This window comes from Schistocerca serialis, chromosome 4 (genome assembly GCF_023864345.2).
Source record: "Schistocerca serialis cubense isolate TAMUIC-IGC-003099 chromosome 4, iqSchSeri2.2, whole genome shotgun sequence".
Classification (NCBI taxonomy): Eukaryota; Metazoa; Arthropoda; class Insecta; order Orthoptera; family Acrididae; genus Schistocerca; species Schistocerca serialis.
The window spans coordinates 432,276,032-432,420,210 of NC_064641.1; the positions used below are offsets into that span (position 1 = coordinate 432,276,032).

Genomic DNA, 144,179 nt, shown 5'->3' on the forward strand with positions numbered 1-144,179 from the left:
ACAGCGGCCGGCGGTATCCGAAACCATTGACATGACAACAAATGTTGCTCCTTCCATGAGAGAAGCTGCAAGAGCTGGTCTCCACGGTAGGGAGCTTTACAGCGGCGTCCGCCGTTGGCTCCCAACACCCATCTCGGTCGGATCTCACTGCTAAAGGCTTTAATGGGGTTCCTCCGCCATTTCCTTCTTCTGGCAAGAAAGTCCTTGGCAAACTACCTGGCGCGCCTCGAGCAGCATTTTCTGGCGACATCTGGCATAGGGCGTTTCTCCTCGCCTAAGTTGGACCAGAGGTTTACCACCTTTTTCAGCAACTGAAACCTGAATTGGAACCACAGTCCTATCATGTGAGGAAGTCGAATTTGGCTTTCGAGAATATTTTGACTCGCGGGTACATGTTGCTGCTGCGCCACACAAGTTTTTTAGCTGCCGTAAGCAACAGGGTCAGTCCTACCGGGCATGCTTACTTCGGTGTGCCAATGAAGTCTGTGAAGAGTCACTCGTTGCGTCACTCGTCTGGGACGTACTCCTGGCACACGCAACCAGAGAGGGGCTTCGGACGGACTTACTGAAACCGCAAGGTCCCACATTGGACGTCTGTCTTCAGATCGTTCGAAGATTCGAGTACTATCCGTGCGTCAGTTTCCATACAAAATGCTTTTTCTCACCGTGCGGCTCGTCTTCCCCGCCGCACGCTACCCCAGCCGCCCCGCTCCCTACAAGAGTTTGTGCCTGTTGGTAAACAGGCGTTCCCAACCCGTTGCTCCCCAACAGTTTCCCTTCTGCATTTCATCATGCATTCCCAGCATCAGTGTCAGTTTTTCCGTGACAAATGTGCCTCGACGGCAAGACGGGTCACAAAGCGGAGGTATGCCGAGCCCCCAGCGAGATTCACATAGATTTTGCTGAAACGGACACTTTCACGACGGAGAAATCGGAAATGTCGACCACAGAGATGCTTCATGTCGGCCTATTCTACCTGTCTGGGATCGACAAATGTCCGTCCAGGTAATCGTCAGTTATCGTCCCGTCGACTTCCCGGTGGTCACCGTTTCTGCTGCCTCGATCATCTTGTGGAACACCCACCGGCGGTTGGGCTATCCTCCACTCCAGTCCACCTCCCAGCCTCTCCGCAGTTACAGCAGTGACACAGTGGCGGTCAAAGGACAGTTCACGGCTCTATTCCAACGTGGAAACACCACCTGTAAATGGCGTGATCAACTATATAGCATCTTTGGATTAGAGACAGATATAACGTAGAGTTATAGATTATTACCAATTGTGCTTACTGTTCAATGGATGAAGTAAAAGAAATTTTCTGAAGTGAAATAAAACTGCACAGCAGACTAATACAAATTCCGACGTTTTTGCAGAAGCAGTTCCCTTAAAAAAGGAAAGAGGAATGAAGTGAACAAACTAGTTTGTAAAGGAAACAAGTTGAAGACAAAGAAATGTAAGTAGAACATGACGAACATTGGAAAAGAAAACGGCGGACTACGTAGTGCAGAAATTGACAGCGACACTATAGCACTAAAAAGTGATACATTTCATTTATCTGGGAAAAGCATGAAAGAGAATAATATTGTTTAGAAGTTGTTCCTCTTCTTTCTAGCATCAATAACAACTATTAAGAGACCACACGCTGTCCAGCTTGCAGCTACGTCGACAGACCACCAGAGCTGACGGCGTTGAACAATTTGGGCAGTCCCAGCCGCTTGCTGAACTAAACCAATGGGGGCTTCTGTCGGGTGGCGACCACTGTGCATATTCGTATTGAGCTTTCTGCCCTACCCTATAGTTTCCTTGTAATCTGTGTTCATATCTGAATCCATCAATGGGTCTACCTATTGGAAACCTGATGTGTTAAGGAAATTAAAAATGAAGTGGACAGAGAGGTTCATAGTGAAGAGGCACGTAAAAGTAGAGTAACGGGGAAACAGCCTGTAGAAAGTTCTTTCTGTAGGACTAAATACGTTGGAGTAACGTACAGTATTTAGCACTGGAAAGACAAGCAGAGGGGTAAAATGGTAGGTGCAAACGAAATCTATAACATGGGAAACAAGTTCAATTGGGTCAAATGGCTCTAAGCACAACGGGACTTATCATCTGAGGTCATCGGTCCCCTAGACTTGGAACTACGTAAACCTAACTAACCTAAGGACATCACACACATCCATGCCCGAGGCAGGATTCGAACCTGCGACATATCTATGTAGAAGGACATAGAGATTAGCATTATGCCATTCGAAACACTGATTATACAAAAATCACAACGCTACACATTGTTTAGCGCCCTTCCAGCACATGTCACTGCTGTATCATGTACATATAAGGGCCGATCGAAAAGTTTCCGTTCGAGGGCCGTACAGAGCAGGAACGGTATGCCGATCGGGCAAAATCGTCGTTAGCATTAAATTAATCATCCCACCGGCATACGAGGTTGAATATAATCTTTTGGGAAAATACCGTGTCTTCCTACATGAGGAAGTCCGTAACTGCCTACTGCACACCCTCATCCGTCAGGAATCGTCGACCCGTCAAGGGCTTTTTTAAGGGGCTGAAAGCGTGATAATCACATGGGAGTGCCTCCCAATTTGAGTTGGCGTAACTTCTGAGTTACGACAGAGGCGATTTGAGGAAGTGCGTCATCATGAAGCAGCAGCACTCCCTGTCACACCAGTCTACAGCAGTGGTTTTCGACAGGCGTGCTGCCCCATACACATTCTTCACTCGCCGGTGGTTGTTTACCGGTGTTTGTCTTTCGGCAGCCAAGAAAAGAATAACAGCACGTTGGTCCCAATGGGATACATTTGGTAATAACGTCGCCCTAGTGTCAGCATTTACAGCAAGAACGCCGGAAAGACATGAATGCCATATCACTTGCTTAGACGCCGGTGCTTACATACCTGCATCGGAGTCGAGCTACGATGCGTATACGCAGCAGCAAAGCCCTCAAACGGAAACTTTTTGATCCCCCGCATACAAATAAGACCATTGACTCAAAGCAAACATAGTTACAGCCCTTGTATTTAGCGCAAAAGTTTGATTGTTTCTTTAGAAGTGAGAACTACGAATTCATGCACTTATAATAGCGTACTTGTTTTTATGTTAAGCCGACGTGCTGTCACAGACACAATATTTTCGTATGTCATTTATTATACCAGATTAATGACTAGAAAGCGTATGCTTGTTCCTGTTGCAGGAGTTGCACATGCCGGTGAGCTACAATTCCTCTTCCTGCGAAGGGATCTGGATATTAATTACAATTTTGATCCGAAATCAGAAGAGGATCAAGTACGAAGGAACATTCTGCGCTTCTGGACCAACTTTGCAAGATACGGGTATGTGTGTATTCTACACTCAAAACAGATTCAGGGCTTAAATAAAATAAAATATTATAACTAGCGTAGGACTCAAGGCCTTGGTAATACATGACTGATAATGAAGAATAATACAGAAGTTAATTCATTTGCTAAACAAAAGTAGTCCATGTTCATTTAAATTACCTGAGATGGTTGCCTTTTACTTGCAACAAATATTCTGTATTACTACACGTAAAACTACTGGCGAACTCACTTACTGAGATGTCAAAATCAGTCAGCTCGGCTCTGAAAGGCATAGCTACATGTCTTTGCATGTGGAAAGCCGCATGTCGTTCTCAGGACATCATTACGATATTTCCATCTATTGCAAGGAACAATAAATATATTTACGGGCTGTACAAGATGCCTGCAGTAGCTATGCTCTCGCCTAAATGTACCATTAGTGACACAACAGCTGGCCGAATGTTAAACGACGATACTGACAAGGGACATCAGAACTTGGGTGCCATGTGATCAGTATACGAATGGGTATATTGATACCAGGGGCTGACATTAGGAAGCAATAACCCGATTCTTGGAAGGAGAGACAGCATTGGTCGTATTTTTTTTTGTTTTATTAAACGCAAAATCGATTTTCGGTCACTTAGTGACCATCTTCAGTGCTAGAAGTTAAAAATTTTTTTTTCACATTACGATCAGAGAGTATAAAACAGAAAATCACAACTACATCTGCATATGAACATAACAGTTGGTAGGAACATACCTGTAATATGTAATTTAAATTGGTAGGCACTGGTGTCAACAAGCTTATAGCGATCATATAAACTGAGGCCGCTGTTTACATGCACTTGTTCAGCAGACCACGGTGTGACAGGGCTTGGCACGCCCTCTATGTGACACGTGTCACGTGAAGACTTAATATTACTGGTTTTGCGAGATATTAACACTAAATAACTCTTGTGTATTTGTGTATCATGAAGTAATTAAAATTTAAAATGTACGTAAAACACATAGCAAATGAAGGGGGAAGGAAATATCTAAAATACATTGGCGTATTGTTTTTAAAAAAACAAACTTATAAAACATAAAACAGATCGATGATAAGTAGTCAGAATGCAGGACAGGTAAAAGAGCAAAAGACAATGAAAAAGAATAATATGTGAATAACATGAAATGAGGTATAACACAGGTTTTAAAAAACATAATACCCACCATCTGGCGTGGGAAGTTAGAAGTACAACGTTCGTGATTTACGTAAAATGTTACGTTAAGACTAAGGAGTCAAATATATAAAAATAGTAATAGTACGAAACTGCCATTACTTAATAATTAAAATGCCGTGAAACACAATGTTCATTACAAAAAAGTTTGTAGGTGTGGATAAACAATTTTGTTATCATATTTAACCGACATGCTGATGTACGTCTCGTTTGTCCCTTTGGACAAGCTAGCAGTGTTATAACAGTGGTTATAGGCTTCCGCATAAGCACTGGGTCAGAACCCATACATACATGACATCAAATATACACGGTTGCTTACTGTAAAACATAGCCCCATCATTTGGCGTGGGAAGTTTGAAGTATATCGTTCTTGATTTACGTAAATATTACGTTAAAACTGAGAAGTCAAATATATAAAAATAGTAATAGTACGAAAATGCCACTAAGTAACAATTCAAATGCCTTTAAACAATATTCACTACAACAACAAAAAAGGTTTGAGGGCGTAGAGTAACAATTTTGTTATCATACACTCCTGGAAATTGAAATAAGAACACCGTGAATTCATTGTCCCAGGAAGGGGAAACTTTATTGACACATTCCTGGGGTCAGATACATCACATGATCACACTGACAGAACCACAGGCACATAGACACAGGCAACAGAGGATGCACAATGTCGGCACTAGTACAGTGTATATCCACCTTTCGCAGCAATGCAGGCTGCTATTCTCCCATGGAGACGATCGTAGAGATGCTGGATGTAGTCCTGTGGAACGGCTTGCCATGCCATTTCCACCTGGCGCCTCAGTTGGACCAGCGTTCGTGCTGGACGTGCAGACCGCGTGAGACGACGCTTCATCCAGTCCCAAACATGCTCAATGGGGGACAGATCCTGAGATCTTGCTGGCCAGGGTAGTTGACTTACACCTTCTAGAGCACGTTGGGTGGCACGGGATAGATGCGGACGTGCATTGTCCTGTTGGAACAGCAAGTTCCCTTGCCGGTCTAGGAATGGTAGAACGATGGGTTCGATGACGGTTTGGATGTACCGTGCACTATTCAGTGTCCCCTCGACGATCACCAGTGGTGTACGGCCAGTGTAGGAGATCGCTCCCCACACCATGATGCCGGGTGTTGGCCCTGTGTGCCTCGGTCGTATGCAGTCCTGATTGTGGCGCTCACCTGCACGGCGCCAAACACGCATACGACCATCATTGGCACCAAGGCAGAAGCGACTCTCATCGCTGAAGACGACAAGTCTCCATTCGTCCCTCCATTCACGCCTGTCGCGACACCACTGGAGGCGGGCTGCACGATGTTGGGGCGTGAGCGGAAGACGGCCTAACGGTGTGCAGGACCGTAGCCCAGCTTCATGGAGACGGTTGCGAATGGTCCTCGCCGATACCCCAGGAGCAACAGTGTCCCTAATTTGCTGGGAAGTGGCGGTGCGGTCCCCTACGGCACTGCGTAGGATCCTACGGTCTTGGCGTGCATGCGTGCGTCGCTGCGGTCCGGTCCCAGGTCGACGGGCACGTGCACCTTCCGCCGACCACTGGCGACAACATCGATGTACTGTGCAGACCTCACGCCCCACGTGTTGAGCAATTCGGCGGTACGTCCACCCGGCTTCCCGCATGCCCACTATACGCCCTCGCTCAAAGTCCGTCAACTGCACATACGGTTCACGTCCACGCTGTCGCGGCATGCTACCAGTGTTAAAGAATGCGATGGAGCTCCGTATGCCACGGCAAACTGGCTAACACTGACGGCGGCGGTGCACAAATGCTGCGCAGCTAGCGCCATTCGACGGCCAACACCGCGGTTCCTGGTGTGTCCGCTGTGCCGTGCGTGTGATCATTGCTTGTACAGCCCTCTCGCAGTGTCCGGAGCAACTATGGTGGGTCTGACACACCGGTGTCAATGTGTTCTTTTTTCCATTTCCAGGAGTGTATTTAACGGCGTGATAATGTACATATCATTCGTCCCATCACTGGTTGCCTCAGCGCCGGTTTTGGATAATTATTGAATGTCGAAGTAAGCATGTTATTAGGAGGATCTAACCACTGTGGGACACTTTACAGGCTTCGCCGCTTAGGAAATGCTTCCATCCTTAGCTCGAAAACCAACGATCACGGCATTTTGGACCTCAGATAAATCGCTCCGTTTATACATTACGACAACGACTGAGCTGTTTTCCGCGTCCCCCGCTCATGCGACACGCTTTATATACCCACCATTTCTAGTGCTGCTACCTGCCGCCTGTGAGTGGTTATTGCACGTTCACGTTGAACGTAAGTGGTGCTGTATTAATGTGACATGGCCGTGCAGTATAGATCACAGAGCAAGCACAGAGTTTTGATCAATAAGGAGTATCCATGAGATGGGGGTGAGAACGTGTGGTGACAAATATCCTTCCTTTTTATGGCCGTTCACAAAGTACCTAGCTTATACTGGACACAACACAACGTACACAGTTGCTACAGGTTACTAGAATACTACACATGCAGTAGTACGCAAATTAATAATTAAATGTATTGGAGACCTCAACATTACCTGTTATTTATAGGTTAAATCAAATCCAGTATGTCATTGATTTTAGATATTTTCTTGGCCCTTGTCTGACGTTGTAACAAGTTGCCGGACAACGACAGATTTGATTACAGGCAGGGCCAGAAACTTGGTTCTCGTCACGTAGCTTGTTTGTCTGGTTTGCTACCGCATGTATAAATGAAGTATAAAGAACCTAATTTGTAACCAGGATATCAACTGAATACAGAAGTCAATATGATAATCTGACAAAATTTTCTCAAAAGTGGACAAAATTAAGGTTTAGTAATACGTAAACGTTTTTCGCAGAAATCCGACGCCATCTGTAGATCCTGTGGTATGGGAGCCCTATGACACGACGAGGAGAAGTTACCTTCTGATACAAGCCAACATCACTCTCGGTCACGACAAGGACAGAGACCGCATGGACTTCTGGGACGAGAATGTGCCGCTGCAACCGTTCCCTGGGACATAAGCTCTACTGATGAGACCACACTCTGGAGACACGCCACTGTCGGAGTTGCTCCATATTATAATTTGTAGTGAAAAAAAACTATTAAATAAACTCGTTTCAATAGCAATAATGCGAAACGGTGCCTACTTTGTGGTCTGGCTATTCAGTATAGGTATTTAGCTTGTAGTATTAGTTGTTACAGCTGCAAAGTTACACCTTCTAGTCATTTGTCCTCTACAAAGCATTCACTGTTAGTTACTTTCGTTCTTGTTTCGTTCTTGACACATAAAATGTACAGATGTTTACCATTGATGAGGGAGCGCGCAGCGGTTTGTTGAGAAAGCAGCGGAGCAGTGACACATGGGAGGGAGGGAGAGTGGGACCGGGGGAGGGAGAGGGACAGAGAGAGGGGGTGGGGGAAGGAGAGGGATGACAGATATACTACGTATCATATCGCTCCTTTCCCTGGGTGAATTATCAGCTTATATATTGTATACTTGTAAAAGAGACACTTCCCGATACCCCTTATAGTTAAACTTAAAGACACTCATAAACTGTTGTATTTCATATCCATGTATTAAATTGTGATTCTTGTTCCATGTCGACGCATACAAGACAGAGAGAGGTGTAGGGCGCTCTATTCACATTCGGGAGGACGGTGTTCAAAGCCATCATAAATTTTCGTGAGCCGTGTTGTATAGATGTTTCCTCCCACTTTCTCAATGATAAAATATGGCACTTACACATCGTAGCGAAAATAAGCGTGTAAATAACGGCTTGTAATTACATAAAATACTTTATGATTTCTGTTACTTCTTAATGAAACACGAAATAATGTGCAGTTATCTAAGAATTCTTTGCCATAACAATCGTATTAATACACAGATTGCGAAGGACAAGAACACGTTAGGCTGAAAGGAATTTACGAAACTAACGAAACGCATCTCAGAGTGACTAACTGGAATATGAAAACTGCCGGATCGGTCTGAGTTTGCCTCTGGCTGTATGAAGAGAGCAAAGCATGTAACTAAACTTATTAAGAAGTTCCGAATTGTTACTGATTGTTGAATACCTAGAATTCATAAGGCGAGCAAGTATCATTTACAACAGCCCTACTAACCGTGTATCATCAAACAAATAACTGTAATATTCATTTACAGTAGTTTTGTGTAATATGTAATTTATATCTAAATTTTACTTCAAAAGAAGCAGCGCGGTGTACGCAGAAGATTACACACCAATAATAGGCTAGAAAATTTTTCATTGGTTTCGAATAGAGGAACACATTATCTGTAGCGCTCTCGTGACTTCAGTTTTTGAGTGATGAGGAACAGGTATGAACAGCACACAATGGTATTCTTATCCACCTGCGGGAATACTGACGTTGCTATCCGATATATTGGCGAACTCTCAGTTATAAATAAAATATTCTTCAGCATACATCTTGTCCTATAAAAATTACATTACCTCTCATTCGATTATATATGTATGATCATTATATATGAAGTAGATATAAAAAATTAATTCATACTCGTAATTTTCATTTCTAAGGAAAATACTGCTTTTTTCACTAGGCCTCAAAAAACAAAAATTTTGTAACTGAACCACCTGTCCTTTATTCATTGTACAGGTATAACTTCATAGCGCGTCACTGAACTCAGCATTCCACAAATATGGTGTTCGTTAATTAGTAATGCAGAATTTACATTACGAAATTGATATACAAAGCAGATTTTTCCAAAGATTTGCGATGCGGCAGACTGCTCACAATGCACGTAAAACAGTGCAGTCTGGAACTGAGAATAGTTATTGGCCGCTCGTGAACGGATGTCAGTTTTACAATACCGAATAACCAGTGTTCTCACAACTCTAGACACTTGTGAATAGTTAGATAACAGTGACGGGGAGCGATGGCATTGTGGGCAGATTCTATTTTTCATGAATCCGCTTGAGGCGAAAAGTGATAAGCTCGACATTTCATTGCGCAATATAGTCTGTTTCAATAGATTTCTGAAAAAAAAACACAAATTTTAGAGGGATTGTATCACTGGAAAAAAACATGCACTTGCCACTAGAAAGCTGTTTATTAATAAAACTGTATAAACACATTATATTAATAGCAATATACGAGTTGAGGAAATGATAGTTCAAATGGCTCTGAGCTGTATGGGACTTAACTCCTGAGGTCATCAGTCCCCTAGAACTCAGAACTACTTAAAGCTAACTAACCTAAGGACATCACACACATCCATGCCCGAGGCAGGATTCGAACCTGCGACCGTAGCAGTCGCGCGGTTGCAGACTGAAGCGCCTAGAACCGCTCGCCACCACGGCCGGCTGAGGAAATGAATGGTTGATTGTAAAACAGGTCATAAAATATGCTGCCGGCATTTTGTAATTAATTGGTGCCACCTACATCTAAACTTGAATTTTGGTTCGAGGGTTATGTGGTTTTTATGCTAGCACAACATCAGAATCCAGGGAGGTGAAGAGCAGCCACATTTAAACATTATTGCTTGAGGTGACGCAAAGTGGCCACACGAGACGGAAGTCCACTACAGTGGACAGAAGTCTGGTCCCAGGGAACGGAGAAAGAGGCGTATAAAATGTCCTAAGAGTCTGGTGTTGGAATTCTTCCGTCGAAACTAAAAAGTAAGAAGCAATCTGAGGAGAAAGATTCCCGTTGGCCACACCAGAACAGATTCGTCTCTGTTCCAGTATGGTTTCGATGACAAAGATACGTGCTAAAATTCTTGCTGTGAACAAATATAAGAGGAATCACCATTCGTGCTAGTGAAACTAGTTTAATTATGGAGTTTACGAAAAGTGACACATCTGACGCCACAGGTGGTAAAAAGTTTACAAATACGAGTAGCGTCCACGTATTTGGACGGATTGTGATGGGAGTTGGTTGAGGGCAGACCATACGCAGTAAACGTCACTGTTAGCACATCTGATATTACAAAGAAAAATAATGTACAGTCGCGTAGGAAGTGACTCACTGGTGTACAAAAGCTTTACTTTCAATGGTGACAGTAACTACACATTTAGACGTGGTTATATCAGATGAAAAAGGGTCATTTTACCGCACCATATTTCAGAATGGCGCTGGAAAGTAGGTTTATGCTTACTGTCTTACTGAACATATTCTTAGTATTGTGGTAGGTAATCGCTGACAGCTTTATGGTCGCGGCTGAGTGGGTAAAGATAAAAGCCGTGGAGGATCTTAATACAAACGTTACTTCACATTATCTTAAGTATCCTAGCATTTCGTGCATAAAGTCCTGAGTGGCCGCGTACTTTGTACAGGCGTCGTGGTACAGGTGTGCAATGCTCGCTTCCTGAATTATCTTTCACTGGAATCGCTAGTTCATAAAGAGTCCGTTGGGAAGACGGTGATTCAGAATTAGTGGCTTGTAAGAAGACACTTCGAATTCTGGGTCGGTACACATCTATATTTGCTTTGAATATGAGATTGTAATGAACCATCTTACTTGGAGGACACAAGGTATCAACAGTATAGCCTTTTCTACCAGACGCATTGGGTACTTATTTTCTGGCCAGCCAACCTACTTAGAGACGCATAATTTCATACAAAGCTTATGCATGTGCTGCCAGCAAGAGCGCAACGTCAGAACTCGTCCGTTAAGGTAAGGCAGGTGAATTTGCAGTTTGCAGCGTCGTTGACGTGTGCCGGCTGGCAGCGTGAAGCAGGAGGTAGGTCTGCTCCACCGCAGGATGCGAGGGCACCTGCAACCGGCAGTGCATATTGTAATGGCTGGTAGGTTCTTCATGGGTGTTACGAACACCATCCAACCACAATTACCATCATATCATGTACACAGAATAGAGACTGGACTTCAAGTCACTATTATTCTGGCATATAATAAAAATTCCGAGTGGCCCAACGGCTTGGTGAAAGTTTTTCAATTGGGCGCCATTTCGGTGATTTACTGCCCCTAACCTACCACAGTAATCTTACGAAGAAAAGAAGACCTCGAGTTTTACATGGAATCCGAACCACGTGTCGTTCCTGGCTTATATTCACATCATTGAAAGTTAAAGGCTAAGTTAAAGGCAGAGTGAAGTATTTCGCGATGTGATCCCGGCACCTCTTTGGTGTCCAGGCACGTGCTGTACCGCAAGTATATCACGTTCGGCATGCAGCCATCAAATTCTTTCGTAATTTCTGTACTTAAATTTTTTGTTTTATAATCGTATATTTTACAATAAAATGTCTGAAGAGCGGAAATTTGATCTCTTCTTATGCTCTCCTTCAAGATGGGGGATGTATATGACGGTCAGATAAGTGAACAAAAGCGACCAATGACTTGGTGTTCCTACAATGATCTGCCAGAATATTATGACAACCGATACTGTCGATATAAACCCGCCTAGCCGATATCAGCGTCACCAGAAGAGGAATGACTGCTAGTCAGACGCAAACACGGTGCGTGTATTATCAGTGACCGTGCTGTCTGTGTGTAGGATGTGGAGGCGCTCGAGCTATCTGAGTTTCACCGAGAGCAGATTGTGATGACTCGGAGGCTCGGCGCGAGCATTTCGGAAACTGGATGACCTGTAAGGTGTTCGAGGACTGCTGCAGTGAGTGTCTCCAACCCGTGGTGAAACCAAATTGAAACCAAGTCCAGGCGTCGTGGATTTAGGAGGCTATTCCAGACGTCGTACGCAGGGCAGGCTGGTAAAACGAACCCACAGTGCACCGAACACTCCTAACAGAGGGCCCCCACATCAGACGACCCACGCAAGCACCAGTGTTAACATCACGACATCGGCAACTACTACTGAAATGTGCACGTGACAAACGGCAGTGGACATTGGCGCACTGGCAGAGCGCCCCGTGGCCTGATGAATCCCTGTACCTTCTCCAATATGCCGACGGTATAGCGCGAATCTGCCATCTTACAGAGGAACAGCGCCTTGACACCTGTACTGCGGGACGGTGACAAGCTGGTCGCGGCTCCATTATGCGCTGGGGAACATTCATAAGGGCATTCATGAATCCAGTGGAGCTCGTGCAAGCCACAATGACGGCCAAGGAGTATCGTACACTGGTTGTAGACCACGTACATGCCTTCATGACGACCAATTTCCCGACGACGTTTTTCATCAAGATAATACGGTGTGTCACAAGGCCAGTAAGATGATGGGGTGGTTCGAGGAATACAGTGGTGAATTCCAGTTAATGCACTGGCCACCCAACTCGCCAAATCTGAACCCGATCGCAAACATCTCGGATGTGATTGCACGTGGCGCCAGATCTCATCGCCCCGTCCACGGAATTTACGGGAATTAGGTGACTTGTGTGTGCAGGTGCGATACCAACTTCCTCCAGCACCTACCAAGGCCTCGTTGCTTCCATGCCACCACCCGTCGCTGCTGTTATCCAAAGGTGGATATACTGGCTACTGGGTGGGTGGTCATAACGGTCTGGGTGATCAGTGGGTTTGCTGGTGGCAGTAACTTGTTACTTTGATATAATTTTACGAAGTTGTTCTACATTTTCATTTGTTTGGATACGCAGTGGGAATGGTATTGTCTCAGAGGTGACAACTTTGGATTCACATCCGGCTATCTGCGTTTGCGCAGGTACCACATGGTACGGACGGTTGTCCTTCTGATGTATTAGTCTTTCATGCATTCGCAGCCTAGCTGCATCTACAACACAGTAAAATCCAATTTATCTTGATGTCCGTGACGATACCAAAGACATAAGCGACGAATGTCTCATTCAAGCGTCGAACGTGTTTTCTAGATCTGTGGAGACAACTACTATAGCCGTAGCAGTATTAGCAACAAGAGCATTTCCGGCAACAGCATCAACAACATCAGGAGAAACGCTAAACATCCAACAAATTTGGAAAAAGGAGTCAAACTGGAATCATTAGAGTAATGACAGCTGGTCTTTCTAAAATTAAAATAGTGCCTTCAGTCTTTCTTGTGTCTAAATGCTTTCACAGTCTACACATCTCAGTAAGGAAACTGTGCTGTACTGGTTCAAAAACCAAATGAAAATAAGCAGAACACAAAAAAAGAATAAATGTTAATAGACCAAATGGTTCCTGGAATGGGAACAACAAAATGGTTATGACAGAGACTGGAAAGAGGAAAAGAAAATTAGCAGGTCACATGTGACGAGTTTCGCTGCAGTGAGAATAATAAGTCTGGAAATAGTCAAGAGGAAGTAGAACCTAAACAATTCCAAAGGCCAACAATTATTTACACAAGTTTAGTAAGGAAACTCACAATTATAGACCTCAACTACAACACGTAGCAGGGAAAATGCATCTATAAGAAATGGGACCTTGGGTCGACACGACGCAGACATCAGTAGCAAATGAAAAGAATGGGAAGTAATATTAACTAGGAAACTCTTCCTAATGTTCCCCAAAATTATATTTGTTTAGTCACAAGGCAGCGTTGATCTTCTTGGGCATCTTCATTTGACACCGGAAGATGGCCTAAGAAACCGAGAACCGGTTTGTGAACAAATAAATATAATTTTTCAGAATATTAGGAGATATTTTATTTTTTATATTTTTGTCATGTTCTGCCAACCATCAACGGAAAATTCAGTTAACGTTAGATTCCAAAGAGTTTAAAATAGACATAATGCTGGGAAATACTAGAATACGAAAATAAACGAAACTAAGAATAAGGGGGTATTCTGGTGAGTAGCGAACCAAGAAAAATTAGAGAGAAAATTCTAATATACAGTAATAATTCCAAGAATCCTACGCTGGTACCAATGGAAAAGACTTACACATCACATGCAGGCCAGTCAGACAGTTTGAAGTGAAAACTATGCAATACATGAACAGTTGAACCACACAGTTAACAATATCTGTAATATTGGTGATGGAGGAATTCAATTTACAGAAATGAAACGTGCTACTGACAGTAATATTGTGGTAGAGAAGGAAAACATGATGAATTATATTACACAAGCTCATATATGTGCCAGTGATATTGTTTGTGCCGACAATATTTAAAACCTTTCAATGCAAGATAACATGTCACTGATGTAATTGTTAACTGATATGAATAAAGTTTCTGGTAATGAAGATTTTGTGGCAGCAATCGATTCTAGATAAATAATCAATCCTAGTGTCACATTACATTAATACTTGTTGCATAGATGAAGAATACGAAATTTCGCAGAGATGTGGAATGTGTCAGTTTGATATAAGTATTATTCACACGATTTTTTTTCTTTTTTGTTTTTACAATTACTGCTTTACATCTAAAAATTACTCTATTGAGTAGAAGGCGTTGTCATTCAGAAATTCTTTTAATGTGTTTTCGGATGCTGGGTGGCTATCTGTCAGACATTTAATGCTATTTGGTAAATGACTAAAGTTTTTTGTGACTGCATAATTCACTCATTTCTATGCCAAAATTAGATTTAACCCAGAGCAGTGTAAATAACGCTTCCTCCTAGTGTAGTAGCTATGCATTTTGCTGTTACTTTTGAATGGCGACGGGTTATTAATATCCAATTTCATAAGCGAATATATGTATTGCGAAGGAACTGTAAATATCCCGTGTTCCTTAAATAAATGTCTGCAAGATGATGTTGGGTGCGGTCCAGCTATTATTCTCGTTACACGCTTTTGTACAATGAATACTTTTCCTCTTAATGATGAATTACCAAAAATGTGTTGCCATATGAAAGCAGTGAATGAAAATAAGCATAGTAGGCTAATTCATATATACATTTACTACCACAATTTTCAATAACCCAAATATAGCTGAACCTGTTCCAACAGATCATCAATGTGTTTCACCAATTAAATTTTTTATCAGTGCACAGACCCAGAGTTTTGATTATTCTGCCTTAGCAACAGACTTCTGTTCAAAGCCTATTTTTAACAATGGTGTTATGCCATTTACTGTACATAACTGTATGTATTGTGTTTTCTCAAAATTTAGTGAGAGTCCATTTGCAAAGAACCACTTAATAATTTTCTGAAAGACATTATTTACAACTTCCTCAGCTAATACTTGTTTGTTGGGTTTGATTACTATACTTGTATTAGCCGGCCGGAGTGGCCGTGCGGTTCTAGGCGCTACAGTCTGAAACCGAGCGACCACTACAGTCGCAGGTTCGAATCCTGCCTCGGGCATGGCTGTGTGTGATGTCCTTAGTTTAGTTAGGTTTAATTAGTTCTACGGTCTAGGCAACTGATGACCTCAGAAGTTATGTCGCATAGTGCTCAGAGCCATTTGAACAATTTTATACTTGTATACTCAGCATCTACATGAATGCAGAATGGCATGTGTTTAGTACATACTGAGGACAATAAGAGACCCAAGTCTCACTCTTTTGGGACACCACATTGGACACATCTACAGTTACAGAACTTTGCTGATTTTTCCAGACTATCTCTACTGTTAATTTCAACCTTCTGCATTCTTACAGTTAATAGAAATTATACCATTTGTGCACTGTTTCACTCAAGCCACAATACTTAAGCTTATCATGCAGAATTTCATGATTCACACAGTCAAAAGCCTTTGAGAGACCACAAAAAATTCCAATGGGTGATGTTCGGTTATTGAGAGGATTTAATATCTGAACAGCGAGGGCTTAGCATTTTCTGTTGAACAGCCTTTCTGAAAACTAAACTGACATTTTGTTAGTGCTTCATTTTTACATATACGTGAAGTTACTCATTAATGCATTACTTTTTCAAGAATTTTGGATGAAACCGTCACAATTGAGATTAGGAGGTAGTTGTTAGCATCATATCTAACCATTTTTATGCAATACTTTAACAATAACATATCTCAGTCAGTCCATAAAAATTTTCTGCTTCATCGAGCTACTACATATGCGGCTGAGAATCCTACTAATCTCTTGGGAACAAGGCGTTAGTACTCTGCTGGAAATGCTAACAATTCCAAGTGATGTTTTACTTTAGAGTGAATTTATTATCGTCCTAATTTCAGTAGCAGAGGTGTGTTAAATTTCAATTTTATCAGATTGCGTAGGTATTGCTGCCTCCATATACAGCCTTGCATCTTATAATGAACAGCTGAATCCTGTACTATCCGAGTAGAAAAGTCGATCACTGATGTCAAATTGAAAGAAGCAAATAATACTTCAAGGTCATTCTTTCTATCAGGCTCTTCCACAAAATCTACGTTGAAATCCGCACAAACAATATTTTGTTTCCCCCTGTGTGACACATAGCACAACAAAGAATTAATGATTTTAATGAAGTTTGTTTGATTGAAGAGATACTGGCGTATGTATTTGTGTAAGACCGTGGACGTATTCTATTTGATAATGATGTTAGCAGTGAATGAATGTCAAGAGAGGAAATAAATTGCATCAGGTCTTGGTGCCAAAATTCTTTTAAAAAACGTTTCAGAATAGATAAATAGGGGATTGCAAGTAGAGCTACAAGGTGAACGAGAAACAAAAAGTAAAACTTTTCTTCGTTCATATCTTTGTGCACCTGAAGATACTTAACCAGTGTATTCAACTGGCGATTTCAGTGTAGAAGGAATGTGATGGAAGGAAGAAACAGAATGTGGAAAATTATAAGTTGGAAATGTTGAACCTGTCGTCACTATAGGTGTGGGAAAGGTAAAAGCGAAGCTCAGTTAGCAGCTGCAGTGAGGGTGCACATAAATCTGAATATTTTCTTGGACAGGTAAGAAGTTACAGTTCTGTTGAACTTCATATAAACAGTTAGTAGTATAAATTTAGGTTGTAGCTACAGAAAGTCAATGAATAAAGAAATATTTCTAGAATACTATACAGAAGAAAGTAATGTGAGTTTTAATTGTGTTGCTGAATACATGCAATCATTTTTGGTGGACAGATTTTTTGTGTATCCAAATATGAGGATGAAGGCTGGTAGAAAATGTGGATAACCCATTACAGAAAAGGAGAAAGCCCTGGCTGTGTGTACAGTAGAGTTGGTTAAGAGTAAGCGTACTGAAATCAATTATGTATCCAATCACTCGACCTGAATGGATAGCTGAGTGCATTAGCATGCTGCTTCTGGGATTCCGAGGGGCACACTAGCCCCACGTCGAATCCGCCTGATGGATTAACGACGAAGGCTGATGAGCCATCCAACCTGGATGTTTTAGTCGGTTTTCCACATCCACCTACGTGACTGCTCGGATGGTCCCTATTTCTCGCATCAGTTACATGATTTCCAGACATTTGAAAACACGTTCTCACATATTGACATAGGACAACACGAGAGGGAGACACATGGGGTGTAGTAATTTCGTACTGCGAGGGGTGGTGGGGGGGGGGGGGATGCGTGGCGACAGGAAGAGCATACGATCATCCCCTTATACTAATATGGCCAAATACAGATTGATAGCTAACCCTGTGAATATACGGGATAAGGCCAGGAAACAGAAGAAGTATCTAGAAACTGCAAGGAAAAAGAATTCGATGCTTTGTGTAGACGTACTCACGCATTTTGTAAATAGCAAGGACAGGTTGTAGATTCTGAATCTTCTTTTGAGATAACTGTTGTATATTACTGTTAATTATATTTCATTAGCTTCCGATATCATTATTCTTGTCACTGGATTCATTAGTTAAGGCAAGTGAAGAGCTTGTGATCGTAATCACTCGATTTTGCATCGCATTTCTTGCCATTGACTTTGGTGTTTTTGGTTCGTTGTCCAATCGAAGTCAACAGCACAAATTGTCCTTTCGAGCTCACCCGAAAAAAAAAAGGAAACGACTACTTCATGATAGTCGACAGTGCTGCTTTACGTAGGTTGACTGTAGCCTCCGTGTCCGCCATACCCTCCTCAAGTTCTTGAGCTCAGCTGTTTGCCACGTTTGCAGGTGTTCTACCACGCTTGTTTAGCTACTAGACACAGCTATCGAACGGACACAAGTGGACGTTCATTAAGACGAGAACTGATATTCAAAATTTAATTGCATCTGTCTCATAACTGGCGATTTATACAGTTTTTTAGTCAGATTTTCAATATACCACGCAATACAGAGCACATATTGCTTTCGATAAAATACCCACTAGCATCTGTTCAGAGGTCCCTAAGGATATAAACCGGAAGCATAAGGGAGACAGCAGCATTCCTCGGTAAGGATATATAAATCTGATATAAATCCAATATAATTTATGTTCAAGCTATACAGTCTGAAACATATCACAATAGGCAACACACATACAGCTAAAAAATTAAAATATAAGTGAAGTAAGATAAAAAAATCTTTATAATCAGTATTTTTCAATTTGGACCAGTTATACTAATAAAGATATTTAACTACGTAATATCTTATTTTGTATTCAGATAAATTTCGTTTTCTACAGTCAACGTACGCAGAGCCTTATTCATCCAGATATAGGAGTAGCAAAAACTGTAACAGCAATTCATTTTACATATCATGCACTTTCGTTTTATTGAATTGTAGCTTTTTGACGTAATGTACTTAGAATTCTGTCACGAATGTATTCAAAATTAATTTATTGTGAACTCAATAGCAATTATCAAATTTAGTTTTTCGCTACTTTTTTAACTACTTCCTACGTTTTCCGGGCTTAGGTTATTTTCTTAAATTACCTGCATTGACTTGCGTATTTCATTGCTTGGAAGTTTCCTATGAACAGTCAGTGCAAAATCTGCAATAATTAATTCATTCGGTTAAATCCTGTATTGGAAATTTTTTTCTGTAACAGGCTATGGCAAGGAACTTCTGTACCAAACGTTTCGAGAATGTATGTAACTTCATACTGGCCAGTGTATGTGATTAAACATATTCAAGTTTCATTTCTCTGCCTACGTATTATCAAACTGTGGAAAAATGGAACACATGACGCTAAAGAAGCCCTTGGACGATTTTACTTCGTCTACTGAGAGCGACCAAATGGTCTCCAATTGGAAACAGTTATTATCAGTATATACGAGTATATTTCCTACATGCTGACTTATTTTTGTTCATCCTAATTTCGATTACATTGATATCAGCGTCATGGATGTTCTCTAGATATAAAATTGATACTAATTTCACGCCAAGGATGCTTTATCCCAACCACATCAAATGCAGCATACATAATTACTGAAGTGCCATTTCGTTTCTTGCAGCAGAATTGGGACTACAGCTAAGTAGGCGAGTAATGTTCTTCTGTCAAAACAAACTGAAAACTATCAGCCTACTGCTTACATAACTTACGGGAATACAGCCGAGTAATGTCGTCTACAAATGTCGGTATTCCGACAGAAGACCACCCTGTCATTTTCTAGGCAAAACTGCACCCGGATTCATTCCCGTAAGTTATCAGTACATTGCACATGGCAGGAAAAACTGAGATCTCAAATCTGTGTATTGTATGTATAAAGTTTCACCTTTCTCAGAGGCATGATACTGGTATCTCTGTCTTGATGATATGAAGAGTGGCATTTAAATTTATCTTATCACGTAGACAATTTACCCTCTCTTCCTTTCAGACCCGGAGAGATAAATCGATTCAGTTAAAATTATACTGGACTTGTGTCAGTAGAGAAGTTGGCATAGTAATGTCTTTTTCGCATTACGAGTATATATAATTAAAGAAATATCAGAAGAATCATACGTCACTTGCCCATAGGGGTTCGTGCGTTACCAAGGATAGGTAGTGATGATAAATGCTTTGATAAAGTGCTTATCCTTTACTTTCGAATAGTCCTTGTATCGCAAGTAATTCTAGATTGCTTAGTTAAACTCTAAATTTTCGGCTTGTTATGAGAACGACCGTGAGATAAATATCAGCAAGTTTTGCCCATTACAGAAAAGGGAGTTTTATGAAGTTTGCTAGTGCAACACTTGCACTATTAATTGTTTTCATTCACAGACGTCATAAAAAGATGGCGGTACTGCCCTTTTGAATATACAAAGTTTCATAACAGAACATAACACCATCAGCGTTATAATTACGCCAAATTTTTTGTTTTACGAGAACAGAAAATTTCGCAAAGGAGGTCAGTTAGGAATTTAAGGGTTTTGGGATTTCAACAGGAAAATATTTTCGAAATATCTTTTCTTTATGAGAGATTTGGGACCTATCTCCTGATCTCGGCGGTTGCGAAATTAAGTCCTGGAATGTAAAATCTGGGCAGAATGGATGAAGATATGAATTTGAAGGGCAGAGAGTTGACAGGAGGCAGTTGTATGATCAGTTTTGTTTTGTGGTACTTTAGGAGTTTAATGGGGGACTGTTTTCTATCCTGGCATTTGTGAGATTCCCTGGGGGCGATAGGATGAACGAGTGTTGGTGATTTGATAAGTAGCTCGGTATGTCGTTATGTATTAACTGTGGGTCACCACACAAGATGTCTCTTCTCGAATTTTTCAAGGGATTCGTTAGTTATGCGATTGGCAGTGTGAGGCCACAATGTAACCCTCGACACACTTTACAGCGATTACCCAAACAGCTGTCTTGCACAACTCAGTCCCTTCTTTCCCCTTGGTAACGTTACGGGCATCATCTAGATCATGTTCTCTTCAAACATTAGACCTTTCAGTTTCTTTGCGTGTTACGGTACCCGACGTCGACCATTTTACTGCTCTTAAAAACATCATCTCTGTTTCTCGTGTGCGACTTTCTTGACGTTTACTTGTAAGTCACGACAGTCCTTCTTAAACAAGCAATTGAACAGCCCTTGCCGTATAAAATTTAAATCTTGTTTGTTTCTCAATTTTAATTTTTGGAGATCTGTTTATTGTTCCATATATATTCCCAAGCTTTGCTAAGTACTTCTCTACATCTTCATCATTCTCAAATATATAATAGTTAAAAATTTTTGCCCATCTCCATTCTCGTATTATTCACAATTTTTATATTTCCTGGATGTTTTCTTTCGAAAACCATTGATTTTGCCTTGTTTTCTGAAATAGTCCAATGGTACTCTTCACGGATCCTACGTAATAAATGTATTCGCTTTTATAATTCATCTTCATTTTCCGGCAACAATGAGGCGTCGACTGCATATTAAGAGCAATTGAAACAGGATTTCCCAAATTAAAAATCTACTTCAGTTTCTGAATTGCGTCATCCAAATAAATGTTAAAAATTGTGAGTGAAATCCTGCAACCTTATCTTACTTCTTTGTTTCTGGCTATACACTGTGTCAGAGTATCACTTACATCTAATATTACAGTCATATCTTTGTACAGACTCTTTACAATGTTTAATCCTCTTTTCCTTGTAATTATTCACAGTTTCCTTCTATGAAAATTATCGGGTGTCTGAATAAAATCAAGGAATGCTAAATTCGTTTCAGTGTTATACTTTCTTTGTTTTTCGAATATTGTAACTACAGCATCTGCCTCCGACTTGCCCCTACGAAAACCCATTTGTTCTTTGCCTAATAAACTCTCAACTCTAATCTTTAATCTCTTGTTCACTATACTTAGATAAGTTTAGTATGCGGTGTCCAGTAAGCTAATGCCTTTGTAGTTCTCTAAGCTGTTGCGGCCTCTTTTTTTTAAATAGTGATATTACTTGACTTGCATCTGGAATGCCACCACTTCTCCATCACATATTACATACATGTTGTAGCCTTTTCGCAATAGTGTGCCTCCATATTTTAGCATTTCAGCTTTTATATCAACTAGACAAGTATCTTTTTATTCTTTGTGGAGTTGAGGGCTTCTCCTAATTCATCAATACATAAATCGTCTACAGATCCTATTTGAATTTCATTCTCTTTATTCTCTGTGGAGAGTGTTTCTTCGTACCACAAGGTCTAATAACGTTCTATCAATGCTGCTTGGAGGATGTTACTTATTTGAGTAACTTCTTTTCCTGTTTGACTGAACATTTTCATTGTTTTGTAAACTTTCATTTTCTCTCCGTGAATATCACCATCTATTCCCCTTATAAAACTACGCCAAGGTGGCTCAACAATTCGTTTGTTCGATTTGCTACAGTCCTGTCTGGTTATTTTACTTTGTTGGTTAACTGAGATTCCTAAAACTCTCTCTCTCTCTCTCTCTCTCTCTCTCTCTCTCTATATATATATATATATATATATATATATATATATATATATATATATATATATAGTAAAATAACCAGACAGGACTGTAGCAAATCGAACAAACGAATTGTTGAGCCACCTTGGCGTAGTTTTATAAGGGGAATAGATGGTGATATTCACGGAGAGAAAATGAAAGTTTACAAAACAATGAAAATGTTCAGTCAAACAGGAAAAGAAGTTACTCAAATAAGTAACATCCTCCAAGCAGCATTGATATATATATATATATATATATATATATATATATATATATATATATACGTTTATCTAACTTTAGTGTCCAAATTTTTAAACCTTTCTTCTTTTCGATCTCTTTCTTTTGTCCTAGGGAGATACGATACTGCGTGAAGAGTTTGACAGAGCACTGAAAGACCTGAGTCGAAACAAGGCCACCGGAGTAGACAACATTCCATTAGAACTACTGATGGCCTTGGGAGAGCCAGTCCTGACAAAACTCTACCATCTGGTGAGCAAGATGTATGAAACAGGTGAAATAATTCCAATCCCAAAGATAGCAGGTGTTGATAGATGTGAAAATTACCGAACTATCAGTTTCATAAGCCACAGTTGCAAAATACTAACACAAATTCTTTACAGACGAATGGAAAAACTAGTAGAAGCCGACGTCGGGGAAGATCAGTTTGGATTCCTTAGAAATACTGGAACACGTGAGGCAATACTGATCTTACGACTTATCTTAGAAGAAAGATTAAGGAAAGGCAAACCTACGTTTCTAGCATTTGTAGACTTAGAGAAAGCTTTTGACAATGTTGACTGGACTACTCTCTTTCAAATTCTAAAGGTAGCAGGGGTAAAATAAAGGGAGCGAAAGGCTATTTACAATTTGTACAGAAACCAGATGGCAGTTATAAGAGTCGAGGGACACGAAAGGGAAGCAGTGGTTGGGAAGGGAGTAAGACAGGGTTGTAGCCTCTCCCCGATGTTATTCGATCTGTATATTGAGCAAGCAGTGAAGGAAACAAAAGAAAAATTCGGAGTAGGTATTAAAATCCATGGAGAAGAAATAAAAACTTTGAGGTTCGCCGATGACGTTGTAATTCTGTCAGAGACAGCATAGGACTTGGAAGAGCAGTAGAATGGAATGGACAGTGTCTTCAAAGGAGGATATAGAACATCAACAAAACCAAAACGAGGATAATGGAATGTAGTCGAATTAAGTCGGGTGATGCTGAGGGAATTAGATTAGGAAATGAGACACTTGAAGTAGTAAAGCAGTTTTGCTATTTGGGGAGCAAAATAACTGATGATGGTCGAAGTAGAGAGGATATAAAATGTAGACTGGCAATAGCAAGGAAAGCGTTTCTGAAGAAGAGAAATTTGTTAACATCGAGTATAGATTTAAGTGTCAGGAAGTCATTTCTGAAAGTATTTGTATGGAGTGTAGCCATGTATGGAAGTGAAACATGGACGATAACTAGTTTGGACAAGAAGAGAATAGAAGCTTTCGAAATGTGGTGCTACAGAAGGATGCTGAAGATTAGATGGGTAGATGACATAACTAATGAGGAAGTATTGAATAGGACTGGGGAGAAGAGAAGTTTGTGGCACAACTTGACCAGAAGAAGGGATCGGTTGGTAGGACATGTTCTGAGGCATCAAGGAATCACCAATTTAGTATTGGAGGGTAGCGTGGAGGTTAAAAATCGTAGAGGGAGACCAAGAGATGAGTACAATAAGCAGATTCAGAAGGATGTAGGTTGCAGTAGGTACTGGGAGATGAAGAAAATTGCACAGGATAGAGTAGCATGGAGAGCTGCATCAAACCAGTCTCAGGACTGAAGTCCACAACAACAACAACAAGGCTCCACCAACTGCTTTCTTAACTGCAGTATCCATATTTTTACATTCCATCTCTGTTTATTCCGCTTTTTCCTTCTGCTCGAGTTCTTAATTAAGTTTCCTCTGGTACAGTTGTCATATACCCGTGTTAAATAGATGCACTTTGTGGATTTATTCCTTCATATAATGAAATAATAAGCGAGCAATTGCGTAAAAGAAATCTTCACCAATTTCTGACACTTAGTGCCCTTCTTCAGATGGTACACCTTTCGCATTATTTACGACTGTCAGTAATAAAATGCATACGAAAAAATGCTATTGCCATGCTGTTCATAGCGTCTGTACAAAATTAGTATAAAGAACCGGGGCAGACATCATGCCAGAAGAGGAGCTAATCAGCTAATCACTCGTTTCTTCATCTTTCTTCAGTCAACTTTTTGTTCTTTCGCCGTTGGGGGTATATATCTATTTAGACATTACCAAGAAATGTTCAGAACCTACCGTGTGTCACATCTCCAGTACACACTCGCGTCGTTAGTTGGTCTTCTAATTTTTCATTAACGATAATAATGTCAATGATGGGTATAAGGCCATGAGCTGACCATATGTATTTATGTGTACTTTCTTAAGAAAGAAAGCATTGGTTATTTCCATTTTCTTAAAAGAAACAATATCTCTCAATGTTCCACTGTGTAGTTACGACGTTTTCTCCCACTTTTCTCACAACCTTTGGGTTAGATTTATTCCCCACCCTTGAGTTTAAATCTCCTGTCAACATTATTTGAAGATTATTGTTCTACTTGTCTGCCTTAAGAATCTGTAGGCTCCTATTTTTTCTCCGCCAGCTACATACAGTGAAATGAGAGTCAAATTTTGTGTCTCCTCTTTGACAGTTAAATCAAAAATTCATTATTTTATATGACTATACACTATAATTCTGTTTTCTTACCTCTTATATACGTAAATGGCAAGGGGCATTATGGACAACTCGGTGGAGTTGAGGTTCGCGTGAGCGAATTCGGCGAAAACTCGTCTTACGTATCAAAAGTAACCTTGATAAAACAAGTAGTAGCATCCGCCACAGTTAGAAGAATCTTGAGGACATGAGTACCTGTTTAGGAATAGGTTACTTAAAGTAACGGGTGAGTAAGTCGTCTAAAGTGCCGGGCCATGTGTGATATAGTCACTAATATCCTAGCTCCCTTTTGGGCCAATGTAACCCCTTTATATTCCGCACAGTGGTTACCAGTAGAACTGTTGGAAACCACCCGATCCCTGGCTTAATGTTCCAGGGTAGCGGCCGTTGTCAGACAGAGTTGACAGAAATCGTGCCAATACGAGTGGTAATGCAGTAATCGGAGCAAAGACTAAGAACTGGGATAACTTGGGCGTAACTGGGCAAAATCTGGGTGAGCTCATGGGAACGTAGGATCGACAAATAGCACGTCTGGACAGCTGCGTTCTGTAGGTTTCTAGGGACTACAATTCCGCGTGGTGCTCGTTGTAAGCGTGTCGACGCTGAGTTACGTTGCTGCAACGGTCCAGTGTAACTTGAACAAGGTAGGTCCACCCTGGCTATACCTGGGCGCTGGTCACAGGTGCAAGATTGGCGGTCGTTGGCTAAGAGCGTTCTCCACTTGCACGGTCCGAACAATTGTTAAGAGATATTTTTCATTTTTATTTATTTATTTGAATGCCTGTTCCTTCGAAAGAATGGACACCAAGCAGAACTCGCAGCTGTGAAACACTATATGTTAATTGCAGGGGGATGACTGCTATCAGCTGCAGCGGGACATTAAGCGGAATCAGCGGCGAAGAGCGAAAATGTGTACCCGACCGATATTATAATCCGGGATCTCCTTACTGGGCAGTGTGGTAACCACTGCTCCATCCAGGGCACGGCGTTATCGCAGCTGCACGGTCTGTGTCGGTTCGCCTCACGGCCAATCCAGACTGAAGCGCCTAGAACCGCACGGCCACACTGGCCAGCAGCAAGGATCACTCAGGTGGCTAGCGAGCAGCGAGGACACCGTAAATACGTCAAACTTTAAAAAAGTCGAGTGTATTTTATAATTCATTCAGTCCCACAACAATATCTCTGTCCGTATGGATTCTTGTCTTGCTGCAAATAAGACCAAGCTGTACGACATCGTACGACCGATAAAACAATGTGTGCACTTGTGACGTTAGTCGCGTGCGGCCGTTGAAAACCTACATAACGTTAAAGTGACTCTCCTGAAATTATCGATCACTTACTCGGATGACAGTCGTGGATCCCGACCAATTCGAAGAGCAATATGATGGTACGACAATCTGCACTGTCAATAAATCACGATCCTGCCACTATGAAATTTCAACATGTGGCTTTAGACGTTCCTACTTTTGACACTAGACGTAACCCAATTTCCTCACAAGCAACGTAGATCCAAACAAAATACGCGAATGAGAAACTCACTGTGAGATCTTTCAATAATTACACGTTGCAGGCGGAATTACTATTACCAAATGTGTGCTTTTATACTGAAATTCTAGTCATTTGCATTGCCAAGCACGTACTACCCTCCATACCAATTTCACGTTTGTTTCGCGCCACCTTCATTGGCTTCTAATTCAGAAGCCTGCAGTGAAGTGTATGAGAAAAGAGGTGGAACAATGTTGGGAAAAATATTGACCTTCAAGTTGCTGTAAGTTTGAATGGAAGCCAATAATTTTTTGTAAGTGAGAGTTATATGTGTTGATGCATTGTTTGTTATTCTTTCCCAGAAATCGCCGCTTCGCTTGTGGGAACATTACGTGTATGATCACTTTGCTATATCTTTTTGTAATTTTTCGGTGCTACAGTCCTACTGTTCAGACGTGTGGCGCTACGCAGAAGTACATATTCCAGTTACTGTTTTGTTATCTCTGAACAGTAAAAGCGTCAGATTCTTCCACTTAATCAGTTTCTTGAATTCAATCAACAGAGTAGATGTTTTATTAATGAATATGATTAAGATCTGATAATCCAAATATAATCCAAATGTGGCGCACAACGGACGCTGCCTGTGTTCCGTTTTTCCCTCCTCTTGTTAACCTGCTGACCTCCGTACAGCGACGTGCTGACTGGGGACGTGGCTGTTAGCTTGTGCCGCGGTTATAAGCCACGATATTTTTATTTTATAATTTAACTTGAATACTGTATCATCCATTTCAATATCAGTTTCGTTCAAATTAACTTGACACGATTTTGCTCCCCCTGACTATATATGATTAATTTCTTTACATTATCTGCAGTTCATTTTAAAAAGTGTTTTTCTTTTTGTGTTCCAAATTCTGTATAACAATTACTCCATGTTGTTGTTGTTGTGGTCTTCAGTCCTGAGACTAGTTTGATGCAGCTCTCCAGGCTACTCTATCCTGTCCAAGCTTCTTCATCTCCCAGCACTTGCTGCAGCCTACATCCTTCTGAATCTGTTTAGTGTATTCATCTCTTGGGCTCCCTCTACGGTTTTTACCCTCCACGCTTCCAATACTAAATTGGTGATCCCTTGATGCCTCAGAACATGTTATACCAACCGATCCCTTCTTCTAGTCAAGTTGTGCCACAAACTCCTCTTCTCCCCAATTCTATTCAGTACTTCCTCATTGGTCACATGGTCTATCCATCTAATCTTCAGCATTCTTCTGTAGCACCACATTTCGAATACTTCTATTCTCTTCTTGTCCAAACTAGTTATCGTCCATGTTTCACTTCCATACACGGCTACACTCCACAGAATTACTTTCAGAAACGGCTTCCTGACATTTAAATATATACTCGATGTTAACAAATTTCTCTTCTTCAGAAACGATTTCCTTGCCATTGCCAGTCTACATTTTATATCCTCTCTACTTCGACCATCATCAGTTATTTTGCTCCCCAAACAGCAAAACTCCTTTACTACTTTAAGTTTCTCATTTCCTAATCTAATTCCCTCAGCATCACCCGACTTAATTCGAATACATTCCATTATCCTCGTTTTGCTTTTGTTCGTATTCATCTTATATCCTCCTTTCAAGACACTATCCATTCCGTTCACACGCTCTTCCCAGTCCTATGCTGCCTCTGACAGAATTACAATATCATCGGCGAACCTCAAAGTTTTTATTTCTTCTCCATGGATTTTAATACCTACTCCGAATTTCTCTTTTGTTTCCTTCACTGCTTGCTCAATATACAGATCGAATAACATCGGGGAGAGGCTACAACCCTGTCTCACTCCCTTCCCAACCACTGCTACCCTTTCATGTCCCTCGACTCTTATAACTGCCATCTGGTTTCTGTACAAATTGTACATAACCTTTCGCTCCCTGTATTTTACCCCTGCCACCTTCAGAATTTGAAAGAGAGTATCCCAGTCAACATTATCAAAAGCTTTCTCTTGCTCTCATCACAGCACGTGCCCCAGAAGAAACTGTCAGCCCAATAAATGTTCTGGTTTTTGCTTACAATACACATTACAATTCACATACACTGAGTCAAATGTTATACGAAACCTTGGCAACTCTTTTACTTTCTCAGAAACAGAGTCCACAAAGGGGTCAATCCAGTGATGCCGCAGTACAACTGTTTGGGTGAGGCTGATGTGTAAGTCGCTGTCAGGTTTAAGTTCAGCTATGCTCTCCAACAGATTACAAAATACCTCTAGCAAAGTATGTAGCAAAGGCGATGGATCACATGGTGTATATACAAATGCCACTCAGTTTCCTCTTTGATGTGGAAAGGATTTTACTCGTCCTTCATGAAGCGATGGATCATCATCTGTTCTTTCATGTTCATCTTTATTACAGAACGAACGTAGAGCAGTTGGAAGAGGCAATAATATCTACATTCCTTTTCTTTTCTTCTGTTGTATTCCAACTTTCTGGCACTGTTGTCTTCAATGAAACTCTGACTGAACTGAATCTTCATCACTGTTATCACTAGAACCGTAACCACTTAACGCCAGTTGGGGAGTCTCGGAGTACAGCAACCATGCAGGCAATACAAATGTCTCCAACGCGTGTCCTTCTGCTGTTCTGGTTAGCGGTCACTGTCAAGTTAAACGCAGCCCCGCTTTCAGTGAGTTATCATCCGGATAGCGGAATAGTTCAAGATGATCCTACACTGATAACAGTCTGCTTTCTTAGAATAGACTAAGATATGGAGCATCATTGAGCGTAAAACGAATGTCTGTAATCCTTTATAAAGGCCTGCGATAATAACAGAAATACAGTTCCCATCCTCCTTGCGTTCTCTCGTGTCTGATTTGCATCAATAAGCCTGTGATCCATAACCACAGGTATTGAGTATTTGACAGTCAGTTGAAACCTGTTCGATGCGTCGGAGACCTCATTGTGAGCATACACCTTGTCTCTATCGAAACGTTTCCGCTTGAGGGCATTGCTGCCTCTTATATGCAAAGCAGCGCGAATCTGATTCAGGTGTATAAGCACCGACCTGTTGGCGAGGGATCAGTGGAGCATTCCTATCTTCCCGACGTGAGTGCAGTGAATGCGGAAACGTGAACTATGGCGAGGTTATTACCAAATGTGACCAAGCAGGACCAACGTGCTGGCTGACGAAGGGCAAACAAAAGTAGACTTCCATCAGAGAAAGAAGATTGTGTGTGGAGCATCATGTCTGCCTAAATCCACCGTTTTGGAATGGTGACCCTAGCGGTGGTGCTGCTGCATGACATTGCAGTCACGACAACGCAAATGTCGTAGCGCGGAAGTTATGCCAACTGAATTTGGAGAGACTCGACCGCCCTCCCTATAGGCCTCACTTCTCGCCATGCGATTATCACGCCTTCGGTCTCTAAAACCGATTTCAAGTCGACGTTCCTTGTTGGACAAGGATGTGCAGCAGGCAGTTACGTACTTCTTCACGCAGCAGGACACGGTGTTTTAACAAAGTGATATCTTCAGCCTGGTGCGTCGAAGGGATGATTGCCTCAATGTTCACTGCGATTTTGCCTGTTTAGGAGTACCGATTCTGGACTTACAGCCTTCGAACCGAAGCCCTCTGATTGTCTGAAATATTTCATCGTTGAAGACTGCACTTGGCTTCGACAGCTTAAGATTCTAAAATACAAAGTATTAATTTCTGCAGGATAATAAGTATATTCAGAAGTGCCAGATTTATGTCTCGTGTCAGAATATCCTTTATTTACGTTTAGCGCTAGCAGATGACTTTGTCTTTTTCGCATCAAACTATCATAATCTTCATCTACATCTACATTTATACTCCGCAAGCCACCCAACGGTGTGCACTTTACGTGCCACTGTCATTACCTCCCTTTCCTGTTCCATTTGCGTATGGTCCGGGGAAGAACGACTGCCGGAAGGCCTCTGTGAGCGCTCGAATCTCTCTAATTTTACATTCGTGATCTCCTCTGGAAGTATAAGTAGGGGGGAAGCAATATATTCGATACCTCATCCAGCAAAGCACCCTCTCGAAACCTGGACAGCAAGCTACACCGCGATGCAGAGCGCCTCTCTTGCAGAGTCTGCCACTTGAGTTTGCTAAACATCTCCGTAACGTTATCACGTTTACCAAATAACCCTCTGACGAAACGCGCCGATCTTCTTTGGATGTTCTCTATCTCTTGTCAACCCGACCTGCTACGGATCCCACATTCATGAGCAACACTCAAGTACAGGTCGAACCATTGTTTTGTAAGTCACCTCCTTTGTTGATGGACTACATTTTCTAAGGACTCTCCCAATGAACCTCAACCTGGCACCCGCCTTACCAAGAATTAATTTTATATGATCATTTCACTTCAAATCGTTTCGCACGCATACTTCCACGTATTTTACAGAAGTAACTGCTACCAGTGTTTGTTCCACTATCATATAATCATACAATAAAGAATCCTTCTTTCTATGTATTCGCAATACATTACATTTGTCTATGTTAAGGGTCAGTTGCTACTCCCTGCACCAAGTGCCTATCCGCTGCAGATCTTCCTGCATTTCACTACAATTTTCTAATGCTGCAACGTCTCGGTATACTACAGCATCATCCGCGAAAAGCCGCATGGAACTTCCGAAACTATCTACTAGGTCATTTATATATATTGTGAAAAGCAATGGTCCCATAACACTCCCCTGTGACACGCCAGAGGTTACTTTAACGTCTGTAGACGTCTCTCCATTGAGAACAACATGCTGTGTTCTGTTTGCTAAAAACTCTTCACAGCTGGTCTGATATTCCGTAGTCTCTTACTTTGTTTATCAGGCGACAGTGTGGAACTGTATCGAACGCCTTCCGGAAGTCAAGGAAAATAGCATCTACCTGGAAGCCTGTATCTAATATTTTCTGGGTCTCATGAACAAATAAAGCGAGTTGGGTCTCACACGGTCGCTGTTTCCGGAATCCATGTTGATTCCTACAGAGTGGATTCTGGGTTTCCAGAAACGAAATGATACGCGAGCAAAAAACATGTTCTAAAATTCTACAACAGGTCGACGTCAGAGATATAGCTCTACAGTTTTGCGCATCTGCTCGACGACCCTTCTTGAACACCGGGACTACCTGTGCTTCTTTCCAATCATTTGGAACCTTCCGTTCCTCTAGAGACTTGCGGTACGCGGCTGTTAGAAGGGGGGCAAGTTCTTTCGCGTACTCTGTGTAGAATCGAATTGGTATCCCGTCAGGTCTCCTGGACTTTCCTCTGTTGAGTGATTCCAGTTGCTTTTCTATTCCTTGGGCATTTATTTCGGTCAGCCATTTTTTCGTTTGTGCAAGTATTTAGAAAAGGAACTGCAGTGTGGTCTTCCTCTGTGAAACAGCCTTGGTAAAAGGTATTTAGTATTTCAGCTTTACGCGTGTCATCCTCTGTTTCAATCCCATCATCATCCCGGAGTGTCTGGATATGCTGTTTCGAGCCACTTACTGAATTAACGTAAGACCAGAACTTCCTAGGATTTTCTGTCAAGTCGGTACATTGAATTTCACATTCGAATTCACTGAACGCTCCACGCATAGCCCTTCTTACGCTAACTTTGACATCGTTTAGCTTCTGTTTGTCTGAGAGGTTTTGGCTGCGTTTAAACTTGCAGTGAAGCTCTCTTTCCTTTTGCAGAGTTTCCTAACTTTGTTGTTGAACCACGGTGGGTTTTTCCCGTCCCTCACAGTTTTACTCAGCACGTACCTGTCTAAAACGCATTTTACGATTGCCTTGAACTTTTTCCATAAACACTCAACATTGTCAGTGTCGGAACAGAAATTTTCGTTTTGATCTGTTAGGTAGTCTGAAATCTGCCTTCTATTACTCTTGCTAAACAGATAAACCTTCCTCCCTTTTTTTATATTCCTATTAACTTCCATATTCAGGGATGCTGCAACGGCCTTGTGGTCTCTGTTTCCCTGCGCTTACAGACTCGAAAAGTTCGGGTCTGTTTGTTATCAGTAGGTCCAAGATGTTATATCCATGAGTCGGTTCACTGTTTAATTGCTCGAGGTAATTTTCGGATAGTGCACTCAGTATAATGTCACTCGATACTCTGTCCCTACCACCCGTCCTAAACATCTGAGTGTGCCAGTCTATATCTGGTAAATTGAAATTTCCACCTAAGACTATAACATGCTGAGAAAATTTATGTGAAATGTATTCCAGATTTTCTCTGAGTTGTTCTGCCACTAATGCTGCTGAGTCGGGAGGTCGGTAAAAAGAGCCAATTATTAACCTCACTCGGTTGTTGAGTGTATTCTCCACCCATAATAATTCACAGGAACTATCCACTTCTACTTCACTACAGGATAAACTACTGCTAACAGCCACAAACACGCCACCACCGGTTGCATGCAATCTATCCTTTCTAAACACCGTCTGTGCTTTTGTAAAAATTTCGGCAGAATTTATCTCTGGCTTCAGCCAGCTTTCCGTACCTATAACGGTGCTTTCTATCAGCGCTTGAAGTTCCGGTACTTTACCAATGCAGCTTCGACAGTTTACAATTACAACACCGATTGCTGCTTGGTCCCCGCATGTCCTAATTTTGCCCCACACCCTTTGAGGCTGTTGCCCTTTCTGTACTTGCCCGAGGCCATGTAATCTAAAAAACCGCCCAGTCCACGCCACACAACCCCTGCTACCCGTGTAGCCACCTGCTGTGTGTAGTGGACTCCTGATCTATCCAGCGGAACGCGAAACCCCGCCACCCTATGGCGCAAGTGGAGGAATCTGCAGCCCACACGGTCGCAGAACCGTCTCAGCCTCTGATTCAGACCCTCCACTCAGCTCTGTACCAAAGCTCCACAGTCAGTCCCGTCGACGATGCTGCTGGTGGTGAGCTCTGCTTTCATCCCGCTAGCGAGACTGGCAGTCTTCACCAAATCAGATAGCCGCCGGAAGCCAGAGAGGATTTCCTCCGATCCATAGCGACACACATCATTGGTGCAGACATGAGCGACCACCTTCAGATGGGTGCACCCTGTACCCTTCATGGCATCCGGAAGGACCCTTTCCACATCTGGAATGACTCCCCCCGCTATGCACACGGAGTGCACATTGATTTTCTTCCCCTCTCTTGCTGCCATATCCCTAAGGGGCCCCATTACGCGCCTGACGTTGGAGCTCCCAACTACCAGTAAGCCCACCCTCTGCGGCCATCTTGCAGACTGAGGGGCAACCTCTGGAACATGACAAGCAGCCATGACCGGCCGAAGATCAGTATCAGCCGGAGACAGAGCCTGAAACCGGTTCGTCAGACAAACCAGAGAGGCCTTCCGTTCAGCCCTTTGGAATGTCTTTCGCCCCCTGCCACACCTCAAGACGGCCTCCCACTCTACCACGGGTGAGGGGTCAGCCTTAATGTGGGCAGTAACCTGGGCAGCCACAGCTGCAGTCCGATCGGGGGATGTGTGGGACGAGCTGGCCATCCCCGACAAACCCCCATCCGGGCCCCCACAGTGATGCCCATTGGCAACAGCCTCAAGCTGTGTGACCGAAGCCAACACTGCCTGAAGCTGGGAGCAAAGGGATGTCAACTCAGCCAGCATCCGAACACAGCAATTGCAGTCCCTATCCATGCTAAAAACTGTTGTGCAAAGAACGTCTGAACTAATCTACAGAGAGCACAAACAATTCGACACAAAATTTAAACGGTTATTAAAATACAAGATTGCCTAGTAAATGCAGTAATGCTGCTACTTGCGCATTGCTGACACACTGCTCGGTGGCGGAAGGAGACTACGCAATTTTACACTATTCAGGTACTAAAACGTGATGCTACAACTCTCAGATACTATAATACGCCCGAAATTTATGAATTAAACAATGCAAGTACCCAAAAACACGCAAAGAAATTAAGAATTAAACTATGTAACAAATAAGTGAGCTAAGAGTATACGACTTGCTGCTGCAGCTGCTTGTCCAACGGCGGCAGGGAGCACACTGATGCTTTTGGCTTATCAGTGTATTACGGTATAGTCCGGTATTTATGGAGAAAAATAAATTAGTCTATTTCTGCTACTACGTTTCAAAGTGCTAATACCGTACAAAACGCCTCACCGTACATAATCTTGGTGCCTTTACGCTGGTTTACAAGATTGGCTGCCCGTACTCCTATTTGTGACTGAGAACTTTTTTAATTTTCATTCTTGTTCTTTACGCTTTGCATGCGAGGAGGGGAGCAATGTATTCCGCGTGAAAGAAAGAAAGATCTGGAAATTTAAGACACAGGGTGTTTAAAAATATTCATCGTATTTCACAAGATGACACGAATGAAGATTTGAAGAAAATGTTTACTTACGTACTCAAAATAAATGTTTGCCTTGGCGCCAGTTGTAAGTTAATGGTTTATGCAGTTGCCAGTTGGGTCTCGCACGAACAATTTAAAGACATCTGTTGTTTATACAACGGGACGTTGGACGCATTCACGCACTGAGTAGAGTTTTGCAAGTAGTCCACAAAATTTGTTTTGGCAGCCGAGAATTAGTCATTCCTCCTGTATCTGTCGGTGCGTTTTTTTGTGTCGGTTGTTTTTCAAACAATACAGGATTCCTGTAAGCGGAGGCTTCCGTGGTCATTGTCACATTCAATAAACTTCTTCTGGCTATGTGACCGTATTGCCAGTGTGTAAAAATGTCGGATGTTTCGGCCACTGTTTTAAATGGTCTTCTTCAGCGTGCTTTCTGTGCAAAAATACCCTGACGAAGACCTTTTGCAATAGTGACCGAAACGTCGGAGAATTTTATACATTGACAATACTTTCTCATACTTAGAAGAATTTTATTGACTAATACAGGAGCAACAAGCCCTTCTTGATAGTGATAGACCATGTTGGGTTATGCGTCATTCTGAGCCTGGACATGGGTGAATGTAATACCGTTTCACGTTTACTGCTCAGTGATGAAACTACGTTCCTTTTAAGTGGGAAAGTAAACCATTACAGGCCAAAAACATGAAGAACACAGGTGTCAGATGCCAACGGCGAGCACGACAAATAGTCCCAAAGCTCCATGCGTTTTGCACCGTTTAACGAGAAAAAAAGATTTGCGAACCATTCTTTTCTTGTCGACGTGTTGGGACAAGTCTTCCTCCTCTATTCTGAGACCGTTTCGAAAATGATGCAGGACCATGACACTGACAGCTGCATGTAAGAGCATTTCTTAACAATGAGCTACATGAATGATGTGAATCTCCCATTGCACTATGTGCCTCTGTAATGATTAGGTATTTAATTTCAAGACATAAATGTCCTCCAGAAAGTACGATATACCATGAAATCTCTCTAAAGTACGTAAATCATTTGTTTTCTAGAAAAAAATTGATGGACGACTTAGTCTTGCATCTGCTCTTGTCTTTTGCTCCCTGTTTGCTCTCTCGAATGGAGGCACAGAGAAGGAGGTTCTGTACTCCATTTTGTAATGTAACTAATCAATGGGAATGCCCTTTGTTTCATTCGTTTTCATAATTTTTGTGATACTTTCCCAATGACTGTTAAGCATTGATATGTTTCCAGCTAAGTAGGGCGTTGGATGTCGATGGTTGGGTGACACAACCATCACGCGCCATCAGCGCGCTATCGAATATGTTAGGCTGATTCACAAGTTCGTAGCATTTTTATTTTTCGTGTGGGTATTTATCAACTATCATTTTTTATTTGTAGTTCACTGTCGCTATTTTAGTTTATATGTTTCTCATATTCTCATTTTAGATAGTGAATGGAACTGTGGACGCTAGAAAATGAAGTGCCAAGTGAAGAAATCGAAAAAATTGCGACATATTCTTCAGTTTCAGTTCAGCAGAGGGGTGACAGCATCGGGCACAGCGAGCAACATTCGCGCTGTGTTTGTCATTGGAAGAGAACGGCAAGAAAATAGTTTTCTCGTTTTGACATTAGTGACTCTCCACGTTCAGGATTACCTTCGGCGATCGATGAAGATCGTTTAAACGCATCATCCACAATGATCCACGTCAGTGTACTAGAACCTCTGTTTGCGGGGAGGATTCTCTTGTAATGAACAGATATTTACTGAAGAATGTTGTTGATATTTAATAACAAAAAATTGCTAGTAAACATAACAAGAAAGACGTTGTATGTTATTCCAACAACACGCAGTATTGTTCGCTGCACTTTCATTCACATCAGTGAATACAGAAAGCAGGGAACGTGTGTGAAGTGTAGTACCTATATTATTTAGTGTACCAAATAAGCCACCACACCCGAATCTGAAGGGAAAACTACATAGACTTAATAATAAACCTCAAACGTATTAGAGCTGTTTTCCAAAGCAAGAAGAAATCGTTTCTACAATTGTTGCTACATTTGAGGCACAAAAAGGAAGAACGTTTACCACTTTCGCTTTTGAAGCAAAGGTAATTACACATATAAAAATAGTCGTGTATTAAAAAATCGAATAAGCCCTAGTCATGGGCGAATCATTAGAAACCAAAAATTTTGTATGTGTCAAGAAAAATGCCTGTCATAGTAAGAACAGACAACTACATAAATATATGCTTTACATGCACAAGATATGTGTTCAGCAGAATAAGCTGCAATCATACACATATTCGTAAGTATTTCTTCACAAGTAAGTTGTAGCTTACGTCCTAAAATCAGTGAGCTTTGGCTGTTCTTACATTTATTTCACAATTTTTACTGTCTTCTGATATTACAAAAACTCTTGGAGGCAAAAAAATAAAACATGTATTTCGTAAATCACGAAGAAAAGAGATGAAAAACAAACACTAGCCCTACGAACCAAGTGGCTGTGCTTTCTCACCGACTGAAGCGCTATAGCTGCTCAAGCTATCAAACAGTAACACCTTTTGCAGCAGAGACTGTCCTGACTGTATACATTAGACTGTGATAACTATAATTTGACAAATGGTACATGTTTTCGGATGAATTGTGAAACATATATATGCGTTCCGAAACAACTTTGTGATCATTAGGATGTCATTTTTCAACTTTTTAAAAAGGTGATGCTCTTCGACTATCGAGTTCTAGAATTTTCACTCAGGTTTTAATTTTTCGGTTTCCATAAATTTAATTAGTATACAACATATATTTCAAGGTGCAGAAGAGTTGCTGTTGCAACGTTAATACATAAAGAAAAATCAGCTAACGTTTGCCATGTGAATTAAATTAAGGTAAGTTTCATAAAATTATTATCTAAATTTAAATTTTTATAATCAGTATCTGCGATTTAGGAGGTTGTGAGGATGAATTCTCACTGTAATGAAAAATTATTTAAAGTCTATAAAGAACACAACGGTTTTCAATAATATTACACTACAAGTGTGGAAAATCTCGTTGAAAAATCTCTATTCGGAGCAATGAAGGAAATCTATGAATTCATGGCATATCTTTTTCAAGGTTAATTTCTCTTACCTGAATAGCAAAATTATTCTTTAAGAAGAATATGCATTTTCATTCCTTGAATGGAAGTATGAACATTGTTTCTGTTATCAGAAGCAGTTAAAGCAATTTATCATAATTTCCTGTTCGAGAGTCAACTGATAAATTATCAGAATATTGATTCAAAAACCAGCAAGAATGTAGCAAAAAAATTATACAACCACCTCTGGTGCTAACTCCCTGAAATTATGTCTCAAACAGAGGCTAATGATAGTGTTCGAAAAGTGATTTAGGCTAATATGGCTGAAGTGATGCTGGAGGCAGATGGAAGTGAAGAATGGGTAAAAAAAAGGCAAAATATGTATATTATGCATAAGGTTGTCTTTACTTAGTTTGCTAACATCGGTTGCCCGCCATGTTAATCTCCAGATGGAAAAATTTTCTGCAGACGAATTTCTGTCAACACCAACTTCGACAAAGATCCTTCAACATAGTAAAATGATCCTACTTAAGGAAGTGGAACGGGTAAATTTCAGAAGATGATTGTTGTCAACAATGTTGTAGAAACAGATATCTTATAACACTATTATTCAATCAGTCATCTAATTCATAAAAATTTTTTGCCTTTAAAATTGGAATGCTTTTGCATTGTGTGGAAGTTACTGTGGGAAGCAGAAAAGGTGGCGTAATATGGGATGAATTATAAATCATTACTGAAGTGCCAATTAGTTGTTTCCTTGCAGTGGAACTGGTGCTAAAACTACGGTTGCAAGAAAAGGAAGGAAGAGTTAATGTCTGGTCAAGAACGGGGTCATTACAGACGGAGCACAAGATCGCAGAAGGGAAGAATGGAGACGGTACTCCATCCCATTTAAAAGGAATCATCCCTGAATATGCCTTAAGTAATTGAGGTAGATCACAGAAAACTTAAATCTGGGAGGCCGGATAGGGACTGAACTGTAATCCTCCCGAATAAACGACGTGGGTAACTTTATACAAACTCAATGAAGTACCTAGGCATTACAATTATGGGGAACTTAAGCTTGATCTATTACATGTATAATATTGTGGGGAAGACAGCATTTTATTGTAAGAACGCTTAGAATATGCAGCAGGTTTATTAAAGAGACTGCCTATGCTAATCTTGTCCTTACTTTGGAACAGTACTGCTGTGCAGTTAGCGATCCTTCCCAGATAAGACAGACAGAGAACATAGAAAATTCCAATATAGGACAGCTCGTTTTGTATTATCCCAAAATGGAGGAAGGAGTGTCACGAATATGAAAAGCGAATTGGTTTGGCAAGCATTAAAACGAAGACGTTTTTCTTTGCGGCGAGACATTTTCACGGAGTTTCGATCAACAACTTTTTCCTCTAAATGCGAAAATATTACACTGTCGCCAAGCTACTTATGGAGGAATGATCACCATGATGAAATAAATCAGAGCCTGTACCGAAAGATTTAAGTGTACATTTTTCCTACTTGCTGTTACCGAGTGAAACGATAGGGAACTAGTTTGAAGGTGGTTCGAAGTACTCCCTCCTACGCGCTTATGTGTGAATTGCAAAGTAGGCACGTCGATGTAGATACAGATGAAAGAAAAATATGTAGTAGCTGCCTAAAGATCTTCCTTAGTCGGGGACATGGCATCGATGTTTCTGTCTAGTTAATATAATGATTGCCTTTTAAGTTTATCTTATCAACGAGCTACACCTGGTAAACTAATTATCCTCTCAAACCTGGAAAGGTCAATTGCATCAGTACTCATTTCACGACGATCAGAAGATAAGCTGACATTATGCAACCACGTACATATTGTGAATATAGAGGATATAATGGATATATAGTACCTTAGATAAGTGTGCTAATTGTTTTTTCTCTGTGTCAAACAATCTTCCCACAAACACATCACATATTTCACTACCTGATCTTTTCTACACAGTCCTAAGTGTGCCACTAAATGGTCTACGCCTGCAGTACGGACTAAATGTTTTGCATCCACATGTCCACACTTCAAAGTCTGGGGTGCCGTCAGGGGCAACAAGAGTTAATGGCTTGGTCTTGTCACGTGTACTTCGAGATGCTAATTAACCTAAAGACATACTATTCCTAAAAATATAATTATTAGTGCGCAAATGAAGTAAATAATTATGTAATGGTGTTCAGTAAACTGTCCTCGGTCGCCAATAAAAATACGGGTACCGTTACACTCTGCATATCTTAAGAAACACTGAAATAAGTATCCCACTTGCTAACAGGCGTTTATATGTTAGCAGTGTTACATAGTGGTGATATTTTCTTCGAATAAGTATTTATTCTCTCATTTCATTTGGTGCTCGATTCACAAGTAACCGTAGAATACTTAACTACAGTGTATATTTCCCGCTTGCTGTACGAGTAATAGTGACTTAAATATTAGAAAATTTTGCACGTAGTAGAGAACTGATTTTTATGACGTTTACGAGAGCAACACTGAAACTGTTAAGTGTTTCCATTTTCACACATCATAAAATAATGGAAATGAAGTCCGTTTCTACACAGGTTGTAAAGACTGCCATTACTATGAAAAACAGAATCACCGTTATTGTGACGACAAATTTTTTACCGTGCGACGAAAAGATCTGCAAAAAGATTGAGAACGTGATTTAAAATTTCGAAATTGGCGATGCGAATAAAAATACAATACATTTTCTTCCGGTAGCAGCAGATTTTGCGAAAGAAGTCGGTTTGGAATTTAGGGTTTTCGGATTTAATTAGGAGAATATTTTCGGAATATGATTTATTTTTTTGTGAGGTTTGGGATGTGTTTCATGATCTCAAGTTCTTGTGGTATATCAGATCTGGGTACAAGACGACGAGATATGAATATGGAGGGCAGATGACTGAGAGGACAGAATAGTACGGGCAGTTTCAATTTGTAGTTTTTTAGGGGTTTAGTAGAGAACAACTTCTCACGCTGCTGTTTTGAAGACCCTTCGAGTAGATGGGATCGGACAGGGGTTGATTTTGGGCTGGTAGGTGGCATTGTGCTGTATGTCGTAGTGTATGAACTGCGAGCCATTGTCTGAGGTGTTGGGCTAGGAATTCGCCAAGTGATTCACTTGTGATTCAATGTCAGTATGGGGCCACGATGTGACACTTGGCACACTGCACATAGAAAGCTGTCTTGCACCACCAATTCATAATTCGCCGTTCCCAGAGCAACGAGCGTCACAGGCAACAAATACGTGCAGTAGAGATTAGCATAAGCGACCTCATTCTCAGGAGAGTAATCTTGTTGACACAAGTAGTATGTGCCTTGGATAGACTATGGTAAGGCAGTAATTTGAAGCGTAAGGCCAGGCGATGACGTGGAATTCACTAGTATCCGAGACTAGACTCTTCAGTGGTCACAAAAAATACCGCACGGTATTTACCCAAAAACTACTAGAAAACAACCAGTCCCAAAACACAGCACAACGGTCATTCTGCGTTTAGTGGGAGTTGCGTTAGAGGAAATGCGACGACATTTTTGAACGTGACTCGTCGAATGTGGTGAGATGAATTATGCCGCAACGAGTGTCTGCTTTGGACTTAATTACCAGAGGTAACGTCAGAGTAAGTCGTCTGAAGTTTTGGGCCACGCTTGGTAGTCACAAGTATCTATTTCCCTTTTGTATACAATATAGCTCCTTGGTAGACTGCAGGGTGGTTACCAATAAAACTGCCTAAAATCGCCCTATTGATGCTTTAACGTTCCAGTGTAGTGGACATTGTCGGATAGTAAGAGGTGTGTGGTAGAGGTAACTTGTAAACCGCTTCGAGTGTTATTCGCTAAAGGAGGTGTGAGAAATTGCGCAAATGGAGTATTAATGTACTAATATGAGCGAAGACTAAGAACCGTGACAACAAGAAGTGGTAAATCCGTTCCAAAGAGGAAAAGAAACTTGTCTAAAAGAGGAAAAAGTCACACAATGAATGTTTAGAAATCTACTGAAATTAATTGTAGATGTTCCTAAGCAAGGCTATGGAAACATCAGTAGAAGACTTTTTGCAGACCCTGAAACTTCAGCAGAAAAAACAAGTGTAGATCAGCAACTCATCTATCGTTTCAGTGTCATTCTAGAAGCTATTGCTAGTAGACATAAGACAGAAATAATAAGTTGATTTATATATATCCATATATGGCCACACATATATCCGTTAATACATACTTATATCAATGGCATCGTATGTACAAAATATTTTGGTGTCTTCCTCAACTGTCATTGCATATTACCCATAGGCAGTTTATCAGAAGCATCAGAGGAGGCCTGCAGTTAGACATAATAAACTCGCTACTAATGACACCCGATCTATTAATAAAAGATACGAGGCCGAAGCCAAAAGAAACAAGGAAATCTTTCTCAAAAGAAAGATTAGATTTACTGCTCTCAGGTGCATGACGGATTAGGCATGTATCACAGGCTGAAAATGAAGAAGAAGAGGAGTCCCAAGTAAAAACAGACTGCTCAGATGAACAAGACTAGGAGGCATCATTTGAATAATACATAGTATTGTAGTCAATAAATAAAGAATCTAATGAAAAAACCAATAATTTTGTTTAGTTCATATTATAAAGTATGTAAGTACGTTATTACCCTACAAATACGTACAAAAAAACCACAGTAATTTTGGACTACTTTTTGTATGAAATCCTATCTGTGGCGTTTAGTATGGCTCTCCTGAAATAATCAATTCTGTATTGGCATGACAGGCGTGGATCATAAGCAGTTTAAACAAAAATATCGAGGCTTGATAAATCGCTGTGTCGATGCACAAAGTACTTACACTAGGTGTAGCACAATCTTACAAACAACGTAGATGCAAACGCAGTACGTGCGTGTGAAGATAACGGCGCGACCTTCCATTATTTGCATATTGTGCATATATTTTCTCTCAACTGTTAACGTTAAAGCTTCTGTAAGTTTGAATGTGAGAGAATAATTTTCTATGACTGAAATTTAGGCGTGTTTCTGGTTTGGTTTCTATGAATAACGATAACAAATGGCCTTTATTTCATCAATTCTGATAAATATCGAATAAATAGACGTTTGTTTCGTAATAAGAAACAACAATAATATCTAAAAGGAAAAGGGAAATGCAACACATACTTCATGAGTAAGAGTGATTAATAACGTAATCTCGAATGGAATGAAATTGAAGTACGTTGCAGAAAATAAACAGAATAAAAAAAAAAAAAATAAATTACAAAAAAGCGCACAGAATATACTCGAGATTCCCTTTTATAGCCTTAACGCAAACTCCTTCGATATATTATAATTGGGCTATATAGAACGAGTTACAATTCATTGATTAATGGATATTTAGTACTGTCACCTTTTGTTGTCCGATTTTCATTCTCTTCAAGAGACCACATTTCTTCCTCTTATCTGCCTACGGTTCACGTAACACTCAGTAATGTCGAAAATTTGTCTTCTTTATTTCCCAAAAATCTGCAGTTTGTTTATGGAAACACTCCACGTATGACTACTTTGTGTTATCTCTGTGTAATTTTCGCTGCGCAGTGCTAACTATATAGACACTTAGAACATGCAGAATTACGTAGTCCAGTTGCCACTTTGTTATCTATGAAAGCTCTCACTTCAATCAGTTTATTGCTTTATTAGACCCACTCAACACAGAAGACTGTTTATTAAGTAGGTGATTAGAATATGATATTTTAGATACGACAGCTAGGTGCAAAGGACGCTGTCTGTTTTCCCTTTCTCCTTCCGCCTGATAACCAGCTAGCCTTGGAACAGTGATGTGCTTACTGGAGACGTGGCTAATACCTCGTGCTGCAGTTGTAAGGCAGACGGGAATGTCAGAGCACGGCAGCCATGCAGGCAATCCGAATGTCTCCCAAGTGCGCCTTTCTGCTGTTCTGGTTGGTGGTCACGGTCAAGGTAAATACTGCCCTATCTTCAGTGATATCTCACCCTTGACAATGTTTACGCTGAAATACAGCAAAGAAATTTAAGAAGAATCTACCTTAAAAGCAACAACCTGCTTTCTTAGAAGCAGACTGAGATATGTAGCATCTTTGAATGTAAAATGAATGTTTATAATACTTTGCATAGTCCTATGTGGATAGTCGAGGTTACAGTTTTAGTCTCACTATATTCCCTCGTTCCTGATCTGCATCAATAAGCGTCTGATGCGTATCGGCAAGTCTTAAACATTTTATCAATCAGGTTAGCCCCTTGGATGTACTGGGGATCTCGCTGTGGATATCCGCCTTGCCTCAATCATTTTCGTCGCTGAAGGCTGTAAACTAGGCTTTCAAATCATTTTATTCTAAAAAGATGTATTGTTCTGTCCAGAAAATACCAATAGTAATCTCTCGTAAAAGAATATAGACTTTTTCCCGTCAAAATCTCATTATGTTTTGACTTGTCAATTTCTCACGGTACACTCCAACATTTACGTAGCGAAATAATGTACTCTGTTTCTGCCACTAAGTTTTAAATCGTGAATACTGTACAAAACGCATCACGACGCAGCGTTCAGGCACCAGGGTTAATCCTGGCTTCTGAACGGTGGTTTATAATCTATCTTTTGTTCCTTCTCTAACGTTTTTCTCTCATCGTTGAGCTTTGCGTGTGAGTAAGAATGTAATATATTACCTCTAAAGGAAGGGAAGGTCTCGAAATTTAAGATAGAGGGAGTTTAAAAAGATTCATGATATTTCACAAGATAAAACGATTGACGATTAAGAAAAATCTTTAATCATTGAAACTAATTATTTCCCTTGGTACCGGTTGTAAGTTGCTGATCTATGTGGTTGTCGGAAGAGGTATTCCTGTACAGCTCCCACGCTAGCTCATTCACTGCCCAACGTATGTAGTGTCGAAATGTTGATAATAAAGTAACAAAATGCGTTTTGGTTAGTCCATCTCATAGGATCGATTAAGTTACAACTGCGCGGCGTGCGTTTCGCCACAAATACGTCACTATAGGTCACAGAATTTGACGACGGTACCAGTAGTTTCAGGAATATGTTTGTTTATGTAAGGGAAAATCTACTGTAAAAATCATTCTACAGATGTAAATAACAAAAAAGTTCTTGAAAATGTAACGATTATCAGCCTGAAGATGCGTCTATACTGTTGTTGTTGTTGTGGTCTTCAGTCCTGAGACTGGTTTGATGCAGCTCTCAATGCTACCCTATCCTGTGCAAGCCTCTTCATCTCCCAGTACTTACTGCAACACACATCCTTTTGAATCTGCTTAGCGTATTTATCTCTTGGTCTCCCTCTACGATTTTTACCCTCCACGCTGCCCTCCAATGCTAAATTTGTGATCCCTTGATGCCTCAGGACATGTCCTACTAACCAGACCCTTCTTTTTGTCAAGTTGTATCACGTACTCCTCTTCTCCCCAACTCTATTCAATACTTCATCATTAGTTATGTGATCTACCCATCTAATCTTCAGCAGTCTTCTGTAGCACCACATTTCGAAAGCTTTTATTCTCTTCTTGTCCAAACTATTTATCGTCCATGTCTCACTTCCATACATGACTACACTCTATACAAATACTTTCAGAAACGACTTCCTCACACTTAAATCTATACTTGATGTTAACAAATTTCTTTTCTTCATAAACGCTTTCCTTGCCATTGCCAGTCTACGTTTTATATCTTCTCTACTTCGACCATCATCAGTTATTTTGCTCCCCTAATAGAAAAACTCCTTTACTACTTTAAGTGTCTCATTTCCTAATCTAATTCCCTCGGCATCACCCGACTTAATTCGACCACATTCCATTATCCTCGTTTTGCTTTTGTTGGTGTTCATCTTATATCCTCCCTTCAAGACACTGTCCATTCCGTTCAACTGCTCTTCCAAGTCCTTTGCTGTCTCAGATGGAATTAAAATGTCATCGGCGAACCTCAAAGTTTTTATTTCTTCTCCATGGATTTTAATACCTACTCCGAATTTCTCTTTTGTTTCCCTTATTGCTTGCTCAATATAAAGATTGAATAACATCGGGGAGAGGCTACAACCCTGTCTCACTCCCTTCCCAATCACTGCCTCCCTTTCATGCCCCTCGACTCTTATAACTGCCATCTGGTATTTGCACAAATTGTAAATAGCCTTTCGCTCCCTGTATTTTACCCCTGCCACCTTTCGAATTTGAAAGAGAGTATTCCAGTTAACATTGTCAAAAGCTTTCTCTAAGTCTACTAATGCTAGGATCGTAGGTTTGCCTTTCCTTAACCTAAGATAAGTCGTAAGGTCAGTATTGCCTCACGTGTTCCAGTATTTCTACGGAATCGAAACTAATATTCCCCCAGGTCGGCTTCTGCTAATTTTTCCATTCGTCTGTAAAGAATTCGTGTTAGTATTTTGCAGCTGTGACTTATTAAACTGATAGTTCGGTAATTTTCACAACTGTCAACACCTGCTTTCTTTGGGATTGGAATTATTATATTCTTCTTGAAGTCTGAGGGTATTTCACCTGTCTCATACATCTTGCTCACCAGATGGTAGAGATTTGTCAGGACTGGCTCTCCCAAGGCCGTCAGTAGTTCTAATGGAATGTTGTCTACTCCCGGGGCCTTGTTTCGACTCAGGTCTTTCAGTGCTCTGTCAAACTCTTCACGCAGTATCGTATCTCCCATTTCATCTTCATCTACATCCTCTTCCATTTCCATAATATTGTCCTCAAGTACATCGCCCTTGTATAGACTTTCTATATACTTCTTCCACCTTTCTGCTTTCCCTTCTTTGCTTAGAACTGGGTTTCCATCTGAGCTCTTGATATTCATACAAGTGGTTCTCTTTTCTCCAAAGGTCTCTTTAATTTTCCTGTAGGCAGTATCTGTCTTACCCCTAGTGAGATAAGCCTCTACATCCTTACATTTGTCCTCTAGCCATCCCTGCGTAGCCACTTTGCACTTCCTGTCGATTTCATTTTTGAGATGTCTATATTCCTTTTTGCCTCCTTCATTTACTGCATTTTTATATTTTCTCCTTTCATCAATTAAGTTCAATATTTCTTCTGTTACCCAAGGAGTTCTACTAGCCCTCGTCTTCTTACCTACTTGATCCTCTGCTGCCTTCACTACTTCATCCCTCAGAGCTACCCGTTCTTCTTCTACTGTACTTCTTTCCTCCATTCCTGTCAATTGTTCCCTTATGCTCTCCCTGAAATTGTGTACAACCTCTGGTTCTTTCAGTTTATACAGGTCCCATCTCCTTAAATTCCCACCTTTTTGCAGTTTCTTCAGTTTTAATCTACAGTTCATAACAAATAGATTGTGGTCAGAGTCCACATCTGCCCCTGGAAATGTCTTACAATTTAAAACCTGGTTCCTAAATCTCTGTCTTAGCATTATATAATCCATCTGAAACCTTCCAGGTCTCGAGACATCTGTACCGCTGAGGCACGCAAGCCTCCCCGCCAACGGCAAGGTCCATGGTTCATGGGGTGACAAAATTATTTTCGGTGAAAACCGTGGCACATTTACCCAGGTGCCAATGGACACCTCAATCCACATGTACCCAGGTTTCTTAGTTTTAAATATTAATGTTTTGCTGATACATTTTGCTAACCCGATTATTATAACTAATAAGAGGAAACAAAAGATTGATATAATCTAGATTATCTCTACAATTAATGACATTTGATAAACGTATACAGTAATAAAGATATGTATTACGATTTTACAAAATTTTACAGCCATTCAAATTTTAAACAATTAATATTAACATGAGCTTTAATATTACTGAGCAGTTGTAGATGGAATTGTCCTTGGAGAAAACAGTATTTTTCACTGTCTCCGGCCTTCTTGATCATGTCTTTGTTCTTTGAGACACAGTGATAAAACTCGGCACAATCCATTTTGTAGTTGTACAGGATCTGCAGGATTGCTTCAAGAGAGTCCATCTCCATTCTGTTTCTTTCATCAGTCCACTGGATATTCATGAACCAAAATATTCTTTCCACATTGGCATTACGGGCTGGGATTGCAAATAAATACCTTGCAATTATTACCAACTCAGAGTAATGCTGCGACAGTCACAGCTTTTAAAAAAACTCACTCACTTCTCATGACATTCCAATGGTGTTTTTTTTCATCATTCCACTTGTGAAGAATTTCTTCAACAAAATTTGTCAGTATGCCGAACTGACCAAAGAGAATGGAATCATCGATTTCAATCTCTTTATTCTTCAAATAAAAAACTGTCTCTTCGACACTTCCCTATTTTGGAACTCTCTTCAGTAACATCCAATCAAACACCGGCGATGAGGGTAAATATGAGGCGCTCCACTTGCTGAGATATTCTACACAAGTGACATAAGACTTGTTAACTTCTTCTCTAAATTTCCTTTCCGCTGCTTCTAATACTTTTGCTCTTTTAAGGACAGATTTAACATTAAAAGAAATGAACTGCTGTTCTCTCCTCTTAGTAACAGTTTCCAGAGTATTTTTCAAAACATCATTTACACTTTTCGTGCTTCCCTCAATTTCCTTTATCGCATGCTGCAAAGTGCTAAGCTGACTGTGAATGAACCATAAGTAGGTTTCACTTAAAGGGTTACTGAAAAACTGAACCAATGTTTTGGGGGCTTTGTCTTCATTTAGGAAAATATCTTTTAGCGGTTCAAACAGGCGGATTACTCTTTCAACTACTGGAAATAGTGATAACCAGCGAGTTTTCGAGTGATACATTACATTCATACATTCAGTTCCCACATACTCACAGAACTCCTTAAGCCTCTCTGTTCTAACAGTATATATGTAAAAGTGTGAGTATACCTTCATGACGATAGTTTCAACATCACAGCTTAAACTGTCAGCAGATGTCTGCACGCTATTGTGTAAAACATGTGCAGGGCACCCTATGCCTTCAATGTTTTCATGCAATGTTGCCTTTTATTTGGTAAATACGTTGCATTTGCCTTGTCTTTTTAAACCACCAAAGTTTGTGTTGGTGTTATCTCCACAAAATGCCACACATTTATTTTTCTCAAGATCAAACATTTCGATAGTATTCATACAAATTCTTGAAATTTCGTCAGATGTTTCATTAGGTGGGGAACTCACCTTCAAAAGTTTGGTCTGAATTCCCTGATCAATATCGAAAAACTGAACAACAAACGGAAATATTTTAGTACCCTTATGATTGCTGGCATCAGTGGGTATCCCGTAGAAAGAAGAATTTTTGATGTATTCAAGGCTTTCCTATACACTCTGGGGAGTTATAACTCCTTTCACTAAGGCTGACACTTTAGTTCTTGCTGAACTAAACTTTTTTGCAATGGAAGAATCATCAGACATAATGCTGTTAAGCTTATTAGTACAATCACTAGATCTATAAGTTTGGTGATGTTTTACCGTGTGGTGGGCTAGTGTAAGCTCGGCTGCTCCAACTTTCGTCTTTTCACTTGACTGATGTTTCACAAAATAAGTAGAGTTTTACTGCAGCTCGGTGCAGTGTATCTGTTAATGTGTTTCTTTGACCTGATGTCATCAACTACGTCGGAACGTCCACCATGACTTATACTAACAAAACAGTTACATACTGAACACTCTGCTTCGTAATCAAAACGACCGTTCTTAATGAAATTCCATTCCTTGGAATAACAGTCAGTGAACTTGCATACACGTTTCGGCATTACGTTTCACAGTACTGCAGCAATAATACCACTAATATGAGAAAAAACTATTGCATTTTGTCTGACAAAACATCAACTACTACACTGTTCTGACAATGAGCGTGTGAGTAAGTGGCGCGACACTCGGAATGTTTCATAGTTGTGTTACAATAATGCAACTTACTACTTGTTGGCCAAAGTACCGCTCAAAGTAAATTATTGCCAGAGTGTATCAATACTGATACTGTGATTATTAGTATGGGACAATGTAGGTTTTAGACAAATAAGCTAAAATATATTAATTTATTGTGTTGTATTTCCTCTAACGTAGCGAAATCACAAAAATTTGAGAAAGTTTATGGGCACCGGAACATAGGGATGAAAACCGGGACAATCCCGGTTTTCCGGGACGTTTGGTCACCCTACTCTATACTGACGTGAAACGGGTAGTTGTGAATAAGGTTCCTTATAGATTTTTGCAGCTTTTCGACAGACCTCATAATTTCTGACTTTTTTAATTGTTGTAATTTTTACGAAATTTAAATTGTTATTGACTGAAGATTCTATTCATCGATATTAACAATGTCTCAAATCTGTGTTTACCCTCCCCAGAATGTTGTTTGCAACACTGAATGGAGTTTTGCGTGTAGTGCTCGTAAATAAACTCGTCGTGCTAGGCGGGAGTTAGCGATTCCTCGTGGAGATGTCGGAAGCATTTTTTTTTACGTTGTTTGCTTTTCAAACAATGACGCCAACGCAATAATTCCTTCATGCATGTGGTAACAATGTGTAGAGTTTAGTGTCATTAAGAGTGTGGAGATAGAAAACAGAAATGTCATTTCAAGTCTAGTGTTCAGTGATAAGGCAACAGCGAACGCGAACTGTTACAATTTTAAAATATGGATAACACAGCAAGGTCGAGCTCGAGTCTCAGAGCTGCGTAGTTTTACGACCATTTTCCGAAGAAAACTGATGGATGGAAAACAGATCGATGTACACCTGGCATCTTCCTCAGATATGAGAACATGTCGAAAAGGTTACAGCACCACCACACTGGCAGCTGCATCTAACAGCATTTCTTAACAATGAGCTGCCTGAATGATGGGTGGACCGTGACCGGTGTACGGATCTCACATTGCACCGTTGGCCTCCATTGTTATGTGACCTCACGGTACGTGATTTCTTTTTGGGATGGTTTTCGCGTGAGTTTCTGTCTACGTGGCCCCCCTTCCAATTACTTTGGACTACCGTCTGGATGTTTTGTCGTGTGGTCCATGGAAGGACATTGAACATATGTGAAAGTGGAATGAGACCTTTGGTTTTAAACGTATTTGTAAAATGTATCTACACTCCTGGAAATGGAAAAAAGAACACATTGACACCGGTGTGTCAGACCCACCATACTTGCTCCGGACACTGCGAGAGGGCTGTACAAGCAATGATCACACGCACGGCACAGCGGACACACCAGGAACCGCGGTGTTGGCCGTCGAATGGCGCTAGCTGCGCAGCATTTGTACACCACCGCCGTCAGTGTCAGCCAGTTTGCCGAGGCATACGGAGCTCCATCGCAGTCTTTAACACTGGTAGCATGCCGCGACAGCGTGGACGTGAACCGTATGTGCAGTTGACGGACTTTGAGCGAGGGCGTATAGTGGGCATGCGGGAGGCCGGGTGGACGTACCGCCGAATTGCTCAACACGTGGGGCGTGAGGTCTCCACAGTACATCGATGTTGTCGCCAGTGGTCGGCGGAAGGTGCACGTGCCCGTCGACCTGGGACCGGACCGCAGCGACGCACGGATGCACGCCAAGACCGTAGGATCCTACGCAGTGCCGTAGGGGACCGCACCGCCACTTCCCAGCAAATTAGGGACACTGTTGCTCCTGGGGTATCGGCGAGGACCATTCGCAAACGTCTCCATGAAGCTGGGCTACGGTCCCGCACACCGTTAGGCCGTCTTCCGCTCACGCCCCAACATCGTGCAGCCCGCTTCCAGTGGTGTCGCGACAGGCGTGAATGGAGGGACGAATGGAGACGTGTCGTCTTCAGCGATGAGAGTCGCTTCTGCCTTGGTGCCAATGATGGTCGTATGCGTGTTTGGCGCCGTGCAGGTGAGCGCCACAATCAGGACTGCATACGACCGAGGCACACAGGGCCAACACCCGGCATCATGGTGTGGGGAGCGATCTCCTACACTGGCCGTACACTACTGGTGATCGTCGAGGGGACACTGAATAGTGCATGGTACATCCAAACCGTCATCGAACCCATCGTTCTACCATTCCTAGACCGGAAAGGGAACTTGCTGTTCCAACAGGACAATGCACGTCCGCATGTATCCCGTGCCACCCAACGTGCTCTAGAAGGTGTAAGGCAACTACCCTGGCCAGCAAGATCTCCGGATCTGTCCCCCATTGAGCATGTTTGGGACTGGATGAAGCGTCGTCTCACGCGGTCTGCACGTCCAGCACGAACGCTGGTCCAACTGAGGCGCCAGGTGGAAATGGCATGGCAAGCCGTTCCACAGGACTACATCCAGCATCTCTACGATCGTCTCCATGGGAGAATAGCAGCCTGCATTGCTGCGAAAGGTGGATATACACTGTATTAGTGCCGACATTGTGCATGCTCTGTTGCCTGTGTCTATGTGCCTGTGGTTCTGTCAGTGTGATCATGTGATGTATCTGACCCCAGGAATGTGTCAATAAAGTTTCCCCTTCCTGGGACAATGAATTCACGGTGTTCTTATTTCAATTTCCAGGAGTGTAAGTGGGGTATGCGCATGCAAGTAAAATACAGTACGTAAGTTCAAGTTGGAGAGGGGAGAAAGGAAATGCAAGGGACTGTTAATGATAGCTGCATCGGGACTTTTTACGGAGTGGGCGGAGAAAAGTGAAAATGTGTGCTGTACTTGGATTCGGACCAGGGATCTCCTGTTTACTAGGCACGTACGTTAAACAATGCGGTGCTCAGACACAGTGTTTATCGGAACTGGGAGGACTATTTAGGTACTCCTCCAGGCCGACCCACATTGCCAACTAGTGCCAACTATCAGAACTCTCCGTCCATGTCCTCCATGCTCGCTAACTTGAGATGCCAGCAAGAGGATGGGCGTAACTGCGTATCCTCTCTGACGGTAGTAGATTTATTGCCCATCTAGGCTAATAAGTTATGTGAATGCGTGGTGTCTCTTCTTCCGGACGTGTTCAGGTGTCAGCCCAAACAAATTCTGCTCATCTCATTTTTCATACAACGCTTAGCGGTGACAGAATGCTTGGGTTTGTTTCCCCTTTACAAACAAAATGATTTATAAGTCGCAATATTATATGTCCATTTGATAGGGCGCTACCACGTTATTCTTATGTGATATTCATTTTACCGATATCTATTAACAGGAACAATATAACATGAAGAATAATCAGTTTTCCAGCGGCGACTGAGAAGCGCACTTTCGCACGGCGGTATCAGTCAGCGCGAGCGAGGGCACAGCTGTAACTACTTGTTACTCCACATGTTTTATTATCCCTCTTAACACATATCGGTAAAACGAATATTGCGCTAGGCTAACTTGTTTGGGCTGACTCCAGCAAGACGTTGCAAAAACAAAATTACAAGCATCTGTTGAAACACCAGAGAAAATGGCTCTGACGGCTGTTAGGAGAGACAATTTGTATATCCTTGTAAAATCGGATGGTTCTCCGACAAATAAAAACTTTATAGTACTATGAACAAGTTAAAATTCATCCCAAGTTTCTGTCCTTGTGCATGTAAAAGGCATAGTCTTGTGAATCTGGATGAACCTTTTTGAATCACGCTGTAGAACCCTTTGCATGAAGTACAGGATCTTGTTTCAGTGCCTCCCAATGCGCTATACTGAGTAAAAGTAATTTAGCAAAGGGTAAACGATTTTACTTGAACTACAAAACACTACGTATGCTATCCTCCAAGCATTCTCTATGTTTTACCAAAAGAACATCGCCTTTCCTCAAGGGAGTTCCATTAGAGTTCGCGAAGCATTTCCGTAATACTCGCATTTCGACCTAACATACCGGTAATAAAACACTTTACATCATCGTAGGTTATAAATTACGTAGACTACATTCCACTGATTTGTAACGTATACACATCAGTAATGCACATTCCACTAAGAGTAGTGTTTTTCACGATCATCTGTATTTAAGTTAAATTATTAGATAGAGATGCAACCTCGTTACCGTATTTACTACAGCAAAAGATATTCGACACGTAAACTTGTGGAAATACCAGTAAACAAACAAGTAAATGAGCAACATTTAAATCTGCTGAACACAAATCACGAAAGGAGTACTGCTTCACACTGTTAATGTTTTCGGTGTATAGTTGGCAGGCAGAATACGCAGTATATACAAGCAATACACATAAAAATATAACACAAAATGTTTAGCAACAGTACTTATGTAATGGAGGAAAGAAATTTGGAAAATGCTGCAAAAGAACTCTGCACAGCTAAAGAACCAAAGACAAAATAATAATACAAACCAGTAAAGCAAACGTGGTGGTCAACGAACTAATCGTCTTTCTCGTACTGCAATGTTAGCATAAAGCGTTTTGTTTACAAACAAGTACTTCTCTAAAAGGTGCGGAGAATTGTCCACCAATGAAACAGTTGTTCATATTTGAAGCATCCACATATTTTAGGTTTTGTATTTCGAATTTTTGAACGTTCGCTTACTCAAATATAACAACGCTCCGACAGTGTGACGAGGTGCTGGTGGCCGTGCGGGAGGGCGTACTGAGAGGCAGCACAGCCACGAGCGCCTACAACACGACGTACTCCGCCTTCCTGGGCATTCCGTACGCCGAGCCGCCGGTCGGAGACCTGCGCTTCGAGGTGAGTGGACAGACGGACAGCCCTTGTATCATTATTATTATTATTAAAAGCTCGCTTACAGTGAGATTACTTTCTCTCAGATCGGTTCACGGAGAGCTGTGAATGTATCCAGTGAGCAAGTTACAGTAAACTGGTTGATAGTCAAATAAATGTAACACTTTATGAATGTTTGCTTGTTCAGTGGACGTATGGCACACGAATGGAATGAATCTTTGATATACCCTATTTGCAAGAAAGGCGATAAATTAAAATGCCAAAATTACCGAGAAATAACTCTACAAAGTTCATGCTGCAAACAGTAGGCTAAACTTATAAATAAGACCTTAGTACCAATAGTGGAAGCACGTATGTTGGAGGTATAACATGGTTTTAGGAAAGGTACATCACGTTCGGCCTTACTTTTCACTTTGGCACAAATAACCGTGAAAAGAAGGGTGTTTAGCTTGCCAGCTTACTACGTTCTGTTTGAAAAGGCGTTTAACAAGGTAGAGTAGAAAAAATCTATGTGAATCACTTACACTTTCACCGCCATGTGCGGTATACGCCTATATGATGTACACTGATTTTTCAGTTTTCGCCGTGTGCATCATAAGCGATCACGTGAGGACTCGTGAGTATTTGCCTGTGATGCATATATTACAGAGTTGTGCTGAAAACAAATGGGCGCCACTTTCTACCGGCCAGCGGCAAAAGTTCTTTGATGGTTTTGTAGTGCAGTACTGGATGACAGGCAGTTGTTACCTGGTTACGATATATAGCACCTGTATGTGATCCTTGCTGGCAATGGCGTTTCGATTACATGGTTGGCGTTGCGTAGTCCTTGTTTTCAATAAGACTTTGTGGTTTTTGGTAAAAATGGATTCACAAGACCACAGATCCAAAAATGATTGAAGGTATCGAGCTTAACTGATGAGTCACTGTTCGGAAGTGGCATTAATTCCCACGAAGACAATCGCCCTCGTTCCTGGTGCTAGAGTAGTAGTGAAGATGAAGTAATTCCATTAAAGAAACAAAACATACACATGCAAGTTACGAATGATACGACCATAAGTTGGGAAAACGAAGTTCATCTTCCACTGACCATAACAGCAAAAGTGAGCTGTCACCTACAGAGATACCTTGTACTGGTGGGCTCCCTACTTCACGAATAAAGTGGTCTGACGCGCAGGGGAAAGTAAACTGTTTTGTTATTTCTGGTAACTGTGGATTGGGCAATGCACTCTTGGTTAATCTACCAGCAAATATTCGTCTCATTGACGCTTACAATTTTTTTCTTGATGAAGAAGTATGCAATTTCATTGTGAAGGAAACAAACCGTTAAGCTGAACAAAAGATTGTTACTGGAACAACTGCAGAGACATTACCACCGTCTTCAAGACATTGGATGTTGGTGACTGGAAACATGTTGCCTGATTTGTAGCGACCGTATAGACGTGCACGGGCATGGAGACAACCTCATGAATCCATGGATCCTGCATGTCAGCAGTGGACGGTTCAAGCTGGTGGAGGCTCTGTAGTGGTGTGGGGCGTGTGCAGCTGGAGTGATATGGGACTCCTGACACATCTAGGTGTGACTGTGACAGGTGACACGTACATAAGCATCCTGTCTTATCACCTGCATCTATTGTCTATTGTGCATTCCGACGGACTTGGGCAATTCCAGCACGACAATGCGACACCCCTACACGTCCAGAATTGCTGCAGAGTGGCTCCAGGAACACTCTTCTGAGTTTGAACACTTCCACTGGACAGCAAACTCCCCAGGCATGAACATAATTGAGCATATCTGAGATGCCTTGCAGCGTGCTGTTCAGAAGAGATCTCCACTCACTGATACTCTTAAGGGTTTATGGACAGCCCTGCAGGATTCAGGACGTGAATTCCCTTCATTGCTACTTTAGACGCTAGTCGAGTCCATGCCACGTCGTGTTGCGGCACTTCCGTGTGCTCGCGGGGCCGTACACGATATTAAGCAAGTGTACCAGTTTCTTTGGCTCTCCAGTGATGTTGGATTTGCTACTTCGTTGTACATTTTTGCGACAGTGAAAATATAGATGAATATGACAAGATTTTCAAAATGACGAAGCTTGTGAATCGTCTGAACAAAGACTTCAAAGAAGCTTTCACTCCGGGTGAAGGAGTTTGTACCGATGAAACAATGGTTTCATTTCGTGGAAATTTATGCTTTCGCCAATTCGTTTCTGGAAAACGTTTTAAATACGGACATAAATTATCCAAAGTGGGTGCTGTAGGCGGATATACACTACGTGATCAATAGTACCCAGACACCTGCCTGAAAATGTCTGACAAGTTCGAGACGCCCTCCATCCGTAATGCTGGAATTCAGTATGGTGTTGGCCCACCCTCAGCCTTGATGAGAGTTTCCACTCTCGCAGGCATACGCTCAAGCAGGTGTGTGTGTGTGTGTGTGTGTGTGTGTGTGTGTGTGTGTGTGAATTCCTAAGGGACCAAACTGCTGAGGTCATCGCTTCCTAAACCTACACACTACATAAATTAACTTAAACTCACTTATCCTAAGAACAACACACAGACCCATGCCCGAGGAAGGACTCGAAGCTCCGGCGGGATGGGGCTGCGCAATCCATGACTCTGCGCATCAAACCGCGTGGCCACTCCTTCTCGTACAGTTGCTGGGCGGTTTCTTGGGGAATGGCAGCCCTTTCTTCACGGAGTGCTGCTCTAAGGAGATGTATCAATGTCGGTTGGTGAGGCCTGACAACAAGTCGGTGTTCCTAAACATCCCAAAGGTGTTCTATAGGATCCAGGTCAGGACTCTGTGCAGGCCAGTTCATTACAGGAATGATACTGTGACCACTCCGCCACAGGTCGTGCATTATGAACAGATGCTCGATGGTGTCGAAAGATGCAGTCGCCATCGCCGAATTGCTCTTCAACAGTGGGAAGCAAGAAGGTGCTTAAAACATTAATGTAGGCCTGTGCTGTGATAGTGCCACGCAAAACAACACGGGGTGCATGACCTCTCCATGAAAAACACGACCACACCAAAACACCATCGCCTCTAAATTTTACTGTTGGCACTACACATGCTGGCAGATGACGTTCACCGGGCATTCGCCATACCCACACCCTGCCATCGGTTCGTCACATTGTGTACCGTGATTCGTCACTCCACTGTTCAGTCGTCCTATGTTTGCGCTCCTTACATCAAACGAGGCGTCGTTTGACATTTATCGGCGCTATGTGTGGCTTATGAGCAAGCCCTCGGCCATGTTTCTCACCTCCCGTCTAACTGTCGTAGTACTTGCAGTGGATCCTGATGTAGTTTCGAATTCCTTTGTGATGCTATGGATAGATGTCTGCCTATTACAAATTAGGACCCTCTTTAACTGTCGGCGGTCTCTGTCAGTGAACAGACGATGTCGACATGTACGCTTTTGTGCTGTACGTGTATATTCACATCTAGGGATGTTTAGGAGTGTGGAAATCTCGCGTACAGACGTATGGCAACTGACTCCCAATTAACTGACCACGTTCGGAGTCCGTGAGCTCCGCGGATAGACACATTCTGCTCTCTCACGATGTTTAATGACTGCTGAGGTCGTTGATATGGAGTACCTGGCAGTAGGTGGCAGCACAATGCACCTAATATGAAAAGCGTATGTTTTGGGGGGTTTCCTGATACTTTTGATCACACAGTGTGCTTGCAATGTCAAAATGTACCGTGGAAAAGAAGTTAATGTTATAAACATAACAATAAATGTTTTAGAGTTAATGGAATCGCTTCTGAATTCTGGGAGGACATTCTTTGAGGATACCTTATACACTTCTCATCTAGTGGGAACACTCCGCGGGAACAGAATGGGTAATCCAAAAACTATTATCAGAAAAAATAATGGAGGAAGGGGAAATGGCGGGTGCGAACAGCAGCAAAAGGTGGGTATCCGTAAGTGGCGTGCATTGCAGTCAAGCTCATGCTTGAGGAAGTCACTGAAGTGGTACCGTAAAGCGCCTTTGAATGATTATTCAATAGCACTTTTGCAAATGATGGTACTTTGTGTGTTCAGATTACAAAACGAAAAATTGGTATCAATGCTTTCCATGAGGCTACTGCTAATGAATTACTCGGGTCTGGCGATGTTCAGGGAATCACGAACTGGTTGTAACTGCAGAGAGACCACTTTGTTAACAACTGTTAGCACAAACTCTCAAAAGCAAGTGGGTGAAACGATGCTATCAAATACATCAAGCTGGTGTCACTGAAATGCCAAATTTGTTCTCAGAGTTTCATGCACAAATGTGTGATAATGTCAGTTTTCTATTTTGATAATCAAAGAAATTATGCCGGCCGTTGTGGCAGAGCGGTTCTAGGTGCTTCAGTCTGGAACCGCGTGACCGCTACGGTCGCAGGTTCGAATCCTGCCTCAGGCATGTATGTGTGTGATGTCCTTAGGTTACTTAGGTTTAAGTAGTTCTAAGTTCTAGGGGACTGATGACCTCAGATGTTAAGTCCCATAGTGCTCAGAGCCATTTGAACCATTTGAAGGAAACATTATTTAAACTCTACAAAGTAATATTGTTCGTTAGTTTGATGCTGTATGCTAGAAATGTTGAAAAGGAACATGTGATTAACTACGACGAATCGAATCATCAACGATAAAATTCCTCCACTTCGTAGCGGATATTCATTGTTGGACCTCTAGAGAAATGATGATATTAGAGAACTAAAAGTTGAACCTATTACAGCTACAACTGAAAAAGACCGACCGAACTGAGAAGACCATATGTCTAACGAATGCATAACTAAAGCGGCAGTACAATGTAGCCCAACCGGCGAGATACGTAGGACGTTTCTTAAAACAGATGCCATGAATAGCTCTGAGGCGAAACATTCCAAAAGACCCAATCCTTGAAGACGATGATGATAAATGTAACATCTGAAACAACATGTGTCGGTATGAACTCACTCTTTGATGGCGAGCGGCATGGATTTGTTGCAAGTAATAATTCCAGTAAACTATTTACGTTCCTTGGAAACGTATATTTAGGTAGGTGGGATGACAAGTTTTGTGACTGACGACTGACTGATTATTTCACAGGAAAGTTTAAGTTGCCACCAACCATCCGAATTAATGTTTTTCCCATTTTACCGTCACTGCGACTGACGTTCTGCACTAGCAGCACGGTGAAAAACTTTAAAAAGGGACATTTTTCGGTCTACAGCATTGTAGATGGCGTATAAGTTGTACCAGCCGTTCATGTGAACGTCCACAGGTCACGAAAGTCGTGAGAATCAAGTGGGTGGCTACGTGACAGTTGGTTGTGTAAGATCAGGCCGGTGAGAAGAGTGAAAGTGGAGAAAGAGGCAGAGTGACGGAAAGGAGCTGCCGAGTATGGACTTCTCCCTGAACACCACGGGTATAAAGTTGATGGATTTCTTGGTGGTTCAACAGGTCTGCAAGGAATACTGTATCAGCTGCAGAATTGAATACGGTCCTGAAAATATCCTAATTGACAGGTTCCGGAGACGAATGTTACATCTTGACATCGAGCAAACGTTGCAAAGGGAACTGAAATCAATGGACGTTTGGAACCTGGTACCTTGCTTAAGGGCACTGCTCACAGAGGAACATTATAACTTGCAGTGATCGAAATTTTATGCAATATATTGAGTGTACTTTGAGTTCAGGATTTGAGTATGAAACAAAATGTAACACAGTACCTTAAACTGCACTTATGTACGGCATTTGCATGTTAAACAGCATGAATCACAATATCTTAAAAAGCTCTAAAAATCTGAAAATTACGCAGTTAGGAGCGACAGCCACAAGACTGTAAATGGAATTAGTCACAAACATTTATTTTTATAAACAAAAGTGCTTTTCGACTAAGGCTCTCCAAGTACTATTTATAAATTGCTAAGTAAAAAGGAAATAATGATTTGCCCATCAGCAACAAATTTCTCGTGGTTGTAGCAGGGCTTCCAGTGTTGTTGCTATGATATGAGAGCCTCACATGAATGAGAAGGCTTTCAAGCAGGCAATAGTTGAGCTACTCCCGGAGAGACTGGAGGCGTCCTCGAGCAGGCAAGCTGCGTCTTGTGGCAGTATGAAGGCATTGGATGGATGTTCTTTGGTCGTCGTGCCCCGTCTGCCAAAGTCCGGCGGCAGGAATGTAGTGGGTCCGCTTTTGCTCCCACTATTCCCTCAGCAAGAAGCCACTTACAGACTTTGAAAGTATTTCTAACAAGCTTTTCTTCCCTTGGCAAAATGTACGTCACATATCTGACATCGGCGGCCACATCCTCTGGGAGTGTCCAGCTGTCTACTCTGTCCCTGCATTTGATAACGTCTCCTTTTTGGCAGTCTGATAATGTGGATCTGTGCCCCTTCAACACTTCTGAATAGGCGAGACCGTTCACTGTGCTCCAAAGATTTTTGTTCCACTGGCACACAATAGCGGCAGTGTGGGCAAGTGTGCCCCACAGGTGGTGGCGGAGCCACTTATTCAGGGGTCGATCAGCTGCTTGTCTTACACTGAAGAGAGAGTGTCTAGAGGGGGGCAGCCAGGGTTCTGTAGAGGCTAGATCCCTTCATAACGACCATATTATATTGGTGACATGACATCCAGAGACGAATACGTTACGTTTCTCCCGACTTAAAAGACGCAAATCTCAACTGTACCCAAATTTCTTCCATAAAACTGGCAGTAGCCCACACAAAAAGGTCTTACACTGTCTTTCTATGACCCATTCACATTCAAATAGTTGCACTCCATGTTTGTCCCGTAGTGATCAAAATCTGTATTTAATGTCCCTAACACTGGGCGTCTCTTAATACTTGTACAATCATAAAAACTGCATCTCAGTGGCTATACAAGGGGTTGCCCATTCATAGTGCATTGTTGCCAGATATCCCTCATCCCCTCCCCTCTCTACCTCTGCCTTCCCCCACAACATCATGCAATGTTACGAGATTTCTGACAAAGGTCAATTTCTCCATTGTATAAAATGGCGGAAAATTCAAATTTTGTTGGGAAATTCAAAAACAGGCCAATTATGCCACCCACATGATGTCACCTAGGAAGCAGGGCTGTTGTCTTAACTATAAATAGGTAGCAAAAAATCCAAGATGGTGTATTGCCATACTAGAATCAAAGAGAGGGATACTGGCCCAGCTTGCACTGTGGCCCAATTATCCCCTGAGACAAAGAATGTCTGTTTGCCCTATAGGCCAAAGTCTGCGATTTTGGAACAAAGTGCAAGATCACCCCCATCTCCTCTGTATCAGTTCTAGAACAAAGGGTATTTGTTACCCTTGCAGGTGCAGGCCTATGTGCTAGACAGAAGAGGCCAGTCTCAACCTGAAGAAGTTTTTCATCATATAGGTAGTAACCAGTCTGCTGAAGTGCTTTCAGTGATATGAGAACAGGGTTTCCCAAACTATTAATCATTCATATGTTTAGGGACCTGCAGTCACGATTGTCACACCATGGTCACCAGGTTCTACCTTGACATTCTCACCGCTCGCTCCAAGTTGAAGTCCAGCTATCCAAAGCTTAAAGCAACCCCCCAACTCCCCTGCTGCCGAAGTATAAACATTTAAGTCTCCTGTGATGTAACCATACGTTGGATCCTAAATTTAAGTCCACCTATGCTACGCTTAAACTACTGCTAGGAATAAGAAATGTTGTACCTTTATTTAAATGAACACCACACTATAGAGTGGCCCCTTTGCATGATGGCAAATTTCATGACTGCCAGACCAGTCAAGAAATCCTTGATTATTGACTGCCTTGTGAGAATAAATTTGCTGCCCTTACGACGCAACACCGTATCAAGTGTATTCTTTGTTTCCTCGACGTACGATGTGCAGCATACTTCACGGTGTAATCCGACAAAATCCTAATATTCCTAAGGGATGTATGGAGTTGTGTATCTGCAGATAGGAATTAGAATTTCTGATTTTTTCAAAGATGGCGAAAGAATGATCTACGCCACAGTTTGAGAACTTGCATAGTTGCAGTTTTCAAGACAATGAAAATTGTTGATTAAGCAATGCACTTGTGCTACTGATGCCAAGAAAATGACAACGAATAGGGATTCAGTGGTACATATTGCTCTGAGCGACGGGTGCTGAGAAGCGAATCTGCATTTTGTAGCCGTGGCTGCCACATATATAGGAAGAGAATTTCCCATCATGTAAAACACATTCAGTTTATTTGACGGCTTGCTATCACTTGTTTATGCTTTTGTGTTGGATGAGCAAGTTGGTTGCTTAAATGAAGAATGACCAACACTTTATTAACAATTTTTTTGTGACTGCTGGGAAGTCGGAAGTTTGTGATGACTGATTCGCTGAATAAAAGATAGTTATAGCGTTAAGTTCGACGAGAAGTGTAGAAGAACAGGGTTCGTTCATGACTGGAAAGATTTGAGCACCGCAATTCTGGTGCAATGAATAGGAAGGGAACCGAAGTGTAAGTGGCTAGTGTACAACCGTTAGTTTCGCGAAATTTTGAGTTCTGAGCATTCAAATGATTATGTAACAACTGGAATGCTAGAGTCGAGAGAGTTTCTTGTAAAGACAAGATAAATATTTCACTAAGGAAAGCGCTTTTCTTTTCCTCTGTACAATCCAAATTGATGTAGCTAACACGGTGTAGAGGGACGTCTTTGTTTTCCTGATTCTTTGGAACAATTTAGTGGCATCTTCTGAAGGAGGGAGAAAATAATTGAAATATTTATTATATTTTACGGGTTTAAATGTAATAAACTCGAACTCACTCCTTTCTGTTTACTTTTTGGTAAATCACTGACCACATAAGCATGGACTAATGATAATTTTAACCTCTGTCAGGTAACACAGTGGGTCTTGAGGGTTACAGGGCTCTGCAGTGGCGGTCGTGAGCAGCTCAGCCGTACTTTTTTCTCGTATCACACAAAACTGTCACGCAAAGGTAGCTGCACACCGTGAGAGTCTGAAATGGACATTGAAATGTACGTAATTAGTGGCTCTCCCCCACATTGTTAGTAGAGGCCACTCCAGCAACCAGTATAAAAAAAAAAAAAACACCCTTACGGGCATGCCATGAAGAACAGGCACTGTCACATGTTACGTTAGTAAACAGAAGAATAGGTAGGTGTATGTAAGTGATTGGACTGGCATTAGAGTTCAACTGGATAGTGAGAAATTCAGAATTGAAAGATAAATTAGGTAAGAAAATTTAGCGCCACAAAAACTATTCAAAGCATTCATAATATATGTTTTCACATCCTTAAAACGGGAAAGTAAAAGACGACTACTAGTTAATGGAAGGTATCTGAACATCTTAGTTTTACTGATGACGCTGTACTTTTTGCCTTCAGCGCAGAAGAAGTTCAGCAACGAACGCAAGCTCACAAAACTATTCTGAAAATAGGCTTCAACACTACTTACCATAAAACGTAAATAATGTGTAAAAGGCGATAAAAAATTTTCCGTTTGACGGCGTTAATGCACCGTATATGCAATGTAACGCGACTCCAATACGTATATATAAGCACATAACTGCAGGAAAGGTATTAATGTGGATGCGTGTCTTTCCGACGTGCGTGTTGTAAATGCGAAAACGTGAAATATGACGTATTTATTAACAAATGCGTCCAAACAGGACCAAATTCCTGTTATTCTTCTCTTACAGTTAGTTAGCGAACGACAAGCACCGGTAGACATCCATCACATGTTGTTGAAGGAAGCCACCGTTGTGGAATGCTACAACAAGCTTCGCGCTGGTTGTGATTCAACACAAGACGATCGATCTGGGGAGGGGGGGGGGGCAGTCTGATCCATTACCGACAACAACAAGCCGGCCTTTGACGATGCTGTGATGTTATCCATCGTCCTCTCATTCCAACTATCTTCCAGATAGCTGATGTCCTCCCTGTTCGCTGATGACCGGGACTCACTGCTCAGTGATTTCAAGGTACCTGGTGTCTGCATGAATGGAGAACTGCACTGAGAAACACCGGAGAGATTACGGCGTGCAATTAATGCTAAACGTCAGGGAAAACAGCGCCAAGGGCAGCTGGTGCTTGATGATAATGCACCTCCCCAAATCGCAAATGTCGTAATGGAGAACTTACGCCAACTTAAGAGGGAGACACTCGAGCGCCAGCCCTACGGTCCTCATCTCCCCCCGTACGATTATCACGCCTTCGGTCCCTTAAGAAGTGTCCTGAAGGGTCGACGATTCTCGTTGGATTAGGATGTGCAGGAATAAGTTGCACGGTGTTTTATGAAACGGGTATCTTCGCTCTGCTGCGTCAGTTAGATGAATGTCTCAGTGCTCAAGGTAATTTTGCCTGATTAACATACCACTTCTGGACTGTACGATCTTCGAGGGAAACTTTTTGATCATTCCTTCTTTTAACCAACGTATAGAAATGAACGTGGTACAAATTAACAGTGAAATCATAGGATCGGGTGACATGTTCCGATTGTGATAGACGGTTACTGAACAGAAAGGAATAGAAGTAAGAAGAATTTAACTGGTGTGCAATGCTTTGGTAAACTAAGTGGGGCTGTTACTTGTGATCCTCCTGTATGTAGACGAAGGAAACCTTATAATCAGTTTCGTTACAAGTTGTGAGTTAAGCACGTGAGGCGTGGAATTTTAATGTGCAGAGCAGTTGAGGGTTGTTTAGCGAGCAAAGAGGCGATGCCGGGGATTAATACAGGGAAAAAGAAAGGAAATAAATGGGCTGGGGAATGGACTAGAGTGGGGAACGAAATGCAAATGGCAAATGTAGCCAGAAGAACTGATGATAGCTGGATTCCAAGAGATAGGAAAAGACTAAGACGAAAGCCTAATGTAAAGTGGGTGGACGATATTATAAAACTTGTATAAGTACTTTTAAAGACCGTAATTCATGGAAAAAGTCTATAGGTTGACCTTAACAACCAGAGGTTGCAAAGTAGTTAATGATGATATTATACAGGGTGTTTCGGAACCTCACTGACAAACTGTGAGAAACGAGAGGCATACCAAGAGGCTCATTTTTGATTAAGGAACATATTGCTCTCAGTCCGTCATTTAAGCCCTCTGGATATCATATGGCTGATGCTGGTGATAACGATGAATGATAATAACTAAATTCGTCATGTCTATAAGCACTATCGAACTAAATATCAACAAAAAGTATATATATATATATATATATATATATATATATATATATATATATATAAAACAATGGCTACCATTATCACCAAAAACACCCCAGTGGTACAAGACAGTAGCGACTATGAACAATGTCAGTATAATTGTCATCGAGTTTCTTCTCATATTTCAACCAGAAACTGATTTCTGTCAGGCGCCACGACCAGTAGCGGCCTGGGAGGGCGTGTTCAACGCCACAGAATACGGCAGCGACTGCGTGCAAGAGGACGGCACCGGATCTGAGGACTGCCTCTACCTGAACGTGTATGTGCCCGGTGTTCCGGAGGAGGGCGCAGGGCTGCCCGTCATGTTCTGGGTGCACGGCGGAGGCTTCTCACACGGCAGCGGTGCAGGTCTAAAGTTCGGGCCTGACTTTCTCGTCTCGTATGGAGTCATACTGGTCACTGTCAACTACCGATTGGGTCCGCTCGGTAAGTACGTGTAACAAAAGTAAAGATGGCAAATAGCCCTGCGATTTAAGTACAAAATAAAATACACTGACGAAAAAAATCGCAGCATCAAGAAAGAATTGTGCGACATAACCGAAAGTTGGTAAGCGTGTTTGTACATCTAAAAGATGATGTCTATTCAGATTTCTCACCAGTCGAGTACGGATGGTGCTAGTCACGCCGCCACGAGGATGCAAATCAGGTTTGTTTTAAATACAAGCTGTAACTCAAACGGTCATACTCGTTACTTACCTATGAAATTGGACGTGATGATTTGATGTCAGTCAAGAACGGTTTTAAGGCGACAAAGACGCCATTGTCAGTACCTTACTGAGTTTGAATGAAGTCGTGTAACAGAGCTACAAGAATCTGGATGTTCCCTTTGCGATACTGCAGAAAGATCTGGCAGGAATGTAGTCACTGTACATGATTGCTGGCAGCGGTGGTCACGAGAATGTACTGTGACAAGATGAGCGGCTTCTGGACGGTCATGCGTCACTACCGAGAGGGAAGACAATCGTCTACGGCTTATGACTCTGGCGCATCCTACTGCATATTCAGCAGCATTTGGAGTAGCAGTTTGCGAGCTGTTACAAATCTCTTACTTCAGGCACAGGTCCGGGCAAGACACCGTGTAGCGTGCATTCCACTGACCAAAAAATACCGCCGTTTGCGACCTCAATTGTGTCAAGTAAGAGCTCATTGGAAGGCAGCGAGGGAGGCAGTTATGTTTTCTGACGAAACTGATTCTGCCACGGTACCATTAATTCACGTGTGTTAGTCAGAAGCAGGCCAGCTGAGGGCCTGCAACCAACCTGTCTGCATGCTAGACACTCTGGACCTACACCTGGAGTCATCCCAGGGGTACGATTTCCTATAACAGCAGGGGTACTCTTGTGGCTGTCCCACACACCCTGACTGGAAATACGAACGTCAATATGGTGATTGGAGCTGTTGAGCTGCCATTCATGATCTGCAATATTGATCGATCAAGTGCAGCAGGCATGGAACTCCATCCCACAAACTGACATCCGGCATCTGTACAACACAATTAATGGACGTTTGCATGCTTGCATTCAACACTGTGGTGTTTACACCGGTTATTAATGCATCAACAATTCACATTTGCAATGGCTTATCTTGCACTTACAATGAGCTATGTTCTTGCACTTAAATAATTTACCTAGAAAATGTATTCCAATAATTTCATTACTCTACACTAAGTAGTAGTAGTAGCTTTATTCATCCGTAGATCTCTTTTTACAAGGATTTAGGACATGTCAGAGTATTTACAAATTTAGATCAATTTAAAATAAGCTAATTCATATAGCATATATTTACAGACTTCTAGTTAGAGACAATCATTAGATTTACTCCTGATATACAATACTTTTTTTTACAAATGACTTATTACATAATGTAACGCCACATTGTTCACTCATATCTCATTATCAGTCACAGCACACACTATACACACATTGTTTCATAACACTTCACTCACTACACACACACACACACACACACACATACACACACACACACACACACGCACAGTGGTGACCTCTGGGCCATTTTCTGTACCGCAACTTCCCATTTGCTATTCTGAAAAACTTATTCAGCATCCCTCCATAATGAGTGTGATGTTGAGCTCAGAAAGAGGAAGAGGTATTGGTACTGTGATACACATAGCTTGGGGGTAATTATTTCTAGAAAGGAAAAAAGAAGGAAAAAAGAAGGTGTTATATGGAATGTTGTATGTTTTATAATCATTATTATTATTATTTATTTGTATAGCATTTGTATCAAACCCCTACTTTTGTTTTAGCTAAGTAATCCTTCGATGTATAAAATGTATGGCCTAACAGGTACTTTTTAGCTGCCTTTTTAAATAAGTGTATTTTGGCAAATTCTTTAATCTCTTTTGGTAATTTATTTTAGAGTTTTATTCCATGGTAGAAAATGCTGTTTTAGTTTTACGTTTATTTTTTCTTGCTAAATGTAAGTTGGGTCTATCTCTTGTTGCATAGTTATGGACAGAACTGTCTGTGCAGTGATTACCAAAGTTATGTTTGATGTGTAGAACTGACTGGTATATGTATTCGCATGGAGCAGTTAAAATCCCCAATGTACTGAACAGATCTTTATATTGAGCTCGACTAGTATTTTTGATTATTATTCTTATGGCTCCTTTCTGGCGTTCATATTTTGTGCATTTGTTCCCCAAAAAAGAATTCTGTAGCTAACAACTGAGTGTACATATGAATAATATGTAACTAAAAGACACTGCATGTTACACATTGATGATAGGATTCTAAGGGCATAACATGCTGATGCCATTCTGTTTGCAAGTACCTTTGTGTGTTCACACCACTTCGTTTGAGAATCAATACTCATTCCTAGAAATTTTGCATTTGTTACACAGTCTATAGAGGTGCCATTTACATTTAATTTAACATTGTCATTTTTCCTCTTCAAACTGAAATTCAGGGCATTAGTTTTCTTTATGTTCAATGCCACTTTATTACTTATTGACCAATAATAAACTTCCTTGAGGGTTTCATTTGCTTTCTCGGCCAAGAGTTCTCTTTTTTTCTCAGTCATTATAATATTGCAGTCATCAGCAAAGAGGATTTTTTCACTATGAGTAACACTACTGGGCAAGTCATTGATGTATATCAGGAGCGGTATTGGTCCTTGCAGAACTCCTATATTAATGTATTTTGATTCTGGTAAGTGTTTTACTAAATGTTTAGATCTATTTGAAGTATGTGTTATATCTACTCTTTGTACGCTATCTGTTAAGTGATTGAAACCAGTCATTAGCTACCCCTCTTATTCCTAACGCTTCTAAGTTATTTAATGGAATCTTGTGGTCGACTGTATCAAACGCCTTAGAAAGATCCAAAAATATGCCTGTGATACACTCATCTTCATCAAGAGTATCAGGTACAACTTTTGTGAATTCTACTATGGCTGACTCCGTATTTTTGTCACTTCTGAAACCAAACTGTGATTCGCTTAAAAGATTGTATTTATTCAGGTAATTCATTAATCTATCTTTCATAATTGCTTCCATTGTTTTTGAGAATACTGACAGCAGGGAAATGGGACAGAAATTTTCTATGTCTTCTGCATTACCTTTCTTAAGCAAAGGTACAACTCTTGCCTGTTTTAACTGCTCTGGAAATGTCCCTGATGTGAAGGATTCATTTATATTATTTGTCACTGGGTCTTGTATAATCCCTTGCATTGTTTCAGTACACACATTCGTACTTCATCTAAGCCTACTGACATTTAATTTTTTAGTTTTTGAATTGTTTTACTGACTTCATTCTCTGTGGTTGAAAGTAACATCATTGTATTTAGTGCAACATTATTTAAAGGTGTTATATTTGTTTGGGGGAACTTTTGCTGTAACTTCTCTGCAATACTTGAAAAATGCTCGTTTACATAGTTTGCTAAGTGTTGTGGATCATTTATTAGTTTATCCCCCTCCCTAAGCAGTATGTTATTCTGTGTTGATTAGCCTCTCCCTGTTCCCTTTTTTATAACATCCCAGACTGCTTTGCTTTTATTCTCTGCATTATATATTACTTTGTCATTAAATGAATTTTTTGCAGCAACTTTTTGCACCTTCCTATAGATCTGCTTGTACAGATGATAGAAATTTAATAATTCTGGATCACTGCGAGTCTTTTGCATAGAACTGAGGTGTTTAAGTGTTTGGGAGGACTTCTTAATACCTGTAGTTATCCATCTGATTTGTGAGATGTTGATACATACATGCATACTTTTCAACGTTCAATTTAAACAATGTGGAGAATTTAGAGAATTTCATATTCACATTGGTTTCCTTATACACTTCATCCCAGCTTTGCTTTTGTAGTTCTTTTAAAAAATCTTTTATTTTCATTCCTGATAGATGTCGTTTGTAGGCTCGTAGTTTAGGGAATGATTCGATGCCTGACTTTACTGTTGTTATTTGACAGAGATTGTCTGATAGTCCGAGATCTTTTACAGATACATCACATTTTTCCCTGTCCATATTTGTGGCCCCATGGTCAATTACTCATGAAGTCGTTGTGGTAACCCTTGTTGTACTATTGATCAATATGGATATTACAAACTTTGACGGATGTTTATGAAGGTGCTGCTGGATTCATTTATGATGTTATGTTGATGTTAATGTCCCCACAAAGAATTATGTTGACCTTTGTACTTGAGACTTTATTTAGAACTTCTGTTAACTTATTGAAAAAAGATCTATACACACACAAAATGATTAATTTCTTGGTGATGTCAAGCGCTGTTAATTCAATAGCTGATATTTCAAAGTGTTTCTCTTCACTTACGGTACTGAGGACATGTCTTGATTTGAACTGTGTTCCTTTTCTGATATAAATGCACGATCCTCCACATCTTGAAGTAGTTCTGCAGTAAGAGTTTGCCTTTTCATACAATGATAATGCTACATGATGGGTTTCTGTGTCTTTACACCAGTGCTCAGTAATACAAACTTCTGTGCAAGTCAAAGATTGGAGCTCAACTTGTAATAGTTGTATTTTATTTTTTATTGATTACATGTTTTGATGGAGGATTGTTAAGTCTGTGAAATGCCCCATGTAACTCTTTCCAATGTTTTGTTCCTTTGTGACATCTGGTTTACGTGATGTTTCAGGTGTTAAAAATCTGTCTTTTGAGTGATTGTTTCAGCATTTTTTTAAAGTGCTGGAGATACTCTTTAGGCAGGGAAACCTGTTGTCTGGATTTATCCTTAAAAATATCTACTTTTCCTGCCTATGATAACAGGTATTTGACCATGTGTGGCTCGAGATCCACCTCCTATAGTTTAAGTACTTTCCGTTTGTGTAATATCACAGTAACTAAAATCTAAAACATAGCCCATGATCTCCATGACTCATTGAACAGCTCCGAATTTTCGTGCAGTCTACACACCTCTGTGTTCATCAAGCAAGTTCAACTGGAGCCAACGAATGCTATTCAGTAGTTACACTTTGCACATGGATTCTTTAAACATAAATAGCATATTAAGTTCCAGAGCCGTTATCCACCAATTCCGATCGACGCGTTTCTCAGGCTTGGCTACAATGACGTTATATCGCGCTTTCGATTACATGTCGAAACAATGTGGATAATATCCATTGCGACTATCGATGTACATCCCAATACATTTCCGTGAGACAAAGAGAACAGGAAAGGTAAGAGCATCTGTGTTGTCTGTTCATCAGTGTTTCGTAACAGTTACAGAGGGAGTGTGAGCATAAATTAAATCAGTGCAACCATCAGATTCGTAGCCTACTTTAATTGACTATATATGTGCTTCACAACCCGCGTTAGAAGTACAAGGGTGTGCTGGGAAGTAATGCCTCCGAAATTTTTATGTGAAAACTCTTAAAACATCTTATTAATTTATGAACATCGTCACGCTGGCGCACAAACAAATTTTTCCCAACGGGAGAGCAGTTTGTTGATACCGTCCCTATTGAATATTTGACTTTGTTGACGGGGTCGCAAACTTACTTCTGCACCACTTCATCACTATCAAGGTGAAGTCCTCGAAGGTCTTCTTTAGGTTTTGGAACGAGACTAAATTCGGATGCGACCAAGTTGCGTCTCTATGGAGAATGGTCGATGACAGTGAACCAAAGGCGTCAGGTTGTTGCAGAAACCGTACTGCTCGTCTGTGGTCTGGAATTGTCTTGCTGAAGGAGGGGAAGCTCCATCAGGGGACGAACACTTCGAATTCGAAACTCGGTAGCAGCACGCTGTTTCTTAGGAACCAAACAGTTACGTTACAAAACGTAATGTTACACGCTACATTTCGGAGATCTGTATCGCCAGAGGCTTGCAAATATAAAGACATGAAGGATAATGTTAATAACATTTGTTTTATTTAAACATGTTTAAGCTTTTACACATTAGTTTTCGCCCTCTACAGCTCCCTCTATTATCATGGGAGTTACCGCCTGATGTCTTAACAGATCTCCTATCATCCTGTCGCTTGTTCTTGTCAGTGTTTTCCATATATTCCTTTCCTTGCCGATTCTACGCAGAACCTCCTTATCCCTATCGATACCAGTCTATCAACTTTTCAACATTATTCTGTAGCGGCACATCTAAAACGCTTCATTTCTCTTCTGTTCCGGTATTCCCACAGTCCATGTTTCACTAACATTGAATGCTGTGCTCCAGACGTAAGTTCTCATAAATTTCTTCCTCAAATTAAGGCCTATGTTTGACACTAGCAGACTTCTCTCAGCCAGTAGTGCCATTTTTAATGGTACTCGTCTGCTTTTTATGTCCTCCTTGCTTCTTCCAGCATGGGTTATTTTGCTGCCTAGATAGCAGAATTCCTTGACACCGTCTACTTCGCTCCTCAATTCAGATATTAAGTTTGGCGCTGTTATCATGTCTGCTACTTTTCATTGCTTTGGTTTTTCTTCCGTTTACTCTCCATCCATTTCCTGCACCCATTAGACTACTGGCTCGAAATGGCTCTGAGCACTATGAGACTTAACATCTTTGGTCATCAGTCCCCTAGAACTTAGAACTACTTAAACCTAGCTAACCTAAGGACATCACACACATCCATGCCCGAAGCAGGATTCGAACCTGCGACCGTAGGAGTCCCGCGGTTCCGGACTGTAGCGCCTAGAACCGCACGGCCACCACGACCGGCCCCTTAGACTACTGATTCCATTCAACAGATCCTTTAAATCTTCATCATTTTCTCTGAGGACAGCAATGCCGACAGCGAATCTTATCACTGAAATTCTTTGACCTTGAATTTTAATCCCTTTCTAGAATTTTTGTTTTATTTCCGCCACAACTTCTTCGATTTATAGATTGAACAGTGAGGGCAAAAGACTACTCCCCAGCCTTATACCCTTTTTAGTCCGAGTACTTCGTTTTTGGTCTTTCAGTCTTTATTGTTCCCTCTTGTTTCTTGTACGTATTACATATTACACGCCTTTCCATACTGCTCACCTCTATTTATCTCAGAATTTCTAACATCTTGCACCAGTTGACATTGTCGATCGTTTTCTCCAGATCGACAAATCCTACGAACGTATTCTGATTTTTCTTTAGGCTTGCATCTATCAACAACCACAATGACAGAACTGCCTCTCTGATACTTTTGCCTTTCCTGAAGCCAAACTGGCTGTTATCTACTAGATCCTCAAATTACTTTTCTATATTGCTTTGTATTATTCCTATCATGAACTTGCATGTATGTGCTGTTCAATTGACTGACGACAGTTCTCGCACTTGTCAGCTCTTACTACCTCCTGAGTTGTGTGAATGATGTTTTCTCGAAAGTCTCCTAGTATATCACCAGTGAAATACGTTCTACACACTAGCCTGAACAGACGTTTAGTTGTCGCTTCCGCCAGTGGTTTCAGAAATTCCGATTAAAGTTATCAATCCGTTCTACCTTATTTGCTCTTTTGAATTCTGATTCTAATACTGGATCCTCTATCTCTTCCCTTTCGATTCCTATTTCATTTTCTATCACTTTGTCAGGCAAGTCCTTCCGCTCATAACTTCAATACACTCTTTCCACTTATCCACTCTCTCCTCTGCCTGTAACAGTAGAATACACAATGCACAGCATAACTCCCACTACGTTCTTAATGTTACCGCCCTTGTTTTTAATTTCACCGAAGGTGTTTGAGCTTTCTATATGCTGAGTCAGTGCTCCCGACAATCATTTACTTTTCACTTTCTTCCCATTTTTCGACGACCACTTCGGCTTAGCTTCCCTGCTCTTTCTATTTCTTTCATTCTTAAAGGACTTCTATCTCCGTATTCTTCAATTTCCCTGAACAATTATGTACTTCCTTCTTTTGTCGATCAGCTGATGTATTTCTTCTCTTACCCGTGGTTTCTTCGTTGTTAACCTCCTTGTAAATGTGCTTATCTTTCCCATTTCTGTGATGACGCGTTTTAGAGGTATCCATTCCTCTTCAAGCGAACTGCCTATTGAGCTATTCATTATTGTAGTATCTACATCCTCAGGGAAATTAAAGCTTGTGTCTTCATTCCTTAGTACTTCCATTTACCACTTCATTGCGCCCTGTTTTTTCCTGAATACTCTCTTAAGCTTCACCCTACTGCTCATCATTACTAAATCGTGATCTAAGTTTACATCTGCTCCTGGGTACACCGTACAACCCTGAGTATGATTTCGGAATCTCTGCCTGACTACGATGTACTATAACTGGAATCTTCTTAACTTCCCCGTTTTATCCAAGCATATTCCATCCTCTTATGATGGTTGAGTATTCGCTAATATTTGCTAAAATTTATTGCAGAACTCAGTTAGTGTTTCTCCTCGCTCATTCCTATTACCAAGCCCATGTTCTCCCGTAACCCTCTCTTCAACTCCTTTCCCTATGATCGCATTCAGCCCTCCATGACTATTAGATTACACAAGCCAACGATGGAAAAACTTTTTTGCTGAAAATACCTTATTCTTATGTTTTTAGGGTGGTAAATCCAAATAAAATCTAAATATGATACTTAAAAAACTGTATCAGCCACCATTTCTTCAAATTTTACAGCTGAATTAATTAAGTTAAGCGATTTTTTAAAGAATTTAACAGCTTTTATATAGTTAAAATAATTTAAAGCGGAGGTGTAATGAACGTAGATGACGTTGGTAGCAGCGCTGAAAAACGTTTGTTGGCAAAAAAAATCGATTCTATTTTTGTGTTAACAGATGCTGTTTTGTTTACTGTCAGCCTCACCTCACTTGCCCATTTCCTGTACGTGTGCTCAGTACAATCTGTAATCGTGGTTGTAAAAACTCTGCTGACAGTTTTTGTTATATTTGTTGTGAATTTGCGGTTAAAAACACCAAAGAAACATTGCAGATCTTGTGAGAAAGGTTCAACTATCATAATTTTGATCTAAACTTGGTGATCAAGACAATTCTTGGGCGCCGCGTAAGGTATGTTATGTGTGTGTTGAAGATCTGAGAAAATGGTCCGAAAAGGTGAAAAAACCCTTTAGATTTGCTGTTCCTATGATATGAAGTGAGCCAAGAAATCATTCCGATGATTGCTACTTCTGCAGTGTTGATATTACTGGTCATAAGTCGAAAAACAAGAAGGTAATAAGCTACCCTAGCCTTCCGTCCGCCATCCGACCAGTACCGCATGGTGTAGATTTTCCGGTTCCTGAAACACCAGGTGATGTAAAATCTATTCCAAAAGAAGTATTTTCTCATGTACAATGTGATTTAGATGACCAGATGATGATAAATTCCATTGTAATACAGAAAGTCTAGAGTCCACATTGTTTACTCAGACCGAAAAAAATGGTTCAAATGGCTCTGAGCACTATGGGACTCAACTGCTGAGGTCATTAGTCCCCTAGAACTTAGAACTAGTTAAACCTAACTAACCTAAGGACATCACAAACATCCATGCCCGAGGCAGGATTCGAACCTGCGACCGTAGCGATCTTGCGGTTCCAGACTGCAGCGCCTTTAACCGCACGGCCACTTCACTCAGACCGAACTTACGGGTTTGGTTAGGGATCTCGGCTTAAAAAGCTGAATTGCTTGGCTCTAGATTAAAAGAAAATAACCTAATGGCAGTTGGAATCAGCATATACATATATAGAAAGAGAGAGCGGCAATTTTCCAAGTTTTTTCAACAAGAAGGTGATTTAGTGTACTGCTCAGGCATTCCCATTCGGATGAACGAGTTTGGTGTTGAATACAAAAAGGAAGACTGGAGGCTGTTTATTGATTCATACAAAACTACTTTGAAGGATGTTTTATTATACAGTGGTAAGATGTATGCATCTATACCTGTTGGACACTCCGTACATATGAAAGAAACCTATGAAAACCTAAAAATAGTGCGAATTAAAATAGGCTATTCAGCTCATGGTTGGATGATATGTGGCGATCTAAAAGTGACATGCATGCTCCTTGGTCACCAAGGCGGCTTTACCAAATTTCCAGGATTCTTGTGTAAATGGGATAGCAGGGCTAGGGATCAACTATGGTGCAAAAAGAACTGGACTGTGAGGGGGGCCTAATGAAACAGTTTGTAAAGGCTTTGCCTAAAGATGGACCATGTTTTAAGTATCTCTGCTAAAAGTTTCCACACCTTTCAGAAACTAAACTAAAAGAAGGCGTCTCTGTCGGAACTGGTATTAGAAAATTGTTGTTTGATGTTAACTTTGAAACGACAATGACCTTAAATGAGAAAGAAGCATGGGTATCATTCAAGCAAGTCGTTATAAAGTTCTTAGGACATGAAAAAGACCAGAATATGTTTCTATTATGGATAAAATGTTAAAGAAGTTTAAATTTTAAGATGTTTAATGAGCCTGAAAGTTCACTTTTTGAACAGTCACCTTCATTACTTCCTGGACAATATGGTAGAAGTTAGTGAGGAGCAAGGAGAGTGTTTTCACCAGGACATTAAAGTGATGGAAAACTTTACCAAGGCCGTTAGAAATGGTTCAAATGGCTCTGAGCACTTTGGGACTGAACTTCTAAGGTCATCAGTCCCCTAGAACGTAGAACTACTTAAACCTAACTAACCTAAGGACATCACACACATCCATGCCCGAGGCAGGATTCGAACCTGCGACCGTAACGGTCGCGCGGTTCCAGACTGTAGCGCCTAGAACCGCTCGGCCACCCCGGCCAGCGGCCGGTAGAACACCAGCATGTTGGGAGACTACTGTTGGTCACTTCACAAGAAGCTCCAAAGAAAAAAGAGAAAGAAAATACAAACCAATTCCAGCTAACAAGTGAAACCTCTACTAACACATATCATTGTTTTAAGTAGCTTACTGTAAATACAAACCATGCTTATATTGCAACAAAGCGTTTCATTAATTTCCCCGTTTACCGTATAGCATAGGATTTTTATACTATATATAAGAAAAAGCATATTGCTCGAAAACTACAGGTGATACAAAAAACCTAAGGCTAGATTTGGATTCAGCTCATAAAAATCTATAAAGATGAGCTATGGAAATAAAAATAAGTTTTTCAAAAAAATATTTCGTTGACCTGTGTTATTCATCACCCTTTACATACCACATTTCCGTTCAATATCCCCATATACTATCTCTATCTCTTCATCTTCTGCTTGCGTCGTCGGCATGTATACCTGTCAGTGTTGGTTCTCTGTCGAATCTGACGAGAATAACCCGATCATTGAACTACACAGTAACACACTATCTGCCGTACTCTCCCATTCATAACGTATCCTACTCCTGTTATAATATTTTCAGCTGTTACTTCAATCACCCCTAATATACATAGAGTGAACCTGTACCTTCCCTTTTCTGATTTTCTAGCCGTACTCTCCCATTCATAACGTATCCTACTCCTGTTATAATATTTTCAGCTGTTACTTCAATCACCCCTAATATACATAGAGTGAACCTGTACCTTCCCTTTTCTGATTTTCTAGCTTCCTTACCAAATTCATACTTCTGACGCTCCACGCCCCGACCCTTAGAATGTTATTCTTTCTTCGGTTATTCAGTTTTTTTCTCATTGTCTCCTCTCATTTGGCAGGACCCTGCCGGAGATCCGACTGGGGGCTAGTTCGAAATCTTTTGCCAATAGGAGGGACCATCAACACAAATTTTCAACTTCAGGCCGCATATTCTGCGGATACACATTATGTGTCTTTAATTAAGTAGTTTACATCGCCTTCTGCGTCCTCATGCCATTGATTATTGCTGATTCTTCCCCCTGTTATGAGCAGTTCTCCACCCAAAGGGCAAGAGAGTGTCCTGAATCTCTGTCCACTTCTGCGTTAACTTTGACAAGGCCGTTGGCAGAACGAGAGTGGATTCTTGTGCGGACAGACTTCGGCCATTCGCCGGCCGAAGTGGCCGTGCGGTTCTAGGCGCTGCAGTCTGGAACTGCGAGACCGCTACGGTCGCAGGTTCGAATCCTGCTTCGGGCATGGATGTGTGTGATGTACTTAGGTTAGATAGGTTTAACTAGTTCTAAGTTCTAGGGGACTAATGACCTCAGAAGTTGAGTCCCATAGTGCTCAGAGCCATATGAGCCAACCATATGAACTTCGGCCATTATTGTTGATGATTTTTACTCAGAATTTAAGCAACGGCGAGGTTCGAACCAGGCCGACGATCTTTAATAGGCCTAATCTCTCTTTCATCATTGAAAATTCGTTTACTGGCGTCCTGTACAATTTTCAAGTGACAAAAAAATATCATTTTAAGCCCCATCACGCAAAGAACCGTGTACGCATCTATATTTGACTCAAGCAAAGCAGGAAGCTGAAAGCTGAGTGATCTACTGTTCTATTGCTAAAGTATCTTAATATAAACGAAGCTAATCTGCGTACCATACTATAGTAGATTTTCGAAAAACGTTTTACTTTATGCATTAAAAATTGGAAAACCACAGGTTTAGGACTTCCATGATTTTTCATCATGCAGTTGTTCTGAAGTGATTGCCACCAACTGGATGTCACATAGACGACTTGCATGTCCACATCCAGTTATCCAACTGGGGAAAGGAGACCTACTGTGTAAAGTGGAATCAGTGCCACGTTTCGTCTCTGGTGACTGTCCACATCATTGACAGGTGAACAAGTGAGCAAGTAGGGATTCGATCCCACAAGCTCTTCGCTTCCACCCACATGCTCTACTTCTAGACCACCACATCAGGTGTAAATCTGATTATGCTTGCTGCACTCTCGACTCACAGCTGCTCTCTCGAGTTGTGGCGGAATGTTCGCCAGTGACAATGGCGTCGTTCTCAGAAAATAACTTGAATTCATCATAATTCATACAATTTTTACGAAATATTTATGAATTATATGCAAAAGCTGTTTTCTTCAATCTGTTTACCTGTCAGTGAAAAGCGAATATAAATCCCTACAGCAGCTCCTGAAAGTAGCCTACACAGGCAGACGGACCCGAAAAGGATCTTCAAGTTACATTCTTAGAGACTCTACATATTACTAGACGTAATTCTATGAACGTATCATACACATGTTTAGATATAGTCGTACACAGATACTCTGTGTTCTTTTATTTTTAACTTATTGTGTAAATAGCAGTAGTTCCGTTGAATGCTAGGTTTGCACGAGTGGGTAGAAGTATAATTCATATTTTTGGGAGTTTTTCTCAAAATTTGTACTGCATTTATCTAAATACAGATTCTATAAGACAAAATCCCGGAAACGAAAAGAAAAATCCATCGCTGTGCATTAAGAGAATGAAACACACTTCTCATCAAATTTTTCGTACAGAAATTAGCCACCATTTGTGTTACCAACTACGGTCAAAAAGTAAAGGGCATTTGATGATACGAGTATCTAAATGTTGACAGATTAATTTAAATATAAAGGAACGTAGCGCAATCTATTAATTTTTTACGAAGGCGCATAAATTATTGTTTGGATTCAGTGGTCGACTGACTGTAGACTAAACAATGTTTTTGGAATCAGTAGCTGTCACTAGTTGGGAGGTGGGTGCTGAATTTTATCTAGTGCCCTGAAGGGTCTACAGCTACTCCACTTCATCGAGAACTATACCTAGTTATAGGCCTATACTAAAGAATGAAGCATAGTTAGACAATTGCATGGGGACTTGGTAAAACTGGGAGTACATATCTGAAGGACGAAGAGCGAGGTCGAAGACCCAGTACACAGATTAGAAAATCGTCATTTCTGTTGATCTGTTGAGCGTGGGTCAACAATTTCAGCTAACGTGTACTGAGAAATTCTCACCAAACTGTACATACAAATTCAACGGAGCGGAAAAGAGGTCAGGGGTACTACTCCATGATAGCAAACGTCCACATACCGTAACCAGAACCACGAATTTCCAGTGGGAAATTTTGAAAAACGCTCCTTACAGTCCTGACTTTGCCAAAAGCGACAATATCCATTTCTTGTATTTGAAAAAATGACATTATGGACAACAGCTTAAGGATGACGAGCAACTGAAGGATATATTTAGAACAACTGCATCAATTTCCAGGAGAAAAATTTGTTTGTGTGGGGTGACGAAACTTTTGCAACGTGCTTAGAAGTGAACATTGGTTACACCGATAACGAGAGGCCCGATTCTTGTGGGAAATTAAACTCTCTTAAAAGTTTTTTTTTTCTAAGTGATATATTTTTATATTACCGCAGGACCGTTATGCCTAGTTTTAAAAACCATGTAGTTAATAATGTATTACGGATCAAGAAAGCTCTGAGAACAGAAAATTTGTAAACGTCATGGTTATGGAGTCACACTTATCGCAAAACTCGTGAAAGTTAATGCATTATTGGTAGCTTCTAACAAAGGTAGTAAAACTGAAAAGTAAATATGGTGACTATGTATGTAAAATGTAAAAGAATAAGATGCAAATGTATTACCAGCACTAACCTAGACAAAAACAATATTTTATGCAAAGGCTGAAAGAGAAAACCAAGTGCAGTTTAGACTCCCATAAGTGGTGTTACAACAATTCAATTCTATTTTCCGTATAACTGAATGGGAAAACAACTAAAAATTCAATAACAGTCAATGTTATATTTAACCTGTAAATGTTTAGTGCTAGAGACTGTTATAATATTAAGAAAACAACATTTTCTGTTTAGGTGTACAATATTATATAAACGAGGAGTGAAATAAATGACAGATATGTGTTCATTTTATATAATATAAACGTATTGGAAAATCCAAACAGAATGGACAGAAACACCATCTACCATGCTACTCCATCTAGATATGCACTTAGTACGTTGTGAGTTTGAAACAGCTAAAAGCTTTCAGTAGCAGGAAACTGCTATATAGCCGACTCAGGAAGAAAATGTTGAAACATCATACAAAAATGCTAAGGGACTGACACAAAAATGAAAAGTTATTGTACGGTGTGCAGGATAAAATACTAGAATCGGAGCTCGTTTCCAATCCTGTTGCAGGCTTCCTGAGCACAGGTGACGAGGTTGTTCCTGGCAACGCGGGCCTCAAGGACCAGCAGCTGGGGCTCACCTGGGTGCAGAGGAACATCGCCAGCTTCGGCGGGGATCCACAGCTTGTGACACTCTTCGGTCAGAGCGCTGGAGGGGTCTCTGTTTCACTGCATCTCATGTCGCCTGGGTCTGCAGGTTAGTAATTACTTCCAGAGATCAATTTGACTCACTAACAGTGTGTGTATATATAGGGGACACTCAAATGAAAATGAGACAAATGGGAAAAAAGTAAGTAAACCGTTTATTATTTCAAAGGCAATCGCAACAACTGTTAATATATTTATTCCATTGTGAGAAAAGTTGGTCAGTGCTTAGTCGGAAGATGTTTACGATTGCCTTTGGATCCGTAATGGAGCGGCCCCACATGTTGTCAGTGTTGTCAGGGGTACGCTGCAGAAGTTTCGCTGGGAAGTTCTTAAACATCCTGCATAGAATCCTGATCTCTCGTCATGCGGTTTCTATACCTTGAGAGGTCTGAAGGAGGACATTCGTGGCTGTCGATTTTCCTAGGGCAACGCAAACATGTTTCCGTGAAGGTACTGAATTTCCTGTTCCACAGCAGGATAAAGTTATTAAGAGCTATGGCGATTACTTTTGGAATAATAACAATGTACTTACCATTTTCCATCTGCATCGATTTCATTTGCCACTCCCTTATATTACCGCTACCTTTCTGTGTTAATTGTTCTCCTATCTCAAATTTTTATTTAGATATATCCACTGTTACCTTCAGAAAACATCAGTTTAATTAATGAAATGAGGAAAGAACAAAAGACACTAGCAGATCCAATGAGAAAACCGACTTAGTACAACTGAACGTAGCAAGACAGCAACTAGTCGAATATGTCAAAATCTAGCTTCTAGATATAGTACCGCTGAACATAACAAGACGCCAACTAGCTTCTAGAAATGTGTAATGCCTTAATTTAGAGAGACAGGAAACGTGGCTAAAGTGGGCAACAGTGATATCGAATCTATTGGATAGCAGATGTTAGGATTTTGTAACTGACTGTCATCACTTGCTTCGCTCAAACATCTACGTATTTCTGAAATAGGTCACTAAAAGATGGTAAAAGTGGCTGTATGCACGCTAATTAAATTCTACTTAACTCTTGCTGGACAGGGCAGCACTAGACTAGAAATGTGGCAACACAGTGAGAAACAATCGATAACATTTATTAGTAGTAATGGTACAAGACTGTGCTTCGCGTTGGTAACAGTTTGATCCATGGCACTCTATTTCCTCTGCTAATACAATGAAATCTATATAAGTCTCCTGTCTCTAGACAATCTATGATATTGCCACTATGTCTGAAAGTACTAGGCAGGCACACCGCAGATGGTGACTGATGGGTCAGAATCGTAGTTCTGTGAACTCACGGAACTATGTTTCGTGGCGTAATTGCCGAGGTTGCTACACTATAGGACCCAGGCGAACTGCAGGAACTAAGTGTGTCCCCGCGACCCGTCAAGTTTTCTATCTGCTGGTGGAAGAATCTGGATCCGCGCCAGCTCTACAGTCGAGATGGGGTAAGGGGATGGGTAACGCTTATTTCATGAGACTTCCTGCAAAAGTAGCGTCATTCTGACGTCACAGCCAATATCGGCAACAGCAGGAACTGCTACCGACTTCGTTAGCCTTCGATGAGGGCCTCTCTCACATGGGTAACATCTCGCACATTTCGGTAGCGGTAGAAATATACCACCCGAACTGCCACTGGTTTGCAGGAACTATTGTGACATAAGTGTTACCCGCGAAATACTTGTGACAAGGAAGAATATGAATGTTATTTGTTTCTCTCTCAGCAATTTAAGCTGTCCTCTTAGTTACCAGGCTACACACTCGGAAAGCGCTACATATTCGGAATTAAAGAGCCAAATATTTGTGAGAAGGAGGAATATGAATTTCGTTGCTTCACGTTTCAGTTGCATCAATTGAAACTGTACTCATGCATTCCTGCCTAACCACATACTCGGTAATCGTAACATATTCAGAAAAAAGAGCCAAATATTTGTGAGAAGGAAGAACATAAATTTTATTGCTGCCCGTTTCAGTAGGAGCAATTAAAGATGTTCTCATAGGTTTCTGCCTAACGACACACTCGGAGATCCGATATTATGACACACAGTGAAACATTCCTACTGTCTGTTACTCGCAGCGTCTCTGGCGTCGCGTTTCATGTCCCTCTCGCTCACACGGTCAGTGTCCACTCACTCTTAGCTTCGTATGGTGCGAGAGACAAAGGCCGCAATGTATTGCTCGACAGAGATACTCGGTAACGTCTGTTGTAGGAATTGCGCTGCTATACTATTAAAGAAGTCTAGGCAAAGGTCGCCAGCCTCTGAGTCGCGAGACAGGGTTTGAAATTATCACTGCTCCTAAACTGTAGCAAATGCCTTCCAGCAGTCTTACCATTTTCAGAAATGCTTAAATATCCGCCTACTGTATTGGAAAATGACACACAGTAATTTAAACTCTGGCTGATCTCCTACAAAACAAACCAGAATAACTGTTCGAAATCGAAAAGGGAAAAAATACACGAAAACGCCTCACTTCTAATTCACACGGGAAGAAACAGAATTTATTACCTTCAACAATTACAGCTGGCTAATTCTGCCTCGTTCATTGTACACAACCTCTGGTTACATACTGGCCCTACACAATGGCATCCCCGCTCCCTCCCCTCCAATCAAATACGTGAACGCTCACTAAACTACAGTACTCGCGTAGAATACCGACAGATTAAGTAGAATTCCACGCCCCCACACGGGAACGCAACAGCGAAGTGTCGTAGAGGTTTCTGTACTGAGAGAAACAATTGTATTTATCACTGTGGATTACTCACTCGTAACTTGGTACATACAACACTCCAGAGACGACATCTGCGCTACACAGAACTCACAATTCGCATCCTATACCCGCGAGGCTGGCCGTCCCATCTTCGATCTCGCGAACTCTAGCAACTACATAGAGATGCGCCGATTGTTTAAAAATGTTCAGTAAAAGTTCTTCAAAACAAAAGGTTTGTTTAAAACTGTCCAGTATCCAAATAAAAATGTTGAGCTGGGTAGGCTGGGGAAACCACGAATATAATATTCGTTTGAAATCACCAGCAGGTCTCATTTTTTTCGATTTTTCTGGTACTACTGTACAACTTCGGTCTCACACCACTTACAGATATTCTGATAAAACCGCAGATGGGGGAGGGAGAGATGGCAGCAGAACAGTGCTCTGCTCTACAGAGCTTAAAAGAAACAAAATGGAATAAAAGTTTTTTTAAAGAAATGCACTATATGTAAGAGTTTTAGAATATACCAATGATTGCGTGTATGTTAGAAACAAACCCTGCACTGTATTACACTACAGCATCATTTGATTAGAGGGCCCTGCATTCAAGAAAAATAACGGGGACAGGGAAGGTGGGTTGATCCTTTGAGGTACATATAGAATTTATGGAGCTACTTGATTTGGGTTGGTTTGATGTCGGGATAGGGGGAACGTGAGTCGATGTTTGGTAGTGAAAAAAAAAAAAGGAGATTGCAGAAACAGATAGCTAAAATGGAAGCCAGGCCAAGTTCAATCGAAGGTGAGGGAGCGAACGGAACCGAGCGGAGCCCCTAAATCGAAAGCGATAAGGGCAGTGGGTTATATTTGATAGGACGGGCAGATGCCACAGTGGATGTACGTATGGCAGCACACCAGGAGTTGTGATTAGGAGAGGGACAATGGGTTGTTGGAGTTGAATTTGCAATAATTGTGGGATCTACGTAGGTGTTCAGTGACGGCAAGGAAGTGGGGAAATGAAATGAGTCGGTGAAGGATTCTTTTAGGTTGGAACCTAACAGGGACTATGGAAAGCTGACTATATAGGAGAGAGGAGAATACTATTTTATTTTCAAAACCTGAACGTAAATGGATTTGAATCGCATTGGTTGGATGCCTTTGAGCAGTTACTTGAGTGTAAAGATGCCACTCTCTTCATTAATTGGGGGGGGGGGGGGGGGCAGCATGCCAATGGGTATGTAACGTTTGCGAATGCCGCATATGCCACAAATCCGGATATTTCACCATCTCTTTGAAAGGGAAGTCAAGGATAGGCCTGTTACTCTGCTGTCGTAGGTACGCACTGTAATTATCCAATTCATCACTAAATTGTGGTGGCCTGGGAACTAGAGACTTTAGCAACGAATAAATAAAACAGAGCTGCAATAAGCTTTCAAATTAATTGTGAGGCGCATTGTCCTCTAATAAACAACCTTTACACCAGCAAGAGATTGAGAGCTACATTAAGTCTGGCAGCTATTGTTTAAAACGAGATCACACGACAGACAGCGGTATCAAGCAAAGCACCTTTTCATGATGCTTCCATCAGTCATGTTAAAATATAATTCTTCTCACGAATCACGTACTCACTACGAAGGAACACTTCACTCACGTTAACCATTTCTAAACTCCAGAAATTCGCCCCAAACACTTTGTATTTTAAAATAGTTACAACACGGAAAAATAATATGTGTTGGAACTAGAAACACTACCATCACGCGACCAGTCGGGCATCTGAGTGGTTAAACTTTGAATAAACAACATCAGAAATCCCAAAAGCGACAAGATGTACGCTGAAGTTACTTTACCCCATCATGCTGAGACAGCAGTGAGAACGCGGTCCTACTGTCGATCTAATAATCGTCACAACTGGAAATGATGCTTGTACTTACGTGCAAAGTTACTTCCTACTCGTACACGATACTGCGTACAATATTTGCAAAAAATCCCGTCGCTACTCAGATGCTGTTTCGGACATTCAGAGCCGTGTCCGAAAAGCGACACTACTCCGAAAGTGTTGAATCCTCCCTAATCGTCGAATATGGGGTGTCTAGGAAACCTTTCTCGGACCGCTAGACAACAATTCGAGAAAATCGTAATAATGAGCTTTTATTACTTTGAGAAGTACATAGATGTCTCGCAAGCAAAGGGCGACATGTAAAATAAGAAATCTCTTCAGTATATACAATTCCTAATACAAGTGAAGTAATACAGTTGACTCTTCTACTCAGGTCGCTAGTCGTGAAGCTTCTGTAGAGTTGAACCACGGCCAGTCGGCGCGGCGCTTATGTCCTCTTCGCATTGAGCCCACTGCTGTCGCATTGTCGTCTTGGAGCGGGGTCGGTCAGCGTGTAATTGGCTGACGTCTTCTTCGTAGCTCTTTCAGATCTCTCGTTTCTGACTGGCGCGCCGGCGCTTGACTTTACGCCGGAACACTTTGTATTAAATCGGAGATGAACGTTTTTGTGGTGCGTTAATTTATGTGTCCTGCTCTACGGCAGCTCACTAACAGCTTCCAAATCGCCTTTGTTTTTCGAGAATGTCTACACACCACCTGGTGCCCTCTCAGCTGAACATATGCTTCCGCACTCGTGAGTTGCAGTAGATGTACCTGCTTTTAAAAATGAATGAAGACATACGAACTGAAACAGAGGTATCTGACCCATTAGGTATTGTCCTCTAATGCCTTCATTGTTAACCTAAGGCTTAAGAACTCCTGGTTGTATTTTATGTCTTTCTACGAAATCTTCATCTATAACGCAGCAGACGAACACCGGGATTCGAAAACGGCTTAGCAGTTCCGCTCGCCTTCAAGCCACCGGAAAGGTTTATACACGCGAATTCTTCAGCAGTTTTTGTGCTATCTTCAGTGGTTTTATTTGTTTATTTTTCTTCTCCAAGATTGTTATCTCCAAACAAACTTTTGGTAAAAATATTTACATTCGTAAAATGAGCGATTATTGTCGAACATTTTACGCTGGTTAGCATACAGTGCGGAGTTGAGACAGATATCACCGTGTTGAAGCATTCTATGTTTATTTACGGTATGTCTATGGATTCTAGTTCGTTTACATACCTCGCATGAAGCTCTGGATGTTTATGCTAGTAGCTCTAGGTTTACAGGGAAATCTACAGATTGTCATCTGCAAACAGTGAGACGTTATTTTATTTTCCTGTCTATTATGCATTTTCGACCGAGAATCACTATGTATTGTGTTAATTAGCGTGTTACTTACAGTTTTTGATGTCTGGGTGAAACCAAAACTACAAAGGTGTCTTGCATAAGGGGGAATTCCTCTCCAGTTTTCTTAGCAAGCACAGAAATGAAAAGAGCTGCAATATTCACAACATGTGTAGTGCAAAGGGTACACAGGAGTGGAGAAGGACAGAGCGTTTGAGCACACTAGCAGTAGGACAGCAGGTACGGTAGTTGGTAATGTTGAAAGTGACAAAAAATGGGCTGTTACACAGAAAAGATCGAATTTGGTAGATGTAGTTATCTGCAGGTGCGTATTTCTGGAGTTCGAATAGGAGACTAGATTGGATACACAATCAAATGCTTTTTCTTGGTCGAGGGATACAAAATGGCTAATTAACAGTTATGAAAACAATGAGATAGTAGATAGGTTTGATACGGGAGTTGGTCATCACAAAAGAAATTGGGACGTTAACCACACTGGTTTATAGGCAGGGGTAAGGGCTAGTTTCGATGTTTATGGATGCGTTGAGAGAAGATGAATTCAGAGATTGCTATACATGGGTACCAGGCAGATGTGGTGTTAGGAGGAGGTCTCACTAGGTTTATTGCGTTTTAGGAAAAGTTGTTTTTTGGAGATTATCCATGTTTCAGGATCATAACCTGTAGAGGATGGTGGCGTAAAGTGTTGCAAGGGTTGCTAGGAAGGACAGAGTACATTGTGTTAGATGTCCAGGTAATGAAGTTGTGATCCGTTGTAGTGTTACCTATCTTGTGAAGTACTTGTTTAATGTCGTTTGCGGTGATTGGTGTGTCCAGTCCTGTATGTATAAGTATGTAGAATCAAACACCTTTCAGCCGCCTAGTTTCCGAACTTATTTTATTTGACTACCAGTGTCGGCGATTTACTACGCCATCTTCAGGCCCCTGACCGACATGAAGGAAGATTCCACTTCGGTTCTGGTCAAACCAAGGGCCAGCAATACAGGTATTAGTAGATTTCTGTTTGCTATAGCGATCACTTCAACCATCATCTGCAGGCATCTGGTCGGCAGATGATAATTGAAGCACACAAGGATGCCACAGCGTGGACCTATAGTATCACAGAACATACCAGCACGAAGGTGTACATAAGTACGCATCTGGGCACACCATGCGTTGAAGGCAGTCTGCTGAATTCGCTTGGAGTGTTTCCGATGCCAAACCCCATAACGAGCTTCAAAAACGTATACAAGCCAAAACAGAACTGCATTTCAAGGCTAACAGTTGCAACAAGAGGGCATACAAATTTGGAAAAACCGTTGGTATAGGTTCGCATCCAAGAAATGGTACTCTGCTAGGAGGAAAACTATTTAATTTGATGATATACGAATGCCTAAATACGAGGATAGACATTGCGGAACTAGTTTAGTAACATTATTCTTATATGACAATGTTCGCAAGTTTCAGGCTGTTTTATCTGTGTATTCAGTGTATCTTCTTGAAGCCTGTTCCTGCTGCAGGTCTGTTCTCGCGGCTGGTGGACCAGAGCGGCACCTTCGTAGCTGGCATGTCCGTGGTACGGAATCCCCGGTACCACGCCTTCAGATTGGGCTCCGTACTCGGCTACGAAGCTGAAAACGCACAGGAGCTGGTGCAGTTCTTACGCTCTGTAAATGCCACTGACCTCCTAGTGGATACGTCGCTCTTAATGACAGATGAGGTGAGTACTGAGCTTCACTTGAACCACACGATCTTAGAATTGAAATATTTATTGTCTTATACCGAAGTTTGTTTTGGACTGGTTTTCTTATTGCAAAACTAAAGTGGTAAATTGAAGAGTTGATACCATGCTTCGGCATCTACTTTTAATATGATACTGCCGATTACCTTCTACACTCCCAGCTTCTGCTGCGCTTACAATGACATCATCGACTGGACGCTATAACTTAATCGTTCCTTGTTCATTTTTTAATATCCATTCTGAAAGAAGAATAGACCATAAATAAAAAGTAAATGTTACATTCAGATACGCTCACTTGTTCCGCTAAAGCAGTGGTACAAAGAAAATATTTCGAAACATTCTCCTCGGTAATAGGATACTACGTTCAATTTAAGACAGGATTGCATGTGATACACTAGTTACTAATAGTAATGAGCATGTTGTTGTTATTGTGCTCTTCAATCCAGAGACTGGTTTCATGCAGACTCTTCTTCTCCAATTAACTACTGTAACCTAAATCCTTGTGAATTTGCTTAATGGATCCATCTCTTGGTCTTCAGTCCAGAGACTAGAGCTTTAAAGCATTCTTTCATTTTTGTTCATAATTGTACCAAATCATAATCACATGCATAGCTGTAAATCATTAGCTAAATATTTGAATAATCATTATGAATAATCACACATACATAGTGGAAAGTTATTATTTTAAATACTGGTAATTAAATAAAGATGTTTTAAAATCAATGACTCAATACGTACATTATGTGATCAAAAGTACCCGTACACCTGGCTGAAAATGACTTACAAGTTCGTGGCGCCCTCCATCGGCAATGCTGGAATTCAGAATGATGTTGGCCCACCCTTAGCTTTGATGGCAGCTTTCACTCTCGCAGGCATACGTTCAATCAGGTGCTGGAAGGTTTCTTGGGGAATGGCAGCCTATTCTTCAAGGATTGTTGCACTGAGGAGAGGTACAGACGTCGGTCGGTAGGGCTTGGAACGAAGTCGGCGTTACAAAACACCCCAAAGGTGTTCTATAGGATTCAGGTCTGGACTGTGCAGCCAGTCCATTACAGGGATGTTTTTGTCGTGTAACCAATCCGCCAGAGGTCGTGCATTATGAACAGGTGCTCGATCGTGTTGAAAGATGCAGTCGCCAACACCGAATTGCTCTTCAGCAGTGGGAAGCAAGAAGGTACTTAAAACATCAATATAGGCCGCTTCTGTGATAGTGTTGTGATAGTGCCACGCAAAACAACAAGGGGTGCAAGCCCCATCCATGAAAAACACGACTACACTATAACACAGCCGCCTGTTGGCAGTACACATGCTGGCAGATGATGTTCACCGCGCATTCGCCATACCCACACCCTGCCATCTGATTGCCACATTGTGTGATTCGTCACTCCACACAATGTTTTTCCACTGTTCAATCGTCCAATGTTTACACGTCGTTTGGCATTTACCGGCGTGATGTGCGGCTTATGAGCAGTCGCTCGATCATGAAATCCAAGTTTTGTCACCTCCCTCCTAACTGTCATAGTACTTACAGTGGATCCTTATGCAATTTGGAATTCCTGCCGTTTACACATTGCGATCTTATTCAACTGTCGGCGGTGTCTGTCAGTCAACAGACGAGGTCGGCCTGCACGCTTTTGTGCTGTACGTGTCCCTTCACGTTTCCACTTCACTATCACATTGGGAACAGTAGACCTAGGGATGTTTACGAGTGTGAAAATCAAGCGTACAGACGTATGGCACAAGTGACACCCAGGTTCAAAGTTCGTGAGTTCCGCGGAGTGCTCCATTCTGCCCTCTCACGATGTCTAATGACCACTGAGTTCGCTAATATGGAGTACCTGGCAGTAGGTGGGAGCACAATGCACCTAACAAGAAGAACGTATGTTTTTGGGGGTATTCGTATACTTTTGATCACATAGTGTAACTTGCAAATTTCTTAATCAATAAACATTCTACCCAGTAAAATAAAATGACAGCACTATACAGGCCTTCAAGTTTCCACCTAATATATTTCGGTCGCACAGTTAGAATGTCTTCCGAGAATGATGTCCCCCTTTCAAGGACGGTTACAAAATTTATTTGTTTCAAATTACGGACGGTTACAAAATTAATTTGTTTTAAATTACAGTTTAAATCTGCATCGTTCATTTTGCAGTAAGCCTCTTGACCGAGTAAATTTCGTTAAAGAATGGTGCTCTCTGACAGAAAGGTGTGGTAATTATTGAAGCATGACATTTTAAAACATAACGGGATAGACTCAAGTACATTCAGAATAACATAGCGAATGACAGAATGCCATTTCTTTTTCCTAATAATCTTTATTATTATTTCATTCCTCTTTTGTGGGCAGCAGAAGTGTTGCTGCTCCTAATCCATACATGTTTATCTATGTACAATGACTCAAAAAAGACGTTCAAAGGTGAACTTGAAATGTAAATTTAATTAAAATGAATATTCATGGTGTGGTGTTGTTGATGTAGTTGCTGATCTTTATTACTTTGACATGTTTGTGTTGTAGCTGCTAATGATTTTCTGAGGCTCGTCGATCAGCTTACAGCTGATAGTTTTGAAAGAACACGACTGTAAAGGTAGAGATCGGAATGAAACCCGGATAGGGAGCTGTTTTACGAATGAGATTTATACTTCTTTAGGGTTGATATGAAAGGAAAGGGTCTCACTGTGGACTGAGTTCACTAGGATGAAGTCTGCTGATTGGAGCAGTGGGGAAGTAGAAATAAACAAATATATCTTGCCGTGAAAAAATGAAATATAGTGGTTTGGAGGTACACGACGAAGGAATGTAGGTGAAGTTGGAGACCAGTTTTCCTTCTTTGAGGATATGGAAGTACGAGAAGGGGATACAGGATGATATGCAGAGCAATGTTGTCTTCAACGGTGGACATCATGTGTAAGAGTTAATTTGGATGAAGAAGTGTATTAAAGGCGACCGAATACGTTTACTTCACCTTTAGTGGGAGCAGGTTTTGCATACATTTAAAGGAATAGGGTAGGTATCATACGTTAGAGATAATACATTGAAGTAACTACCTTTTCAAAGAGGGCACTTAGGTGGGAAGAGTGTTCACTGCATTCGGTCAGACCGTCATTGTGGGTAAGCCGTTAACAGTCACAGCGAGCATGGGACTGGTAGTGGTAAAATAAGCGAAGGCGTTGTAAGCGTCGTAAGCAACGAGGCGGTCGTTTGTGCTTGTGGACGATCCTTAAAGCTACCTAACTACCACAGGATAGGCGTAAATGACGTGTCGCTGGCGGCAACGGTGCAGAGTTCAGAAGTACTGGCGTTCTGTGGGAACAACGAATTTACTGCAGGCACTCGTTACATGTCATTGAAGCATCGGACGCGGGTACGAAACACTAACGTTACAAATTTAAACGAACCCAACGAGATACCAGTAACGCATAAATTAAGTTCGGGGCCTGCGGGAAACAATGTCATTCTTGTCATTTTAGTGTACTGTTTATAAGAAATTACGTTTTAAAAAACATAATTTCAGAACAAGGTTTTATGATAAATGACTTCTCACTGTAATTTTTATCGGAAATTCTCAAAAATCGACACCTAAAATTTTAAAAATTAAGCAATTACGTGTACCATGTAGGCCCTACTCCATGTGCTGACGATGAGGACGTCGATCATGTCTTGTTCGACAGTAAAGATCAACGTGATTCTACAAATACTCTTGTCACATTACGATTGCACCTAAAAATGAACCACTCCCTACTGATTTCGTAGTTGTCTTATCATTGGAGAAATCGTGCGAGGTACACATTCGTAACTAACTCGCCTTCTGCTGTTAACGTGATGCTTCTTCTGAAACCAGAAGATGATCCAAATGATTTAGTTGTTTAAAAAGAAAGTACAGTCAAATAGTTTACAAGTAGTCAACTACGTATAATATTGTAGCTTACTGTTAGTTACCACTACGACAGCAGCTGCTTTTAATAGAATTTACTTATATGTCAATAAAAGTAAGGAAATAAAGAACTATACCCACACTGCGGTATCTAAAGTAGATGTACAACTTATGAAGAAACGGAATCGATGTCTTACCAGTTTTAACTGAATTTATGAGGAAATGCAGTTTATCAAGGCGGGAAAGTAAAGTAAAATGAAAATTTCATGCAATGAAACAAGAGTTCACTTTGCAGCGGTGTGTACCCCATATCAATTTCTGGGGAACGAACTATGTACTAGATCGTCTCTCGAATAAGCGAGAACAGCATGGGCAATAAAACAACGGCAGAATTGGTAAAATTTATGATAGCATGTAATTTGTCTGTTATACTAAGCAAGACAACCTTCCACATAAGAACATAGATTCAAAAGGAGCCGAAATTTGTAAGTTTAGTTACTGGGCTGATTTTCTTTTGTTTCCAGCAAAATCTCTACTTCTCATACAGCGTATGGGCACCTAACACCGAACCAGACATTGAGGATGCATTCATATCAGAGTCTCCTATTCGTGCTGTGAATGAAGGTCGCTTTAACCAGGTGCCCATCATGACTGGCGTGACCTCCGCTGAGACAGGTGAGTGGTCGCAAACAAACTTCGCCTTTTCTGCTTTATACAGTGAAAACCTCAGGCAGGTTCTAGTGATGGTCTGAATGTCACCAAATTGCAAATACCTCTTAAAGGTTCTACGGAATAACTTTGGTATTAAAATAAGAAGTTTTCTAACAATTTGTTCATAGTTTTTTTAATAAAGCAACTGCAGGACAAGAAAATGCGAAAAACGTAAGTAATTCACATAGAGGAAGGCCCTCTAAAATGTAATTTAAGAACGTGCTAGAATTGAGCGCTCTATTGTTTACAATGTGCAACAAGGTGTGAGTCTGCGTGGGTTTAATAATTCGCTATTTTGGGAAATATCTGTGGTATATAAGGTATGTTAATTATTTTATGATTTTGCTGTTTGTTGTAATCACCTTTTTCTTTTAGGTGCTGATATTGTAAATAAGTCAGACCTTGTAACTAACCTCAATAAAACATTTGAAAAAGTAGTGGGACCTTGTCTACATTTGCCGACGATAGAAGAGCAGACTCATGCAGCAGAGAAGCTTAGGAATTTCTATTTTGGAAACGAAATTATCTCTGCCGATTATCCGGAACCTTTGGTTCATGTAAGTAAGACTACTGTTGAGCTAATTTTTCTGTGTGGATGCTACGCAGTAAGAATTATATATTTATTATAATTTTATCAACCGAAACAATGCATTTCCTTAACCAGTAGGAGCAATAGCAGTATTAGAAAGGTGTCGTCTGATTTAGGCAATCGTTGTGATTTGGTCTGTGTTCGGTTCCCTATCAAACACATTAGATATGCTTGTAAGTTACACCAGTATTTAGAGCAAAGTATAAGTTAAACGTCAATTTCAGCTACTTGGGCCAACGAGAAGAAATTTGTATTTCTTCGACGAAAGGATATGTGGTTAACTATGAGATTTGAACGTGGTAGAAATTAGCAGGTTTACGTGGATGGCCTGTTGAAAAATAGGTGTAACATTCGGAACACTGTAAAATTTAGATCAGAGTACGAAAGAGCTGCACATTCTATGTCTGAGAACTCTATTGTCTCTTTACCGGAATCGTAATAAAAAGTAGTAGCGTTAAGTCTTTTTGACGACAGGCAGCATGACTTTCAGTTCTCTTTGAACCATACGAGGTGTGGCTAGAAAAAAACCGGACTAGTACTGGTGAAACAATAAAACGAATGCAATAAGGCTGAAAGTCGCGTGGCCTGTGAATTGACTCTCGCTCCGCCTACTGCTCGAGTTTCATCTGCCTCCTGCACTCAGTCTGCCCGTGGCGTCTGTTTTAAGTAGTTGACGTTTTGTCTGTGCGTCGGAAAACGTTGAGTGTACAGAAAGAACAGCGTGTTAACATCAAATTTTGTTTCAAACTAGGAAAATCTGCAAGTGAAACGTTTGTAATGTTACAACAAGTGTACGGCGATGATTGTTTATCGCGAACACAAGTGTTTGAGTGGTTTAAACGATTTAAAGATGGCCGCGAAGACACCAGTGATGACACTCGCACTGGCAGACCATTGTCAGCAAAAACTGATGCAAACATTGAAAAAATCGGTAAACTTGTTCGACAAGATCGCCGTTTAACAATCTGAGCAGTGTCTGAGTTAACAGGAGTTGACAAGGAAAGTGTTAGGCAGATTCTTCATGAAAGTTTCAACATGAACAAAGTGTGTTCAAAAATGGTTCCAAAGTGTCTCACAATTGAAAAGAAGGAACGCCGAAGAATGATTTGTTCTGACATCCTGGAAAACATTGAAAGTGATCCCACCTTCTTACAAAATGTTATTACTTGCGATGAATCGTGGTTTTTTACTTACGATCCCGAAACTAAACGCCAATCGATGCATTGGAAAACTCCTGGTTCTCCACGACAAAAAAAAGCACGACTGTCAAAATCGAAATTCAAGGCAATGATGATTGTTTTTTTTTGACATCAAAGGGATTGTGCACATTGATTGGGTACCAGAGGGACAAACAGTGAATCAGCATTACTACATTAGCGTCCTGGCTACCCTACGTGAGCGAGTACGGAGAAAACGGAACGATTTGTGGAGAAAAAAGTCATGGATCCTTCACCAAGACAATGCCCCAGCTCACAGTGCGTTGTAAGTGAAGACGTTTTTGGCAAAACACAACATTCCCATCTTAGATCATCCACCCTACTCACCTGATTTGGCCCCCTGTGACTTTTTTCTTTTCCCTAAAGTCAAGTCAGCTTTGAAAGGAACTAGATTTGAGACTGTTGAAGCAGCAAAAGAAAAAGCGACGGAAGTAATGTATGGACTTACCGAAAATGATCTGCAGCATTGCTATGAACAGTGGAAAATTCGTATGGAGCGGTGTAGAGACCGAGGAGGAGAATACATTGAAGGAGATAACATAAAATTGTAAATAATTGTAAATAAATGTTTTTTCCAGCATCAGTCCGGTTTTTTTCTAACCGCACCTCGTACACAGGTTCTCTTTCATGTTTATACCGCATGAACATTTTTAAATTCTTATTAATGCAGTAGTGCAGATCGTATGACCTCATACCGAACGATTTTAGCCCACTGCTAATCTAATGAAGAAGTATTGAATCTAGTCTGGGAGAAACTTCACTAAATGAAGAAACAGATTTTTAGAAGCTATTTTGGGACTTCAATTTAGTGATCGAGGGCGTTCATGTTAGGTTTTGTGGGTGGTTTTAGAGGTTTAGCGGAGAGGGGGGGGGGGGGAGGGTGAGTAAATACGCAGACGTTGTACATGGATGGACTGCAGAGAACAAGTTAAAAAGGATGTAAGGAGTAGTTACTACGCAGATTTGTAGAAACCGGAAATGGACAGGAGCGATTAATAGATTACAAAAGATACGAAAATAAAATTTATAAGTACAGAACTACTTCTAACCACAAAACCAAACTGATTACGTTACGTACTAGCGGGGATAGATGTGCAATGTCACAGCAGTACCCCAAAAATTCTGAAGTGATGTCATCTACACCAGGTACTCTTTATTTAAGTAGGTCCTTCAGTCAATCTGTAATTTTTTAAAATAATATCGCATGATCCTTCTAATCTTCATCCACTTCCTCCTTCCATTCCATTATTTTCATCTGAGGTTTCTGCGCATACATTCCTGTACCGTTTCCGCCTGTCCTTCTTTGTTTAGTACTGGCTTGTGATACGACCTCTCGTTGTTCATCTATTTAGTTTTTCTGTAATATTTTCCACAATCATGCATGTTTTGTTTTCATCCTGTAGCTAATCCCGTTCTGTCATTTGTACTTTCTATCAATCTCATGTACCTTACGTCTGTATCCTCACTAGCCTGCTATATTTGCCGCATTTTTTATTTGCCCTTTCGTGAATTAAATTTCACATTTCTTGTGTTTCCGAAGAATTTCTGCTTAGCCTAGTGTTTTAGTCTAGTTTTTCCTTTGCTGCCTTCACTATTTGGTCTGAAAGCTCGCAATTTTTCTTTTTTGTGTTCCAGTCCAGTATATCCGTCAGTCGGTTGTTAATGTACTCTTCGGGCACTAGGTGCTTCAGTCTGGAACCGCGCTGCTGCTACGGTCGCAGGTTCGAATCCTGCCTCGGGCATGGTTGTATGTGATGTCCTTAGGTTAGTTAGGTTTAACTAGTTCTAAGTTCTAGGGGACTAATGACCTCAGATGTTAAGTCCCATAGTGCTCTGAGCCATGAGCCATCTTCGGGCACTGCGCAGTTTAGGATTGTTTCAACTTATCCACTTCCCATCTCCTTAATTTTCTACCTTATAATAACTGCAGCATCAGTATACAACAAAGCGTTTATGACGAGAGTCCATTTCTGCTAGTCGAAATGCTTTCCAGTATCAATTTCGAAATATTAACCATTTTATAATATATGTGAAACCTTTCAGTTTGCACAATCTTCATCTAATGCAAACTATTTCTTTCATGATTTTTAAATACATTATTTTGCATATGGTGAGACTGTGCTCCTTGCAGGCACTTTCGCATATCATTAATCGCATATCATTTATTTTCCCAGTCATGTTTTCTTTTAATTTTCCTTCTCTTGTTCTACCCACTATCGAATGCTGTTCTTCCATCTCAACAAAATTTTTGTCTCCCTTAACACATAGCATAATCTTTTTGTCACTACACATTTTTCCAGCGTGTTCATCGCCTGGGAGTTTTCAAGTATACGGACTTTTTTTTATTACTGTGGGTAGTGTATTTGTCTCTATCTTGACCATCAAAATCCGTTCACAGAAATCTTATGTTGATATGTTTGCACTCACTCGACAAGAAGTCCTGTTTTTCAGCCAACATATCTCACTAATATATTGAATACCTAACATTAATCTCTCTATTTCTCTTTTTAAGTCCTCTAACCTACCACTATGGTTAAGGGGATCGAATATACACACTTAGAGGTACAACATGAATTGCTTTTCATTTAGACGACATTCCCTTGAATAGTTGGCGCCTGCACATTCGAATGGGGGACTACTTCCCTACGCAATTTTTTGACCGAGATGGTCCAATTATCATTTCGCCCTGCGGTAGACGTGCATCTCCTCGGAGAAAACAGCGCCTGTGCTTTTCCTTGCTTCCTGCCTTGTGACAAGGCTATGTTAAATGATGTTACAAGGTCAGAGAAGTCAATCAACCAGACTATTGCCGGTATAGGGCTGCTTCTATTCAGTAATCACTTGTAGATCTGGGTTCTCTGTGGATACCAATCCGACTTGGTTACAACAGTGGTCGCCCGCAGAAATTTGTCTTGCGGTGGGGGGGACAAGACTCTAGGATCACTGTTTGTGATGTAAAGGAATTGCTTATTTTTGGACATGTCGTGGCATAAGAACTAAATTCTATAGATGATATTAAAAACTTATCAAATCCCACAGAAATCATCTTTATGCACGTAGTTCATAAGTAAAACAGGGAGAGGGGGCGGCGAGTCCCTGCTCTTGTCCTACTTGTGAACGCTTGTGGTTGCATCAGGAGTTCAGCTGTCTATTGTTGAAGTACACACATCAATGCCCATAATTCTTCAAAGAGAACACTTGGTTTAAATGTCTTGTCCACAATTTGATCGTTAGAGAAGGCACAGTATTTGGAGGGGATATAGAGTGATGTTAACAATATTAATGATAATAATAATAGTAATAGTGGTATAACTAGTAATTGTAGTGGTAGTAGTCGTAATCACCATCAGTATCATGAGATTTATTTCAAATAAACAGGCCATTAGGCCGTCGCCGAGGACAAAAATATACATTTACATTAACATAAAATATAACGAAATGATCAACATATCCGGTCCACGACTCATGACTGAACAGAACTGCAAGATCAAAAAAATTGAGTACGTATGTTAGCCCATTTACTTTGGTCTCGGGCGTCTGGATGTGCTTCTTCCAAGATCACTAATGTTTTGTCCTTCCACCTCGTTCGCGGCGACCTCTCAGACGTCCACCATTTGGCTAATGGTACTATTAGTAATTGAATCACTGGTTTTAGGCTCGTTTCCGTCATTTATTGGAGCTTTTCTGGTTTCTTTTCTCGTTCTCGTTCATCATATTGTTTTTAATATTCAGGCAGCATTCAGATATGCGCTGATGTAACTAGTTCAATGATTTCATTGTTCACAAGGACGCTCCCTGTAAGCTGTTGTTTTGAAAAGTGTTGTTTCGGAATTATATGTGAACGTTTTTATGTTAAATATATTGGAGCATAACGTGATTAACTTGTTGGCTCCCGATTTTCATAATTTTATTCTCCATGGAAAGTTGATAATGAGCAAACAGTTCTGTTGTAAAATTATTGTTACATATTATATAATATTCTGTATCTGTATAAACTGACGGAAAAACGCTGTAACACCAAGCAATAATTAATATAGAGTAATGAAATTTGGAGAATATGTTTGTCTACGTAGCTTATTTAGGTGATTAACATTGCAATATCAGGGTTAATGTACGCACGAGATAAGCCACTGAAAGTATGAAATGCTAGTACATTAATAACCCGTGTAAACGCCAGAATGTTGAATGGTGATGACGTGCGTGCATTGTGTTTTACAGGTGCCAGATGTCAGTTTGTGAGATGGAGTTCTATACCTGTTCCACTTGGTCGGTCAAATAGGTTGTGGATGACGCAGATGTTGCCATTCGAAGATGTCTCATATGTGCTCGACTGGAGAAATATCTGGTGATCGAGAAGGTCAAGGCTACATGTCGACACTTTGTAGAGCATTTTGGGTTTTAATAGAGTTATGCGGGCAAGTAATAACCTGCTGGAAAATATCCCCTGGAATGCTGTTCATGAATGGCACACAACGTTTAGTTGGGGTGCGTGGCACAACCAAGAGAGTACTTCTGCAGTAATACGAAATCGCTCACCAGGCCATAGCTCCAAGTGTAGGTTCAGTGTGTCCAGCTAGCAGACAGACTGGTTGCAGGCCCTCAGCTGGCCTCCTTCTTAACAACAAACGGCCCTCACTGATAGAACCCGCTTTCACCAGGAAAACACACCAGACGTCTATCCTACCCTCCAATGAGCTCTCGCTTGACACAACTGAAGATTCAAATGGTGGTGGTTTGAGGTCAGTGGAAAGCGCTCTATAGGCCGTCTGGCTCGGAGCTGTCGTTGAAGTAACCGACGTGCAACAGTTGGTTGTGGACTATGGTGCCAACTGCTGCTCAGTTTGCAGCTGCAGATGCAATACGATGGGCCAGAGCCATGTGACGTACACGGTGGTCTTCCCTCTTGGTAGTACCAAGCGGCCTTCCGAGTCGAGATCTTCTTGCGATCGTACATTCCCGTGACCATGCTGCCAACAATCATGTACAATGGCTACATTTCTGCTAAATCTTTCTGCAGTATCACAGAACGAACATCCAGCCTCTTATAGCCCTTTTACACGACCACGTTCAAACTCAGAGAGCTGCTGATAATGGCGTGCTTGTCGTCTTAAATGCATTCTTGGCTAACTTCAACTCACCACGTCCAATTTCAAAGGGGAGTAAAGATCACGACCGCTACAGCGTGTATTTAAAACAAACCTGATTTGCATCCTCACAGTGGCACTAAATCTGAAGAGACATATTTCAGATGTAGATGTACCAAATTTCGTTTATGTCGCACAACTACTTCTTGGTGTTGCAATTTTTTTTCTACAGTGTATTTTGAACTGCATCGTTAAAATGTCCTTAAAGCTGACGTCGTGTGACTACATAATTTGTGTTGGTTATAAAATTACCGGTTTCGTATAATACGATATTGCACTGCCTGTGTTATTCCTAATTGCGACACCGTGCAAGCCAGTTTCCAGTAAAACGTCTCCCCTGTAGGGGAATATGCATGATGGATGTAGGAGTACAAGCTATAGACGTGGTTTACGACATATGGAAGTCTGGATGTGACCGTGAGTTGTGCTCGGAATGCCAAATGGTAAGGTGACCGATCGCGATAAGCGGGAAATCCAGGTTCCAGTCCTGATCTGGCACAAGTTTTCATTGTCGTCATTCCATTATACAACTGCAGATTGTCCATACTCGCAACTTCGAGTGCATTTAATGTAGTTTTGTATAATTCCGATACCGCTAGTTTAACATCATAGTTTTACTGTGTTGCCATTCTTTGTCTTCTACTGCATAGTCCCACTGATTATCTTACAGTAATAGTGGGGCTGTTGCGCCCGTCATCATTCTCCAGACACCAAACCGTCAAGAGTGTCATCTACATTTATACGCTGCGAGCTACGTTATGTTGTGTTTTGCGGCGGGTACTGTTGGGGAACATCCTGTTCCCGCGCCAGTCGCGGATGGAGGATGGAAACAACGACTGTCCGTAAGGTAGCGTCCGAGCTCGAACCTCTGCAATTACCTTAATGGTTTTTTGGCGATGCATGGTGCACAACGTCACTCTTGTTAAGTCGTCCATCGCAGTAGGACGAGTATCTAGATGACGCTTTTACGCTCAATTAATGCCGTGACGCCAGCCGGAGTGGCCGAGCGGCTCTAAGCGCTACAGTCTGGAACCGCGCGAACGCTACGGTCCTGCCTCGGGCAAGGACGTCTGTGATGTCCTTAGGTTAGTTAGGTTTAAGTAGTCCTAAGTTCTAGGGGACTGATGACCTCAGATGTTAAGTCCCATAGTGCTCAGAGCCATTTGAACCATTTTTAATGCCATGACGGAACGCGCCGTTTTTATTTAGATCTTTCCTAATTCTTCCAATAATCATCTCTGGTAAGGATCCCAGATTGAGAGGAAATAGATAACGGTCGAACAACCGTTCTATAAACTACTTCTTGCAAATGGACTGTACTTCCTAAGGAATCTCTCATCGAATCATAGTCTGACATTTGACTTTACTATTAGCTTTATGTGCTCGTTCCACTTAAAATTATTCTGTGCATTTTTGATGGATTGGAATATTTCCAGTGACTGTTCAGTAACCGTGTAGTTAAACAAGAATTGATCTTTTGGCGTATTTTTACGCAATACGTTAAATTTATTTTGAATGGGTGACAATTTCCGATTCATGCACCAAGCGTCGACCCCTTTACATGTATTTAAGCTTTCGCTATAAGTTCGTAGCGTTGGGTATTGTCTATATACAATAGCCTAAGCAGCGAACTGTTTAACGGAGGTTCCGACGTAACCATTGGGTAATTTGTATACGTAGTGAACAGTAATGATCCTGTAACATCCCTTGGGGCGTGCTCTAGCTACTGATACGTCTAAAGGTTTCCCTGTGTTAAGAATTTTGTGCTGTATTCTGTTCGCAAGAATGACGAAGACAGTCCGATGATCCATACACCTGTATTTTGTTCACTAGGCGACAGAGTATTGGAGGCCTTCTACAAATCGATGAACACGGCATCCCCTTGGGCGCCGGTATTGACTACTTTCAGGGTTCCATAGACGTCTTCATTGTATGACAGTCTGCACAAAGATGTGGATCTTAATCAACGACGACGGAGTAGATTATGAGAATCATAAACTATGTCTTCGTCAATTTTCCGGGAAAATTACGAAGATTAACATTTTTAGCGCTGACAAGATTCGAATGAACAACCACCACAAAGTCTTCGCAGCACTGTCGTACTCAGGATCAAATGATAATTCAACAATACGCAACTTAAACCGTGGCATATATTTCAATATACATAAGTAATAAATTTCTTATTGTTGCAGCTTGACGTAGATTTAAATTTCTTCAACCCCACCGATGCGCTGGTCAGAAGGATAACTGAAATAACTAACGTATCAGTCTACTACTACGAGTTCGACTATCATTCAGATGACACCTTCGTGAATGAATTTGGTAAGTGAAAAGAGACACATTTTAAGATAAATACTCTGGGAGTTGAGAATGTTTTACGGTATTGATAAAATTCTGAATTCCCTGCATACTAATTCTTCAAAGTGGTTTGCAGAGCACAGATGTAGATGTGGACGTAGAATTAGAAGTGATTTATTTTTCGTAAGAACGAACCTATTGTTAATTTTAATATTTCTGAAACTTTGAATAAAGCTATAGTGGTTTCCTTCAGACGATTTCACTACTCCTACACCTTCAATAAAATCTCGATATGACAATGAAGTCCCCCACTAGATGAATACTACCTAAACAAATACAGTGCGGAGACCATTGTCAATCACTAGCAAGGGCCAATCTCAACAAAATAGTAATGTGGCAAACTGCAGAATGGTTACCAACACCTCTGATTCAGGCAGAGCATCACTTTTCTGGAATGTTAAAGTTCTAATCTTCCTAATAAATCATTGACACCGTCAGTCAACACAGCAAAGCAGCTGACGATCACACATGCATTTTAGACATTTCAAAGATGCCTCAGGATCCAAAAACGTGGGCTTACCTTTGGTTCGCTGCCATGGCGTGTGGCTAGGTGGCGCTCTGGGGCTGCGAGGTAAGCTGAGCAAGGGTCTGAGCTGGCGCAGTGGCAGTGAGGTGAGGGCACCGAGTTCTGCAAGACCGTTTACGAGGGAGTGTGCACTATTGGGCGTGCTGCGCGCCGGTGGCAGCCCCGCAGGCTGTGGGGGCTGGCTGCATTCTGCAGTGGCCACGTCCTGCTGACCATGACGTATTTTGTTGCATGTTGGCTGACACGCAGAACTGCTTTTTGGCGCCTTCCATTCGTTCGTCATAGCCATATATGCGGAGAACAAAGGCGACGTTCTGGAAGAGAGGGTATTGCTGTTCTGAACTCTGGATCCAAGCACTCTAATTCCTTCCGTATGCATTTGTATTGCCAGTATAAGAATTGGCTTTAGCTTGTATTTTAAATGACTACCTTCACCTGCTTTGGCTCCTTCTATACTTAATGTGACATTGTTTAAGTTTGAATGTGAGCCATTTGTTTTAAATTCACGTATTTATTTCTATAGACATTTGGTGGAAATATTGGTGTATTCTGGTATTGCCCAAACGATGTGCTAAGCTTAAATTATGATTACATCACTGGGAAATTATTCTGCTGGGTGTAAATTATGATATATCATGTAATAAGATTGCTATGCATTAATGTGGCAGTACGAGAGGAAAAGAAACAAAAATATTCTTTAATACTCCGTGGCGTAGTGCGCTTAGATGACTAGTCTACAATAAATCGAAGTCATTGGGCGATGCTGAAAGAAATTTGTATATACATCTATATTTATCATAGAGAATCGCTAATTCATGTGCGAAATGAATTTCATTGACAATAAGGTCAATAAAACTTCGTTCATTTCAAAAATGAACATGTTATTTCCTAAAAAGTATACTCAAGTGTGATCCATTAATGAATACCAGCTCAATAACAATTTCGACGGGAGCATTCAGTTCTAATTAAATAATTTGATGCTTTCTTCGGAAAAGAAGTCATTTCACAGATCATTTTTCAGCCACCAATGTTTCTAAGAACTGAAGGCAAATCTGATTGCTATGCAACAGAACCCCGACGAATATTTCTCAGAAACTTTGATTAACACTTTCAGCTTCAATACAGCATCTGCAGCAGCTGGAGCAGATCACCATAACAACGGAAGCGCATACACTGGAAGCAGTTTCACCCATCGCCCTGTGTCCCACCAACGGTCTATGTATTCACTAGAACAGAACACACACACAGACAATCACTCATACATATAAAGTCACGACACAATTTGGTGTGGGAAACATCTCAGCATAAAAGGCTCAGTATGGGCAAAATACAAATAACAGTAAGTGAAGATAGCTGAGTGATTTTATAATATCAGTTGTTATTTACTCGTGCTCACAGCTGAAACTATGGTAAACTGTAAGCTATAGCAGCTTAATTTGTCTTGTTTTGCCTCACGGACTTTTGCGTGTAGCGTGTGGTGAGGCATTATAAGTGTTGGTAACGTAAATGTATGTCCTAGCTAATATTTTATTGCCAATTGTATATTTAAAATTCATGTAAATTTCTTTTGCTGTCTAGTCCACAGATTAATTTGCATTTCTTCGTGCTTGCAAGCTTCTTCACGTTACTGAGGTTTGAAGACAGTAAGGCCCACGTATTTAGTGCGATTGCTCGAATTTGTGTCAGTCCCAAGCGTAGTGGCCTGGTGCAGGGTTTTACTAAAGAAAATTTTATATTCATACTGAAGTTCTAATTTGGCATACGACTTTCAGCTCTTCTGTTTAGACTAATAAGGTTTTGTACCCAAGGCATGCCTCCCATCGTAGTTTTTACTGTACGCGCTTGGGTGGGACTACCTCTCTTGCGTCAATAGTCAACGCCTGGGTGGATGCGACGGTCGGGCTGCCCTGTCCCCACATCTGTGATCCGGACACCTAGACATCGGACGACAAGCCTTGTCGTCTGTAACCATTCCAGAGGGACTCTGCCTCTATATTGTGCCTGTTGCAACAAGTCCACACAACTAATTGTCAAAGTTAAGTTGTTGTTTATTATGGTTGAAAACTGGCCTTGGGCATTTAATACTTCATGTAATAACTGAAACTAACTCTTTTTTTCATTTTGCAAGAAGTTGTTTACTGTGCTGTTTGATTTTTTTGTATCTGATCTATTACTGTGTGAATATAATTTTATGGTTCAGTCTTCCCTTCGCTATAATTACGTTGTCCTGACCTTATTTCTTTCAGGCCTTTTTTATGGATCAATGTTAACTATTTTTGTGATTTTGATCCAGCAAATTTTCTTAAAGCGTGCAGTCTTTTTATTCAACTACTAGTACTCAAGGGGATGGTCCCATGCAGCAAATGAATTTGATTTTTTAAATATTTTTTTTGATAATATTATTCTGAGCGTTAGCCAACCTGTGAATCTTGATTTTGATGTTATTAATTGATTACATTACTTAGCCTTGAGGTTGGTAAAGCTAATTCTGTGTTAATACACTACTGGCCATTAAAATTGCTACACCAAGAAGAAATGCAGATAATAAGGGGGTATTCATTGGACAAATATATTATACTAGAACTGACATGTGATCACATTTTCACGCAATTTGGGTGCATAGATCCTGAGAAATCAATATCCAGAACAACCACCTATGGCCGTAATAAAGACCTTGATACTCCTGGGCATTGAGTCAGAGCTTGGATGGCGTGTACAGGTACAGCTGCCCATGCTGCTTCAACACGATACCACAGTTCATCACGAGTAGTGACTGGCGTATTGTGACGAACCAGTTGCTCGGCCACCATTGACCAGACGTTTTCAGTCGGTGAGAGATCTGGAGAATGTGCTGGCCAGGGCAGCAGTCGAACATTTTATGTATCCAGAAAGGCCCGTACAGAACCTGCAACATGAGGTCGTGCATTATCCTGCTGAAATGTAGGGTTTCGCAGGGATCGAATGAAGGGTAGAGCCATGTGTCGTAACACATCTCAAATGTAACATCCACTGTTCAAAGTTCCGTCAGTGTGAACAAGAGGTGACCGAGACGTGTAACCAATGGCACCCCACACCATCACGCCGGGTGATACGCCAGTATGGCGATGACGAATACACGCTTCCAATGTGTGTTCACCGCGATGTCGCCAGACACGGATGCGACCATCATGATGCTGCAAACAGAATCTGGATTCATCCGAAAAAATGACGTTTTGCCCTTCGTGCAACCAGGTGAGTCGTTCAGTACACCATCGCAGGCGCTCCTGTCTGTGATGCAGCGTCACGGGTAACCGCAGCCATGGTCTCCGAGCTGATAGTTCATGCTGCTGCAAACGTCGTCGAAGTGTTCGTCCATGTGGTTGTTGTCTTGCAAACGTCCCCATATGTTGACTCAGGGATGTGGCTGCACGATCCGTTACAGCCATGCAGATAAGATGCCTATCATCTCGACTGCTACGAGGCCGTTCGGATCCAGCACGGCGTTCCGCATTACCCTCCTGAACCCATCGATTACGTATTCTGCTAACAGTCATTTGATCTCGACCAACACGAGCAGCAATGTCGCGATACGATAAAACGCAATCGCGATAGGCTACAATCCGACCTTTATCAAAGTCGGAAACGTGATGGTACGCATTTCTCCTCCTTACACACAACGTTTCACCACGCAACGCCGGTCATCTGCTGTTTGTGTGTGGGAAATCGGTTGGAAACTTTCCTCATGTCAGCACATTGTAGGTGTCGCCACCGACGCCAACCTTGTGTGAATGCTCTGAAAAGATAATAATTCACATATCACAGCATCTTCTCCCTGTCGGTTAAATTTCGTGTCTGTAGCACGTCATCCTCGTGGTGTAGCAATTTTAATGGCCAGTAGTGTAGATAGTTGAAACTAACCTTCTTTTAAACGATTGTTTAATTAAGAAGTTGTTTTCTGAATGATTACGATAAATATATATTTTATGTTTGAAATCAAACGGTTAACGCTGTTGAACAATCTAGTGGTCAAATGCTTCCGTGTGAGAGATTTCCTAGAAGTACCTTGGCGCGCAATGTGCCCTTTTCAACTCCCTTCGACAATTCGTTCTCTTTCGATTTCTTTACATCTTTCCTGCAAGCATTTATTCTTGTCCGCCACGTTTATTATTTTTTAATTCCTATTTGTACGCTCTTCTTTCACTGATAGGCTGAAGTATTTCATCTATTAACCAATGATTCTCCTCGTTTGCCTTTCTAATACTTATGTCTGTCTTTTCATCCTCTATGATTGCTCGTTTTAAAAATGTCCTCTCCTCTTCATTTTAACTGCCTACTGTGGTATTCCTTACTGCAGTATCCGCAGCCATATCGAGTTTAAAACGCATGTAATTACTTCTCAGTATTTATGTATCCCATTTCCTACCACACAGGTTCCTTCAGACGATTCTCTTAAACACCAGTCCATTCGTCGTCATTACTAAATTGTAATCTGAGTCTATATCTACTCCTGGGTACACCTTACAACCCAGTATCTGACTTCGGAATTAGTCTGAGCACAGTGCTATCCAACTGGAATCTCCCGTGTCTTGGGACGTTTTCCACGTATACCTCCAATACCTGTGATTTTTTAGCTGAATATCCTCCATTACGTGTTGAAATTTATTGCAGAGCTCATCTAGTTATGAAATGATAATTAAATCAATACCCTAGGCTGTCGACAGGCGTTGATATACATCAACTGTGACAGTCCAAAATGTGTGCCCCGATCATTACTCGAACCCGGTATCTCCTGCTTACATGGCAGACGCTGTATCCATTTGAGCCACCGAGGGCACAGACGATAGTGGGACTGCAGGGATTTATCCCCCCGTGAGATCCACATTCCCAACTTTAATGTCCACACACTACATTCGTAGTGCTCGTGCCCATTACACTCATTACTCGCGGCAGGCAATCTTACCGAGTCCTGTAAGAGTTCGGGCAATGCATGTACATCCAGCAGAGAAGAAGAACGTCAATTATGTAATGTAGTAAAAGTGGATGTACTTAACTTATCTGTAAACTGCATAAAACAGAACGACATTGTTTACAAGCTGTTCTTTTCCTTTCCAGCACGAATTCTGACTCTGAGAGCCCATGCGCTGTCCTGCTTGCACCTATGTGGATGACTCGCCAGAGCTGCCTGCCGGCGGTGAGAAGTGTGGGCAGTGCTCACTGAGCTAAACGAATGCGCCCCTCTCTCCTGTGGCGGCCACTTTGCATATTCGTATGAAGTTTTCCGCTTTACTTGATCGTTTCCTTGTATTCGGCGTTCTTCTCTGCATGCACCACGGTGCACATTGGAAACCGAAGGTACTACTGAAGAAAGTTAAAAATTAAGTGTGCAGAGAGGTACATAGCCTAGAGACATGTAACATCATAGGCTATGGGAAAGACGCTATAGAAAGCTCTTACCATATGAATAAATACATTACAATAGCGTACCATATTTATCACTGGAAAGACAAGCAGAGGGAGAAAATGGCATGTGCAAATAAAATCTACAACATGGATAAGTAATTTGATTTACGTAGAAGTAGGAAAACTACTTCAAGGTAGAAAGACATGGAGAATGGCATCAGAACATTCTAAACACTGATTGTACAAAACATCACAACTTTGCACATCGTTTTGAAGCCTTCCAGCAGATATCACTGCTGTGTGATGCGAACGTAAGGGCCGATCAAAAAGTTTCCGTTCGGAGGCCGTACAGACCAGAATCGGTATTTAAATTAGACGAAATCGTGTTGAGGTAATCATCCCACCGAGGCACCAGTTTCAAGATACCCTTTTGGTAAAATAGAGTGTGTTGCAAACGTGAGGAGGTGCGTTACTGCCTACTGTATATCCTCGTCCGACAAGAATCGTCGACCCTTCAAGCCTTTCTTAGGGGAATGAAGGCGTGATAATTACATGGAAGAGACTCCAACTTAGCGTAACTTCTGAGTTACGACGTTTGCTCTATGATGAAGTGTGTTATCATATAGAGGCAGCACCCCTTGTCGCAGTAGTTCACAACGGTGATTTTCGACAGACATGCTGCCCCATGATCATCTTTCATCCTCCAGTGGTTGTTACTGGTGTTTGTCTTTCGGTAGCAAAAAAATGATTCTGAGCACTATGGGACTCAACTGCTGTGGTCATAAGTCCCCTAGAACTTAGAACTACTTAAACCTAACTAACCTAAGGACATCACACACATCCATGCCCGAGGCAGGATTCGAACCTGCGACCGTAGCGGTCGTGCGGTTCCAGACTGTAGCGCCTTTAACCGCTCGGCCACTCCGGCCGGCTTTCGGTAGCAAAGAAAAGAATATCACGGTGGTTCTGTTCGGACGCGTTTGGTCATAACGACTCCAGTTTTCGCAATTACTGCACGCTCGTCGGAAAGACACTAATGCCGCACTAATCCCTTGTCTACATGTCGGTGCTTACGTGCCAGCATCGGAGTCGCGCTACGTTGCCTATTTCCTGCAGCAACGCTCTCAAACTGACGGAAACTTTTTGTTTACCCCTAATACATAACAGCATTCAGCTAAACTGAACATAGCTAAAGTACTTATACTTAGCGCAAAAGGTTAGTTAAATGTTTCTTCGGGAGCGACAACTACGCATTCCATGCACTTGTATTTGCGCTCGTATTTTATACGTTAAGTCGACGAACTCTCACAAGCACAATATTTCCGTAAGTCAATCACGATAATGAGTTAGTGAAAAGAAAGTGTATGCTTGTTACTGTTGTAGGAGTTGGACATGGCGGTGAACTACAATTCCTCTTCCTGCGGAGAGATCTAGACATTAGTTATAATCTGGATCCAGAATCAGAAGAGGATCAAGTACGAAGAAACATTCTGCGCCTCTGGACCAACTTTGCGAAATACGGGTATGTGTATATTCCACATTCAAAATAGATTCAGGACTTAAAATAAAATATTATGATCGTTTAGGACTCAAGGCTTCGATAATGTACGCGACTGCTAATGAAGGGTGATACGTGGAGGACGCTAACTGATTTTCTTTCTGTTTTAAAACTAAATTCATTTGCCAAACAAAGTGTCCATATCTATTTACACTACTTTCAATTGCCTTTTACTAGCACCAAATATTTAATATAACTACCCGTAAAACTACTGGGAAACTCACTCACTGAGATGTCAAAATCTATGAGTTCAACCCCGGAAGGCAAAGCTACATGTCTTTGCATGTGGGAAGCCGGCGATATTTCTCAGGACACCATTACGGTTTTTCCGCCTATTACAAGGAACACGTAATATGTTTGCGGGCTTTACAAGGTGCATATTGTTGCTACTCTCTCGATTAAATTTATCATTAGTGACACAACGGCTGGTCAAATACTAAATGAAGATACTTACAAAGATGTTAGGATTCAACTGCTATGTCACCAATACATTAAGAAGCAAAATCCCAACTGCTTGTATTACTGAGGAGTAGTAAGTTACAAAACTTTAGGTTCTCCATGTTGGTTAGTACAGCTGGAACTGGAGTGAAATATAATCAAATGGGGATTTAAAAGGCTAAAAGGAAATGCAATAAAAGGTGCAGTTAAAGACAAGACCTACGCTACAGTAGGTTGATAAGGGCATGGAGAAAATTGTGAGATAGATTTTATACTCAACAAGAAAAATAAAAAAAAAGTTAGAGATATTAAACGATTGTCAGAACATCATGACAAGTTTCTAACAGAATCAAGAGTTGTTTCAAAGTAATTAAGCAACATGTTCAGCATCTTAGAAAATGAAGATAATAGGATTTTCTAAACTAAGTTTCCGTTGTAAATGAAACGGAATGTTGGCAGTCAGTGTGGATTGCCAATTCTGACTTATAGCAGTAGTGAAAGTTAAAATTGTCCCAAAAATGACGGTTCTTCAATGAGAAATAGTGAGATGCGTGAAGCGAATTACTAGAATGAAGAGGGAAACAGATAAATGTATGAGGAAACTGAATAGAGAGAAAGGCATAATTATGACCGCATTGAAAATGGAATGGAAACACGGAGGACATTTAGCTCAATGAATGTCTACAGATAGGCTAAGAAAGTCCTGGAAAGCACAAGAGAAGATGACGAGGTACGGACTCCTAAGTTGAAGTTAAAGGATGTACCAACTCCAAAATTTTTCACCGTTTCCACGCAATTTATTGCTGAGAAGATCCTCGTGTATCAGCAGGAATCAGCTGTACTTTCAATATATGACGATGTTAACAGAACAGGGATCTGAATTTTGTCTTGTCAAGGAAGTACCGACTAAAACTTCATCTCTATGAAGGCTAACCAGTATGTCATGAAGTGAGAAATATTTTATAAAAAAAAATGTTCAAATGTGTGTGAAATCTTATGGGACTTAACTGCTAAGGTCATCGGTCCCTAAGCTTACACACTACTTAACCTAAATTATCCTAAGGACAAACACACACCCATGTCCGAGGGAGGAGTCGGACCTCCGCCGGGACCAGCTGCACAGTCCATGAGTGCAGCGCCTTAGACCGAATATTTTACATTTCACAGTCCTAAGGAATACGACAAAATTGGCACATTAAAGGAAAGTAATTAAGTAAAAGCTATTCTACTGTGTAGCTTCACTAGTGAACACAGCAAAATTTCGCAGCTGGAGATACATCGTGAAGTCCTGTCCCTCTCCCCCCTCTCGCTCTCCGTCCATTACCTCCTCCCCTCTTTCTTCGTCCATCTCCTCCTCCTTTCCCCCTTCCTCAATACATCATCTCCTGCCGACTCTCTCTATCCATTTCCTCCCTGCCCCCCTCTCGTTCTCCTTTCACTACTACCCTCCTCTATCTGACACTGAGCCTTGTTTATTCGTATTGCAAACGGAACATTGACTGGAAACTGAAATCGCTTACAATGAACAGGTAAATTGGTTGGGATCTTTCGTGTATGGGTATGACAGAGACCTTTCCAGCTGCAGGATCTGTGAGTATCGTAGCTTCAACGACATTATTTCACATAGTTTTAATCTGAAAATGGGTGGGATTCAGTGTTTTAGACGTTCAGATTCCATAGGACTATTCTGAAGATAATTGGACTAGCCATAAATGCAACTGTCCAGTTTCCTGTAAAAAAACTACATAGCATGTTGTTGTGTATAAAATTTTTGTTTGAAAAAAAAAAAAAAAGAAATGTCGTGTGGCTAGAAACTATATAGAAGGGCTAGAAATGTATGTGGGAGAAACAAGTAGGTAGCCCAATTGTTTACGCGCTCTACTATAGTAGCTGAAACTGCCTGCGAGGAACGGCACATTTGTACAGCACAGCGCAGCATTTTCTTTCTTGCGAACGGTATTAACAAATAAACTGCGAATTGTCGTTTAAAAATGTATAGCCTACATCCCTCTAAACGTTTATCAGAGTGTCATGTAAAAACTGGAAACAGATCGATCAGGAAATTTCGAGATTTTTGCTAAAAATACGTGGTGACAATTATCGAACTATATTAAAATAAATCGTCATAACTTCTGAACGGTTTGCGTTAGGACGTTCGAACCGCGAAGTTGGCTGCGAGGAATGATGAGAATTAACATGCGCACGCATGGTTTTGTTTAGCGATGAGGTCCACTTTCACTTGGATGGCTTCATCAATAAGCAGAACTCTCAACGGGTGACTGTGTGATATGCAATGTCCAGTCATGGAATAATCTATGCGATATTCCTTGATGGCACGGTGGCTACCGAACGGTATGCGAAGGTTTTGGAAAATGATTTCGTCCCCATTATAAAAAGTGACCCTGATTTCGACAATCGTGTTTCATGCAAGACTGAGCTCGACGCCACTGAAGTAGGAGCGTGTTTGATATACTGGAGGAGCACTTTGTGGCCAACATTCTGACTCTGGGGTATCCATAGGCGACTGGCGTGGGCCTCGATTGGCCATCATATTCTGCAGATCAGAATACTCTTTTCTATGGGGCTATATTAAAGACAAGGCGAATAGCGATAACACCAAAACCATTGGTGAGATGAAAACAGTGACTGAGGAAGTCATCGACAGCATTTATATTCCGACGCTTCAGCGGGCCATGCAGAATTTCGCTATTCGTCTGCGCCACATCATCGCCAATCAAACACGTAATAATCTAAATCCGAATATCCGTAGTGACGTTTACATGTTGAACAAAGTGTGGGTACGTCGTAGCTTGTAACTAATTTACGATTTTTTCATGTAGTTCAACAATTGTCACCCTGTATTTCTTCTTTACATTCAGTACCGTTGGTAGACAGTGGAACACAACAGCCAGAGGTGTTTTCACGATGAAATTTATTCGGCCGATTAGGGACATGACACCATACCTCCACATGCACAGTGACGGTGAAAATTCAATATAACTTAGAGAGTAGCGCCACCATGTGCTGCTATCACTGGCAGTAGACATCGTGGCATGGAAAGAAAGAATATGCTGCTGGGGAATACTCTGCGACGTAGTTCGTAGGCGCGTCCACAATGCATCGACCGTGGCTGAAGGAGGACCTCAGCGAGCAAGTTGCCTGCTGAAGAAATCCCACACATGGACGACATATCAGGCGAACGGGAAGACCAGGAAAGCTGTAGTAGCCGTCGTCTTCGAAGAAGTCATGCACGTTCCTCGCCACATGCGGTCGGGCGTTGTCCTGCTGAAATATGGCATTTAAAACGGGTTGCAGGGAAGGCAGTGCCTCGTGCTGTAAAATCTCCCTGATGCAGTAGTAGCGGTCCAGGTTGATCTCAAGACGTAAGAGGCGAGGTCACGTGTTATAGGCAATGGCGCCCCAAACCATCATATTTTGCGTTTCTCCTCATTGCAACTCAACAATAGTCTGCCCAATAGCTTTCACCACGGCGGCATCGAACGCGTATGGCGCCATCACTGTAGGACAAGTGTAACACTACATTCATCCACTCAGCGTGTCGGAGTCGGTGTTCACGAGCCGATTACAGTCTGTGGCATTGGTGGGTCTGGTCAGTATATGCCAACACAGTTACATGCGTGCCACCAGTCAACCTCAGAGAAGGCAGTGTCGAACAGTCGATTCAGACGTGTCTATACTCGTTGCAGCGCGCCTACGTCGCGCCAACACTCTGGAATAAGCCGACAAGACGGCGGTCTTCTCGCTCTTTGGTCTCAATGTGTCGTCCAGTACTCCGTCGGCTCTCTTCTCTCCACTGGTTCCACATACCCCTCACTGCTGAAGGAGCGTGCCGTCTACGAGCCGCAATATTAAGGAATTACAAATGCGCCGCACAGAGACCAAACATTCTGCATCGTTCGAACGGAATCACATGCCGATATTCCATCCTGTGATGTCGGGGAGACATAGTGGCACTTGGTTTTACGTTTTTACTTAGTATGACGGCTCCGCACCGACTGACCGTTGCGAAACACTGAGTTCTACACTCACACAAAAGAGAGCGCTGTTGGGCCTATGTGCACATCATCTCTCTACCATTTAAATAACTTATTATGGTTCTGCTGTTCTGCACGTCCTCTTGTTGTGGCGTGTTGCAGAACATTGCTTCTGACACCCAAACTTCCAGATGTCAGACACTCAGATTAATACCAAATGTCCTAAGTCGTTAGAGCATCAACCAAAACTCAGATTTAGTTCGTACTATGTGCTGTCGTCCAGCTGAACGGGCGTTAAGGTTAGTTAAAAGTAACACGAGAACTGTGCAGCACAGAAACAGCGTAACTATAAGTAATATGAATAACTTCCGTGGGAAAGCGTTAGACTGTCGTTCGAAGGGTCGTGGGTTCATTCACCAAAGATAACAATTTTTTTACTGTATTATGCGTGAAAGTCTTACAGGGGGCTGTTAATACTTCCTTACGTGTGATGCAACTGTTTCCTTGTTCTACTGTTCCGTTTGCTTATGAATATTCTGTGAAACTGCAAATGCAATAGCTGCTTCAACACGAGTGGTGTCTGTTCTGTCACACATCTCCGACAGAACGCTACATCTATCTATACAAATGTACTTAGGTTTGCTACTTCCAGCTAACGAAGCGAAAGCAAACTGCCAAAAGAACATTGCTGCACATTCCGAAAAGACCTTCTATATGCCGCGAAAATGTTCTCCCATACAATAGTTAACACAAACAGTCGACAGTGGGGCTTGAACTCAGAAACTGGGGTACGAAGACTTTACGCTGAACTAACTCACCCACGAGAGAACTACAAAACTGACACTCACAGATACGCAGTTCTAGTGTTATTTTTAAATTCCGTTTATGCATGTTCTGCTGGACGAAAGCACTTAACGAGAAGTAATCGGTGTTTTGGTTGATGCTCTACCTACATACAACGCTTCGTAACGATATGAGTGTCTGGCATCTGGAGGTTTGGTTTTGAGTGTTTCACATTTTACGAACGGTAGTGTACTATCTACATATTTATGTACCATACATTATAAAAATATGTGACCTACGCCTGTCCAAGAGCTGATTAGAATATCTGAAGTAAATTGGCCAAGAAACTTTCTCCATTTTCGGTAACAACGCTAAACAATGACTTGCCTCTACAGGGTATAGCACTGTCCGCTCACATTAATGTGACCACCAGTCAGAAGCCTGAATAACCATCTTTTGCAGAGCGGACCGCTGCGAGACGAATAGGAAGAGATTCACTGTTGTTCTGGAAAGTACAGACAGGGCCGAATCCACTGCTGTGCCCACTTGCGCTGCTTTTCTCGGTCGTCGAGCCAAGGTGGAGACAGCCTTACCGATATGGTTACACGGATTCTCCGTTGGGGCTAAGCCTGAAAAAGTTTAGGGGCCAGGAGGGTACGGTAAACTTATCGCAGTGCTCTTCGTACCGCGCCCGTACACTGCCGACTGTGTGGCACGTGGCATCGTCCTGCTGCTAGGGGTCATCGTGCCGAGGAAAAACAAACTGTATGAAGGGGTGGACATGGTCCCCAAGGACAGACGCATACAGTACTTATGATGATCTATTGTGCCTTCCAGGACGACGAGATTACGTTTCACGACGTAAACGCTAGCGGCCGTCCGTCCGATTGCGCATAAAACATGATTCATCTGAAAGAGCGACCTGTCGCCACTCAATGGGCGTACACTTGAAGTATGGGCGTGCAAAATCCGCACTTTGTCCCAAGGAACAGCAGTCAGCGTGGGTGCATAAACAAAGCGCCTGATGCGGTGACCCATACACAGCAAAGTTCGCTGAACGGTCGTTGAGGTCACACTGTCATTATTCCCTAGGTTAATTCCGACGGTCAGCTGCCCAACAGTTGAACGACTATTAGTCGTACTTATCTCAGCAGTCTTCGTTGACCTGTGTGATCTACAGTCCGTGGTGCACCACAATTTCCTTTGCGCTGGTTTGCATGGCGCCATTTTGCCATACACAATATGAATTAATCACAGCCGGACGTGAACCGTTTACAGACTTTGAAGTTTAGGAAATGTTTCCACCCGTCGTCCCCAAGCCAACGATAATGTAATTTTGGACGTCAGTAAATCGCTCCGTTTCCGCATTATGACAGCGAGTGCACTATTTTCCGCGTCCACCACCCCCATTCGACACGGTTTATATACCCTCCACTGCTAGTGCTGCCACCTGACGTCTGTGATTGGCCATTGCACGTTGATGTCAAGCACACGCAGTGATCACATTAATTTGACTGGACCGTGTAGTTTAGATCACATAACAAGCACAGAAACTGTTTTCCGAAACACTCTGACTTTTGATCAATAAGGACTAGCCACGTGATAGGGAGCAAGAACGTGTGGTGACAAATATCCTTCCTTTTTGTGACCATTCACAAAGTACCTCAATTATATTGAATAAAATACAATGTAAACAGTTGCAACAGATTATTATAAAAGTACACACGCAATAGCAGGCAAATTAGTACTTAAAAGTAATGTAGACCTTCACATTACCTGTTATTTGTAGGTAACTCAAACCCAGTATGTCACTTATGTTAGATGTCATTTTATTGGCCAATGTCTGAAGTTGTAACCAGTTGCAGGACAACGAGAGATTTGTCCACAGACATGGACAGAAACTATATTCTCATTACGCAGCTTGCTTCTCCGGTTTGTTACCGCTAGTATAAAATAAGTACAGAGAACCTACTGAAACGTCCCCTTAGAAAAATTAATAAATTACTATGCAGATAAACCTTTTACATTATTTGATTTTCAAACAGCTGAGCAGAACTGAACGTACTCAGATATTTCGCTCTTTACCTATTCAGATCACCACTAAACTGACACACAATATTTTTAGCGCAACGCAATCTGACTTTCAATAATCCCTACAAATAATGGCCCTGGCCAACATTAACCTATACCTTTCACAAATCACTTACCTCACAAAAATCTTCGTCACTCGAACTACTGCAATACAGTGAGCGCCAATACTGCCAGCTAAATAAAAGATTCAAACTGCTGAAGGCACTAACTACTGATAGGCATAGTTAGCAAATGAAAGATTTTGGTAGAGAACAAACAATGTATTTACCTTAATAGTGTTCAAAAGTCATAATATATATATATCAGTTAATGACATCCAGTGTTACAAATTTACTGTGTCTCTGATGGACACACGTCCAGATCATCCGCTCTCAAAACTCCGCCATTTCTCTCCCCACATCCACCACTGCTGGCGGCTCACCTTCAACTGCGCAACGCAACGCGCTGTTAACAGCCAACTGCCCAACACTACAATGGCGAATATTCTCCAACAATGCAAACCAACCACAGCCTTCACACAGCACAGTCAGTGATTTTCATATAGAGCGTTACATGGCGTTACCAACATAAAAACCTAAACAGCCTACTTACACTACTTTGCAACCAGAATGTCAAGTCGAATGCAGCAGTCAATACATTAGACGGACAAAATGTTATCAGAAGTGGACAAAGTTAAGATTTAGTAATAAGTGCATATTTTCCGCAGAAACCCGACACCAGTTGCAGATCCTGTGGTCTGGGAGCCCTACGACATGACGAGGAGGAGCTACCTTCTGATACAAGCCAACATCACGCTCGGTCACAACAAGGACAAGGACCGCATGGACTTCTGGGACGAGAATGTACCGCTGCAACCGTTCCCTGGAACATAGGGCCTACTGATGAGAGCACACTCTGGGGACACGGCACTGTCAGGGTTGCTCCGTAATATTGTTTGACGCGATAATAAAAACGGATTACAGATTACACACATTGATTTTAATTTCAATAATGTGAAAGGATGTCTTCTTTGTGGTTTGGCTATTCAAAAGTATTTAGCTCCCAGTATTAATTGTTGTAACTAGAAAGCTGTACCCCTAATCACTTGCTCTCTACGAAGCTTTCGTTACTTACTTTCGTTCCTGATACATGTAATGTTCAGATGTCTGAAATGACGTTAACATTGATCGATAAGCGTGCAGAGGTTTGTTGAGAAAGCAATATTCAGAAACGTTTCAATAAATAACTTGGTGCCAGATGATATATTGTGATCGCTGTAGAAAAATAGTAGGTATATGAAGGTAAATCTTCTTTTGTCACATTCTGGTATCTTTTTTAGAGTTGAATAGAACTTGGGTGGAGGGGAGTATGTCCGTTCATTATTTAATGATAACCATTTGAGTGAAGAAACCGGTGTACAAAATTGTTGTTGTCCTGTGGTACCTTTTATTGTAGAGAAGGCGGTTCTTCGACGCTGTAAAAGGAGGTAAGTGAAAACCGATTAATTCCTGGCTGGCTTCAACTGTGTCACAATGGCTGCTTGCGCGGTATGTAAAAATTAAGAGTGATTCTCACCCGTTTCAAGAGCTTGTGATCTTTAACTTCCCGATTTCACGGTCAAAACATAATAACAGTTTTCTACAGGTCATTCATCAGAGAAGTCCTCTGCCTCCTGCACACCGATTTAAAGCGAGATAGGTGTATCTTTTTTTTTCTAGGTCATGAAACTAACCATAATCATGGCATATGGTAATAGAAGATAATCCGTTCGTGCCTCTCTCGCTAAGGTAAATCGCTTTTGTGTGCTGAGAGTAATGATTCCATACAAAATCATCCTCAAATAGAGGGCGTATACGATTTTCAAAATCGTTAAATTATTTTTCTCTCACTGATAAATAAGCAGTCATCGATTTTTCTGTCCCCGTCAGTAAAGGCAAGCCTCACAGAAGGAGATTTTGCACCGGCGACCGTTTACAGGACGTAAACATACACATATTTATCGTATTTATTTTATGCATTTGTACAATGAACAACGCTATTGTTACATAAATATTTATTTCGTGCTATTTGCAACTGACCGCATGATGCCGAGCAAACTAGAATAATAAGGAAGTATTTTCCAACATTCTGAGATATTAAACCAGAACAGAAAAATCTGGAAAAAAGGCGATCCTGAAATATTTTCTCGACGGCACCAAACCAGCAGGTCAAGTAAAGAACACCATTTCTCTTTCGTAGCGCTTGTTAAATTTAAATGTGGGCGTAGAATTGATATTTTAGGAGATACACTGTCTGCTAAGCGCAGAATTTGGTTTCATTTCTAGTACTTTCAAAATTTATTATTTTTAACGTAATTTGTAATTGCATAAATGTTCCACAAGATGGCGGAAAAATCTTTTAGTAGCATGAATAATATGCTCGTATGACACAATAAGTGGCAGCTAAGAGTCATCACCGTTGGTTAGAAACAGATGATTGCTATGCTTAATCTCCCAATTTTTTTTGCGAAAAAACGAGGGAAAAAGTTATTAGGACGTATAGAAGTCGCGTGTGAGCAATAAATACAGCAGAACCACAGAATAATAAATATAGACGGTGGCCCATTCGGGGAGTGAGGAAGTACCCCCCCCCCCCCCCCCCCCTTTTCGCGTCCATGAGTTACACAGTTATACAATCGAGATTATACTCAACATGAGTTTTGTACCAAAATGCATCTGGAGCGGAAGAAAGAATTAAAAGAGAAGAGACGAGCAGTTACCATTCATCAATATCAGCAACAAATAACAAGGGAGATAGAAAATCTGACAGCGCTCAACACAGGCATGGCTGACAATTTTTATTTAAACGAAGGATCAAGTTCCCTCGCCTGCAGGGAGACTCTGGGGACGACGCTGGATGGTAACTCACTTAGCGCACAAATTACGCAAAAAAACAGTAATAAACCAAGGGAAAACCATTTGCAAACAAATGTACAGCTAATATAAAGCCAAAACAAAGATAACAGATATCATAGCGATGCAGTAGGTCCATTTTATGTATTTGTAGAGGGACTTAATGGTAACGTAGGTAAATACCACCCCATGGCCTTGGGGAAGTTACTATTTATCTCAGATTCTGGGAACAGGCAGAAAATCACAAATCTCAAGGTTGTACGGAAAAACAGAATTCGGATTGATTTATCAACAAGAGAAGCTGCAAACAAGTTTGCACAAGACAATACGCTGCATCAGAAACAGATGATAGCATACATACTAAACCACAGAACACATTGGCGAGGAGTTGTTAGTAATGTAGGTACCGAATTAACAGAGTTAGAGTTGAAAGACGCTGTTCAATCCCCAATTATAGTCACCATGTACGCCGAATGATCAAGAGCATAATTAATTTAGAAACAACGAACTACATATCCGGCAAACTTTTGAGGTCACATTCGTATCGCATTTCCTACCAGAATATGTGACGATGTATGGAATGATATGCAATTTTAGACTATTCATACCCGTAGTGAGGCAGTGTCTTAAATGCCTTGTGTATGGCCATCTTAATAATCAATGCGTGGTGGCCGAGAGGTTCTAGGCGCTACAGTCTGGAACGGCGCGACCGCTACCGTCGCAGGTTCGAATCCTGCCTCGGGCATGGATTGTTGTGGTGTCCTTAGGTTAGTTAGGTTTAAGTGGTTATTAGTGGACTGATGACCTCAGAAGTTAAGTCTCACAGTACTCAGAGCCATTTGACGTAACCAATGTCAGCCACAGACTCGAAGCAATCTGTGTGTGGGGACCCACGAGACAGTGAAATAATGGACTGCACACACTGTAAAGGGAAACACACATCGAGAGATAAGTCTTGCCCAGTATACCTCAAACAACAACTGATTAAGAAAGCATTAGCTACATACGTTATATCCTTTGTAAGGAAACTGAAGAATACGTAAACCAAAGACCTTATGCTGCTGTGGCGGGGAATCTTGGTAGGAGTAAATCGGATTGGGAGAAAAAGTTTCCCCCGTAAAAAGTATTCAGCACAGATTCAGCACAACTACTCATCACAGTAGGCCGAAAGAAAGACTACGCCAAGTCCTTTTCTTAATAAAAATTTACCAATATCTCCTGTTAAAGAGAATCCACATACACCACGGCCACATACTCCTGAATCACAACAGGAAATTATATCCGGAGTGGAGGATAAGAATACGGAGACAGTCGAACTACTGGTGGAGGAATAACAAATCTAATAACACAGTTTACCTCATTAACCAAAGACGGTTTCGGTCAAGCTAATATATACAATATGGCTGCTTGGATACTACCAAAAACATAAATATAGATAAAGACAGAAATAGGTCATACTTTAGCTTTACTCATATAAACAGAAAAGGGATATTGAAGTTCCCCTGTGCAATACCAGATCCTTATATGCTAATAGAAAGTCTTTCATACACGAACTTTATAATAATGACTACTCTATCGCTATTATAAGCATGGCCTGGATGAAACAAAACGTGTGTATTAGATGCCAATGATATGCAGTAATATAATCGGATCGGGAGGATGGAAAAGGTGGAGGAGTTATACTGATTAGTACAACATTCAGCTATAAACCAATTACCATGCCACTAGCTAACACTGACTGGCAAGCAATAACAGTAGAAATAAGTACTAACAAATGCTGATTCTCCATTGCATCTGTATTTCAAACAACACATGAATACAATGTTGGAACATACGCCAAAACCCTTCCAAATCTGTGGGGACTTCAATGACAACCACACAGCGTGGCGGTGTCATACGAATGATAAAGCAGGGAGTACGGAATGTCTCGCATTGATTATAACATGATCATATACAGTGATGGATTTGTAAATTTAACCAAGGACCGTGGATGAGACCAACTGCAGTGGATGGAACATTGGCTTTTCCCTGTATGAACCAAATTACAGAATGGTCGTTTCTGCTGGGTACCGTTGGATCAGATCATTTCCCTATAACTGTGAATATGCAATGCGAGAGAAATAACCGAGCACATATTGCCAACACATTGGCTTGGAGCACGAGCATATCGGCAAATCCTTGAAATTAGAGTTGAAATCAACAGAAAAAACCAGCCTCGATACAGGGCCTATACGCAACTAAAGAACAGCATATATCATGCAGCAAATGAAGCCATCCGAAAACGACCTCTATTAACAGAATGAAGGCGACCGGGTAATCCACGTCTTCATCTATATGGATACTCCGCAAATCACATTTAAGTGCCTGACAGAGGGTTCATCGAACCACCTTCATAATAATTCTCTATTATTCCAGTCTCATAAAGCGCGCGGAAGAAACAGACATATCTTCCCGTGTGAGTTCTGGTATCCCTTATTTTATTATGATGATCGTTTCTCCTTTTGGAGGTCGGCGTCAACAAAATATTTTTGCATTCGGAGGAGGAAGTTGGTGATTGAAATTTCGTGAGAAGATTCCCCCACAGCGAAAAACACCTTTGTTTCAATAATGTCCACCCCAAATCCTGTTTCATGTCAGTGACACTCTCTCTCTCTTATTTCGCAGTAATGCAAAACGTGCTGCTCTTCTTTGAACTTTCTCGATACACTCCTTTAGTTCTATCTGGTAAGGATCCCACACCACGCAGCAGTATTCTAACAGAGGACGGACAAGCGTAGTGTAGGCAGTATCTTTAGTAGATCTGTTACATTGTCTAAGCGTCCTGCCAATAAAACTCAGTCTCTGGTTAGCCTTCCCCACAACAGTTTCTGTGTGTTCATTCCAATTTAAGTTGTTTGTAATTGTAATTCCTGCCTATTTAGTTGAATTTACGGCCTTTAGATTTGACTGATTTATCATGTATCTAAGTTTAACGGATTCCTTCTAGCACTCATGTGGATGACCTCATACTTTCCGTTATTTTGGGTCAATTGCCAATTTTGCAATTTGTTTTGATCTTCTGATGACATTATTAGCCGATAAACGACAGCATTTTCTGAAAACAGACTAAGACGGCTTCTCAGATTGTCTCCCAAATCGTTTATGTAGATAAGGAACAGAAAAGGGCCTATAAATCTACCTTGGGGAGCGCCAGAAGTCAATTCTGTTGTACTACATGACTTTCCGTCATTTACTGTGAAGTGTGATCTCCCTAACAGGAAATCACGATTCCAGTCACATAACTCACAATTTCACTACAAGCCGCTTGTGTGGTACAATGTCAAAAGCCTTCCGGAAATCTAGAAATACGAAATCAATTTGAAATCTCTTTTCAACATCACTCAACACTTCGTGTGAGAAAAGAGCTAGCTGTGTTTCGCAAGAAAGTAGTTATCTAACTCCATGTTGACTATGTGTCAATAGACCGCTCTCTTCGAGGTAATGCATAATGTTCGAATACAATATATGTTCCAAAATCCTGCTGCATATCGGCGTTAATGATATGGGCATGTAATTTAGTGGATCACTCATATTACCTTTCTTGCATATTGGTGTGATCCGTGCAAGTTTCCAATATTTAGGTACAAATCTTTCGTCGAGTGACCGGTTGTATATGATTGTTAAGTACGGAGCTATTGCATCAGCATACTCTGCAAGGAACCTAACTGACATACAGTCTATACCGGAAGACTTGCTTTTGTTATGTGATTTGTTTCACTACTCCGAGGATGTGTATTTCTACGTTACTCATGTTTGCGGCTGTTCTTGATTCGAATTCTGGAATTGTTACTTCGTCTTGTTTGGTGAAGGAATTTCGGAAGGCTGAGTTTAGTAATTCTGCTTAGGTAGCACTGTCGTCGATATTATTTTCATTGTTATAGCGCAGGGAAGGCATTGATTGTTGCCGACGGCATACTTCGTGTACGACCAGAATCTCTTTGATTGTCCTGCCAGGTTTCGAGACAAAGTTGCGTTGTGGAAGCTATTATAAGCATCTGGCTTTGAAGTCCGAGCTGCATTTCGAGCTTATGTAAAAGTTTGACAATTTTGGAGATTTTGCGTCCATTTAAATTTGGCATGTTTTTTTCGTTGTTTGTGCAACAGCGTTCTGACCTGTTTTGTGTACCAAGAAGGATCAGCTCAGTCATTTGTAAATTTATTTGGTATAAATCTCTCAATTGCTGCCGATACTATTTCTTTGAATTCAAGCCACATCCAGTCTACACTTCTATTGTTAATTTGGAAGGAGTGGAGATGGTCTCCCAGGAAGGCGTCAGGTGAATTTATCTGCATTTTTTCGCTTTCTTTTTTTATTTTCAAAAACTTTTATCTTTCTCTGTGTATTTATCTCTTCTCCATATTTCTGCCCCATATAGTAATACTGTTCTGATTATGGTTCTACATATTCTTACTTTGGTTCCTCTTGAATTTTGGGTCACAGTAGCTTGTTGAGTGTGTATGATGCTCTGAATGTAGCTTTTATCTTCGCCTCTATTTCGTGCTTCTCATCGCTTTTATTGTTTACTACTAGTCCCAGATATTTAAACTCCTCTACTTCTCCAAATATGCGGTTATGGATCTACAGAGTTTCCCATCGTTTTGTTCTGTAATTTCTTTCTACTTTCATGAATTTTGTTTCCTCATCATTTATTTCTAACCCAGCTTCGTTTGCTTTTTGAAAGAGTCTTTTTATCAGTATTTTAAGGTCATCCGGGTTTTCAGCGATTAGTTCTACATCATCTGCAATGTCCAGTACGTTTATTTTTGTTAATATTGCGATTCCCTCTTCTGCTTCACTTGCTGCATCCAGCGCTTCCTGTATGACAATTTTGAACACGAGGGACGATATTCCATCTTCTTGCCTGACTTCTGTTTTTGCGTCAAGCGCCTTGAAATATTCTCCATTTTCACGACCCTTTCGAGCCTTTGTGTCACTTTCACAAGATTTACAATCTTCTTCGGTATTCCGAATCTCTGCATTGTCTTCCACAATTTATCTCTGTGTATACTGTGATAGGCTAACTAAACTCAAGAAATAGAATTGCCATTGTTTTGTTGTAATCCCAATATTTAGATATGGCTTCTTTCAGTATGAATATCTGGTCAATAGATAAACGATTCTTCATACATCCCGCTTGCTTCTCATTTATTATCTCTCTTAAATATGGTTGTAATTTTTCTGAAGGCTCTTGGAGAACATGTTATAGGCGGTGCTAATTAATGAGATGCGTCTGTAGTTACTGCATTGTTGTTTGTGGCCCTTTTGTGAATTAGTATTATGACCGCTTCTGTCCACTTCTCTGGCCTTCTTTCATCATTGCAGATGTTGGTAACAAGTTTATGTATTTTTTTTTTGCAATTTTTATTCCTTCCTTCTTAAACAATTCAGCTGTTATACCATCTCTCACTGGAGCTTTGTATTTTTTTCTAGTCTATTGTCTCTTTCATTGTCGGTGGTAGAAACAGTATGGAACAGTAGAGTATGCAAATAAACGAAACTGAGAACAGTTGGTGTACAGATGAGTATCGAATCAAAAATATTTTTAAGGGAGGTAATTTTAACATACAGTAATAATCCAGGAAATTTGTGTTTTTAGCATTGGAAAAGACTTATACACCACATGCAGGCCAATCAGACAGTCTGAAGTGAAAAACTACGCAATGTGTGAACAGTTAAACCATACAACTAGCGACATCTCTAGCACTGATGAAGGAGGAATTGAATTTACAGAAAGAGAATGAGCTACTAACAGTAATATTGTAGTTGAGAAGGAGAAAATGATGAATTATATTACACAAGTTAATATTATTGTCAGCGATATTGTTTGTGGCCACGATATTCAGAATGTCTCAGTGCAACACAACAGTCTACTAATGAAATTGTTAGCTGATTTGAATAACTACACCAGCAATGAAAATTGTGGAAACAATCGATTCCAGTTAAATTACCGAACCTAGTGTTAACGTTGTTGATGAAGTTTGTTTGATTGATGGAGATACTGACATATGTTTTCGGGGAAGATCGTAGACATATGCTAGTTGATAATAATGTTAGCAGTGAGTGAATGTCAAAAGAGGAACTACATTACACCAAGGTCTTGGTGCCAGAATTTTTCTAAACAAACGGTTCAGAATAGGTAAGTATGGAGTTGCAAGTAAACCTCTGAGGTAAACGATAAACTTAATATAGAAATCTTCTTCATTGAAATCTTTGTGGGACTTATGCATCCTAAATGATGATTTCAGTGAAGAAGGGATGTAATAGAAAGAAGAATCAGAATGCGAAAAATGACAAGCTGGAAATGTTGAGCCCGTTGTCACTATATATGTGGGAAAGGTGAAAACTGAAGCATTATTAGCAGTTGTAGTTAGGGTGCACACACGTCTGAATATTTTCTTGGACAGGAAAGAATTAAACACTTCTGTGGGACTTCATACAAACAGTTGTAAGTAGGCTGTTTATGTTTTCTCTATGTAAGTAGGCTGTTTATGTTTTCTTTATGTAAGTAGGCTGTTTAGGTTTTTTTATTGGTAATGCCACCTCTGTATGAAAATCACTGGCTGTGCTGTGTGCAGTCTGTGGCTGCTTCGCATTGTTGTAATACTCGCCATTGTAGTGTTAGGCAGCTGGCTGTGAACAGCGCGTAGCGTTGCGCAGTTGGAGGTGAGCCGCCAGCAGTGGTGGATGTGGGGAGAGAGATGGCAGAGTTTTGTAATTTGTCATGAACTGCTATATTTATATATGATGATATCAAGGTAAATACATTGTTTGTTCTCTATTAATATCTTTCATTTGCTAACTATCCCTATCAGTAGTTAGTGCCTTCCATAGTTTGAATCTTTTATTTAGCTGGCAGTAGTGGCGCTCGCTGTATTGCAGTAGCTTGAGCAGCGAAGATTTTTGTGAGGTAAGTGATTTGTGAAAGGTTTAGTTTAATGTTAGTCAGGGCCATTTTTTTGTAGGGAATTTTGAAAGTCAGATTGCGTTGCGCTAAAAATATTGTGTGTCAGTTTAAGCACAGTTATATAAATTGTTCAAAGGGGACGTTTCATATGTCGACACTTAGCCTAGGATACCTCACTGGAATCTTCTGATTTTTTGTTGTAGTTTGTGTAATTAGTGTAGATTTTGTTTATTGCTAGCGCGTAATTGTAGAGAAAATCTCCTTTGTAGTTGCAGTCTTTCATTGTCGTACTGTAAAACAGTTGTGGCATGCATGTAGATTTGCACCAAGTATTTCGCAGCTGCAATTAACTAGATATTATTTTCAGTGCTATGTTAATGTGTTCTCTTATTTTTGATCTTCAAATTGTGTTTTTCTGTGTTGTCGTGTGAAGTACTGTGACAATAATGGCGTGTGAAAAACGTAATACTAGGCTCCAAAGTAAACTGAGAAATGACAGTGCAAATGAAAGCAGTGTGTTAGCGCCACCGAGTAATGAATTAACTGATGTTCAAAGTAGTAATTTGGTAATTGTGCATAGGGAAATGGAGCGGGCGTCAAACAATGGCTTGGACAGTGAAACAATTAGTGAAGAGGGAAGCATTATCGATCGATCGGTCGGCAATAGCTCGCCTCAGGAAGCCGAAATGATAGGACTTTTTGGAAATAAATAATGAGGTAAGACATACGTGAAATAAATACAGAAAGCATGCTTGGATAAGATTTTTTTGGTGGAAGCAAAGGTTGAAATAAGACGAAAGATCTATGGAATGAAGTTTTGGGATGGACTGCAGTACCAAATGTTACACTGAAAACGAACCCTGTCCTTTCCTTTTGTGTTATCCCAGTATGTGTTTGTGTACCCTTGTGTATTTGTTTTCTTCCTGTCTCTGTGTAGTTTCATAGAATTTTTTCTTCTTTTAATATTAAGCTACATTCACTATGATGAGGAATACTGTTATCCTCAAATACAATTGGCATTAATAATATGTTATTTACTTTGTAAAGATGTTAGACATTATTCCTTCTGTTTAAATGCCCATGTGTGAAGTTGATGTTTCAATAATTATTCTGATCTTCTATGTATGTACTCATGTCATAATTCCTGTAACACTGACGTATATGTCTATTTCTATTCTTTTGTAAAGCCCCTATTACTACAAATGTTATCTATATTGTTATGTTTTTAATGATGTATTGTGTACCTTTGTTATTGTATTTTTATGTTACCAAATTGTAATTGTTACCAGTTCTTCAAATTAAGTTACATTTCACTGCACACGTTTCTGTTGGTCATAGTATATGGACAATATGTGAGAAGTAGGGACTGTTAGTGTTTGCACGTGTGTTAATAACTCAGCAAGGGACTGGATAACAGCATTGCTGGTTCTAAGGACAATTTCAAAAACTTTGTGAGTGCACAAGTGGTGGTTATGGACATGCTACATTATCCGCAAGACTCTTCAATGGTGATTGTGCACCTGCACAGTCACAACAGATGGCTGCTGACCATCTCTACAAGGACTGCAGTGGGTCTGCATCTTTGATGACCCACCAGTACCATTATCTCTACAAGGACTACAGTGGGTCTACATCTTTGATGATCCATCGATACCATTATTTCTACAAGGACTGCAGTGGGTCTGCACCTCTGGTGGCCCACCAATACCGTAATCTCTACCATAACTACAGTGGGTCTGCTCTGTGATGACCTACCTACCAATATTCTTCCATACTACGACTGACTCTGCTGTGGGTTTGCTCTGTTGTGGCCCATTACCTGTATGCATGTCAAGAGTCAGCACTGTCTTTCCGTTGGAAGGACAACACTACTTCTTCAAGACTGCATGTAAATCCACTGCTTCTGTGTGCAATTTCTTTTACTAATGAGACTTTGTGAAAAAAAACCTCTAATTACTGTTATGATGAATGATCAGGACTATCTTTATGGACTGTGAGACAATTTTAGCTTTTGACCAACATTGTATCAATAAGTGTGTGCATTTGATTTCTTTGTTATTGTAATTATGAAAAAAATTTTTCAAATCTGTATTGGCCACTGCCCAATCCAATTTGTAAAATTTTTTGTGGGGAGCATGGGGGCTATGTAAGTAGGCTGTTTATGTTTTCTCTATGTAAGTAGGCTGTTTATGTTTTCTTTATGTAAGTAGGCTGTTTAGGTTTTTTTATTGGTAATGCCACCTCTGTATGAAAATCACTGGCTGTGCTGTGTGCAGTCTGTGGCTGCTTTGCATTGTTGTAATACTCGCCATTGTAGTGTTAGGCAGCTGGCTGTGAACAGCGCGTAGCGTTGCGCAGTTGGAGGTGAGCCGCCAGCAGTGGTGGATGTGGGGAGAGAGATGGCAGAGTTTTGTAATTTGTCATGAACTGCTGTATTTATATATGATGATATCAAGGTAAATACATTGTTTGTTCTCTATTAATATCTTTCATTTGCTAACTATCCCTATCAGTAGTTAGTGCCTTCCATAGTTTGAATCTTTTATTTAGCTGGCAGTAGTGGCGCTCGCTGTATTGCAGTAGCTTGAGCAGCGAAGATTTTTGTGAGGTAAGTGATTTGTGAAAGGTTTAGTTTAATGTTAGTCAGGGCCATTTTTTTGTAGGGAATTTTGAAAGTCAGATTGCGTTGCGCTAAAAATATTGTGTGTCAGTTTAAGCACAGTTATATAAATTGTTCAAAGGGGACGTTTCACAGTCAGTAGCAGAAATGTAGTTTGTAACTACAGAACATCAATGAATAAAGAAATACGTCTAGAATACAGGACAGAAGAAAGTAATTTAAGTTTTAGTTGTGTTACGGAATACATATAATCAGTTTTTGGGGGTAGATTTTTCGTGTATTCAGATATTAGGATGTAGGCTGGTAAAAATTATGGATAATCCATTATAAGGAGGAATCCCTGGGCATGAGTACACCAGAGTCGGTTAAAAATGAGCATAATTAGGTCAACCATATATCCAGTGACTTGACCTGCTCAGATAGTTGAGTACGATAGCACGGAGATTCTGGAATTACGACCCTGGATAGAGACTTCCCGGTGATTGACGACTTGGGCTGGTGTACTGCCCAACCTGGGTGCTTTTAGTCAGTTTTCCACATCCAGTTACGTGAATTCATTAGTTACACGATTCTCATACATTTCGAAACACTCTCTCACACATTTACGTGGGGTAATAATAGGCAGAGACGGATGAAATATGATAATTTCGAACAGGGTGGGGGTTGAGGGTGAGGGGAATAGGCGGCAAATAGCATTCAGCCATCCCCTACCCGCTACCACTAACACTGCTAAATCCAGATTGACTGATCTCATGAAGATAAGGGTTGAGAGTAGGAAACGAAGAAGTATCCAGTGACTGTAAGGAAGAAGTTTTCGATGGTTTGTGTAGACTTAGCGACGTAATTGTAAACAATAAGCACAAGTCGTAGATTCTGATCTTCTTTGAAGATGATAGTCCATAAAAGCATCACATTTAAGCCATTTGTAATCGTGTTAGTGAACAGGGGTGCTTTCAGAGCTAGGCTATGGGAAATGCTTAATACAATGCTTAATGGAACCTTATAAATATGAGAAGAGTACCTTTTATAATGCGTTTGTTATTGTTAATTAATGAAACAAGTCAATCAGAGATGTATTGGTTGATAGAAGGCTTAATAAAGTAATTGAAAATGCTAATAATCTATCCTCTGTGCAGACAACTTTGGGTCTATCTACTGCGATCGAATTAAGATTCCACATATTCTAAACATTTTTATTTGATACCAAAAGTGGTATGAAATTCCGTTTTCATATCTCCTTCTTTATATGTCAGCCTGTGGCTGCCGAGTTTTTCTCCCGCGACCTGTGTGGTACCTTTTCATTGAGCTGTGTTAACAGATTTTGCTTTTCAGGTGATTTATTTTCCAACTCAGTAACATTATTATTTAATTACGTTAATTATACACTCCTGGAAATGGAAAAAAGAACACATTGACACCGGTGTGTCAGACCCACCATACTTGCTCCGGACACTGCGAGAGGGCTGTACAAGCAATGATCACACGCACGGCACAGCGGACACACCAGGAACCGCGGTGTTGGCCGTCGAATGGCGCTAGCTGCGCAGCATTTGTGCACCGCCGCCGTCAGTGTCAGCCAGTTTGTCGTGGCATACGGAGCTCCATCGCAGTCTTTGACACTGGTAGCATGCCGCGACAGCGTGGACGTGAACCGTATATGCAGTTGATGGACTTTGAGCGAGGGCGTATAGTGGGCATGCGGGAGGCCGGGTGAACGTACCGCCGAATCGCTCAACACGTGGGGCGTGAGGTCTCCACAGTACATCGATGTTGTCGCCAGTGGTCGGCGGAAGGTGCACGTGCCCGTCGACCTGGGACCGGACCGCAGCGGCGCACGGATGCACGCCAAGACCGTAGGATCCTACGCAGTGCCGTAGGGGACCGCACCGCCACTTCCCAGCAAATTAGGGACACTGTTGCTCCTGGGGTATCGGCGAGGACCATTCGCAACCGTCTCCATGTAGCTGGGCTACGGTCCCGCACACCGTTAGGCCGTCTTCCGCTCACGCCCCAACATCGTGCGGCCCGCCTCCAGTGGTGTCGCGACAGGCGTGAATGGAGGGACGAATGGAGACGTGTCGTCTTCAGCGATGAGAGTCGCTTCTGCCTTGGTGCCAATGATGGTCGTATGCGTGTTTGGCGCCTTGCAGGTGAGCGCCACAATCAGGACTGCATACGACCGAGGCACACAGGGCCAACACCCGGCATCATGGTGTGGGGAGCGATCTCCTACACTGGCCGTACACCACTGGTGATCGTCGGGTGGACACTGAATAGTGCACGGTACATCCAAACCGTCATCGAACCCATCGTTCTACCATACCTAGACCGGCAAGGGAACTTGCTTTTCCAACAGGACAATGCACGTCCGCATGTATCCCGTGCCACCCAACGTGCTCTAGAAGGTGTAAGTCAACTACCCTGGCCAGCAAGATCTCCGGATCTGTCCCCCATTGAGCATGTTTGGGACTGGATGAAGCGTCGCCTCACGCGGTCTGCACGTCCAGCACGAACGCTGGTCCAACTGAGGCGTTAGGTGGAAATGGCATGGCAAGCCGTTCCACAGGACTACATACAGCATCTCTACGATCGTCTCCATGGGAGAATAGCAGCCTGCATTGCTGCGAAAGGTGGATATACACTGTACTAGTGCCGACATTGTGCATGCTCTGTTGCCTGTGTCTAGGTGCCTGTGGTTCTGTCAGTTTGATCATGTGATGTATCTAACCCCAGGAATGTGTCAATAAAGTTTCCCCTTCCTGGGACAATGAATTCACGGTGTTCTTATTTCAATTTCCAGGAGTGTATTTAATTCACTACTGACATTCTTATTTCTGGAAGCCAAGCGAAGAACTTGCGATCGCAGCCCTTCGGTTGTCAATCGCGTTTTCTGCCATTGACTGTGGTATATTTGGTACGTTGTTCAATCGAAGCCAACAGCACTTAATATCTTTTTGAGCTCGCTGAGCAGCCCTGAAAATGAGAAAACGACGGCTTCATGATAGTCGAAGTTGCTGCTTTACGCAGGTATTTGTAACCACTGTATCCGTTATCCTCTCCTGACATATTTGAGCTCAGTTGTTTGCCACTTTCGCGGATGCTGAAGCACGTTCTGCTTAGCTACTAGACGCCACTCTGCTGTCGAACGGGCACAAGTCGACGTTCAATAAGACATAAGCTGATGTTAAACAGTTGATGGCTTCTGCCTCATAAATGGCGATTTATACAGTTTTCTAGTCAGGTTTTCAGTATTCCACGCAAAACAGAATACACATTGCAGTCGCTAATATATCCTCTAGTATCTGTTCAGAGGCCTTGGAAGAATATAACCCGTAAACGTAAGTAGAGGCGACAGCATTTCTCCATAAGGAAACATAAGGATGACCTATAAAATCAGTGAAACTGAGGTTTAAGTTATGAAAGCTGACATATATCGCAATAGGCAGCTTACATAGTTAAAAAATTAAAATATAAAGTGAAATAAAAGTCTTCATAAGTAATATTTTTTCTATTTCGAGCTGTTATGCTGATGGACGCATGCAACTAAATTTAGATAAATTTCGTTTCCTGTAGAAGATGTATTTAGAACCTCAGTGACTTAGACTTAAGAGTAGTAACTACTGTAATAGCAATACATTTTACAAAATTTTTTCAATATTCACTTTAGTCTTACTGAATTGTTGTAGTTTTCTGACATAATATATTTAGAATTCTATCACGAATCTGTTCAGAATTAGTTTGTGGTGGCCTTAATAACAACTATCAAATTTCGTGTCTCTTCGCATTTATAGAATTGCTTTCTAAGTTTCTTTGGGGTTACGTTATTTTCTTAAATTAACCCTGCTGTGTGACGTATGTCATTACTTGAGAGTTTCTTCCGTATCAGAAGAAGGTCAGCAATAATTAACTCATTCGGTTAAGCCTCGTACTGTGCATGTTTCCTCTATCAGGTTAAGGCTAGGGACTTTCGAACTTAAACGTTTTGAGAACGCATGTAATTGTCCCAGTTTCATATTGGCCAGAGTATATGATTCATTATACTAAAGTTTCATTGTTCTAGATGGTATCTGTTCTTTCGGAAAGAACAGATACCACTGGTGACCATGCAGCTCGTTAGAATGAAATTACAATGAAATAAACACCCTTAACTGCTTACAGGCGTTGACATACGTCAACGGGGACAGATAAAAGTCTGTGCCCCGACCGTGACTCGAACCCGGGATCTCCTGCTTAGATGGCAGACGCTCTACCCTTTTTTTTTTTTTTTTTTTTTTTTTAAATCTCATTTTGTTCGCTTCTGTTCGTTGCATCTGCTCGGGGCGGACGTCGTAAGACCGTAAGGCAACCGTTTAATTTCGTTATTGATCGATTAACTCACTTTTTTTGTTACAGAGGGCACGTAACCCTCTGACAGAACACGCTGAGCTACCGTGCAGGCTGTACACAGACGATAGCGTGACTGCAGGGATTTATCTCTGGCACACCTCCCGCGAACCCACATTCTCAACGTGTTGTCCCGCACTACATTCGTAATGCCCCCGCCCATTATACTCATTACTCGTGGCGCGTTATCGATCCCCGTAAGAATTCAGGCACTGTTTGTGCATTTGCACGGAAGAAGAAAGAACAGATACCATCTTACCATATATATATATATATATATATATATATATATATATATATATATATATATATATATATATATAGTTAAGGATCACCGGCCACTTGACCATCTTCTTCTTCTGTGCGAATGCACAAACAGTGCCCGAACTCTTACGGGAATCGGCAACGCGCCGCGAGTAATGAGAACAATGGGCGGGGGCACTGCGAATGTAGTGCGAGACAATACGTTGAGAATGTGGGTTTCGCGGGAGGCGTGCCAGAGAGAAATCCCTGCAGTCTGCCATGTAAACAGGAAATCCCGAGTTCGAGTCCCGACCGGGGCACACATTTCCATCTGTCCCCGTTGACGTGTGTCAACGCCTGAAATCAGTTAAGGGTGTTCATTCCATTGTAATTTTCTGCCCATGTGTCATCAAACTGAGGAAAAAGAGACGCTGGAACGAATTGCATTTGTCTACTGAGAGCGACTCAATGGTCTCCAACCAGAAACAGTTACAACCAGTATATGCTAATGTATTTCATAAATGCTTAACCTAACTCAGATTACAGTGACGTTAGCATTATGGACTTTTTCTACATTTTTATCTAATTCTAATTCTCACCAAGGATGCTTTATTTCCATGATGTTAGATACAGTGCAAATAATTACTGAAGTGTCAGTTAGCTGGTTTCTTGCAGCAGAGGTGGTGCTAGAGCTAATTATACGAGTAACGCCCTATTAACAAGTTAACAAGACACTTTGAAAACAATCTATGTGCTGTTCAGATAACTTACAGGAATGCAGCCAAGTAATGGCGTCTACAGTAGTTGATATTTCGACAGAAGACCACCCTGTTATTATTTTCAAGGCAGAACTGCACCCGGATGTGTTCCTTTAAGTTATCCGAACATTGTGTACGCCAGAAAAAATTGAAGTCTCAAATCTGTGTACAGGATGCATACATTTTTATCTTTCTCGGAGGCACGACACTGGTGCTTCTGTCTTGATGATATGATGAGTGGCTCTTAAGTTTATCTTATCACGCAGCTAACGTTTGATAAACAGATACCCCTCTCTTGCTTTCCGACTCGGAGAGATAAATCGATTCAATTAAGATCTGATGATACTTGTGTCAAAATATAAGTTGACATTCTGTAACAGTGTACTCTGTTTACTTTAGAAGTATCTATATTTAAATATGTACTAAAGAGGCATCCCTTGAGTACAGGGGTTCATATGTTGCTAAGAATGCGTAGTGATGATGTTTTGATTAAGTACTTATCCTTTAATTTCGTGTAGTCTTTGTACCGCAAGTAACTCTAGATTACTTAACTTCTGAATCTGCGCTCGTCATAGGAGCGACCGTGACTTAATACTAGCAATTTATACGCATGACAGAAAAGTGACTATCCTGAACTTTGCCTGTGCAATACTTAAACTATTAAGAGTTTCCATTCACACATGTCATAAAAAAATGGCGATACAGTTCGTTTAAATATACAGAGTACCATTACTACACACAACGCGATCAGCACTATAGTGATGCCTAATTTTTTTCGCTTACGACGACGAAAATTTTTCCGAGGTCAGTTTGGAGTTTAAATATTTTGGGATTTTAACTGCAGAATAAGTTCGGAATATATTTTATTTCTGAGATATCTGGAACGTGTTTCCAGGGCTCGGGGGTCGGGAATTTAGGTTTAGGAATTTCAGATCTGGCAGAATAGGGCGAGGATTTGAATATGAAGGGTAGGTGACTGAGAGGAAGTAATTATGTGATCAGTTATAATTTGTAGTATTTTCAAGAGTTTAGTGGGGGACAGCTTTTGTAAACTGGCATTTGTGAAGGCCCTTGGAATCGATCGGATGGACGAGTATTTATGATTTGATTTGATGAATGGCACGGGGCATGTTGTTATGATTTAGCTTCGGGTAATCATATAAAGTGTCTGGTGGCGAATTTCTCAAGATATTCATTAGTTATCCTAGGTCAATGGTATAGCCTCGCCACACTTCACGGCGATTATCCAAGTAGCTTACTCTCCCCAATCCCTACTTTCCCGTTGTTAAGGTAACAGGCGTCATCACGATCATCTTCCCTTCAAGCATTAGGCCTTTTTTCATTAGGCCTTCTTTTGTTTTACCTGTTACGGAACCCATCCATCGCTCCTTCGGCCTTCCAGGACTTCTCCTCCCAGCTGGCTTAAACCTTCTAATGTGCAGAGTTGATCTTACTCCACTCATTCTTTCGAGATGTTCATTCCAGTCTCCTATTTCATTTTATTTCATTGATGATATTAAATGTATTCAGTTCTTCATTAACTTCCAAATTTCGACATATGTCGACTCCTGTGCGTCCCTGTAGCGCTCTTAAAACCCTCGTCTCTGTTGCTTGTATGCGACTTTCTTGGTGTTTACTTGTAACCCACGTCTGACCTTCGTGAACAAGCATTTGAACTACCATTACCTATAAAATTTCAATCATCTTTTTTTCTTAATTTTACTTTTTAGACATATTTTTATTCTTTCACACATATTCCCAAGCTTTGCTTCTTCTCAGTATCTCATACTCACATGTGGTCTCACATCCTAAATAGTTTAAATGTTTGCCCATGTGCACCGTACTTTTGTTAGCCACAATTTTTGTCCCTACTGAACGTTTTCCTTTAAAAACCCTAGATTTTACTTTCCTTTCTGAAATAGTCAAATGGTAGTCTTCACAGATCATACCTAATAAATGTATTCCTTTTTATAAGTCCCAAATTAAAAATCTCCTTCCATTTCTGAATTGCGTCATCTAATAAATGTTAAAAATTGCGGATGAAATGTTGCACTATTGTGTAAATCATTTGTTTGTGACTACAGGCGGTGCTAGAATACCACTTACATCTAATAGACCGTCTTGTGTTTGTACAGACTCTTCAAAGCATTTATTGGATGTTATTGACACCCTCTTTTCTTCAGAATTCTTCACAGTTTCTTTCTATGTGCATTATCCAATGCCTTAATAAAATCAAAGAATACGAAATTATTTTTCACCTTATACTCTCTCTCTTTTTCGATTATTTATATATTGCATTTGATGTCGACCTGTTCCTCCGAAATCCCATTTTTGTTCACTTAATAAACTCTCAGCTGTGATCGTTAACCTCTTGTGCGCCATTCTTGCATAAACTTTGCTTACGATGTCCAGTGAGCTAATTCCCCTCTAGTTTTCGCAGTTACTGCGATCTCGTTTTTTGAACCGTGATATCAGCTTTGGTTGTGGCCACACTTCTGAAATAACTCCATTCCTCCAACACACATTAAATACATGTCGTAACTGTTTTGTAGTGCTCCATATTTTATCATTTCAGCGTTTATACTATCCGGACTAATGTCTTTTTTATTCTTTGGATTCTCTTAAAACGTCCACACATAAATTGTATATAGGTCCTATTTCAATTTTATTCTATTTATTCTCTGTGGAGTTTGTTTCTTCATATCTCAAGTTCTTATAATGTTCTGTCGATATTGCTTGGTGGATGTTATTTATTTTAAAACCTCTTCTTCTGTTTGATTGAACATTTCTGTTGTTTTACTAGCTATCTTTTGCTCTCCGTGAATATTGTCCTCTGTTACGCTTATAAGGCTATAAGAAGAATGTTATTCAATTTGCAGAAGCTGTATCTTTTTTTATAAATTTCATGTCTCTGCTTTGTTGATTCTTTGACAATTTAAAAGTCTTGTTTTGACTTTGTAACCCTTCTTATATTTTTCTTTTTTCCTAAGGCTTCATAAGGGGCTTTCTTAACTACAGTTTCAATATTTTTCCATTTCGTATCTATATATTCCGTCTATTTATTCCGCTTCTTCTTTCTGCTCCAGTTCTTAATGAAGTTTCCTCGAGTCCAGATCTTGTAGGCTCGTATTTAGTAAATTTACCAGTATTTTGTGAAGTTTTTGCTTCAGCTTTTCTTTTGTCAACTTCTCCTCCTTTCTCCATTGTGGGTATATTTTATGTATATTTTTATATATATTTGATATAACACCAAGAAATGGCCAATACCTACCGTATGTCACTGCTCCTGTACGCACTCGCGTCGTTACTTTGTCTTGTAATCTCTCAATGTTCCATTGTTATTTATGATGTTTTCTCCCATCGTTCAGATAATTTCTGGGATAGTTTTATTCCCTATCCGTGCGTTTAAATGTCCTGCCAATATCATTTTATGCTTTTTGTATCTACGTGTCCTAAACTACTTGCAGTTTGTCATAGGAATGGATGGGCTCCACATGTTTTTCCTTCCTCAGGTACATAAACTACAAGTCACGTCTTGTCTCTCCTTTCTCACAGTTAAATCTATAATTCTTTATTTTATATATCTATACACTATAATCTCTCTTCATATCTATTGTATATAAATGACAACAGGCATGATGAGGAAATAAGTGTAGTAGAGATTCGCGGAAGCAAAGTCTACGAATTCTCGTCTGACGTATCGAAAGTAATCTTGCTGAAGCCAGCAGGAGTGTCCTCGTCAGTGGTTCCTAGAACGTCGTTAGAGGAATCATGCCGGCACCAGTACCTGTACAGGAAGGGGTTACGTGAAGTAAATGGTGAGTACGTAGCCTGAGGTGTCGGGCCATGCGTGATTGTGACTAGTACGGAAGCTCCCTCTTGGATGGAATGTAACCTCTTAGAATCCTGCACACCATTGAAGGGTTGGAAATCACCCCATTGCCGGTTTAATGTTCTAGGGTAGCAGGCACGCTGTGAGATAGTAGAGGATATGTGGTAGTGGTAACGTCTAAGAGTGCTCCACCATTACCCTCCTAACGAGTTGAGAGAAATCACACCAACTCGAGTAGTAATCTATTCATCGGAGCGAAGGCTAAGAACTGGTGGAAGTCGTGTGTAACTGGGCAACATTGAAGTCAGCACAAGAGAACCTTGGATCGTCGATCAGCAGTTTTTGCCAGCCGCGTCCTGCAGCCTCTACAGGCTACAATTTGAAGCAATGACGCCTGTGCGGATGCTGAGGCAGAGCTACACCGGTGCAGTGTGATTTGAAAGGTAACTCCACGCTGCTTTCTCCTAGGTGCTGGCCATAGGTACCAGCTCCTGGCGGTTGGTGGCTTATAAATATGCTCCTCCACTTGGATGGTCCGATCCATTTTTAAGGAGAATTATTTCCTCTCACAAGCACCAACTAACGGTATGTAGCTCTGGTGGTAGACAGAAGCAAGGATCACTCAGGTGGCCAGGAAACAGCGAGGGCACCGTAAGTACGTCAAAACTTAGAAAGAAGAAGAGACTGTTTTGTAATTCTTGTAATTCATATAGACCAACAACATTATCTCTGTCAGTGTGGGTTCTTGTACTGCCGCAAACAAGCTCAACCTGTACGAAACTGCGCAACCGAGGAAACAATGCGTGCCCTTTGTGACGCTAGTCGCCTGCGGCCGTTGATACCCTGAGTGGCGTTTAGTTAACTCTCTCGTTTAGTGTGACTCTCCCGAAACAATAGGTTCCGTATCCGCATGACAGTCGTGGATCCCGACCAACTGTAACAGCAGTATCGCGGTACAACAAACTGCAGTGTTGATATGCCACGATCCTGCGGGTTCAAAATTTCGATGTTTGGTTTGAGATGCTCCTTCTGACACTAGACATAATCCATTTTTCTCACAAATAACGTAGATCCAAATGCAATACAGAATGAGAAACTCATCGTACGATCTTCTATTATCTTCTATTAGTCCTACCAACTTTGTGCGTTTGTATTGAGATGTTAGTCATTTACATTCCCAAGCGTGTAATGCCCTCCATGGCAGTTTGACGTTTGTTTCTTGTCGCCTTTATCGAATTGCAGCTGTAGAAGCCTGGATTGAAGTATATGACGAGCAGAAGTGGAATAATGTTGAGAAATAGTACCTTAAATTTTAAAATTATGCAAAGCAATCAGTTTTTCTTTCCTTTCGGGCATTATTAAAGCAAATCTAAATTTCGGATAGTGCCTAGCCATTATCAGTGCACTATTTCAGAGTTTGAATACATGTCCTACATCACTCACCTGTTGTTCGCGCTTTTGTCACAGTTAATTCAAAACAAAAGAGTGAAAAGCTTGCAACGCATTCCTTTCTTAGACGCATGGCATAGTTCGTGTGAAAATAAAGTAATTTACAACTGAAGCGGTATTTTCAACCTGTGCTATGAGAAATTAGTATAAATTTTAAATGTAAAGTTGGTCTTCAGCAGTAATATCAGTGAATTCAGAGTCAGATTGAGCATAGAGTTGGTATTTGACGGTTGCAGGCACAACCCGCTGTTAGAGTATCCTAGTATTAGCCACTGATGATGATTCACCCGCTGAGCATCAGTGAAGGCTAGACGATGGTCTACTGAGTCACCAAAAATAATTGCATCATAATAAATAACATCAAAACGACGGTTGCAAGTGTTTCGTGGTATTACGTATGCGAACGGCCAGGAGTCCGACAAACTATTAATCAAGAGGGTTGACAAACCGAAACTTGAATAAAATGTAAGTCAGCATGAAACTTCCTAGCAGATTAAAACTGTTTACCAGACCGAGACTCGAACTCGGGACCTTTTCCTTTCACGGACAAGTGCTCTACCAGCCGAGCTACCCAAGCACGACTCACGCCCCGTCCTCACAGCTTTACATCTGTCAGTACCTCGTCTCCTACCTTCCCAACTGTACAGAAGCTCTCCTGCGAACCTTGCAGAACTAGCACTCCTGAAAGAAAGGATACTGCGGAGACATGGCTTAGCCACAGCCTAGGGGATGTTTCCAGAATGAGATTTTCACTCTGCAGCGGAGTGTGCGCTGATATTGCAAGTACACTCGCAGATACGTATGGTAACTGTTCCCTGATGCCAGCCACTTAGTCACTCTGAACAGATTATGACAACACGTCCCATCACTTCGTTAGCGAGATGAGTTCCCTCATTCTTCAGTCTGATTACATTTCGACTTACCTTATCATGTACAGAGTGCAGTCATGTGCACGCTTATGCTACGTCAAAATTCTGGTTTGGAAAGCCACTTTCCATAACCTTTGGGAGGAAAATTGTTCAGTCTGAGATACCAGTAACCACGGACCAGATGTCGGCCACGTTTGAACTCGCGACCCCAAACAATCCATCAGGAGGCGTCAGCTCTTTGATATTGATGCCTGAGAAATCCCTATCGAAACACATGTTCCCTCTCTTTCTTTCTCAAATGGCTACTTCCTGCCCTGCGATCGTCTCCTGTGTGACACACTAACCCCTCCTTGCCCACCCTGTTAGCCATGCGGTCTAACGCACGGCTTTCCGGAGTAGGAAGGAGCGCCTGGTCCCCGGCACGAATCCGCCCGGCGGATTTGTGTCTGTCGAGATCTGGTGAGCTAGCCAGTCTGTGGGTGGTTTTAAGACGGTTTTCCATCTGCCTTGGTGAATGCGGGCTGGTTCCCCTTATTCCGACTCAGCTACGCTATGCCGGCGATTGCTGAGCAAACAAGTTCTCCATATTTGCGTACACCACCATTACTCTAACACGCAAACATAGGGGTTACACTCGTCTGATGTGAGACGTTCCCTGGGGGGGGGGGGGGGGGATGGGGTGCCTGGAGGCCGAACTGCACAATAACCCTGCAAAAGTGGTTCGATATGGGGCGGCGGAGGGGTGAAGTTGACTGCAGTAGTCGTTGTGGGGTTGTAGACCACTGCAGCTGCGGTGGGGGCGGAGTCTCTATATCGTTTCTAGGCCCCAACATACAATACAACTACTATTTTGTCCTGAACAAAGTAGTGGATACCTGGTAAACCACCAGATTGACTAATTAAATTGATTCTGTGTGTGACGGTTTTTTCTTACATCGTACTGGAGGAACCATGGACCTTGCCGTTGGTGGGGAGGCTTGCGTGCCTCAGCGATACAGATGGCCGTACCGTAGGTATCTGTTGAGAGGCCAGACAAACATGTGGTTCCTGAAGAGGGACAGCAGCCTTTTCAGTAGTTTCAGGGGCAACAGTCTGGATGAATGACTGATCTGGCCTTGTTACATTAACCAAAACGGCCTTGCTGTGTTGGTACTGCGAACGGCTGAAAGCAAGGGGAAACTACGGCCGTACTTTTTCCCGAGGACATGCAGCTTTACTGTATGATTAAATGATGATGGAGTCCTCTTGGGTAAAATATTCCGGAGGTAAAATTGTCGCCCATTCGGATCTCCGGGCGGGGACTACTCAAGAGGACGTCGTTATCAGGAGAAAGAAAACTGGCGTTCTACGGATCGGAGCGTGGAACGTCAGATCCCTTAATCGGGCAGGTAGGTTAGAAAATTAAAAAAGGGAAATGGATAGGTTAAAGTTAGATATAGTGGGAATTAGTGAAGTTCGGTGGCAGGAGGAACAAGACTTTTTGTCAGGTGATTACAGGGTTATAAATACAAAATCAAATACGGGTAATGCAGGAGTAGGTTTAATAATGAATAAAAAAATAGGAGTGCGGGTTAGCTACTACAAACAGCATAGTGAACGCATTATTGTGGCCAAGATAGTCACAAAGCACACGCCTACTACAGTAGTACAAGTTTATACGCCAACTAGCTCTGCAGATGATGAAGAAATAGATGAAATGTATGACGAGATAAAAGAAATTATTCAGGTAGTGAAGGGAGACGAAAATTTAATAGTCATGGGTGACTGGAATTCGTCAGTAGAAAATTGGAGAGAAGGAAACATAGTAGGTGAACATGGATTGGGGGGAAGAAATGAAAGAGGAAGCCGCCTTGTAGAATTTTGCACAGAGCATAGCTTAATCATAGCTAACACTTGGTTCAAGAATCATAAAAGAAGGTTGTATACCTGGAAGAATCCTGGAGATACTAAAAGGTATCAGATAGACTATATAATGGTAAGACAGAGATTTAGGAACCAGGTTTTAAATTGTAAGACATTTGCAGGGGAAAATGTGAATTCTGACCACAATCTATTGGTTATGAACTGCAGACTGAAACTGAAGAAACTGCAAAAAGGTGGGAATTTAAGGAGATGGGACCTGGATAAACTGAAAGAAACAGAGGTTGTAGAGAGTTTCAGGGAGAGCATAAGGGAACAATTGACAGGAATGGGGGAAAGAAATACAGTAGAAGAAGAATGGGTAGCTCTGAGGGATGAAGTAGTGAAGGCAGCAGACGATCATGTAGGTAAAAAGACGAGGGCTAATAGAAATCCTTGGGTAACAGAAGAAATATTGAATTTAATTGATGAAAGGAGAAAATACGAAAATGCAGTAAATGAAGCAGGCAAAAAGGAATACAAACGTCTCAAAAATGAGATCGACAGGAAGTGCAAAATGGCTAAGCAGGGTTGGCTAGAGGACAAATGTAAGGATGTAGAGGCTTG

General features: G+C 41.3%; 1 protein-coding gene across 1 annotated transcript; it reads left to right on the top strand.

Annotated features, from left to right (window-relative positions):
• The first annotated feature begins 44,055 nt into the window (after positions 1 to 44,055).
• On the top strand, positions 44,056 to 118,617 carry LOC126474512 (acetylcholinesterase-like). Its single transcript, XM_050101983.1, has 10 exons — positions 44,056 to 44,132; positions 54,572 to 54,706; positions 66,039 to 66,315; positions 81,288 to 81,473; positions 88,861 to 89,060; positions 93,481 to 93,631; positions 94,043 to 94,224; positions 102,810 to 102,939; positions 110,264 to 110,402; positions 118,452 to 118,617. Exons 1-10 carry the CDS (start codon positions 44,067 to 44,069, stop codon positions 118,615 to 118,617), a joined length of 1,632 nt encoding a protein of 543 aa, XP_049957940.1. The 5' UTR covers positions 44,056 to 44,066.
• Positions 118,618 to 144,179: the final 25,562 nt, after the last annotated feature.

Bases quoted from the DNA above. Each gene is read 5' to 3' on its own strand.
- LOC126474512 (XM_050101983.1), top strand. From the start codon at position 44,067: ATGCAGGCAATCCGAATGTCTCCCAAGTGCGCCTTTCTGCTGTTCTGG. The intron at 44,133-54,571 runs GTAAATACTGCC...ACGCTCCGACAG, and splicing joins GGTTGGTGGTCACGGTCAAG to TGTGACGAGGTGCTGGTGGC. The intron at 102,940-110,263 runs GTAAGTGAAAAG...TTACTGTTGTAG, and splicing joins CACCTTCGTGAATGAATTTG to GAGTTGGACATGGCGGTGAA.